Raw genomic sequence first — 144,179 nt, 5'->3', positions numbered from 1 at the left:
CATCTCTTAAATGCAAATCAAAACTACAACGAGGTATCACCTCACACCAGTCAGAATGGCCATCACCAAAAAATCTACAAACAATAAATGCTGAAGAGGGTGTGCAGAAAAGGGAACCCTCTTGCACTGTTGGTGGGAATGTAAATTGATACAGCCACTATGGAGAACAGTATGGAGGTTCCTTAAAAAACTAAAAATAGAACTACCATATGACCCAGCAATCCCACTACTGGGCATATACCCTGAGAAAATCATAATTCAGAAAGAGTCATGCACCACAATGCTCACTGCAGTACTATTTACAATAACCAGGACATGGAAGCAACCTAAGTGTCCACTGACAGATGAATGGATAAAGAAGATGTGGTACGTGTATACAGTGGAATATTACTCAGCCATAAAAAGAAATGAAATTGAGTTATTTGTAGTGAGGTGGATGGACCTAGAGTCTGTCATACAGGGTGAAATAAGTCAGAAAGAGAAAAACAAATACCGTATGCTAACACATATATATGGAATCTTAAAAAAAAAAATTGTTCTGAAGAACTTAGGGGCAGGACAGGAATAAAGACACAGATCTAGAGAATAGACTTGAGGACATGGGGAGAGGGAAGGGTAAGCTGGGACGAAGTGAGACAGTGGCATGGACATATACGCTACCAAACGTAAAACAGATAGCTAGTGGGAAGCAGCCACATAGCACAGGGAGATCAGCTCAGTGCTTTGTGACCACCTAGAGGGGTGGGATTGAGAAGGTGGGAGGGAGGGGATATGGGGATATATGTATACGTAGAGCTGATTCACTTTGTTATACAGCAGAAACTAACACAACATTGTAAAGCAGTTATACTCCAATAAAGATGTTAAAAAAAAAAAAAAGCATCTCTTTTCCCCTAACAATTTGGTGTATGTTTCTCCAATGAGCCAACTCATTCAGCTAGCAACTAGCCTCATTTCACTCAAAACAGAAATTTTAAAACAATGTTAAAAGGTTATACTTATGATTGCAGGGTGTTTATATTAAACACAATAGGAAATCAACTCAAAACACTGATAAAAAATCATGTAACATTAATGTCAAGCAATGTTTCTTGTCATGCAATGATAACCTCAAAACACCTCCCTCAGTTTGTAAGGGTGACTGCAGCCGAAGGCTGTGTCCGACTTTTCTACGTTGAAGAAATATTTTTATCAGTTGGAGGAAGAATTACTTTTTTGTACATAAAATTTATTTTGTGTACTCAAATCAGATAAATTTTCCAAGCATTTTATTCATAATTTTCTACTTATGTATATTGACCATTTTTTTACTGGTTTCTTCTAAGTGCTCCACACTGGGATGTCAAAAACTGCTTGCAGAAATAAAAGTATCCTCATTATGCAAATTTAAGTTCCACTGATAGGCATGTTCTGTTTTATAAATTACATCCTCTTGTCAGAAGTCAAAGTGTATTTGAATAACTTCATGGAAATTGTCACCGAGATTTAAAACTGTGTGTCTTATATGCCATTGTTGGTTTAATCCAGGGGCTGAAAAATGGACATATATTTATTTTTAAATGTGTGCATGATTACTGCGTCACAAATGTTATCTAAATGAAACTTAGATGCAAGTGTAATTTTCATGTATTTTTTGATAAAGTTTTGCATTTTATAAATGTATTTTACGTTTCATGTTTAATAAGATATGCTAAGTAGTATTAGTTGCTGTATATTTTAGTGCCAACAAACTTGTTTCCTACACACTTGGAATTTTCCTAAAGGGTAAAATAAATATACATGGTTTCACAAAATTATTAAAATATCAAAAATTAAATTGAAAAGGGGATTTGATTTATGAAAATTATCTCCTGTTCACCAAGATGTAAAACATTACCAATTTGCATTTACATGTCACATACTGGAAAACAAAATGTGGTCTCATTGAAATTGAGAATATTTACAAATATCCAAACATTGAATAAATGATTTTTTAATGTGAGCTAAAAAAAAACCTAATAGTTTTAAATTTACTACTTACACCATCAAAAGAAATCTGGAAGAGAACTGAAGGCATACACTGACATGATCATTTTATTATAGAAAAAAAATGTATTACATTTCCTTTTCAACCATTCCTGATAAAAGATCAGATTTCACTTAAAAAAAAAAAAAGTATGTCCTATACAGAGCAGTTGCGTTCGGTGCTCATTTGATTTTACTTTTCAGAATGACCAGTACCACTGTTAGAGTAATCTTTGATGTTACAAAAAGTGGAAAAATCAAAGTGAAGAGCTAAATCTGTTCGGTTTTCAAACATATTAATCTTGTCAAGATAATACATAAAAATCAATCCTTGAAATTTTTTCCAGAGCCCTTCTCCTCTCTTTTATCCAAAATATGAAACCACTTAGGAGGATAAAGCAACGTAATGTGAATGACTTCAGAAAAATATCCTAAGTTATATTTTGGCTAAATATATTTGAAAATGGCCCAAGTGGCCCGAGTTTGCATGGTCAGAAACGATGTTTTTATCACCAATGGCATTCGTCATAAGTGCTCAGCTCATATGTATAGCAGACTGAGATTTCTAATACTGCTTTTTAAAAAATTCAACTGAGTTTCAAGCCCCTGACAGTAACAAATACAAATTGCACCAGCCCCCCAAAAAGTTGTCGGGGCTAATTTTAATATTAATGAATTCTTTACAACCTCAGTTCAGCGGTTTCGATTAAGCTTTAATTAGTAGCCAGAGGGGAATCCAAAACAAAAATAAGGAGTTGAATTGCTAATTAAGTTAGTTTGATGAGGTAGAGTTTTAGTAAAAGACTGGTTTTTGTTAGCTGTGCAAGTTCTGACAACCTAAAAATACTAAAGATTATCATTATTGTAACTAACATTCTATGTTACCAACAGCTTTCTGCACAGAGCAGGCAGTTCATCAGAGTCCCACGCTTTTGTCTGTCAGTATTGGAATTAAAGCCTTGTTAATAAGAGAGCACTGTATGTGGATGAGAGCCCAAGACAAGCCTGTGGAACTTGAACTCTGATTGGTTATAAATTAACTAGTTATTACACCTAAATGAATGTATTTACCCACCAACAGTTTTTGTGTCATTCACTACAGTTTCCACAAAAATCTTACTTATTTGAAACTGATGTTGGAAAGGAATTTGCTTTCTACTGTTGACGGTGACTCTATTTTTGTTTATGTTCAGGTCCTGAACAACTTGCAAAATTTCACGATTTGTAATGAATTTGAAATTTAGAGAGCGGAAAACAAGAAGAACCCACCTACTATTCCCAATAAAATATACCTCCTCCTATACCTCTATTGATACTCACTGTATGGAAATAATTCCTGACATCTTTTTTTGATTATTTGAATCCTCTCAACGATAGGTTTTGTTTAAGAAGAAAAAGTAACATGGATAATTATTCTTTCAAACCTGAAAATTAACCCTTTAGTACAGTTGCCTATTCCTAGTGCAATACGGATGCTCCCTGGTACCCCAAAGACTACTAATTATCCTCTTGAAAGCTCTCTGGTAATGGGGATTCGCCCAGACTGCACCAGAGGAATGTGAACCATCTTCTTCAGGATTGTGGAGAATGTAATTTGATTTCTCCATACTCCAATGTTTTCTATAATTTGTATTTTATCCTTTTGCTTAAGGTTTCAAAGCCTACAAACCCAATAACTTAGGGATAAGAGAAGACAGAAAAATAAATGATATTGTTTCTAGGGTATTAAATATAAGCCCCGCTATCAGAGCTGCCTGGCACTGACGAATCGTAATCAGGTGCTTTGATTTAACACGGTTTTGTTTTATAATAAGGTGGTTGCCATATGTTGGAAAACCTATCTGCCTGTATCTGAGGGGCTCCATACCTCTGTAACAAATCCAAAAACTCATTTTATAATACCTTAAATCTACCCATTGTAATGTAGTTCCACAAGTGTAAATCCACATCAAACTTTGCTCATGAATGTGGCTGGAAGATTACCTATATTATCATTGAAAGCAAAAGGGAAGCAGTGAATTAGAATGCAGTGGATCTCGCAAAAATAACTTTCAGTAAATCTTTTTTTAATGCATAGTTTACAATCTTCTTTTGCTCAGCATGAAACTGATTAAGATCCCCCTTCTAAAGAATATTTTCCCCCTCACATAGACGCATTGTTTAATATAGTTACATCCCCCAATACTTGACAAATCAGAATTTCAATGCCGCAAATGTGACGCTTGTTTAACAGCAGCAGAGAGTATTAATAATTTATCTATTTGAATGTAGAATAGGTTCCAATTATAGTATTTCACATGGTGCAGCAACTGAACACACTTTCTCTTAGAGGCAGAGAGAAATCTTCAGTGTAAGCAAGCCCTTGATATCTGCTGGAGGATTCATAAATTGCTACACATTGTTAAATATTTCCATCAATAGTCACTTAGTTACATTTTAAGTGATTAAATATTAGAAGTTAACATTTAAACAAGTGAGAAAACAATGAAAACAAGGAGAAAACTTTTCTTTAAACCAACGCTATTGGTTTCTAAAGAAGCATTCTGGAAATCTATAAAATTAAGGATGAAGTTTAATCCCCAACATTTTTTAAAAAAAATTTCTTTCCAAAAAAAATGTATACTACAGTTTGAGGCAAGGTATAAGAACAAAATAATTAGAACATTTACACTCTTGCTTAAATATCTCACTCATAACAATTCATGGTTATGTTTTGGGGATGCCAAGATTAATTAATTCAGTGAGTCAGAGTCAGATTAAAATATTAACAAACAAAAAAGTCAGATAAACCTGCTATTGGAATACTTTTTAGAGGGTCCTGAGGGTTTTATTTTACTAATAAATTATTTTCTGGTATTGGTGTAGACAAAGTCTAAAAAATAAAAATTGCTTCTAAAAGTAGAAATGGATATTACTTGTTACTTCTTGATTACAAAATAGCTCAAAAAATTTGTTCTTTTTCTCGCCATTAAGATATTAAAGGATAATGCTTCAAATAGGTTTTTTCATCTCACAAGAATATCCCTGACTTCAACACATGAAGTCAAACAGAGACCATCCCAGGAAAGATATATTCTTGGACTTGGATATAAAGAATATTTAAAATATGATAAGTCTACAATGCTATGGGATTTCTTTTTCTGATGCCTTTAATATTTTCTTTCATCTTGTGAAATTCTGTCTTTTCATGTTATTCATGAATATAACTGATGAGATATGCATACAAATATGCACCCACTTAGAAAAAAAAATTCAAATGTGCATCCCAAAGCGGCACCAAGGAAATAATTAGGGTGAGGGCTGTGTTCCCTCCTGTCCACTCAGTGTCCAGAGGCAGGGTCTCCTGTTTCTCACCCTCCTCACTGGAGTCCCAGAAAGTCTCAGAGTGAACGTGGGGAAGCAGATTAACTTTTATGTTCAAGGGTCTTCTTAAGATCAGATTACTTTTACAATTTTAAAGGTAGCGAGGTCACTGAGAAAAAAATATGATAGAAACCTTGAAATTTCATTAGATGAAATCTAATGATGAAATCATTAGATGATACTTTCGTGTCAAGAACTTGTTCAGGCAGAGAGAAATTAAGAAAAATTAGCACTTCTTCTTTTTCCTTGTCATCTAGCTGTGTAAATCTAAAAGAAGCAACTGTTTCACAGAGATATATCATTTTTAGGTTTCTGAGTAGCATATCTTCTTTGCTTTGATCCCAGAGATAAGAGCCTACATGAGGTTTTAAAAACGAGTATTATGAAAATAATAGAGTTGCTTAGCTGTAATGCTTACTTTATCTGTCCTTAAGTAAATAAGAAAGCAGCAGCATGCAAAAGCATCCTGTAACCATAATCACCTGTTCTATGGAAGCCCTGCAAGCATTAGATTTTTAGCAAAGTGAGTTCAACAAGAATTTTGATGCCTATACCCTGATGTTTTTTAAGAGATTTTAACATTCTTGTATCTTAAAGGTTTATTTGGTCTATAACTTGAGAATAACATATATATTGTATTGAATGTTTTTACGTGTGTTATTGTATTTTATTCTCAAACCATGGAAAAGAAAAATACTAACATTTCTTAAGCATTTACTGGTGCCTCAGTTCTGTGCTAAACCCTTTCAAAGCCTTGTGCTTTTGCTTTGGAGATATTCACAAGAACACGGGCAGCATGCTGTAAATACCATTTAGCAAAGCAGCTCTGGGCCTTGAGCTCCACTGCCATGTCTGAAAATGGTCATATGACCGCCTTTGATCACGGTTACCTCCACCCAGCTACCCAGCCCTTCACAGTAGGATCTATCCTACACAGAAAACAGGTGAAGGAGGTGGTGCCCAGGAGGGATATTTAGAGCATGAAAGATTTACTTGGTAATGTGGTGGTGAAGGTGGAAATTAAGTCTTTGAAAAGATGTTGTCTGCTATTCCATTTTGATATCAGAGGAAAGGGAATAAGCAATAGAGTCTTATGTGCTTATTGGCTTTCCTCACCCTTGCAGGTCACTGTCTGGCGGAGTATCTGGCACACAGTAGGGGGCTCATAAGGATTTGCTGATGAATGAATGAATGAAGCACCTCCCTGGACCCCAAACCACTGGTTGTAAATTACGTTTCCACACCAACACACACACTGAAAATGCCACCCTACCCTTGAAAACAGCAAAGTTAAGGATCAGCATGTTAGGTGCCTGGAGAATGAGGCCAGGGAAGGGGAGCAGCAGAAGAGGCGCTTCTGAGTGATGAAGATTGCTGAGTAACCAGGAGTGCTGTGTGGAAGAAGGGGGCCTTAGCGTCAACACAGACACCGTCTGTGAAGAGGAACAGCCATCTCCAGCAAGGTGATGCCCTCAGGAGATGCCTCTGTCCATGCGTAGTGCTGCAGATGGGGCGAGGTGTGAGCAGGGCATGGGACTTTGATCGGAAGCAGGTTCCCCTTTGAGTTGGGTCTCCCTCAAGAACAAGCCACATCTACAAATCTTAGTCTGATCAACTATACAGTGAAGGAAAGTTCCAACCTACCTCAAAGTGGGTTTGGAGGGTTGCTTGAGGCAACGTGTATGGACCACTTATTACATGAGCAAGTTCAATATAAGGGTAAGAATTTTTCCAATCAACCGTTACTGGGAGCTGTGGAGCTCAAGATTAGGATGGTGTCTCACAGACCTGGCTTCCCTCCCCAGCTCTGCTTCTGCTGTCAGGGGGACCTCTAACATGTTACCAAACCTCAGTTCTATCACTGGTTATATAGGCAGCACGGTCGTGCCCAGCTCCAGGGCCAATTGTGAAGATGCAATGAAGGGATGTCTATCCCATGTCATAGCCAGTTGGACAAATGCGGGCCATGCTGCTACGTGGAACATGCCCTGTGCACTAGGCAGGGGCTCAAGCCATGGATGTGGGTCATGCTGAAGATGCCTGACACCACCAGGGGTGTGGGACCATGTGAATGTGCTTCCCAGATGAAATGGTAGAGGAACAACTTGGTGTGGGTGACTGGGGAGTGACGCAGATAACAGGGGAGTGAGGCAGGTGACAGGGGAGTGAGACTGGTGACAGGGGAGTGATGTGGGTAACAGGGGAGTGACACAGGTAACAAGGGAGTGACACAGGTAACGAGGGAGTCATGCAGGTAACAGGGGAGTGAGGCAGGTGACAGGGGAGTGACACGGGTAACAGGGGAGTAAGGCAGGTAACAGGGGAGTGACGCAGGTAACAGGGGAGTCATGCGGGTAACAGGGGAGTGACCTGGGTAACAGGGGAGTCATGCAGATAACAGGGGAGTGAGGCGGGTGACAGGGGACTCACGCAGGTAACAGGGGAGTGAGGCAGGTGACAGGGGAGTGACGCGGGTGACACTGGAGTGCATTCACAAGGGGAGCTTCTCCTTGCCCTCCATTTGCTTTTTTGGTCCTTCTCATCACTGGGACATACTTAAAATATGCTGCCAGCCTGGAGAAGGAATGCAGCCTCCTCCCTCCCCCACTCCTTCTGTAATAATGCAGCATTCAGAGAAATTGTCCTTTTCCTACAGAGTGGAGCCTACCCTGGGAAAACCAGTGACATTTCATCTTCACTGAAGGAGCAGTTTGCACTTCTAGATTCGCTCAGTCTCTCTTTTGACGCTTACACTTGGTAGCAAGCTCACTCAAGGCAACAGCTCAGTGCACCTCCTGCCCTGAGCCTCCAGCCTACCCTCTGGAACTGCACTGCCCTACTACTGCTTTTTCCCCAAAATGTGCATAAAATAAGAAGAGAGGAATAGGGCAGAGAGGGGTGATTGTCAGCATCTTCACCAATAATTCCTGCCACTTACAGAGTTCTTCTCTAATGGGTCATCAGAAAGGGGGCTTGCAGAGGTCACTGTGAGGAAATAGGGAACTGGAGAGATGAGCTCTGGAGAAAGGAGACTAGATGTCCACCTAAGAATTCCAGATACTGACAAAAAAAGCCTTTTGCCTGCACATGAACTTTCATTACTTGATATGTAGACACGATGGTTAGCAATGTGGCCCTTTCTTCAAAACTGTCACAAAGGGAACTTGTAGAACAATTATCTGAAAACATCAAGCCAAGTGACACCACATACTGTAAATCCATGTAAATGACAGACTAGAGACATGCTAAAGTCTATGGTGGGTTTTGTTCCTTAATGGCTCTATTCTGAAAACTGCTCAAATTTTAAGAAACACCAAATACACTAGTTCCCAAAGGACACATGGGACCTGTATTCATCATGACCTCTCTAGAATCTGTGACTTTATTTGAAATGAGATAAGCATATTATGCTTTCTAGAACCACAATTATACATCTCCTTTCTAAAAGAGGAGTTATTACAGTTATTGTGAAACTGACTACTTACAAACATTCTCATAGTTTTGTGAAAACTTTTCCCTCCTGGATTTGTGGAACCAAGGGACCAAGGGCAGTGCCCAGTCTCAGCAGGATCCTCTTGATGGAGGCTATTATTATCACAGAAGAGGGGGACATACATGCCTTGATAGCATTTCCATTCATTGCACATGTTTAATGAGTTATGCCACGTTTCGGCTCTAGATAGAAATGGTCTGGGAAAGGCAAAAGGATTGTTCTTTTGTCCTTTTTCACAAACTATCAGACCCTATTACTAAAAATTAAGGTCCAATATAATTCTTATTCAGAGATAATTAGTCAACAGCTTTGTGGCCAGGGATAACAGGGCTGAGGTGCATCTTCAAAGCTGAGTTCCTCAAGGTGTGAAGGGCTAGGTCCTGAATTTGCCTTCAGAGCTTATGACCTTTCCTGGAGCTTACAAGGTAGTAGGCATAATGCAGCTTTCTTACCTGTTGTGGTTTTAAAAGTAGCTGAAACCAAGTAAATTGTTTAAATCCCTCTCTCACAGTTAAGAAAAATAAAAAGTATATCATTAGTAATAAACTATGTCTTCATTAGAATGTGTCACATAAGAGGTTTCGAGAAAAATGTGTCAATAACTGGCAAAGGTTTGTCGATCATTAATTAACACCTCTGAATGAATACAAACTTATTATCCTCACATATTATAGGTGAAAGTTTACCATTAAAATAAGTCTTGACATTTATGAATATTGTTTTTTGAACTCTTATAAGTTATATTTAATAGGTTAATTCAAAACCATTTTTTAAAAGAATCCCCATTTCAAAAAATATTCTCTGGGTGAAAGATGACGGTGTCTTAAAAGTTAATGCCTGTAACGGTCCCTTAGGAAGAAATTAGATAATTTTGTTTTTTATATAAAATCGCACTAATTTTAAATTTGCTTTCATTTTCTCACCTGTCTTTGTAGAAACAAAGCATAAATGTAGTCTAGTTACAATATGTCATTCGGGCTGTTTTTCACCAGAATTACTCTGGATGCCTAAAGTAAAATGCTAGCTCTTGCCAGCAGGAAACACGAGTCAGAAGAAAATTGGTAAGTCAAATTCAGTACATAAAACTTCAGTACTGTTTTTTTTAAGTTTGTCACAAGTGAATAGCTTAGCTGAAAAGGCTAATAGAAACACGAATATGATTTTCCTGATAGTTACCTCTAATCTAATTTTCATTCAAAAAATAGAGTCAAATCTCCTTTTCATATTCCTATCCCTTCTAAAAGAATACATTTTTTCATTACAGATGTATTTTGAAGGAACGAGGGAGTCTTCGTTTGAAATGACTGGGACAGGATTAAGTGAACGGGAGAAATGGCTTGCCCCGTCGATCTATTTCTAGTTAGGACAAAGTAGAGCATTGTTCACTGAGGGGTGAAATCCCATGTTAGTTTTATCTCCAAGAAAGGCAAATAGAGAAGGAATAATTTTGTGGTAAGATTCCAGTCACTTGTTTTCCTAGGTAGGTTATTTCTAAGTTTCAGTTTGTTGATGTGGAATCTGGCAAGGCCCCATGTGTGCCTGTATTTAAATTTTAAAAATTTAAAAATTAGAATCACAATGGCTTTACTTCCATTGAAAATCTAAATACATGGCAAATATCCACAAATGCATTTAAGCATTGAACATTGTTGAATTTTTTAAAATGCAGTTTCATTATCAAGCACTCACATGATTTAATGCAAAGATACATGAATTCATGAATCTAAATCACGGGATACATAAATTAGTTAAGTAATAGATTGTTTTAAAAATAAATGTATATTCTGGAGAGAAATTACAAATAGTCTACATTCAAGACTTATAGCTCTTTAAGGCACATTTCTCATTGAGTGAAAAGAATTTAAACCATTTATGATTAAGAATGCAAGCTGGTGTGAGAACATTACTTATAAATACATGCCCATGAGTGCACTTGTGGAGGAACTCTCCACTGCCTAGCTCAGATTACGTAAACTTAATGCCCACCTGATATCTTTTCTAAGTTATCTGGTAATTATGTACATGCATTCCTCGCTCCATTTTATGCTATTCTCTTTTATTAATCAAATTAACAAGATAGGCAGTTAAGGAATAGCTAAGTCATTTTTAAAAGGTAATATAATTCTACTTTGCCATCATTGAAACATTAACTCTATCAGAAGTTTCTGTTCCATATTTGATGACCCCGGTGCTTCATACATGGTAACCAAACACCCTGGGTTAGCTTCACAACTATTTAGATTTCAAAATTCTATTTCTGTGCCAGACCCCTGTCAAGCCACATGTTCAGAGCTTTTATTTGGAGAATTTAACCCAGTTAGATTAATGCAGGATTGATAACATAGATCATGCTAGAAGGATTTCCTTATATATTTGGTTTATTTGGAATAAGTAACTAAAAGATAGTTTAGATGTTCTCTTAAGAAGTTTTGATGAATTTATTTTCCTTTTCTTATTTTTATCAAGTTTTACAATACCTTTGGTTTATGAGTTTATATTTGGGAACATTTGCTACCATTATCGTTATCCCATAGGATAACAAAATATCATACATTGTATGCTATATATCATATACAGCATTATGTACACATTATATATTATAGATAATATGTGTTATCTATAATAAATAAATATCTTATGTCTATTCAATTATATAAAATAATTTGTGCTCCAAAATAAGAGGGGAATCTTCAAGTCTATCCAGGTAAAAAGGTGTACTATAAATTCCATAATAGCATCAAAGAATAGCCTAGGAAATATAGTTTGAAAGGACAGATTTAAGTATCTATAGCATCTAATTTTACCAATTTTAAAAATATATAAAATATAAAATCTTAACAATTCTAAAAGATTGCTGTTATTTTTCACTAGTTAATGAGTGTTTAAAATTTGGTTTTAAAGTAAGCATGGCTTACACATTTCTTAAAGTTTTCACAAATTTACCAATTTCTGTCATATTCTAGTGAATCTGCTCCTTAATTTGCAAAAGCTTACACAGTCTTTGTACATAAAGAATATTACAACTTTAAAAATAGCTTTCAGAATCTTGTTTTATGAAGATGCATAAAGATGAGTCATTTGTCTAGGAAAATAAAATGATAGTGAAGACAAATGTGCTTCTGTCAATACACTTATATTAATTTTATGTATTGATTTTTAACTACTTATGTGCTGAACTATTTTATTATGTTATTGACAATTTGACAATTTATTTTACAGCATTGAAAACTTCTTCATTATTTAATGGTCATGTTAGAAATAAATACAAATTGGTAAGAAGTTTTGACCTAAATATTCCTTTGAAATCATTAAAGTATCCAGCTATAACTTGAAATATTTTGGCAAAAGTATCTAAGATTTAAGTCATATCAAGTAGTAAATAAATATCTGATTTTTAAAAATCTTACATTTTAAATATACCCTAAGAAATACCTATTAGGGGTTTTTAGGTTAACATGAGTTTAAAGTGTCCACACACAAGTCAGCACTTGAATGGCAACAAGAAATAAATGTTAATACTCCTTGAGGGTTTGGGTTGAGAATGATTATGCTTATGTTACTCATGATAATGTATTTTAATACTTATATTTCTGTGTCTTTGTGCTTATATTCCAATATAAGTGATTTTTTTGCACCAAGATGTAATATCCCGGTTTACAGCCGGGGGGTTCATGTACTGTTAAAGAAATCTTAGTGCTTCAGATTATCCTTAGAAAGTCACCATAAGGGGAGGGGCGGGGAGGGGACAGCATCTTTTTGGTGTCTGGCCTTTTTCCTTTAAGGGTTAAGGTAAAAGAAATTCACTAAGCTTTCATTACTGCATCTGTAAAAATTGTTAATAATATCCTCCCAGACGACTACGAGAATCAAAGTAGGTCATGTATGTTCAGTAGGCTTTGTGCTATAAAACATCCTAAAAATGCTATAAAGATTTAATAAGCATCTTTTATAAAAAATAAATATTCTAAACTTTTAAAAATCCCATTTGTGTGCTCACTTCGGCAGCACATATACTAAAACTCCCATTTGTATCTTCAGATTTTTGTGTTTCTCAGGGCAGTGTATTCCGTAACTTACATTTACTACCTCTGTGTAAAGTGGTTGTTCAAAAATTGCTTCTTCAAAATTATATACATATATATACATATATATATTTAAGAGATCATTGATCAAAAGTCTTCAAAGTCTAGATTGATTGTTTTATGTAATGTGAAAGATCATCCACTAGATCTCTTTTATTGGCAAAAAGTTTACTATAAATGTAAATACAAAACGTCTGCATAAAAATATGACTCTTTGAAATCAATCACACAGAACCTGAAATCAAAGTAAATACCATCCTAATTGAAAACTTCTTGGTAGTTCATACACTTACCCTAATAATGCTTTTGCTTAGAAAATTTTGAAACCCATATTTTTTGGAAGACGTTTTGTACTTTATTCTATATTTTTGACCCAGAAAAGAATCAGTTAGCCATGTCATTAAATTAATTTACTAAGATCAAATGACACTTTACTGTTTAAAATGAATTTTAAATGAATCTAACCCACTCAAAGCACATTTGTTATCAATGAGAATATGTTTTAAAATGTACAACTAACTCTTAGAGAAATTTCTAAAGACAAGTTCCAAGACAAATTTGAACAATGACACAGATTTGAATATGTGTAGGCTTGAATTAAGATGTCAGTGCAGACACATGTGGGTACTACAGAAAGTCCAACAATGACTTTAAATAATTCTTGAGTATTTAGTTAGAGGAGGTACTTGACACTGCATGGAGAAAGCCCAGGAGACTCCTCGTCTCAGCATGGCATGTCTACTTAGCAAAGGAAAGTTCTATGGTAAACAGAATCAGCCCTCCTTAGATGACAGTTGGTGGCCATTTATTGGACCAGATCATGGGTTCTGTGACACCTCACCATTCTCCATCCCATAAAGAGACTTATTCTTTCCAACTCTGGCAATCCCATGTGGTATTATACATATGAGGATTTCTTGTAAACAGAACTTTCTCCATCCTGCTATATTTTCTGTGGTGTTTCATTGTTTCTTATGTATTGGTTTCTAGTTGACATGTTATGTTCTTTATCCACACCATTGGTCATGGTACTTTCTTTTCCATAGTCACAGTTTATCGTTTCAAAAGAGTTAACCTACTCAACCCAGAAGTTATTAATGGGATATTCAAAGTGGTGGGTACGCCGTTCCTACCTTTGGAAATAGATGTCATTCTTTGCTCTCCTCCGTTACTCGAAGGGCGGCCTCAGATGGAAACTACATGAGCTAGAAACTGTAGGAATGATAAGGCTGACCTAATGAACAATGGCTTTGTTTGGGTTATATGGATCCCAATATCTATCCACTAGATGACTTAAAAACTTACCCACTTCCCTTATGACTACCCGTTTGTTACTAAATAATATTTAAGAAATGATGGTGTATATTGTTACAGGAAAATTATGTGCCTAAGAGAACATAATTTCTCTGAGAGCTTGTATATTAGAAGTCAGTCAATATTTGTTGAATGAAGGCAAATGTGAGATGAAAGAATTCTGGGAATATTTGGTCTGTTTGTAATATTATGCTTTGAAATGACAGGTAGGAACTGCTATTCTAGGACATAATGTACTTAGTCAGACTAAACTCTTTTTCAAAATGAAGGTAAAAGGAATCAGAAATTTGATCATGGTCTTTGGGGAAAATACTTGAGACCATTAAACTATCAATTATACCAAAAATAGTTGAACCAAATATGAATATCATTAGTAAATTATTTTTGTTGCCAACATTCAGAACATTGAATTTAAGAAAAGAATAATTTATAGAGGTTTAGAAGCTCCTTATGCATTTATAGTTTTATCTATATGTCTCTATGAAAATATCAAAACAAAACAAAATTGCATTGTGTCCTTCAAATTGATCATGGAAATGTCTTTTTGTCTTTTGCCTACATTTTCACCTGGCCAATAACAAGTTTATTGACACTAAACCATGACACATAAAATTTTATGAATATGAATGTGTTTTATGAATATATTTTATGAATATGAATATTAAATTAAAATGAGTCAAGAAATATAATTTGGTAGAATGTTCTTGTATACACAATCAAGTAGGAATATTTTACAGCCTTTAAGTAGGTATTGTCCATTAGAAATAAACTGTATATAATCATGCTGTTAAGTAGGTAATATTAAATTAGATTGTTAAGATATGCAATTCGGTTCTTGGAATACATGTCCAATTGCCCAGAAAAAGTGCAGAAAATGACTTGCCTTACTTGCTTTTCTTTCATTTTTTTTGGTAAACCCAAGTCAGGGTGTTGGTTTGGTGTAAGAAACTACTCACTTTTTGTAACAAAGTCATCTCACCAATTTGCAAATTATACTAATACTGTCTTGCAAGGTCTACCAATAACAGCTTCAGTCCAAACCTCAGGACCAATATGGATAACTCAGGATCCAAACATTACTCACAGGAACCAATGAACAGATTCTTTTTTTCTTCCCCAATGTAAGGAAGACTAGGCTTTGAAGGGGCACCGACCTTTAGAGAATATAAGCACTCTGAGTATATCATTTGACACACAGCATTTATAGGGCTAAAGAGTACAAGCGGGCATCCTCACTCTCTCAACTTCGAAGAAAATGTTGAAATTTGGAGCTACAGGATGAGACCTCATCACACTTGATTTGGCAGTGAAGATTACGGTTCAGCGGGGAGTTAACCACAGACAGTGGAGAGATACGAGCATTTAATTAACTAAAGAAGAACTACAAAAAAAGTGATATTTGATTCTGTAAGTTTGAAGTGAAAAAAAACAATGCTTGTTGAAGTTAAAGCATTGAAGTTACACATTTTTCAGTGTGTGCAAAACTCAGGATTAGTTAAAAACAGTTTACCTTTAGCCTAAAATTCTAAGAAAACCCTCAATACCAAGTAGAAATATATTAGAATAAAGAAATTTTAAAAACAATAATGCAAAATGTGATGAACAATTACACCTTCTAAATCAAGGTTGTATCTATTATCAATATTCTGTTGTAGATAAAACATACTCTTTCTTAAAGGGATGACAGAATGTTTACAATTTAGCTACAATTCAAGTTTTTTTGCACTCAGTGTGGACTTTAAATACATCACTCATCCATAGCCTTCCTGTGCCATTTTTCTAAGATCTTGACCATACGATGCTTTTCAAATGGCCAACATCTACAATGTTGAGATCTGCCAAAGAGCAAATCAACCTTTATAATTAAAGTTGACAAGCTGACAAGAAAAATGAGTGTGTACTTGTATATATATATGAATTTTTATGTCACATTGCAGTCTGTACACTTGTTTGGTTTTTGTCAATAGCCGAGGGCTCATTTCTCTGTACCAGAAGCATGTTATATTCCAAGGCCTTCAGACAGCTCCCCTTCGCCCTAGTGAGTCCGTTGATTAATTTTGGATACTCTTTTTAATTAACACCCCAAAGGAGATCTAGATTATCTAGCCTATAGTCCATGAAAAACAAGTGAATCTGAAGAAGAATGACCCAGGGAGACAGGCACACTCTCTCCAAATAATGTTATAAGAACATTGAGTCTCTCACAAGTCAAAATCATGTCAGGCAATGCCTAGGGAGGACATAGGCCTTTAATCGGGGCAAAATAGAGATTTGTATTAGTCTAATTTAATTTTCTTTTTGACAAGGAGAGGAGTGATAGATGCCCCTTGACAGATGAAACATGGCTCCCCTATGCACTCACGGTTGCCATTGGCCTTGATTAGTAACTGGTCCCATTTTGACCTCCAGGAAGATGAATTGATGAGTGACAGAAAAGAATGGAGCAATTAAAACAGTAGGACGAAGTAGGAAACTAGCTAATTGTACCCAAACCTGTGAAACCTAATCATAGAACCAAGAAATGTGATGCTCACGGCAGCTTTCATAAGTATGTCTAAAGACATTAATCCTTTACAAGTGAGGATTACAACTGAACAACTCTGACAATACGAGCTCCAGAAAGAAAATTTGAATTCATACCTTTAAAAAAAACCCTTTTCTGGTGAGCAATTTTGAGAATTGTTTGCTAAACCATCTGTTGCATCTGTCAGAAATGATAGGATGTTCAGCCCTCAATAATTTCCAGACTGCATAAAGAATAGGTGAACAAAAATTTTTATCATGACTTTTCAAGCAAAAAAACTTTTTTAGGAAATCAAACTAATCTTGAAACCTAGGGAAAAAAATCTCAGATCAATCTATTAACTACAGCTTTCACTGTATTTCATTCTAGACCACTTGACTTTGCATAGCGCTAGTCAAGGAGCGTTTTTGAAGCTGAGTCATCTAATCGCTACTGTTGTGCTAGTTGTATTCGGCCCTGAACAGCTCCACATTTAGAAAAGCATATGCCATACTATCTGTTCTTCTTCGAGGAGAAAAAGAAATCTTCCAGTCGATACTATGTATTCCATTTTTACCCTTACTAACAAAATGCTGAAGTTGTTTCTTCATCATTTGGATGTTTAAAACCTCTAACCTGCAAAAGCCTGAAGCTGGGGCGAAGTGAGAGTAGCATCGATATATACACACTACCAAATGTAAAATAGATAGCTAGTGGGAAGCAGCAGCATAGCACAGGGAGATCATCTCGGTGCTCTGCAATGACCTAGAGCGGGGGGGATAGGGAGGGTGGGAGGGAGGCTCAAGAGGGAGGGCATATGGAGACATGTATATGCATATGGCTGATTCGCTCTGTTGTGCAACAGAAACTAACACGGTATTGTGAAGAAATTATACTCCAATAAAGATCTATTAAAAAAAAAAGCCTGCTAAGTAGTCTATTTTTAACACGTTGCTGTGACGAAATGTGGATGCACTTTATTGAATTTCTTAACCTAAAATAAGAATGAATGGCCATAACTTAAAGTAACAGTTAAGCAGGCTACCATTTCAAGGCAACTAGTCTTAAAAGAAGAGGAAAAGTAATTATAAACAAAGTTATTCTTCAATGTGAAATATGAATGCCTACTTTCACAGTAAATATTCATTCAGTCAGTCATTCAGGCAGCAAGCATTTATTTAGTGCCTTCTATGGATCAAATGCTGTAAAAAGTGCTGTGTTTACAAAGTGAATATAAATAACCCCCAAAATGGCTCCAAATTCCCACCTCCCTGTACGCTGGACACCCCCTTTGCAATTTGATCTGCCCACTCTTCTTATAAAAAGGTGGAGTCTATTTCTCTACCCCTTAAATCTGCGATTGACTATATAACGTACTGTAGCCAATGGGCCATTGGAAAACATGAAACAAACAGCTTTGAAAAGCACTTTCCCACCGGTCCTAGGAAAAGGAAAGCCTGGAACACCAAAACTTTGGTGATGACGGAGGAAAGAATTAAATAAAAGAGACTGAGACATGGAGATGTCAATCATACTGTTGTATTAATAAAGTTACATTAATATGAAAAAATCTGGTATCAATATATTAGTCTTATGAATATTATTATGACCATAAAGATTTATAATTGAATTATTATTAATAAAATTATTAACAAATATACTAGAATTTACTAATCCAAATTTTTAATTACCTTCCAAGTTTTTAGCTTTGAGATTTATACTTCTATATTACTATCACAAGTTATTTTGAAAATATTTTTGATAATGTCCTATTCATTGTATAATCTACATAAGGAAATCTATCACATTATTAAATCTATTGGTTTGGACAGAAATTGTATTATCCAAATTTATCTCTCCACCATCTAAAGGATTGCACATTTTCAAAACATAAATATAGTTATCAAAGAATGTGCTATTTTTGAAAATACAGATCTATCTCAACTTACAACTGGGTTACATCCTGATAAATCTAACACAAATTGAAAATAGCATGAATCCCAATACGTTTAATACACCTAACCTACCAAACATCATAGCTTACCCTAGGTTATCTTAAACATGCCCAGAAAACTTACATTAGCCTACAGTTACACCGAATTGTTTAACACAAAGGTTAGTTTATAATAAAGTGTTGGCTGTCTCGGGTAATTTATTAACTACTGTAATGAAAGTGACAACCAGAATGGTTGTATGGGTACAGAATGGTGGTCAGTGTTTCAGTTGTTTACCCTCAGGATCGCGTGGCTGTCTGGGAGCTGTGCGCTGCCTCTTCCCAGCATCACAAGAGAGGATAGTACCACATATGGCTAGCCTGGGCAAAGACCAAAAGCCAAAATTTGAAGCCCGCTTTCTGCTGAATGCCTATCGCTTTTGCACCATCATAAAGTGGAAAAAACGTAAGTTGAACCATCGTAAGTCAGTGACGATCAGTATTCAAAGTACTGTGTTATAACTTGAGAATTTACTTTCTAAGAATATTTAGTAAATATGGTGGAGGTCATTATATAGTTGAGAAAAAAGATAGCCAATAATAGGATAGCCTAATAAAAAAGACAAAATCGATCCCTACCACACAACCTATATAAAAGTCAATTCCAGTTAGACTGTAGTTCTCAACATAAAAATAAGACAATAAACCTTCTGGGAAGTGGCACAGGAGAATATCTCTAAAACTTTGGGTAGGAAAAGTATTCTTAAATGAGACACAAAAAGCAATAAGAAAATAAAAACAAATAAATACATTTATTTGTAAAAACTTATAAAAAATAAACCATAAATGAAATGATTTATAAATTAACTACATTAAAATTAAAACTTTTTTTAATCAAAGACATTGTAAGTTGAATAAAAAAAAAAAACACCGATTGGAAGTCTCATGTTCAAAATATAAATGAAGAACTTCTATAATAAAAAAGGAGTGGAGACCCAGTAGAAAATAGGTGAGAGGCTGGAGGAGGAAGAGTATATCCACAGAATAAGGACTTTCCAGCAGCCAATCAAGATTCGTAGTCAGAAAATGCAAATTAAACCACAACGAGACCCCACTAAAGATCCACCACAGTGGCTAAAGTGAAAAGTACTGAACGATTAAACTAAGAGAGAAGAACTTCCTGTTTCACCTACAATAGCTAAAGAACTTGAAATTCATTACTGCATCCTTACAACAAGAAAAAGCTAGAAAACACTGAAAATCAGCAACTTTTCTTGGACCCATCAGGGAACTGAGTTTGCAAGTGAAACTGACACCGCAGAATGTATAGAGTCAGGTGCATCCAGGAAGATAAAGTACTTGAGATTTGCTTACCTGCGACAGAAGCTACACAACGCCATATAACTAATAGAAACATGTAAATAGTTATTTTGACTAAAAGTTGGAAGCTGAGTGAGACCTACTATAAAAGTCATAGGGGGCTCCCACACTTTCACTAGCTTTCCCTCCAGAAACCCTATTAGGTTAGCACAGGGATACAAGAAAGTTCCCCAGTGGCCCCTGTAAAGGAAGGGAAGAATAGCCTTTGTGAAAACCTCTGACTCTTCTCCCTAACGAAGACCTAGTTGGGACCTCCCTGGTGGCGCAGTGGATAAGACTCCACGCTCCCAAAGTAGGGGGCCCGGGTTGGATCCCTAGTCAGGGAACTAGATCCCACATGCATGCCACAACTAAGGAGCTGGCCTGCAGCAGCTAAGGCCTGGCACAACCTAATTAATTAATTATTAATTAATTAATTTTTATAAAAGACCTAGTCCCTTGGGGGAAGAACTTCACCAATTCAATTCTGGGTGAAGAGGAACTCTGCCCTACTCCATCTTAATGCCGTGGCTAGTAAGGAGCTAGGAGGCATGAGGGAAAAACTAACACTGGAGTAGGGATAGCAGTAGTCCCGAAAGCCAACCATCCAAAGCACCAGTACACTATGAAAGTGAGGCTTAATCGGAATATCAGAGAATATCTCCCTCCCCTGCACACCCCAGGCACACTGACAAGCCTCCAGTAACAACAGGAAATTACAGCCGAAAGAGCTGGGAGACTCAGATCCTCTCTGAGAAGTAGTATAAAGGCAAACCCCACAGCCAAGATGGGAAGGCAAAGCAAATCCACCCGAGGAATTTGAACACTCTGGTGTCTATAGCTAAAACATACTCATTTTATAGCTGAATTAAGATAAACTCTAACACTAAAGTTCTATTGCCTTAGGACCTATTACCTGATATATGTCCATCTTTCAAGAAAAAAATGCAAAAGCCATGACAAAAGGATATATATATATATATATATACTGTAAAGACATAAAGCAATCATCTCACCAGATATATATACGATTAAGATGATGGAATTATCAGGCAGGGAATTTAAAATAACTATGGTTATTATGTTAAAGTATTTAATGGAGAAAGTAGACAACATGAAATAACAAATGGATAATGTCAGCAGATATAAAAACTATTAAAAAGAAGCAAAAAGAAATGCAATATTGACATCAACAAAAATAGCAGAAGGAGGACATTCAAAATCCTCTCTTCCATAAAAGCAGCAAGAACAATGGCAAAAATTGTCAATTTCAACATTTTCAGAACTTGCAGCAATCCATAAGAAACAAACAAAAATAGCAAAATAGCATGCATAAATTCTAACCTCTTGGCAATTTTATTAAATGTAAATTAATTAAATATTCCAATCAAAAGGCAGAGATGGACAGAATGTATTAAAAAATAGAAACCATGATTCAATCATGCTATCTATAAAAATGCCTTAGTTATAAAAACAGAAATAGATGAAAAGAAAAAGGATTTCTTAAAAAGTACAATGCAAATAGTAATCAAAAGACAGCATTAATGCTATACTAATATCAGGCAAAATAAACTTTATGAAAAAATTAATAGATATAAAGAAGGATATTTTATAATGATAACAAGTTTAATTAATCAAGAAGATATAACAATCATAAGAATGTATGTATTAATATCTAACAATAGAGCCCCCAAAATTCATGAAGCAAAAAACTGATGGAACTGAAGGCAGAAATACGCAATTTAACAACAATAGTTAGAGACTTCAATACCCAATTTTCAGTAGTGGAAAAACCAACTAGATAGAAGACCAACTAGTTAATGGAAGACTGAAGCAACACTAGAAAACAACTAGAAACACATCTATAGGACACTCTCAAAGAAAAGCAGAATACACATTGTTCTCAAGTGCGCGTCATTCTCCAGGGTACTGCCTATTTGAAGCTATAAAACCAGACTTAATACATTTAAGAGATTGAAATCACACAAAATATGTCTCTGACCATAGTGGAATGAAATTATAAATCAAAAACAGAAAAGAATTTTGAGAAATTCACAAATATGTGGAAATTAAGCAACACACCTCGAAGTAACCAAACGGGATCAAAGAAGAAAACATAAGGAAAATTAGAAAATATTCTGAGATGAATAAAAATAAAAACATAACACATAAAACTTCTATGATAAATGGACTGAGAGACAGGAAAGAAATACACGTACCTGGGAAATTTAAAGTAGTACAGTTTGCCTGAGGTGTACAATGCATAATAGGATTCAGAGGAGAAAGGAAAGGTGAGTTGGGAGAATAACCCCCAGAGGAAGAGTGGCTACATAATAAATAAACCTTAAGGTCTTGTACCTGATCCTGGAAGCATTCTGGAACTATTTTGATTTTTAAGCAAGGAAGTAAAACTTAGGATTTTAGCCAAGATGATCTAGCATGGCAGGAAATTCCTAAACAGACACGGTTTCTCCTGGAGACCCATCCTTCTTTCATTCCCTTCTAGTCCTTTTCCGTTTTCACTGGTTTTCACCCAGTGCCCACACTCACTGTGACCCAGTGAATCTGTCTCCTCCATACTAGCTAGAAGAGGCAGAGTTCCTTACCAACTTTTCAAATTTTCTCTAGCAAAAATGCCCTATCCTGTGTTCCTTTCCCTGGGAATTCCATGCCTCCTTAATGACTAATGAAGTAGAGGTAACAGATTAATGAAATAAACACATTCAACACAGAAGAATTCACTGAATACCTAGAACGTGCCATATAGTCAAGTCAGTACTGAGAGCCAATGTTGTTTTGTACACCAGTATATACATAATGTTTGCAAAACAGTATCTCATTTATCACATTTTTTTAAATGCATTTTCTATTCCCATTTCATTGGTAAAGAAATAAAAATGTAGACAAGTTCGGGGATTTGCCAGAGATGACAAAGGCAGAAATGGAGGTTCCTTGATATAAAGTCAGATTTCCTGAGAAAACAATCCTGGATTTACTCAAGAAATTATCACAATCAAAAAAGTCATCAGCGTTAAATTAATGTTGAAAATTAGGGGCTGTTGACCCTGATAATGTATAAGAGAAATACCTAAGAAAGATATTTAAACTAATGAAATACGGTCTTGTTAAATGTTATGTGAATAAAACAAGCCATGCCTTAAGTATGTATGTATAAGAAAGAAAGAGGGGGAGAGAGGGAGGGGAAAAGGGAGTGGGGGAGAGAAGGAAGGAAGAAGGAAGGGAGAGAGGGAAGGAGGGAGGAAGGAAGGAAGAAAAAAACCTGAAAGAGTATAAAAGTGACCTGATCATCATGGAAGTGCCTTTTCCTACTTGAAGGTGAGTAAACATTGTCATTTCTCTACAGACAGAATCTGAAGATTCCCTACAAACACTGCAGAAAAGATTTAAAAAAAAAAGCAGGTGAACAAAAGTTAGGCTAGACAGCTGAAACCACAGCCAAGTTCATGCCGTTGTAGCAACCTGGTTAGATGTTGTCAATGCCTGAGATTCACGGCTGTAGAACAGGACACCAGTACTATGAATATCTCTTAAACTGTCTCCATACCCTCGGGTCAGTATCTGAAATTTCACCTCTGTGGAAGGAGGTTTGGCTAAGCTTGGGTCACATGTCTTTGTCCTGCCTGGGCTGTCAGGGGCTGGGAAGGTGGGCATCTCCCTGGTTTATCCTGCAGTGAAGCAGGTACTAGATCCCACCATCACTGCCTATAATTGGGGTTTGTGTGTTGAGTGCCTACAAGGATGAAAATACGTGCACAAAATACTTCTTCTGTGGCCTAATAGCCACATTCTTCTTCTGTTAGTAAGACATCCAAATAAAAGGATACCCACTCAAGAGTGTAAAACTGTCCCTTGCAGAAGTGGAAGTACACTCATCCCTTTCTCAGTGGGAGACAGTGTTGACAGTTATTGTATCCATCTCCAAACATAGGATTCCTGCCAATGCATATCCTTCATCTTACTAAGCTGGAATCATATCCGGAATTCTGTAATATTTGAACAAAATTTAACTACTGCCAACAAATCCAAGTTTTATATATATATATATAATATATATATACACACATAATTTATATATAATATATAATAATGTATTATAGAATATATAATATGTATTTGTTATTTAATATATTTAAATATACTATGATATAATGATATATGTAATATGTGTGTAATTCATATACACATGTATATCTACATATGCAGAGAGAGAGAGAGAGAGGACATACAGACAAACACTAAACTCTTTGTTTCCCAGATGGCAATGGTTGGTACATACGACTTCCTTCTTTCACTACCAACCTCATTTTGTCTTTAACCAACACAGCAGCTGGTTAGAGTTCTTCACCCCACTGGGGTCATCCAGTTTCATGTTGGAGGCATGTGGCTCCTTGGTGGCGTCTTTGCTGTAGGATCACAATCCTCTCCCATTAACTTCCTCTCTGAATAATGTCAGCACAGAAGGAGCCCCAGGAGCTCACCTATGCTCCATCCCCAGGACTCGCTAGCCCAAGGCAGAGCAGCAGCCCCAGTTCCTCATTGATTGTCCAGGTCTCCATAGCTCCCGTCTGCACCATGATGGACAAGTGGGCAGACACTGCCGTGGAAGGAGGCTGTCTGACACCCACGGTTGGGCTAACACGTCCTCTGATACCGAGGAGAGTTTTTTTTGCAGCGGGAGCCTTTTGATTAGCATTCACGTCAGGCACAGATATTCTCACATCTGGAGTCTGTTCCTAGCCTTCTATCCGCATACCTGTTCATTGTCAATTCACAACTATTGCTCATTTCGAATCCCCGACCATGCAGCCAAACAACTTGCCCCATTCTATAAATTATCGTCAATCCATATTTCAGCCCTCTCCTTGCCGTGTAAGACAGACTATTGGAGGTTCTGCCCGTGGGGAGGAGTTTCATTCTGCATTGTTTTTCTCACGTATAAACGGGGTTTTAACACCCTTAAACCCTCTCCCAGTGTAGATAGCCACCTGTAACTCAGATTCTACTTTTTTCCTTCTCACTGTAGGGGACTCCTGATGAGTGAAGAGGTGCACATCGGAGGAGGGTGGCAAGGAGGTAAGAGCGGGCACGATCAGAGCTTGACCGATGGCTCACGCCTTCTTCATGTGCCTGGCTGTCTCCAGCCTGTCCCCTCATAGCACACCTCCTCCGCTAGATGATTCAGTGCTCCTGGACATGCCAGAGCTTATGTCAACAGGAATCAAGCTAACACCCAGTTCTTCAATGGGAAGCACGGTTGGCATGGCTACCTGGAGCCCCAGGGTCATCTTCCACCCGGGCAGAGTAACAAACCAAGAACTATTTCTAAGAAGGAGGCTGCTAGCTCAACACCTTGGGATGTTCACTGTGAATCTACTTAGCAGAATCTCCACACAGCATCCAGAGAAGCAACATAAGCTTTATAATCTAATGAATTTGCAGACAGAAGAAATTATGCCTCATGCGTTCAATTTGAATAGACTTAGAGAGTTCAGACCTTATTCTTACGTGGCAACTTAAAGGAGGGGAGATTTCATTCAATTTGCTACTACAAAACCTTCCCAGCTGAGGTGTTGCTGCTGTTAGAACAAAGTATTTAAACTGACATGACGCTAAAGGTCACTTCCTTATCAGAGACCACTCCCCAGTTTTCAAATACAGCTTCCCACTAAATTATAGCTGCCTCCTCATTGAAAGTTACATGTGAGCAGAACAAAAATTAAGTTTGGTTCATTTGCCTACTGTGGGCTAATTTCAGATTCTTTCAGAAAAGGCCAATAAATTGCTCAGGGAAGACAAGACTAAAGATTATTTTAATATACTGAATGTGAAGGGAATCAATTTCCAGACATATAATCCTGTACAACAAAGTGTGTTGATTTCAGTTTGGGGATGAGTGTTTAATAAGATTGTTCAAGAACCCCATGCCCCTAAAATGTTAAGAATCATTGATCTGAAGAATATCTGTTAGTAGATTTTTCACACATTTTAAGCAACAGCATCTGCCACAGCTTCTCACCTCACAGTTTTTATTATTTTTAATTATATTTTCTGAATGTTTATATGTTGTTCTTATCTCACTTATAAATACAGTTAACTTGTCTTTAAAAAAGGGAAAACTTCAGAAGTCAAATAGAACATTTTACTACATAAAATAAGGATTAAAGAGACAAATGATAACTTGATAAAGTGATAATTGCAAGTTCAGTTTTGATCAAAAGAACATATTTTGTTTGTCTTTTAGTTGGCATAAATTTAGCAATTTTTCATATGCCAGTTACATTGATATTTTTCTAGGAAATAGTCATTGTTAAGTGTGATCACAACAAAATACTTTAGAGCATTTAGTAACACTGATTTCATGATGTTAACTGTAACTCTTACTAATGCAGATGAAAATGGACTTTGTTTCACATCAATTCACTACATTCAAGCTAAAGTGGGTTTGGGTTTGGCCTCCAGTTAACCAAAGTCCCAGCCAGCAGAGATGCTGATGTTTAATGCTTTGGGATGACTTCAAGGGGATGCATCTCCATTGACTGCTGCAGGGTCCAGGCAACACTGTTGCTGATGAGGCTAGAAAAGTTCCTGGGCTTGAAAAGACAAAATAGGTTTTTTTATGCTGAGTGAAAGTTAGTTTGAGCGGGGCAGGGGGGGGTTTGCTTGTTTGTTTTTGTAATGGACTTTCTGCTGAAATTATACGTAATCCCTAAGCAGTATCCTCATTCAGAGACCTTATGAGGGTTAACTATTCCTGAGTGATTCATTAAAGAAACACAGAAAAGCAGACCTCTCCCACCCCACCACCACCTAGGATGGGACACCCTTGAAATCTACAACCTTTGAATGCCTCTTTATTCTTGACCCATATCTTTCCATCATTACAGATACTGGATGGTAGTGACCAGATGCAAAGTGGTACTTTCTAACAAGAATTTGGGTAAAAGCATGTCTTTACTGTACCACAGTGATGTTCTGTATGCACTATAACAGGAGGGCCCTTTCACAACTTCAAAAGTTCCTTTCTCTTACACACACACACACACACACACACACACACACACTTACACATCTTAATATATGATATGCAGCCTCGGCTGCAGTAGAATATTAAACCATGTTTTCTGTCAATGTGATATAAAGAAACAAGAGGCCTCATGTAATTTGGATTTTTCCAGGTATCTAATTTCAATCTAATGTACTGTTGTGAAACTAAGCCAGTAAATCTATATGGCTGGTCCATTTGGGGACTTGGTCTGCTATCTTCGGTCTGTGACAATTTCTGGTGTCCATTCCTTGTCCAGGGATGATAACAGTGTGATTTACAGGTATAACTAACAAATGAGATCAATTAAAATGTCTACAAGTGGCACCTGTCTGAGTATAGGGTTGCACTAAATGATTCCCACAGCTTCGTTTCCTGTCGCCCTACCATCTGCAAGCCCTCTCCACATGCAAAGTAACAATGAAGGGTTGTTTCCTAATGGGCATAGACTGAGAAAGCAGACCTTATTCTATGGTCTGGCTATATGATTATTATCACTAGCGGGAAACAACAGGTGTATTTTTCAACTCCATTTACACAAACGATCCCTGTGTTTCATAGCATTCATTAATATAGCTTCTTGAATTGCCCAATTTGTTACAAATTTGTACTGTCAGCTGCCTTTGTGATTGAATTGAATTTGTAATGAAATTGAAGCTACCTTTCATTTGTGTACATTATTGAATACTTTGATCATTACAAGACAAATTTGATACTTTTCAAAGTACTTAGGTCATGGAGAAGGGGAAAATGGTTACTTCTGGATAAAAGTAACAATTGGATAAGACATGCCAGAGCATTTTTACATGTATCCTACTAAAGCTTTGTAAAAAAATAAATAAGTAATGGACACTTGGGCAAAATTTATGATCACAAAGCATTATTTTAAGTAGTATGTAGAAATTATGGTGCAGGTATATTTTTGTTTTTAGGTTTGAATACAGTTAAAATGTTGAGTTGAACTTTGTAAACATGCCTTTCATTTTTGTTCTCATTTTGGGACAACATGAGCTAGGTTGTATAATCAAAGGTGAATATTTCAGTTCCATGATATATTTAAGTCACAAATTGTATTTATGAAATAAATTGATATTATTAGTATACTTGAAACTACAACTTAATGGAATTCTCAAAAGTTAGCCAGAGTCTCCATTTCTAAGTGACATAAATCTCAAAATTAGAATATACCAGAGAGTGTGAGTAGAGAGATTTTTGCCTACTGAATCATCTGCAATTCTCTACCTCAAATATCTAAGCCTCATACGAGTCAGATGGCCACACGTACCAGTTTGCCTGGGAAGGTCCATGGTTAATGCCTATTCCCCATGCATATTTTAAAATAGGCCCTTTTTATCCTCACAAGTGGGTTTGAACAAGCAATCATGCAGACATCCAACTTGTAAGTCTAACAAAATAACACTATTCAAGTTAGTTACGTCTTATTTAAGAAAAATAAGATCACAGTTATAAAAATCTAATTAAAGGCACTCATTCAAATAAGCCACAGTTAGATACAAGTGATTTCCTTTTTCTGTAAAACAGCCAGAGCCCCCTCAGTTGTGTAGACGGTGGCTTCAGAGATGCTAAGTGTGATATGATTCTTACGTGTTAATGTTCAACTGGTTTAGTCCTTTAAAAATAGTCACACAGAATTGCCATTTAATTATCATCAGTCCCCACATACAGTACTACACCATATCTTATTCAGCAACAAAGACTAAAATACACTGGGAGGAAATCTAATTATACCTTATCTCTCATACCATTTCTCTGCTATAGGTTGCAGACAGTAGGATTCAAACTATAGAATCAAAGCTACTCTAATCATTTCTAGCATGAAGAGTGGAATCAACAAAGTTTATATCACAAAGAAAGAAAATGCTCACACATTTAACTTTTTAAAAACATAGGCCACTGAGAAGATGGTCATAAAACCTGTAGGAAATGGTGCTCATCTGGGGGCGGTACCATGCATTTAAAATTTATTGTATATATATCTAGATAGATAGGTGGATACAGAGATAGATATAGAGATATGTATCTACATATAAGAGAGAGATATATTTTAATTATTCTCATAAAAATAATATTGCTGAAATTGCTCAAAGCTTCCAGAAACTTCTTAGCTAATAGTGTGTTAGAATAGATAGAATTTGAAAAATAATATAGCTCAATCTCTTCCAATAAGTCTTCCTGAAACTTAGATTCAGGAAGACAGACTAATTTACTCAAGGCCATAGAGGAAGATAGTTTGAGAGTTAGGGTTCTAGCTATCTCTCCCCTCCCTCCCTCCCTCCCTTCCTTCTTTATTTTTTAGTATCTTTCTTAGGCAGCCTGGCACCACAGCCCTCCCTGCTGCCCTCGGAGAATTCAAGCGGCACAGCTGTGCCTCATGTTCATGGACAGAGATGCTATTTGCTCACGTGACCTGATCTAGTTCACACCAAAGTTCTTCACTCCGTGTCTGGTGAATTTAGAAGTTTCGAGATACCTTCATAGCTGATAAGTGTCTGCTACAGCTGGAGGTCTTGACATCACACAGTGATTCATTCACATTTCTAACATCCACATTTCATAAGCCCTCAGGAAGCATTCACAGGGTACTGCGAAGATCACTGTTCGGTAGAGTGAGCAGTGACCTAGTTAAGTAATTGCAATGAAATACCAGATACTAGGCTGGGATGACTCCATGTGCTATCATTGTTCTGAATACAAATTTTTGCCACTACACTTGTTGCAATGGGCTAAGATTTGTGTTTATTCTCCACCCTCTCCCCTCCAGCTAGACCTTGAGCACGTTGAGTATTGCGTCAATGTTTTGTGGGGTTCTTTTATGTCAATTCTCATCTGCAGTACCAAGCGTTCACCCTTTAATAAGTGATTATCTAATGGATGAAAAGATGGATGGATGGAAGGATGGATGGATGGAAGGATGGATGGATGGTTGGATGGATGGATGGATGGACAGGCATTCAATGGGCCTAAGACAGGCAATTTGATAAACAGTATTTTAGGAAGAATAAATTTAAGAAAGGTGGAAAAACTCAGAGATTAATTGAAAACTAGTATAAACTGGGTTGAGCTTTTGTAGGGCAAGTGATGCTGAGAAGGACATATCACTGAGGACTTTGGATGGTCAACTAAGGAAATATTTCTTTTAACGTTTTGGCCATGCCACACAGCATGTGGGATCTTAGTTCCCTGACCAGGGATGGAACCCATGCTCCCTGCAGGGAAGCATGGAGTCTTAACCACTGGACCACCAGGGAATTCCCCTAAGGAAATATTTCTAATGAAAGAGTTTAAAGTTCTTAATAATGGGAGGGAAGAGACTTGATTTGCATATTTTTGAGGCAGTTGATCTAACAAGTGGGTACAGAATAATTATCTCTGTCTCCAGGTTTATTTAAATATGGGAAAAGTAAAGTATAAATGATATTCTCTAGAGGTGTTAATACTATATAAGCAATCCTGTGAAAAATGAATCCAAGCCAACCAACCAGAAGATTCTTGTCTTGTGTCCATCAGTCATCTGCTGCCCATCAAACCTAAACACCAGCTGTGGTAAGCTCGGGCCTGGATTCAGAGTTTAGAAAAATTCAGTCTAGGCCTACTCATTCAGCTCAACAAGCATGGCAGCCCAGGATGTGGAAAACTTTCAGGCACCTTTTCATCCCCTGCGACCTATGATCTCAGGCCTCAGTCCTTATCACCTTCTACCAAGGAAAAGGAGAAGTCAAAGTCAGAGATAATAGTAAGAATAATAATAGCTCATCATAGTCATGAACAAAACAAAATTCATCATTTTTTTTCTTTTTTTTGCAATAGACTAGCAATTAGGATTGGCCATATGATGAGTATTAAGGAATAAGAAATAGTGTTCTAACAAGGGATCCCAGTGCGGGCCATCTGCAGGGGTTAGTTAGAGCTACAGCACATAGGGAAACCACTCTTTCCTCTTGTGTTTTTGAATCCAAGTGATTAATGCTGTGTGTTCTTCTATTTGGGCACTGTGTTTAAAAGCATTGGTTACCATCACCTTGTAATCAGAGTGCCTCAGCAACCTCCTATTACCCTTGAAAATAGTGTGGCTGCAATTTAGACCTGAAATAAATAGGTCTTGGATGGGTCCTTTGAAGCTTAAAGCTACTCTGAAGTCCTGCTCTGAAGTCCTACTATCTCCATTTGTAATTTGTTTTCAAGAACAGTGATTTACATTTCAGTTGGATTACACCTTTTAATGCATCACAGAGGTAAAGTGGCCACAGCGCAAACAGTTAGCTCTGCCACGTTTCAAACGATGCATTTGAGCCACTGTAGAGAGGGTTACAGTTACAATTAAAACACCAAGTGGGACAGTTCTTTGCAGGATGTGGCACTAACCATTTGTGGGTGATAGAAAGAGACATTACTGCTGTCCACACTGCTATTTTAAAGTGGCATGAAAAAAAACAACTCTGTGCCAGGAAGTTTCCATATCCCCAGCCACCACTGGACAAGTGAAAATGAGGGCTCCTGGGAATATTATCTCACAAAAATTAAGTGAAAATAAGGTTCTTGTGGGGCTGCTTCACATTTTCTATGAGTGTACAACTTCTGTTGGTAAATAGATTCTACTAAAAGACCAAATTAAGCCAAAATGAGATTGCAGAGCAAAAGTAATATCAATATTATGATGAATTATTATTTTCAACAAGTGCTTATTTATAAAGATATTTATTAAATGCATTCATATTCACTGCATTCTATAATTGAGATTATTTTTTAGTTTTCAGCTGTATTGAGGCATCAGCTACATGTAATAAATCCATCCACATTTGGTGAATTTGGGCAGTTGCTTGCAGTCACATAACCACCACTACAATGAAGACATAAAGTTGTTCCATGGCCACTGAAGAGTTTCCTCGTGGCCTTTTTAATCCATTCTTTCCCCTGACCACACAGCCCAGGCCACCATTGATCTGCTTTATGTCACTATAATTTTGCCTTTCCTAGAATTTCACATAAATGGAATTATATAGTGTTGTTAGGACCCAACCAATCCTAACCCCCAGTGATGATAGTATTAGGAGTTGGGGCCTTTCAGATGTGCATGCATCATGAGGGTGGAGCCTTCACGAATGGGATTAGTGACCTTATATAAGAGATCCCACAGGGCTTCCTAGCCCCTTCTACCATATTAGGACCCAGCCAAAGGTGGGAAGTCTGCATCCCAGAAGAGGGCCTTCACTGTAACCCAACCAGGCTGGCACCTGATCTTGGACTTCCAGCCCCAAAACTGTAAGAAATAAATTTCTGTTGTTTATAAGCCACCCAGTTGGTTGTATTTTGTTATAGCAGCTTAAACAGGCGAAGACAAGTATGTAGTCTTAGTTTTACATTTTTCACTTCGCACATTATTTTTGAGATCCAGCCTTGTTGTTGCATGTATTAACGCTTTGTTATTATTTTTATTGTTGAGTAGTAAAGCACTATTGATGAACATTTTGAGTTGTTAGTGGTTATTATGAATATTGTCATTACTGACATTGTATAGAAGTATTCAGTAGTTATGTGGACGTGTGCTTTCATTTGTCTCGGGTAGATGTCTGGAAGTAGGATTGCCGGGGCACATGGTAGAACAACATTTAACTTTCTACAATACTGCCAAACTGACTTCCAACGCAGTAGTACCATTTTGCATTCCTCCTGACAATAGGAGAGTATTCCAGCTGCTTCACATCTTCATCAATACCTGGCCTTGTCAGTCTTTTGAACTTTGTTCATTCTTGTGGGTACATATCAGTATCAAATTCTGGTTTAATTTGCATTTCATTGATGACTAGAGATGGTGAGATGTACATTTATGTGCTTACTGGCTCCCTTTTCATCTTCTTTAGTAAACAGTTCAAATCTTTGGCTTTTATTGGGTTATTTTCCTTCTTATCATTGATGTACATGAGTTTCTTATGTAGTCTCAATATAAACCCTTTCACACGTATATGTTTTGCAGATATTTTCTTTCAAAAAATTGTTGGGTTGATTTGGTTTGGTTTCGTACTTGGCCAGGCCAAAAAACAAACCAAAACCAAACCAAAAAAACTTCATGGAATATTTTTTGTTGTTTTTGTTTTAAAAATTTATCTTCTAATAGTTTAGAAAACAAAGATTTTGTATTAAATGATTCTACATGTATGTTAATGGTCTAAACTTTCTCCTGTGCCCCAGATACTCTGAAAAATATTTGTACTATAATTGAAAAATCAACTAATAAAGTGTTCTTGAATGTCCCTTGGAAATTCAGAAATAGTAGGTCCAAAACTGAACTCATCATTTTCCCTTGTGAAATGTAAGGCTTCTTATATGCTCCTATTATTCGCCTCACAAGTCACAAATTTGGGAGCCATTGGGTACCTCATTTATTTGGCACATCTAATTGGTCACTAAGTCACAGGGATTCAGCCTCCTAAATTAAGTGTAAAATTCATGTCTCTCCTGCATCCATGCCACCCCCCTAAATAGAGCTAGAACTTAGTTTGACCTGTTTAATGATGTCCTGACTCTTCCACCGCTTCTAGCCTAACTGTGCCCATGGTGTCCTCATCTCTGTTCACAATGCTACCAGTTCACTTTTTTGGCAGAAAAAAATCTAGTCCAGAAAAATCTTTCCAGTGCCTTTAGGATCATATCCCAGCTCCTTAAGAGGGCATACCAGGGCTTCCCTGGTGGTGCAGTGGTTAAGAATCTGCCTGCCAAAGCAGGGGACACGGGTTCGAGCCCTGGTCTGGGAAGATCTCACAAGCCACAGAGCAACTAAGCCCATGCACCACAACTACTGAGCTCACGAGCCACAACTACTGAGCCCGCGTGCCACAACTACTGAATCCCGAGCACCTAGAGCACATGCTTCACAACAAGAGAAGACACCGCAATGAGAAGCCTGTGCACCACAATGAAGAGTAGCCCCTTCTTGCCACATCTAGAGAAAGCCTGCATGCAGCAACAAAGACCCAATGCAGCCAAAAATAAATAATAAATTAATAAATAAATTTATTTTTTAAAAAAGGAGGGCATACCAGCTCATCACACTATGGCTGCAAATGGATAACACATCCTGCTTCACAAGTCCTCCACCCATCACGAGTACTGAACTATATGTCATACTAAGTATTTCATACTGTTTTACAAATCTTCCCCATCTGTTTCCTCTTCCTGAGCCCACTGCCCACCTGTTTGTCCTACAAATGTCAGTAACTGTGGCATATGCTCCAGAAGTCTCCATGACATTTCACCCCCTGACCAAATCATGTCCTTTCCCTGAGGCTCCCATAGCATCTGGCATGCCTCTGTCACAGCACTTATCACACTTCACCACCACTGAAGGATTATCTCTCCCATAGGTATAAATAACTTATGTGGTTTTTGCAAGATAGATACTATAGAGTTGAGAAAGTATAGAACTAGGAGTGATGGTCTGGCAAATGATGTACTAAAGAGATTCAAGAATCAGTTCATCCATGTAAGCACTATATCCATAAAATAAAGAAATTAGAAAAAGGAAATGAAATAGAAAAAGCTGAAACATACTGGAGCTTAAAAGTACAATCACTGAAATGGAAATTTTACTAGTGTTTCAACAGCAGATTGGAGCAGGCAGAAGCAGAATCAGTAAACTTAGAGATAAGACAATTGAAAGTATTGGGTCTGAGAAGCAGAAAGAACATGAATGAAGAGAAATAAAAAGAGTCTAAAGGACCTGTGAGACATCATAAAGTGTATCAACATTCACAATATAGAAGTTCCAGAAGAGGGGGAGAAAGAGAAAGGGATAGACTGGACATTAAAAAAACAATGGCTGCATTTTGGTGAAAGACATAAATCTATACATTCAAATAGCTAAAAGAACTCCAAATAAGATAAACTCAAAATGATCCACACCAAATACATTTTATTCAAATCATTTAAAGACAAAGGCAAAGAGAGAATCTTGAAAGCAGTAAGTGAGAAGCAACTTGTCACTTAAAAGGGGTTCTCAATAAGGTCAACAGCCCAGCATCACCAGAAACTATGGGGGCCAGAAAGCAATGGGATGACATATTTGAAGTGATGAAAGGAAGAAAAAAGAAAAAACCTGTCAACCAAGAATTCAATATCCAGTAAAATGATGCTTTAAAAATGAAGGAGGGGCTTCCCTCGTGGCGCAGTGGTTGAGAGTCCGCCTGCCAATGCAGGGGACACGGGTTCATGCCCTGGTCCGGGAAGATCCCACATGTCGCGGAGCGGCTGGGCCCATGAGCCATGGCCGCTGGGCCTGCGCGTCCGGAGCCTGTGCTCCACAACAGGAGAGGCCACAACAGTGAGAGGCCCGCGTACCGCAAAAAAAAAAAAAAAAAAAAAATGAAGGAGAAACTAAGACATCCCTAGACAAATCTAGGAAGTTTGTTGGTAGCAGGCCTACTCTGCAAGAAATACAAAAAGGAGTCCTTCAGGATAAAAAGATCCTAGGTAGTAAGCCAAAGCCATACAAAGAAATAAAGAACACTAGTAAAGATAATTGCATTGGTAAAGATAAAAGCCAGAAGTATTAAAACTATTTGTTTAAATCTCATTTTTGTTTTCATATAATTTAAAACACAAATCATAAAAAAATATAAATCTATGTCAATGGCCACACAGCATATAAAGATATAATTTGTAACAACAACAGTATAAAGGGAGAGAGGGAAGAACTGTGTTGAAGAAGAGTTTATAAATACTATTGAAGCTAAGATGTTGTCAATTTAAGTTGGATTGTTATAAATTTAGAGTTTTAAATGTAATCCCCAGATTAACCACAAAGAAGATAATGTAAAAACATACAGAAAAAGAAATGAGGAGAGGAAAGCATACACACACAAACACAAACACACACACATAAAGAATCAAACACACAAAGAAGCAGGCAGTATTAGAGGAACTGAGTAATAAAAAAGATGTGACATATAAAAAGCAAATAACAAAATGGCAGAAGTCCTTCCTTATCAATAATCATTTTAAATATAAATGGATTAAACACACCAATTAAATACAGCTATCTAACAATACACTGTCTACAAGAAACTCATGTTAGATACAAATAAGTTGAAAGTGAAAGAATGGAAAAAGATATTTCATGCAAATAGTAACAAACGGCTAGAGTAGCTATATTAATATCATACAAAATATACTTTAAGTCAAATACAGTTAAAAGTGACCAATAAGAACATAACATATTGATACAAGACTCAATCTATCAAGAAGATATAACCATTATGTATATTAGATTCAACTACATATTATATTATATATAATATAGTACAATTATATATTATGTTATATATATAAAACAGTTATATATTATATTATATATATACACATATATGCACCAAACTACAGGGTCACAAAATATATAAAGGAAACATTTACAGAATTGCAATAGTTCCACGATAATGGTGGGGAACTTCAATACCCTTCTTTCAATAATGGACAGAAGATCCAGACAGAAAATCACTAAGGAAATAGAAGACTGGAACAACCCAGTAAACCTACTAGACCTACAGACACTCCACACAACAGCAGCCGAATACACATTTTTCTTAAGTGCACATGGAACTTTCTCCAGAATAGCCCATAATGTTAAGCTTTAAAATAAGCCTCAATAAATTTTAAAAATTGAAATCATATGAAGTATCTTCTTTCACTACAATGGAACTAGTTAGAAATCAATAACATAAAGAAAATTGGAACACTCACAAATATGACAATTAAACAGCACACTTTTAATCGACCAACTGGTCAAAAAGGTAATCACAAAGAAAATTTGAAAATATTTTGAGATGAATGAAAATTAATAGGACGCAGCAATAGCAGTGTTCCGGGGGAAATTAATAGCTGTAAAGGCCTACATTAAAAAAGAAGAAAAATTTGAAATCAGTAACCTAACCTATTTCTATTACAAATAGAAATACAAAAGCAGACTTAACCCAAAGCTAGTGGAAGGAAGGAAATAATAAAGATTACAGTAGATATAAATGAAGTGGAGTTTAGAAATACAATATAGAGAACCAATAAAACCAAAAGTTGGTTTTTTAAAAGATTTACAAATGTTGGCAAGCCTTTAGCTACACTGACTAAGAAAAAATAGAGAAGATGCAAATAACTAAAATCAGAAGTTAAAAAGGTGATGTTACTGCTAATCTTAGAGAAATAAAAAAAAATTATAAGAGAAAACTAAGAACGATTGTACACCAAAAATAGATAACCTAGAAAAAATGGAAAATTTTGTAGAAATTGACAAAACTCACTCAAGAAGAAGTAGAAAATATAAACAGACTTATAAAAAGTAAAGAAATTGAATCAGTAATCATAAACCTCCAAACAAAGAAAAGTCTAGTACCAGATGGCTTTACTGGTGACATCTACCAAATATTTAAATAAGGATTATCACAAATCCTTCTCAAAATCTTCCAAAAAATATGAGGGGAGGAGGGAATATTTCCTAATTCACTTTAAAAGACCAGCAAAGACACCATAAGAAAAGAAAAATAATCAACATTTCTTATTAACATAGATGCAAATTTCCTCAATAAAACACTAGTAAATGGAATACAACATGTAAGGAGGATTACAACCATGGCCAAGTGGTACTTATCCCCGTAATGCAAGGGTTGTTTAACATAAGAAAGTCAGTTGATGTCATATACCACAGTAATAAAACAAAGAAAAAACACAGATGATTATCTAAATTGATGTGGAAAAAGCACCTGACAAAATTCAACACATTTTCATGATTAAAAAAAAAAGAAAAACTCAGAAAATTAGGAATAGAGGAAAACTTACTCTATATGATAAAGGACATTTTTTTTTAAAGCCCACAGAGAACATCATACTCAACAGTAAAGGACTGAAAGTTCCCCTGTACCATCAGGGACAAGGCAAGGATGCCCACTTTCACACCGTTGATAGTCAACATTTTACTGAAAGTTCTACCCAGAGAAATTAGACAAGAAAAAGAAGTAAAAGGCACCCAAATTTGGAAAAGGAATTTTATTTCTATTTTCAGATGACATGGTTCTATATATTGAAAATCCCAAAGAATTTTTACAAAACTAACTAGAGCTAATAAATTCAGCAAAATTACAGTTTATAAAATCAAACAAAAACAAAATACTCCATTTTGTTTGTATACACTTGCAATCAACAATCCAAAAAAAGAAATTGTAAAAAAAGAAAATTCAATTTACATTAGTATCCGAAAGCATAAAATGGTCAAGGACAAATTTAACCAAGGAAGTAAAAGACTTGTATACAGATAACTAAAAAAAAAAAAAATTGCTGAAAGAATTTAAGAAAGATTTAAATAAGTGGAAAGCATCCTGCATTCATGGATTGGAAAATTTAATAGTTAAGATGATAATACTACCCAAAGAGATCTACAGATTAAATGCAATCCTTATCAAAATTTCAATGGCCATAGATTATTAGATATGACACCAAAACCATTCATGACAAAAAAAAGAAAAAAAGAATTGGAATTCATAAAAAACACAAGGCTAGGTCTGGCAGACAAGATGGTGTTTCAGCCAGAAATAGGAGACTGACAGAGTGTTGTTGTTTTTGTTGTTGAGATACCTCTAAAGAGCTGCATGTGTAATGGAGGCTAAAGGAGGGTAGAGGACAGACATTCTAGTTTGAGAAAAATTTCAAAGCATCACAAGTTTGTAAGAGGGATGGTTAGTTTTATAGACTGAGGGGGTATAGGAGTTCTCAGTGTGCATATGCATTCTGCAAACTTGAGGTTTGAAATGAATTCTTCATAGCTGTGGTAGGCAGAATAATGCTTCCCCAATTTAAAAAGATGCCCATGCCCTACCTGTGGGAACCTGTGACTATATTACCCTATATGGCAAGAGAGACTTTGTAGATATGATTAGCGTTAAGGACTTTGAGATGTGGAGATTATCCTGGATTATCCAAGATAATCTAATGACATGATGCCTTAGAAGAGAGAGACCAGCATAAGAAGACTTCATGCCGCCATTGCTGACTTTGAAGATGGAGGGAGGAGCCTTGCGCCGAGGAATGTAGGTGATCTCTAGAAGCTTCAGAGAGCACAGAATGGATTCTCCCCTAAATCCCCCAGAAAGGCATGCAGTGCGCCCCACACCTTGGTTTTAGCCTTGCGAGACCCATGTGAACATAGCTGTAAGATCACGAATCTGTACTGTATTAAGTCGGTGGCAGTTTGCTGCGGCAGCGATAAAAACGAACACAGTCGTTTTGGGTTACTAACATACCTAGATACACATCTATATTGAAATTGTGTGTGCCTGTGTGTGTTTAGGTATGACTAGAACAGCTAATTGCCTGGTCATTCATACAGTAAGTAGGGAGCAAGTCATTGGTGCCTAGCACAGAACGGGAATCGCCTCGCCTGCTCAATCTATCCTATGCATTATCTCATTTAATACTCCTGAAAACATGCAAGGAAGTTGCATTATTCCAATTTTAGTAATGAAGAAATAAAGAGATGTTATTTGCCCAGTGTTACAATCTAGTAAATAACAGATTTTTCTGTTTCCAAATTCTTTCTGATTCTCCTCTACCAGAACTGCCCTCTGAGGGAGGTCAGGGGGAGGTAACGGTGGCTAAATCTGATGTGATTGTGCCTTGTACTCGGCATATACTCACAGCAAGCAAGGAATCCTCATAAACTGAGGGACAGGGTTTCTCTAGTGCTTTAGAAATGTCCTCTTTTTCCACCCTCCAAACCATCAACTTCACAAATCCTCAGCACAACGCTAAGCTCTCAAAACAAGAAACTAAGGGAAAAACCAGGGATGGCCTCTTTCCTCAAGAGGCCCACACGTATTTGGAGAGACAAGAGAGAAAGAAACTTGAAGAATGTAATTAAGCACTAAGTTATGCAGAGCTAGAGGTTCCTAGAAGGCAGAACCAGTGGGATCTGGGGATATCAGGGTTGTCCACACAAACAGGGAAGGATTTGGCCAGACTCAACAGTGGAGCTGAACCTCCAGGTGCCTCAGCCCATCCTGCACCATGTCTGAGGGCCAGATGGACACCGGACTCTTGCTGGGTGCCAGGAGGCATCACTTTGCCCTCAAGCCTCTCACAACTGTGGTACGAGGTTGAGACCAACTTTGTGTTGGGATGTGATATGTGCACATCAGAGAATTTAAATAAAAATCGGGGAGGAGAGAGTAGGATCAATCCTGATGGTGTAGGGTAGGTTCATCAGACTCAATATCATGCCACGAGTTGTTGTTTGTTTGTTTAATTTTACTTATTTATTTTATTTATTTAGTTTTGGCTGCGTTGGGTCTTTGTTTCTGCACACAGGTCTCTCTAGTTGCGACGAGCGGGGGCTGCTCTTAGTTGCAGTACGTGGCCTTCTCATTGCTGTGGCTTCTCTTGTTGTGGAGCGCGGGCTCTAGGCAGGCGGGCTTCAGTAGTTGTGGCACACGGGTTTAGTTGCTCCGCGGCATGTGGGGTCTTCCCGGGTCAGGGTTCGAACCTGTGTGCCCTGCATTGGCAGGCGGATTCTTAACCACTGCGCCACCAGGGAAGCCCCTGTTGTTTGTTTTTTAATAGGTTTGCGTCTGCAGTAATTCAAACTTAGGTAGTTTCATGTGTTGTTTGAAAGACACCGTCTTGCTAATTTGTACGTAAGTTGAACCCCAGAGGCGGGCACCCCTGGAGTTCCAATGACTGGGAAGTGCCGAGTATTGGTAGAAATGAAGGGAATTGGCCAGCGTTTATGCCATTTGAGTTTCACTACAGTATATGGAGTAACATTCTTTGATGAAATGAAATACATTTTGAATGTATTCATTTATAAACTCCTTTGTACAAAAATTCAGACACACACACACTGCATGTTACTCACCTAACTTGTACTGGGTGTATTCTGCATTCTGATCTGAGAGTAGTTAATTTACAGTGAAATGCGTTTCAGAAAATAGGTCTCTTCGTGCCTTGTGGCCCTTGTAGACTTTGATGACTATCTCTTGACTGACGCATACGCTGCTGTATTTTTCCCAGGGGAACTGACTTTGTTTCTCTGGCTGTTAACTCTTTATTTTTTACACAGCATCGACATCTACATCTCCGCCCTCTTTCCCTTGGAAGAGTTTCACCAAAATACAGCTCTAGCTCATCCTTGTTTCTCTTTCTTTTTTTTTTTACCCTGCAAAACACCTGTTGCCCAGGAAGCTTTGCCTGCCTTCCTGAGCAGCCTTCCCCCCTCACTCTGAGAGCCACCAGACCCAGACTCCAGCCCTTCCATCAAGATGGAAGGTGCCCGTGCTGTGGGGTATTCCACATGGGCAGCTAGCCTATTTAAGCCCTTTATCTGGAAAGCCTAATTTGCAGAAGAATTCTCAGATCAGTCACCACTTAAACAGTTTATAGGCAGCCAGGGCCAGGAGGGGTTAAGAACAATCTTTGAAGTGGGCTTGGATACAGAAAAGGATTTAAAAAAAAAAAAAAACTGAAATATTTTGAAGGTGTTTAAGTTTGCTTATTACATGTCTTTTTCTTCAAGGTAACTGCTTGATATATGGTAGAAATTCTGAAATGATGCCAATTGAAATGTAAAAGAACCAGAACTTCCTGCCCCATTCTTATTTGAATAAACCTTATTACACACTGCTTTTACCCGTGACTGGGTTATTGCAGCATGGAGTCAGTATCATTCACATGATTTAGATTAAATTACAGCAGCACGGGTCTCTTTCCTTTCTTTTCTCTCTCCTGAATATAAACTCACTATGATTTTCCTTTGGCTGGCATTTGCTCCTTTGACTTTCCCCCATATTCATGAGATGGTGTATGCTCCAAACACATAACATTATCAACTTTAAGGGCTGCAACTGATTGAATATTTTGACACATATACCTCTCTAATTCCTGAAGCCATATGGACGTGCAGGATGCCATATGGAATAAAGTACTCTGCCTCATGAAATGATCCAAAAGCATTTTTTTTTATTAGCGGTTATTTCCTTGAACTGAAAACTGATTAGATTTTGAATATTCCATCACTGGCAATAGTAATCTAGCCAACTATATATTCTTAGCAGCATCTTTAGTGATGGAAGTATATTGCTGAAGCAGAAGTCCTTGATGGGGGTCACCGCATTTAAAAAAATATCAGGGAACAGGCTACTTCTATGATCTTTGTATGTCCCTTAGGACTCCCTGCAGAAAACAACAGAAAAGCCTCAATTAGCTGTCTTAACAATGTGGAAAATGGAATCTTCCTGTATAAGGAGAAGTCACTGGCATCCCAGTGAAAGGACTGGTTAGTCAGAGGCTCAGTGACGTCACCAGGAACCAGCGTTCTTTCCGTCTCTGCACTGGATCCCCCTGGCATTTCAGCTCCACTCTCCAGCTGGCTGCCCTGATGGCTGTGAAATGGTTATATCAACCTGGACACGATATCTGCACACAACAGTGTCCAGTGGAAGCAGATAAAAGAATCTCTTCCTGACGATAACTTTTATAAGAAGAAACCCTTTCTCAGGAATAATTCAGCAGATACTCCCTCACGACTCTTCTGAGTTGTCACATGCTGGCTTCAGAACGAAGCGTATGTAAGGAAAATGAGATTTCTGTGACTGGCCTAGTGAAGCTTGTGGCTGTAGGAAAAAGACAGAGACCCTGAATCAAACCAGTGCGTTCTGAGAAGGGAAGACAGAGGCAGGGGCCACATGGAGAGCCTTGCTGCACTCTTATATTTCTTTACATTAAGAAAATTAACATGGTCAGACCACCTCCACAAAAACCCGCTGGGTAAATTCTTTAACATGGAGTAAATGAATGGAATTCCCCCCAAAGACCATTAGAAAAATAGTTAATTGAAATCTGAGACAGTACAGCCATGGGTATTCATTGAAATTGACTTTTCCAGGGCTACAATATCTATTTCTTAGGGAATATTTCACTGAAAATAAAGGATATGTAGAATTGGTTTTCTTCTTCTTTGCCAAATGGCTGTATGGGTGTTTTCAAATCACTAATCTCTAATCTGCAATTCCTTTTCTATTTATAGAATGTGGTGCTTTTTGAATATCTTCTACGAGGTACTAAAGATGGTAAAGTGAGAGGAAGGGCGTCCATCAGGCGCTCAGAACTGGGGCTTCTTTTGGCAGGTCAGGCCCCAGACCTTCCACGCGGCTTGAGACAACAAACCCCTTGCCCACCTGAATGCTGAGTCCACACGTGGCTCCCTGAGCAGAATTCTGAGCTGCGTTTTTTGTTTTTTTTTTTAACATTTGCAGAAAATTTGAACTGGCCTATCTCACTGAGGAGCAATGATGGGCCTGAGGTTTGGAATCCCTAATCTATACAAGCTCATTCTCTGACTCACGGTGTGAACTACAACGGCTTACACAAAGAGGGACTCAGAGACCGTATCCCCAAGGCAGGGGTGGGTGAAAATGGTACTCGGTGATTTCTGAACTCAAATTCAGCTCTACGGTTCTGTGATTCTCATTTGGGTGAAAATAAAAGGTCCCAAAATGTCAAATGAAAGCAAATCATGGTGCCCAGCCAAAGCTCAAAGCCACAGGTAATCACTGAGTAATGCTTTGACTACAGCTTCTGTGCAAATATGGGCATAGAAGTCAAAGTTTCTGTAAACTACATTTCACAATTAATAGATTCTAACCCAGAATGGATTTCTCAGACTCTATTTGCCTCGAATGTTAAAACATTATTTTGTTTGTTTGTTATATACAAAATATGACTTTATTTTTGGCTACAAAGTATTCTCGGGTAAGAAATCTAGGTTTTAGAGGTGAATATACAAAAAAATTGGAAGTCACTAAAGTTTAGCTTTCCTTGTCTAAGAATAACTTACACTTCCACCTCTAAAATCTAAGGTAACAAAGAGAAAATTTTGTGTCAGTAGTATGTAGAAGAAAATAAGTTGTAATGTTTACAACTTGTTTATATGTCATCTACTCTCATTTTTTTTGTTCACGACTCATTTTCGTTCATCTTCATATTATGTATTGAAATTCTTTTATCCCATTAACACCCTTTCTTTCAGAAATCTGTAAATGAACATAATTAAGAAACATTTTTTTTAAGCACTAGCTTCTGAAATATTCATTATTAACCTGCTGGCTATACTTGTCCCTTTTTATATTTATATAATTAATTATCTCATTCTGATATATACATTTTCAAATAATTCATTAATACTATTCAGGTTTTGACTTGTCTACTTCTTTCTGCATTTAAAGGAAATGTTTTTGTTCAGCATTTCTCTCACCTTTTAATTTTCTAGGAGAGCTGAAACACTTGACGACAGTGAAAGTTGGACCATTTTTCTATTTTGCTGAGAAAAGAACAGGACAATATATTTAAAGAACTCGAGGAAAGGAGTAGCACTAAATATAAATGCTTCATGGTGGAAACATAGAAGATGCACAGCCCAGATGTTAATTCTAGGGAATTCATGGGGTCAGGTTAGTGTCAGACCCAAACAATCTGAGACTGCTGCTTTTAAATAGCATTTGAATTCTAATTTTGGTTGATGAGTCCCATCCTGCAGTTTTTCACAGATGATTTAATATAAATACTCCTTGTACAGTTTCCAAGTTCTAATTTTCTATATTAGAAAAAAATTGGGCCCGGGCTAGTAAAGAAGCCACGTCTGGCTCATAGGATGAGCCAGCATCATTCAGTGAGCTGAGAAAATTTAGTAGCAGTATACTCAGCACCTATAAACCATCTTACATTGTCTAGAGTCACCAAGGAAGAACCCCAATTATATGATAATTGTTTTTAGTGACAAATTAGTGGCTTTCGGTACTTTCATCCAACTGAAAATAATGTTAACACAGGAAAAGAGGAAGCAGAGAACCTGGCACCACTTAAAGTGTTTCCAGACCTTGAGTCTTCCTTAAATGACTAAATTACTCTGGAAGATTCATTTCATGCTTGTTTACTCTGCGAAAGCCCTTCACTGGATGGCTAAGAAAAATTAAAATCGGGAATGGTCATGGTGCTGCTAAAAGCCACAGCTGATTTTCCTGGATAGGAATTTCCATCTATAGAAAAGTCAGTGAAGTTTTACACAGATTTGCTGATTCTAGCAAATTATGCTGCCAGATTGGGCCTGAGAGTAGCTGTCAGAGAACAATCTGAAGGTACCCATGGAAGTCAGCTAGACGCCTTGTTCAAAACGTCAAAGAACTACATTGACACTGAGGAAGCAGCCTTGATACCGTGTATCTATGGTGCCTCAAAAATAATACTTTCAATTTTTTAAAATTGTATATGCCTAAAAATGCCTAAAATTGTATATGCCTAAAAATGCCTAAAAATGTATATGCCTAAAAAAAGAATTTACACTCCCCTCCCTTATTCCAGCCATTTATTTAACAAATAAGTCATACCCTGAATGCATACCCTGTGCCAGACACTAATGTCCCAGTTGGGGAAGACAAGTGAGCAAAAAATAAAGCAATGGCGTCAGGTATTATCTGTTTGCTTATTTGTTTTTTCTCGTGTGGGTGCATCAGCCCCAATTGTGTGGCTGACCTTTGGACAAGGTGACAGAAGAGATGACATTTAAGCTGAATCTTGAACGACAAAAATGAATAAGCCAGTGGAATATCTAGACAAAGGGCTTTCCAAGAGAGGAAACGGCTGGTACAAAGTCCCAAAGACTGAAAAAAAAAAAAAAAAGTTAGTGTGTTCAAAGGCAGTAAGAAAACCGTGTGGAGTGAAGCTTGTACTTGGGTGAGGGTCAGGGAGGGAAATAGTGTAGGAGATAAAAGAAAAGAATGAGTCAGAATCCAGGTCAGTAGAACCTGTAAGCTTTGCAGAAGAGTTGGCTATAATTCTAAGTGTGATGGTGAGCTGCAGGAAGTGGCAGGTATGAGAATGGGTCATGAATTTTAAAATCCTTCTGCCTTTACAGGGAAAACGAATTACAGAGGAATCAAAAATGGGGGTCAATTACAAGGCTATTGCCTATTACTCAGGCAAGAAATAATGGTGTCTAGGATGCAGGAGGTAGAAATAGATTGATAAGATATAGAGTCAGGGTATATCCTGAAGATACTTTAGAAAGGACTGCTGAGGAGTCGAATATGGAGAAATGCGGGGAGGGGAGGGTCGTGCCCGATGGGGGGGCTTTGGCTGGAGAACTTGCTCGTGAGGGGGTGCAGGTAACTGCCCTGGGGCACCCTGAGCTGTGGGAGGGTGTGGGGGGTGAGGACTCAGGATCTCTCCCTTGTATATACCAAGCCTGAGGTGTAAAATACGCATCAGAATAGGTACTTAATAGTTGATACTCTGGAGACCTAAAGAAGTTAGGAATTGTGGGATTTTAAGTCCGGAGGTTGTCGATATTTAGAGAGAATGTACACTCATGGAACTGCTCGAAGGTACCTAGAACACCAAGTGTAAGTTCTCAACACATTGGTATCCATTGGGGAGGAAGAAAGCAGGGACAGAGGCTAATACAGACTGGCCTGGGTGGAATCTAGTGGGTAATTAGCCCTAGATCTATGCATTTAAAGCAAATGCACACTTTTCAAATTTTAGGACATATTGACTGTTACAGAACTTCCATCCAAAACAATGCCATCTAAATAGTTTTAGTGCATGTGTGTAGGGACGCGTGTATGTGTGTGTGTGTCCCATAAAACAAAGTCCACACTTCAATATAATGAAATTTATTAATGAGAACAGGAACCATGTCTGTTTTACTTATTATTTTACCCTGGTATTTAGCAGAGTAAATGGCACATACTAGGTGCTCCACGTGAATGAATGAATGAATGAATGAAACCAGAAAATCTTGCTTTGTTGACAAAGTCATCTTGGAGCATTTACGTACCTTGTATGCAGTTCTGCACTTCCAAAAGCTTAGTGTCAGAGACCCTTCTCTTCCTCAACAACCCTCCGTGTGCTGAGCGTTTCTGTAATCTATGACGGCATCTCTGAAGGGCCATGCCGCCTTGCAGCCTTCTCCCACAGCTGGGAGACTGATTCTGTACTGAAGACACGTCAGAGACGCTCTCCGTATCCACCATAGAACCTCTTCCCTCTAGGTCACTAACAGTTTCACTTCCTCTCTTCGAAAGGAAGTTACTAGGTAAGATTTTCCAAGTTGGTGCTTTATTAATATTTCCCACCAGCTTATAAACCTATCTACCACATATTTACCACAATTCTGGTCTTTAAAAGAGAAAACAAAACCTCTCCCTTGAATCCGGACTCTCTGCAGTACACAGGGTAGGTAACTGGATGAGTGGAACCAACCTGTCCAAGGCTCCACCTGGGAAAACTCCTTTCTGCCCCCTCAGATCACCTTGGGCACCATCTGGGACTCACGCTGACTGGTACTCAGGTGGCCGGCAATAGTGCTGCCATACCGGTTTGTTAAAATACAGAATTGAATCACTTTCATCCAGATGTAAAGAACCACTGCCCTGAGCCTCCCAAAATAGCCATCCCCCGGCCTTCATATCTCCCCAAGATACAGCAACTAAAGTGTTAAAATCTGCAGCTCTGTGGTCAATGTTCAGCCAGGTTGATCTGACTGGAAAATGCACCTTTTGGGGATACATCCCTGGACCTCTGACATTCAAACTGGGTGAGAGTGTGAGAGGTAGTTTATATTTGAAATATTACCTAAGCTCAAGTTCTTTTTTATTTGTTTAAGTAAGATAAATAGACAGAAATTAATGATCGTGTTCTCTCCCTGAAGCCCACTTTAAGAGCTCTGGACTTCACAGTATCTAAGGTTTCTTTGAGATTACAAAAAAGAAATCTTCTGTGATCTTATAATCCACAAAGGAAACTCTTCAAATTCACATTTACATTTATGTGTTTCATATATAAAATTCCATTCTACAGACAATTTTTTAGAAATATAGCTGTTCCAAGTATATCCACTGATATTCTTGTGTGCACAAATTTTGTTCATATCTACAGAAATAAGGGAACTAAAACATGATGTATAAATTCAAATCCAGTATTCATTGCTTAGTCTCGTCAACTTGATAAGAGGACACTTAAGGTCACATAATTAAGAGTAATTCTGAATATGTGAATTCTTCAGCTGTTGATCATATTTACACATGTGGACTTTCTATTTGGCTGCATACTCTGTGGGCAATTTTTCTACTTCTGTTGAATTAATTTAATAATGCCACTGCCTGAAATAGCCTAGGATGTAGAAAAATGTCAATGGTTTTCAAAAATGTCACCTTTGCAATGCAGAGAATGGCATTTTGTTTTCTTTAAAAAAAAGTAACAAAAATAAAACATTTGTATTAAAATATTCTCTGTGAAGGCACCTAGGAATCTGTGTGTTACACATGGGTAGAAACTAACTGATCTTCAAGTGGGCTTGCTGGCCTTGCCCAAATGAGCAGAAATACGTTGGACCATCAAAACTTTGGGGTGGTTGTTTTTGATTTGATTACGGCAGCATGAATAAAACCCTCCCAGAAGGAACTCATTATATTTAGAACTTTCTCTTTTCAGGTATGGGACAAAAACTGGAGTTTACTGAAGGCCATCAAATCTTCCAGTTTCTAAAGGGACTGAGAAGAGAAGCTAATTTTGAACTCAAAACAGAGACCATTTTGGTGCAGCCCACTGAATTCTGTTGTTATGAGAGAGGATTAGTAAAGAGCATAAATGTTTCTTTCTGTGCAAACACATTTGAGATTCAGAAAAGGAAAAGCCCCAGATCAAATACAAACCCTTATCAAACTAGCCCTAAAAGCACTAAGGACATCAAAAGCAATGTCTGGCCCACACATCAAAACAAAACAAAAATCAAATAAAATCCTCCATACCTAGCGAGGTTCTGTTTTAATGAAAGAAATCATACACACCGCTGTGAATTACACAAATTCTGGGGTAAATGCATTGAAAATTTGCATTTTAACTGCCATTTTGATATCCATAAGCTAATGGAGAAGAAGAAAGAATAGAGTGGTACCGTGCACACACCTGCAAAAGGGAAGCTGGAGAAAAGAAGTCAAAACCCCAGAATAAAACAAAACAAAACCCACAGAGTAACAGAGAATGTATTTTCCAGGTAATTTTTTGCAGTATTACACTTGGTCCTTTCAACTATCTTAAGTATCAGGTATTACTATGGGCCCCATTTTTTTAAGGTTTATAGAAACTAAATATATTGTCAGGGGTCAAACTGGCATGGACCAGGGACTGAAATCCAGATTCATCAATGCAGAGTTGATGCGTTGAATCAGGATTCCACAAAGAAAGAAAGATGCTCCTGTGAGCACTTGTGCTGGTACTTTACATAGTGTCTCTTGTTTAATCTCCACATTAATCTTTCTCCACGTGGTTGGAAGTTAAGTATATGTTGAAAGAATAAATGTAGTCATGAAAAGTGACTGCATTTTATTCCTGGGCCAATGCTGGGAAGGAAACAGCAACAAAAGGCAGAAGCCAGAGATCAGACCCAAGGTTACTGGGATAAATGTGACATCACCACACATAGCCCTGGACAACATCACTTCTACCACATATGGGACACGTGTTAGAACATTTTTAAAGGACAGGATTACCCCAGCAGGCATGAAGACTTGGGGAACATCCAGACATCTGGGTTTTAAAAAATGAGTTAAGAAAAGTTGAGGAACGTTTGACATAGGCCCTTCTGTCCCTCAAAGCTATTGTAATAATTGTGGTTCTGTTTTCTTTGACATATCAAGTATTTTCTACTAATAAGTTTAACTGGGATTAACTCAAGAAGTATTACCCTAGATTTAAGAATAACACATCTTCTAGTATAGCAGAGAAAATGTAGTCACTTTACTGGGAAAGCAATTACAATATCATTGCATAAGTTAATTTTGGACTTTGGGGCGCCATCTGGCCTCATTTATGTACATCATGATCTCCTACTAATTGTATCAGTGAGGCTGCACTGGGTTGCAAGTAACAAGAAACCCAAGTAGAATAAGCTAAACATCCAGGTTATTTCTCTCCAGGAGAAGAGGTCAGTGGACGGAAGAGAAGGCGCAGGTCTCTGGGCTTCATGATGCCATTGGGACCCAAAAGCAAACGGGTGGCTGCATCTCCAGCATTCCATGCACGTCCAAGGTCAAAAGGAGGAGTGAAGAAGACAAGAGGATTTTGCCTCCAGCAACTTTGTCTTTTCATTCAGGAAAGAAAATTCCTCTCCTCCTACCCGTCTCCTGTCTCACCCTCCACCTCCGACCCCCTAGTAGACTTCGCCTTTAGGTCTCATTGACTGCCCTGAGTATACATGGACATATGCTCCCTCTTTAACCAGTCGTTGGCCAGTGGGAGGGAGATTGGAGGAACTGATTGACATTCATCAGTGTTCATCTCTGGGCTGGGCTGGAAGGTCTGCTCACCCTGACTTCAAGTGCTCTCAACCAGATGCCTGGCGATGAAAAGTTCCACTGGCAGGGAAGCCTGGGGGTGCGATGGGGTAGATGGCTGCTGAGTGACCACTAAGCTTCTGCATACCAACAGCAGAACTTTTATTTCACAAGGTGTAGAGGTTTGATTGAAATTAGTGCCTTTCTTTATCCAAAAAGAATCCAACAAAAATTTATTTTAAAACCTCTATATTTACCTTTACAAATAAAACATAGACTGGGACCACACATATTGAAGGTAATTGAGAGAAAAATGTGATTTAGGACTTGTGGTTCTATTTCCTTTAAAATCAAATGATGCATATTTCAGGCCAATACATTTTAATCTGCAGTTTGGAAATGCGCAAAGTGGCCCTTATACTAAGCAAATGGAATGACTGACATAACTACTATACACGCTGCTTTCTATTTCTAGTGAAACATCAGTTTTCTTCAATGTTATCACTGCTGCACCATTATTTCAAAAGGCCATGAACTGTAACAACATATTTTTGAAAACAAAACCCTCGATGGCAATCCCAATGTGTAAATGTACTCATTATATATAATGAAATGTTAAATTCCTAAAAGGCAACTGTAATTAAATGGAGGAGGGAGAAACCACACTGTTAGATTGCATTTATTTGTTATATACTCAATAAGAAACCATTATTTATTTAATGTTTTAAAGATCTGATGAATGTTTTATTATCCTTATTATAAACAACAAAAATGGTAACATCAGAGGATAGATGTTAAGAAAGGGGGAGAATATTTCAAATAGGCTGAGTTAAAAAAGAAAAAACCTGCTATTTACAACTTAATCATTTCAATTCTGTGACATTAATAATTTATCAGACCCTGCAGCCTGGGGGGCAGTTCAATATGTGTAATTTATCTTGTGGAATCACTGCTGATGGTCAGTTAACCTAATATGTGCTGAGTGACTCAGCTTGTTAGAAGATAATTTAGTAACCGTCCAGCAGTTGGCTCCCTTAGAAATTCCATCATCTGCCATCCTCCGCTTAAAGTGCCAAGACAGTCATGGGAAAAGAGGGGAGGGCTTAGATTAAGTACGAGACGGTACGCAGGTAGCTCTCACACAAATACTCAGTGGCGGTGCCAGATGTTTCCCGATAGCAGCACACCAAGAAGGCACAGTTACAGAGCTCTGTTAGGGTAATATGTTTTTATTCTTAAACTATGCAAAAACATCTCATTCTCTGAAGACCAAAGCTGACTTGTTTTTATAATTTGAGAGCCCTCAGTTTCATAGAATTTCATGTCGTATTTATTGTGGGCATCAATCAGAAAGTGTCCCTTTTGATTTAGAATTTGCCTGTATATCAGGACCAGAATTTTCTCATAATATCAAATTAAAAGGCAGGGGAGGGGTGGTCTCCAAGTTTCACCAGTAGCCTTTGAGGCATGACAGCTATCAGGGAGAGACTTAAGAAGGAGGAAAAAGCCAAATTCAAAACCAAAATCAACAATTTAGAGTTTGAGATCCTTTAAAAAGAAAACAAAACAAACAAACACACAAAACGCCCCTTTGTAAAATAATGAGTTTTCGACCTTGGTGATGAGTTAGTCATTAAGCAATTTTACTACAAAGGAAGCTGGTTACTTTCATTCCATAGCACGAGAAATTCGAGGAAGCTCTTAACTGAAAGGACATCTTTCCTAGACCAAGATAAGGATCTTGGTCTGCCTTAATCTGCCACCAGAAATCACAGCTCGCGATTATTGCTCACCCTTAACTGAATGTCAGCTGCAAATAACAGATGATGACACCATGCAGCAGGTTATCTGGTCTGGGTTTTACCTAATAGTCTGAAGAAAGCACTAATCTTTCCCTACAGTCCTGAACGCCATGGCTGGGCAGGGTCCCTTCTCTCTGGCACGTCTGCAGGATAAGAGGCAATGCACCCTTTTCACTCCAGTCTTTCCCACACGGCTGTAGCAAAGGGGATTGTGCACCCTGATGGCTTGATTGGTTGGAAGCGTTAACTAACTGGGGAAATCCTGAATGGATTTTTTTCCCCCTTAATCCTTGAGCCAGCTCATTCAATGCACGTGTTTTTAATTTCAGAAAACTGCTACGCTTTGTTCTTAGAAGCGAGGGTGTCACAGAAACCATGAATAGTTACTAAGTCATGAAACTTGTCATTCTCTCAAGTGCATCCATCGTTTCTCTTCCCACCACAGACCTGTCCTGCTTTTAAAGTAGAGACGCGGATCTGCAGATCTGTCGAGGCTTAAGAAAAAACGTGGACTCACATTATGTCTCTCTTGATTCAATTGCTCATGATTTGGAATCTAGGCATATAGCAACATTTTTATCGTCATGGAAAAAAAAAGTTTTAAATGCATTGCAGTACTTCTAACTGATAGTTTGTTGATGATTTGGAAAATCTCTTTGGAATCATTCCATACGTTTCAAAGAAAACCTCATGCCAGAGGAGGAGAAGAACGAGAATCTAGGCATGAAGGAGTTATTGAGGAGAAAGGATATGGTGGAACAGGGGAGAAATGTGTGAAATACAAACAAAAAAGACCAGAATTGATTCAGTGAAGAATGAATTGAATTAAAGCCTCAGCAAGAGCCCACAGCCGGGCAGCCCTCCACGTGTAAGAATCTTGCCAGTGAACTTTGCAAGTCTCTAAAGTAAGAACGGAGATATAAATGCCCACCAGGAACCAGACACAAGGAAAACACTTTTTTTTTTTTTAATCCAGAAAAAGAAAGAAATGATATATTTAACACACACCGACCGTCTAGATGGTACCAGCTGCGTTCAAAAGCTCATCTCTCAAATCAAAACCATGCTTTGCTTGGACTCTGCAGATCAAACAAAGCTGTTGGAAGATAATTATGCTCTAATCCATCTGCGGTCTCCTTGTAGGTGTTTGGGAAAGCGAACTCAATATTCAACGGAGCATCTTCTCTAACACTTTGGGTCACTAGGATTGCCGGCTTGAGACCCCGATTTAAAAGCATTGGGCAATGAGTGAAGGTGCCTTTGCTAGCCTCTGGATTTTTAGGACCTTTGAGTCTTTGCTTCATTTCTACCTTTTCCTCAAAGCTGAGATCACAAAGTGACTCTGTGTCTTAGTTGTAATTATACATCAGTTATGGACAATTTGCACTGAGTCTTATTTACAATCAACGAGGTTATGTTTTTTCTCTCTATTTTCCTCTTTTCTTTTAGCCATATTTGGCGAGAGACGATTGGCAGGACGTTCTCCTTTTCAGTATACTTCCCTAGTCAAGGACTTGATTAGCACGTTTTTGCCAGTAAAACACGCCGTAATTAGTTTTTAATAATCAGTATATTTTTGCTCTATCAGCATGCAATCGCCAAGCCTGCAATATTTAAAAACAGTACTCATGGCACAGGATGCCACATATTAACTTTGGGGCAAATATAGCTTTTAGAATAATGTTTTGAAAGCAGCCCCCTGTAAATATAAGGTGGTACGGCACCATATGGAGACTGGGTTTCTGACATATGGCTTGAATTAACAAGTTTAAAACTGTTAGGATCAGTTTTTCTTTCACTGAAGGCAAAACCACAAGATTCAGAAGTGAAATGTGCTCCAGTCACTGATACAAAGGCTCACCAAACGCTGGGCCTCTTGGGCTAGAATTTTTTGTTGGCAGCAAGTACAAATTATCAATAGTAAGACAAGTTGTAACATGACGAGGAATCACAAGGCTGCCGAGGCTTAGAATTTCACTTCAAATGGTGCTTGCGTGGGCCGATACCACACTCGCTAGCAAAGGACATTGCCTCTTTGAAAGTGGCTTTTGAATTATGATTATTACATCCTCAAAATAAATTGTTTTCCTGGGTTGATATAAAAGATATTTGAAAAGACAAACTTGAGTGACAGATGGAAACGGCCCAGGGTGCCGTGTCTTCTGATCTCTCCTAATTGAACCTTTGTAGGATGAATTGAACAGGAACAGTTCAAAGATCTGGGGTCCGTATTACACAAATATTGTTTCATTTAATCAAAACTGTCTTTGAAGTATATGGCCCTTGTGGGTCACCTGTAGCTTTGAAATTTAAGGTCATATAAAAGCTTTAGTAATGCTGGAGAGGACAGTACACAGCTACAATAAGCGGCTGGACAAAAAAAAAAAAAGATCAAGATGGGAATGAAGGTGGTTTTCATATTCATGTTTCCTTTTATTGCCCTTTTTTTTTTTCAGGGAGCAGAGCTCTCCAAATTTGTGAGGAAAAGCATTACTACGTTCAAACATCCACAGGGCTCATTGTCATCATTGGAAATGTGTTTGTTTGCAGTGCAGCATCTAAACCATAATTATTCCAAGCTTTGAAATATCTGTTCAGTGTTAAGTTGAGCCCAGCTCATCTGAGTTCACTCCCTCCGTCTGCAACTCCCTGTAGGAAGAACATTACAAATTGTCTCTCTTACTTTGTAGAGAGAGTAAGGTTTCCTTTTAGAACTTGATTGGAGTGGCATCAAATATATTTATTTGTAGCCAGAATGGAAAACCCCTACAAAGAAAGAATGTTCTCCTCATTGGGGGAAATGCCATTGTAATGATACTTAATAACAATAACACAGTTTGCAAAGCACTAGTATGTACACTACCACCACTGAATCCATAGAGCGGTCTAGGAGACAGTGGGCCTTCTTGCCATTTTATAGACCAAGAAAAGTTCAAGACTCCAAAAACTTAAGTGATTTGCCTAGTAGATCACAGCTAGTCAGCACCAGAAGGTGGACTTGAACTTGGCACTTAAAGTTCGGGCTCTGAGCTCTCTCCATCGTATCCCTTGCACAGGCTGGTCTCTCCAGGGTGGGAGCAACTGCCTGCCCTTGCTGTGGAGCTCTCACCTGGAACAGGAGGGAGATGCATTTCAGGTCCCGTGCAAGCTGGTCCTTGGGATGGAGGACACGTTTCGTCGTCTCAGTTGTCCCCTCCTCTGGTTGCCGGGCTGCCGCGGGAAGGCAGGTAGGGCAGCAGGGGCCGTGGGGCAGTTCAGCCACGTGAAAACTTTGGAGCATCCCGGGGTGTCGCTTATTCAGCAGCAAGGCACTAATCACGTTCAAAAACTATTTTCAAGTGGATTCTTTTCTGGCTATAAACACACATATAGGCCTCTCCTCTGTAAAAGCCTTCTAAGTCATACTTCCACAAGGTCTGTGCCCCTTTTTTCTCTACAATCTTCTGGGTCAGATCGCAACTGCACATGATTCCTCTTGATCCCAAGACCCTGGTCTTTCATAAATACCTTTAAATGTATGGAGGCCTACAGTGAATCTGGTAATGATTATTATATTTTTCCAAACATTTGTTTCTGCCCTTATACAAATTTTTGGCCTAGCTAGAGAAATTCCACTTAATCCTTTAGCTTACAAAAATCAGGAGAGAATCAGAGAGCAGAGAGCCATCTAGAGACCATCTGGTCCAACCCAGTTATGTCATAAATGAGAAAACTGAGGCTCAGAAAGGCTAAGTGACTTGCAAAAAAAAAAAAACAAAAAACAATCACAGAACTGCAGGGGCGAGCACCCAGGCCCCGACTCCCTGATTCCAGGACCTTCTTAGTCAAATGATACTGCCTGAGTGTTCTCTACTAAAAGAGAAAACAGACAGAAAGTACAAGACTTCAGGCCTTTCAATCCATCGCTCGCCTGCCATGTTGTATTTATTCTTCTTAGCCTAACCACCCCCTGACCTAGCACACATTAATTGTCTCTCCTCCAGGAGAATATAATCAGTGGTGTGCTGTGTAGATGATTAACAAGCAGCTCCCTGAACAGAAGGAAACCAATGTGACTCATAGCATTCGCTGATCTCTGAGGTGTAAACCCGCCCACCGTGGCTGATTCCAGGCTCCCGGCAGAATGGACACAGACTTGGAAAGAGATGCGTGCAGCTGGCCCAGGTGACCCAGAGCGCTCCTGGGACCAGGAGCTACAAACCCTCTAGCTTCTCCCCCGTGTCTGCAACAGAGACTGACACATATTGGCAGCTCAGTCTGTACCCCTGGGACTGCCTTACAGGGGTCGCAGAGACTAGTTTTCTGGAAATTGTTGGAATTCTGCTGCCTCTCTGCTCCTCCTATACCATGCAAGGCAGCTGCACCTCTTTTCTGGGGAGAATATTCACTTTCCCAGCTTCTCTGTTTCTGGTTGATGGACATTGGCCACATTCTGTTTTAACTTAACCTTTAAATGGATGGAAGCATAAACGGTTGTTTCAGGTGAAATTGTAAATGCAGATGGGGAAAAGCTGCATTATCATAATGAGACTCTGGTGTTTGGGAACACTGCAATAATAATATGATTCTTCGGCTGTTTTTTGTTTTTTTTTTAAACGCTTGGAATGACTTCATTCATTCCCTCCTTTGGGGATGCAGGTCAAGCGCCTGGCAGGCATTTTCACAGCATCTCCCTCTCTGCAGCCTTTTTCCAGGAGCTACGTGCAGAGGCTTGAAGCCATTGTGAATCGGGGCCTTTGTAGCGGGATAATGTAGCCCATTATGATTGGAGTTGTATGCTTTAATAATGAGAAAAGGAAATCCCAATTCTGCTCCGGTAATTAGTGTAACTGGAACTTAAGTCAAAACCAAATACGGGGAGGTCTTTGCTCAACCATATACTTTTGACATTTTTATCTGCAGAATGCTTTGTAGGAAACATGGCCATAATGAAGTACATGTTCAAGAATTTTGATGAACCTAAAGTCAAAACATTCGTGATGTGTGGGAGTAGAGAGAGGCATCTTCAAATATGGAGTTTCTTTCTCAAAGGGTAGTATGTTTTTAAACATAAATTATGGTATGTTCCATAGAGAATTCCAACAAATGACCAGCGGGATGCAACAGAAACATAAATCTATATTATCTCACACACAAATATATACATGTTTCATGCATGTTTTATAGGATTGATCAGAGTCTCGGCCTTTTCTCACTATGGCATGTAATGTAATTCCTATTCAATTTCACACGGATAGTGAAAATCAATGAGACATTTAGCTCAAGGAGTTTCTGAACTGGAAGAGTCAAATAGTCCACTGGACATTTATACCTTTAGGAATTTCAGGGAACTGAGCTCTTTTGGAAATTCATACATTCTAGAATGTCATTCCAGGTCATACATTTAATTTCAAGGGAGTGATTTAAGAGGAAACAACTTTAACCATGGAAAAGTCTTAAAAAATAGAAAATCCAGCAAGGAGTGGCTCAGTGTCAGGGCGCCTTGAATACCTAAACTCTCATTGACACACTCCTTGGGGCAATGCTTGGACCCTTCCATTTTCTGTCTGCCTCTGCCTCTGCCTCCGCCCACCCCCTCCCTACCGCCCCGCTGCATACAGTGAGCACTCAATGTGTGCACGCTGGCTCGGATGAGAGGGAATGATTTCAATGGGCTCAAACAGCTAGTCGAAAGCTAACCCCTGTGATTCATAACGGGTATTGATGACAGTAGACTTCATTTTGGATTGATTCTTTAGGGAAAACGTCCATCTTTCTCTACAAGCTCTCTGACTTCATCTGTGTTAGCAATGTTGACTTAGAACGGAACATTTTAGACAGTTTGGTTCTTCAAAGCCAGCCCAATTCGGTTGCCTATTTTGGTTCCAATGGAAAATGTAATATTCATATTTTCCTTATCCCTCGAATGAATATCTTGGGCAAAGTCTAGACCGTTAAATGAGGGAAGTGATGGAAATACTGCCATAGAAGAGCATTTTCTTTTTCTATTTACATGAAACTGGCTAATAGCCAGACAGTCTGGTGTTTCACTTAAAACACAGTCATTTACTGCACAGAGCATAAGCCAGTTGCCTTACCTGAGAGAACCCGTCCCCTTCCAGAGCTGCGCTTTGAAGGAAGTTTATTTCAAGCTTATTCATAACCACCCTGGCAGGGTCATTAGGAGAGTTATGTAAGGCAAGGAGCAGCCCAGTGTTTAATTATCAATCCGTCAAAACACTATTAGTAATCCCCACCTAAAAAGAGCAATGGCTTGTTTAATGTGCTGAATGAAAAACGTTAAAGCAGTAAAAAATAGTTTACAGGCGAGTTTTAAAGCATAGATTATCACGTAACCAGAGTTTAATTCTACAGTTCAGATACTGATGCAAAACAAAACCAAAAAATAAAAGGATTAAAAAAGAAACACTCGAGGTTTTCTTATGAAAAACGAGAAGACTAAGTATCACATCAAGAACTGCACTCTCTTCTTTTCAAATGTATGGGTCTAGGGAGCTCCAAGAAATTTTATTTAAAAAGGATGACGCCATGAATGAGGGAAATAGTTGACATTTTAGGAATTTCTGCAGCCTCGGAAGCTCTTTTGTGAGGAACAAGTGTTGTCAGTAAACAAGGCAGCCCGGGGCCACCGTTTCCTACCTTGACTACTTCTTCTGCTTGCCGGGCTGGTATATTTTTTTAATTTTTGGAAGCTGTAATTTGAGAACTTTCAAAGCAAACAAAGTAAAGGTTGGTCCTAAAGGGGACGTATTTAGCCTAAAAATAAATGAGCTTTCATAACTCAGGTGAAGTTTCTCTCTCTCTCACTCTCCCCCCCACCCCCCTTCTGTCTGTCTCAGGCAAACAGCTATATTAATAGTCGTCTCATAACCACAGCATTTTGCTAACAGTCACAGAGCTATATTTAAATTCAGGGCACTGCTGCCATGAATTCGACAGTATCTTTATAATCTTGTTTTTAAAATACTTGCTTTTGCCCAGCATCTTTGATCCCTTAGTGACCGCAGAGATCTTGCTGCCATCGCCTCCTCCTTTCCCCACCCTGCTGGAGCGGCTGCAGGTGGACGTGGCCAGAGCTGACCCCTGCCCCTGAGCGTGCAGGAAGCATACCCAAGGGTCTGGGGCCCAAACTTATCTGTTTTGCTCCCAGGTGACCTGCTTTGGAGGAGCTCTGCTTTTTTTTTTAACCCAACACTTAAAATGCACAGGAGTTTTCAGGAAGGGGTGCGAGGTGTTGACCCAGGGCAGTTCAAGTCCTTCCTGGCTTTCAGTGTCCACGGCGACCTCCAACCTGCCACCAACCACACATCCATTCACTGCAAGATAATTATGCAAATATATACTAACTAGGTTTAGTTCCCTACTTAGACTTCCTTCCCACTCCTAGCTCCCTAGCATGGGTGCTGACAGTGTTTTGGAAGAGTTACTAAATAGCTGGAAGGCTTTCTGAATATATCTATCCCGGCCTGTCAAAGCTAGAACAGCGACGGTCCATCTGGGCCTGGAAGACAATTTCCATGGTGTAAAATACTCTTTCAATTCTTTCCTACCAGAGACGACCAGCTGGTGCTGCAATGAGACAGCCAAATCCACTGTGTGTAGACCTCCGCTCCAAGCTAAAGGGTGGCCTGGGATGACCCTGAAGTTGCATCTTCGGAGCAGTGAGCAAAAGCCATCGCAAGGGGAGAAAGCAGTTCCTGGGTTGGTGTCACCATCTCGGGCTGGGGCCGCAGAAGGCGACTCCAGCAGGAGAGCCAAAGCTCTTGAGCAATTGATAAAAATGTGTTTTTCTTTCAACTTTCTGGATATTAAGCATAGGAAGGGATTTGGGGGAGAAGAGCCTGAAGTTTTTCGAACAAATGCCTCACTTTTTGAGTGTCTATCTTAGCCAGAAGCCCTTTCTGGCACTTTCGTGTTGTGTGATTGTATATACCATTTTAAAATCATAAACAGCATTTGAATTTGGATATGTGGGAAGAGTGGAGGAAGTTGGTTCTTTCCCCGGAAGTCCTGAGATTCTGCTTACCCTCCAGTTCTTCCAAAAACGTAGTTTGTGAGTGTGTTTCAGTGCCAATCTGGATCTATACAGAGTATTAAAAAACCCTGAGGACCTGACAGTGACAGCTCCTCAGTAAGGATCTCTGCCTTTGTCAACATTTTACCTTCTGGGGACGGTGAGAGGTCTGATCCTTTCCTGAACCACCAGGGCAGGGCTCAGTATTTGGTACATTGTCACAAAGAACAAACCAAACTACCCAGCAGTGGGAGTCACTGAGGCTCAACACCCCTCAGCTCCCACCTGGAATCAGAGCTGAGGGGCGGGGAAACCAGGTGTGGCCATGTGGAAGTGGGGACGTTGTCAGTGGGTCAGGTCAGTCAGAAAGGGCAAAAGCTGACAGAAAGATCAGTCAGTCCGCTTAGGTGATGCAAGTAAGATTCAGAAAGGAGGGAAATCTTCCATGCCACAGTCCAAGGGAAAGTCATCACAGCATCCCAGGGGCAAAGAATTCTCAGAGACCTTGAAGGGGCAGTTCTGAAGTCCACGGTCAGCACAACTTCTCTCTAAACTTAAAGTCTCTATTTTGATCAGGGCTAGTGCAGGAGATGGCATGCTGCAGGAAATGAGCTGATGAATGCCTGGCTGGGCCCTGTCTCCACAATTCTTGATGTCTGGGTACCTCTGGGTGGTGTTCCAGGGAGGAGCGGCCTTTAGAGACAGCAGCACTCCAACCTCCATGGCATCTGGTTAGGCAGCCCCATCAGGATGTCACTAGTCGGGAGAAGAGTAGCCAAACAATATATCCTGGTTTAATCATGTGCTTGGCCAGTTTGGATAGCACTTTGATCTCTCCCAGTGTGGCCAGTGACTTTCTTACCACTCTTGGGGAGGTAGAACAGGGTCCAGCGTGTGCACATGAGAACCTTGCTGTTGGGATGCCACAGGGGAAGAGTAGGGCTGGATTTGCTTCCGTGCTCTTGCCAAGATTATAGAGAGACACAGGAGAGATTGACAATGTCCATAACATTACAAAGTCCCTGATGATCGTGGTGGTGAGACCAGGATGGAGGACAGGGATTGGGCGGCTCAAGCTAGTGATACTTCTGGACATGGGGACATCACCTGTTGCTGAGAGTCCACCTGCTTGTTCATATACAGTCAAGAGTCGTCCTTGCTTCTAAAAGTGAGTTTAAGGGAAGTATGTTCCATCGTGCACAGTAACAGCACTGACATCCCCAAAGCCATGTATATTGGAGATCCGGCTGCCTAATAAAAGACTTGCCAGGTAACCACCCCCCAGGTCTGCATGGATTCTCATAGAGTCCTGGGACACACGGTTAAAATGGTGCCAGGATAAATTGAAACAATGAGATGTCACTACATACCAACCAGCACTGCTAAAACTAAAGGATGACAATACCAAGTGACAGTGAGAATGATGAGCAAATGAAATCCTCATACACCCACATGGGAGTGGTGGTATAAAGACTTCCGAAAGCTGTTCGGTGTTAATCTACTGAGGTTGAAAGTACCCATATCCTGAGACCCAGCAACTCCATTCTTGTGTACATAACCCACAGAAATGCCTGAACAACCCCATTAAGAGAGAGGTACACAAATACCCACAGCTGTGTTATTCACAATAGCCCAAAATATGGAAAAACAAATGATCGCCATGATTATCAAAATGGATAACTAAATTATAAAATATTCAAAGAGCGACCAACTATCCCAGTTTGCCCAAGACTGAAGACTGTCTAGGAACATAGCACTTTCAGTACTAAAACAGGATGGTTCAGGTTTTGGGGTACGGCACGTAGAAGCTTAGAAGTTGCCACTCCATCCTAACAAGTAAAAAGCAGAACAAACTGAAAAATCAACAACTCTAAGAACAGTCATATAAGTGAGGTTACAGGGCACACCACTGTCCTAAAATTGGAAAGACATACAGGCAAATACAAAGAATTATAACTTACTAGAGCAGGAACCAATGAGTTGAAACCTTCACAGGAACCAGAAAACTGTACTTGACAAATTGCTGGAGGCCCAGTGTGGACAGATCTGAGAGTTAAAAACTCTAGGGGGACCCAGTCATACCAGGGCCCCATGTTTTTTGTGAGTTTTATCTCTAGGAACTCTATAAGATCCTCAAAGTGAATACTGGAGAAAAAAATCCCCTTATGCTTCCCACAGGGGGAGGGGAAAAGGAACCGTTCTGAAATAAAACAGAGTATCTCTTCTTCCTAGCAAGGTCTGCCCTCAGGAGAAACTTTACCTGATGGGGTTTTCTCAGAGCCTAAATGATGTGGGGGAAGGGAAATACCCAACTCCAGCCTTCTTAAGCCATCGTGTTACACTTACCAGAGGTGGGGGCTTGGGGGGGATGAAAAACTCTTGTGAAGATTAGGGTCCAGTGGTACAGACTCATTAAAAGACTGCGACCTAACCATAGGACTGTAAAACACTTCCCCACACCCCAAACCTTACCACTACATTAATAAGGTCTATTTATTACAGTTCCCTTTATGCAGTAGATCATAACCACCTTGCAATAAAAAATCATAAGGCATATCAAAAGGCAAAAAATACAGTTTGAAGAGACTGAATATGTATCAAAACTAAAGTCAGATATGGCAGGAATGTTGGAACTATCAGATGGGGGATTTTTAAAAACTATGATTAATATGCTAAGGGCAGAAAACATGCAAGAACAGATGGATAATGTAAGCAGAGAGATGGAAATTCTAAGAAAGAGTCAAAAAGAAATGGTAGCGATAAAAAAACACTGTAATAAAGACCATCTTTGACAGGCTCATAAGTAGATTGGACACAGCTGAGAAAAGAATCTCTGGGCTTGAGAATAGGACAATAGATGATTCCAAAGCTCAAGAGAAACAGAAAAAAAGACTGAAATTAAGAAAAAAACAGACTATCAAGGGATTCTGGGACAACTACAAAGAAATAACAGGGGCATCATGGGGACACCAAAAAAAAAAAAAAAGAAAGAGAGATAGGAATAGAAGCAATATTTGAAGAAATAATGACTGAGAATTTTCCCCAAATTAATGTCAGACACCAAACCACAGATGCAGGAAGCTCTGAGAACACCAAGCAGGGTATATGCCAAAAAATCACATCTAGGCATATCAAATTCACATTTCAGAGAATTAAAAATAAAGAAAAATTTGGGCAGAGACCAGAAGGTAAAAACAAACAAACAAACAAAAATCAACTTTACCTATATAGGAGCAAAGATAAGAATTACACCTAACTTCTCCTCAGAAACCATTCAAATTAAAGGAGAGTGGAGTGAAATATTTAAAATGTTGTGGGAAGAAAACCACCAACCTAGAATTCTATACCCTGAGAAATTATTCTTCGAAGGGAATGAGAAATAAAGACTTTCACAGACAAAAATTGAGGGAATTTGTTGCCAGTAGACCTGTCTTGCAAAAAAATTAAATGATTAAGAAAAGGAACTTGTATTTACATGAAGAAAGAAAGAGCATCAGATAATGAATAAATGAAAATAAAGTATAAACTTTTATTTTTCTTATTCTTAATTGACATGAAGATAACAGTTTATTCCAAATAAAAATAGCAATGTTGTCAATTATCTTTACATATATGAATATGTATGTACATATATACACGTACATATATATGTACTTATATAAAAGTATACATATATGATTATCTATGATTATATATAAGTGAAATAAATGACAACAATGATACAAGGGAAAGGATAAAAGAAGTAGGAGTATTGTTTCTTTAAGGTACTTGCACTATCATGAGGCAGTATACTATTTTTTTTGAAAATGAACTTGGATTAGTCATAAATGTATATTGCAAACTCTAGGGCATTTTAAAAAGTTTTTAAAAAGTATAATTGATATGATAAGAAAGAAGAGAATATGGAATCATATACCATGCTCAATTAAAACTACCAAGGGCAGGAAAAGTGTGGAAGAGAAAAATAGAAATGATGAATGAGGGCAACAAAGAGAAAACTAACAAATACAGTAGATATTAATCCAATTTTATCAGTAATCACTTTAAGAAAATGTACCAACTGAAAGACAGAGATTGTCTAAGTGTATCAAAAAATAAGATCCAACTATATGTCTTCAAGAAACCTACTTTAAATATAAAGAAGCATGTAGATTAAAAGTAAAGAAAAAAGAAAGATATAACATGTTAACACTAATCAACAGAAAGCAGGAGTAGCTATATTAATTTCAGACATAGCAGATTTCAGAGCAAGGAAAGTTATCAGGGATAAATAGGACCATATCGTAACGATAAATGGTCAATATTCCAAGAAGATATAACAATCCTTAATGTGTATTCAACTAACAACAGAACATTGAAATGCATGAGGCAAAAACTGAAAAGTGGAGAGAACTTCAAAGAGAAATAGGTAAATCATATAGTATATGTGGAGACTTTAACATCCCCCTATCAGAAATTGACAGACCCAGCAGGCAGAAAAATCAGTAAGGATGTATTGAACTCAACAGCACCATCAAACAACTGGATATAATTGACACCTAGATACATCATATGTCATCCAACAACAGTAGAATATACATTCTTCCTAAGTTTACATGGAACACTCACCAAGATAAACCACATTCTGGGCCATAAAATACATCTTAAAAGATTAGAAATCATACAATGTCAAATTTCACACCACAGTGGAATTAAACTAGACATCAATAGCAGAAAGATGCCTAGAAAATTCCTGAATACTTGGAGATTAAATAATACACTTCTAAATAACACATGAGTCAAAGAAGAAATCTCCAGAGAAATTTTAAATTATTTTGGACTAGATGAAAACAAAAATACAACTTACCAAAATGTGTGGGATGCAACAAATGCAGTGTTTAGAGGAAAATTTATAGCATTGAATGCATATATTAGAAAAGAAGGAAGATCTAAAATCAATAATTGAAATTTCCACCTTAGAAAACTAGAAAAAAATACAAATTAAATTCAAATTAGCAGAAGAAAAGAAATAATAAAAATTAGGGTAGAAATCAATGAAATTGAAAACAGGAAATCAATAGAGAAAGTCAACAAAACCAAAAGCTGGTTTTTCAAAAAGATCAATAAAATCAACGTCTCTAGCCAAGTTAATTAGGAAAAAAGAAAGAAGACAAGTTACTAATATTAGAAATGAAAGAGCGGACTACATTTCCTATGGACTTAGAGAAGATAATCAAGAAATATTATGAACAACTCTGTGCCCACAAATGGATAACCTAATGAATGGACCAATTTCTTGAAAGGCACAATATGTCAGAACTCACACAAGAAGAAATTGACAAACTGAATAGGCCTATATTTATTAAATAAATTGAACCAACAATGACTTTCCAAAAGAGAAAGCACCAGGCCCAGACATGTTCACTGGTGAATTCTATCAAACATTAACAAAGAAATTATACCAATTCTCTACAATCTCTTGCAGAAGATAGAAGCAGAGAGAATACTTCCTAACACACTCTATGAGACCAGCATTGCCCTAATATCAAAACCTAATATCAAAATAGAAAAATAATACAAGAAAACTAAAGCTCAATTTCTCTCATGAGCATAGATATAAAAAGTTCTCAAATCAAATTCAACAATGAATAAAAAGAATTATACAGCATGACCAAATGGGATTTTTCCGTTATGCTGCTTCAACATCCAAAAATCAATTCATGAATCTCATAACCATATTGTTGACTGAAAGAAGTGAGACACAACATCCAAAAATCAACATCCAAAAATCAATTCAACATCAATATGCTAAAGAAGAAAAATCACATGATCATATCCAAAGATGCAGAAAAAGCATTTGACAAAATTCAACACCCATTCATGATAAAAAACTGTCAGCAGGAAACTAGAAGTTTTTCTGCTAAGATCAGGAACAACTGAAAGATGTCCTTTCTTACCACTGATTTTCAACATTGTACTTGAAGACCTAGCTAATACAATAAAACATGAAAATGAAATATAAGGTCTATATATTGGGGAGGAAGAAATAGAACTGTCTTTGATCAGAGACAACATGATCATCTATGTAGAAAATCTGAAGGAATCAAGAAAAAATTCCGGAAATAATAAGTAATTATAGCAATGTTGTAGGGTACAAGGTTAATGTAAAAATCCAACTGCTTTCCTATATACTAGCAATGAACAAATGCAAACGCAAATACACATAAGGCATACACTGGGGATATTGAGGGTTCAGTTCCAGACCACCACAATAAAGCAAATACTGCAGTAAAGCAAGTCACAAAATTTGTTGGTTTCCCAGTGCATATAAAAGTTATGTTTACACTATACTGTAGTCTACTAAGTGTGCAAGAGCATTATGTCTAAAAAGACAATGTATTCAGTACAAAACATACCTTAATTAAAAAAATATTTTATTGCTAAAAAATGCTAACCATCATCTGAACCTTCACCAAGTCACAGCAGCAACATCAAAGATCACTGATCATAGGTCACCATAACAAATATAATAATAATAAAAAAATTAAAATACTGTGAGAATTACCAAAATGTGACACAGAGACATGAAGTGAGAAAATGCTGTTGGAAAAATGGTGCCTATAGACTTGCTTGATGGAGGGTTGCCACAAACCTTCAATTTGTAAAAAATGCAGTATCTATGAAGCACAATGAAGCAAAGTGCAATAAAATGAGGTATGCCTCATTACATTAGCACCCCGAAAATGAAACATTTAGGTATAAATCTAACAAAATATGTGTAAGATCCACATGAAGGAAACTACAAAACTGATGAAAGACATCAAAGAAAAACTAAAGTGGAATGATATTCCACGTTCCCAGATAGGAAGACTCAATATTTATTGTCAAGATCTTGGTTCTTCTTAACTTGACCTATAGATTCAATGCAACCCCAATCAAAATCCCAGCAGTTTATTTTGTGGATCTTGTCAAACTGATTCAAAAGTTTATATGGAAAGGCAGAAGACCCAGAATAGCCAAAATGATACTGAAGAACAAAGTTGGAGGACTAAGGCTAACAAGACTTACTATAAAGCTACAGTAATCAAGAGTGTAGTATTAGAGAAATAACGGACAGTAGATAAATAGAAGAGAACGTAGAGTGCCAAAACTGACCCATATAAACACAATGAATTAATCTTACACAAAGTAGCAAAGGCAATACAATGGCACAAACATGGCATTTTCAAAAAAAAAATACTGGAACCACTGGAAATCCACATGTAAAAAATGAATCTAGACACTGACTTTATATCTTTCACAAAAACTAACTAAAAATGGATCATAAGCCTTCGTGTAAAATGCGAAACTATAAAATTCCTAGAAGATAACATAGGAGAAATCTTGGATATGATGATGATTTTAAATACAACATCAAAGTACAATCCATGAAAGAAAAAAATAAACTGGACTTCATTAAAATTAAAAGCTTCTGCAAATGTCAATGTCAAAAGAATATGAAGACAAACCACAGACTGGGAGAAAATATTTGCAAAGGACACATTGGATAAAGGACTCATCCAAAATATTCTTAGAACTCTTAAAACTCAACAATAAGAAAATGAACAACTCAATTTAAAATGGGCAAAATACCCGAATGTACACTTCATCACAGAAAACTTACAGACAGCAAGTAAGCAAATGAGAAGACATTCAACGTCTTATGCCACTACTAAATGGCAACTTAAGACGTCGAGATACTGCTACACACCTATTAGGATGGCCAAAATCCAAAACTCTGACAATACTAAATGTTGATGAGGATCTGGAGCAACAGGAACGCTCATGGGTGAATCTCATAACCATATTGTTGACTGAAAGAAGTGAGACACAGAACAGTACACTCTGTATGATCCATTAATATAATGTTTTTAAAGCAGGGAGAATTAAATTACTGTGATTTGAGGAACTTCCCTGCCGGTCCAGTGGTTAGAACTCAGTGCTTTCACTGCTGTGGCCCTGGGTTCAAACCCCATCAGGGAACTAAGATCCGCAAGCCACGTGATGCAGCCAAAAAATAATAATGATAATGTGGTTTGAGATACACACAAACTACAAAGAAGAGCAGGGAAGATGATCTAGAAGAGAGTGGTCACCCTTTCCTTGGGGGGCCCTGGGGTTTCTGAAGTTTGGAACTGAGATGGTTGTTTCACAGTCTTAGCTATATAATAATGCATTAAGATGTATTAGTGATTATTTTACTATTCTGTTTTTGTGTTATACAGTTGACCCTGAACAACATGGGGGTTAGGAGTGCTGACCCTCCCTTTAGTCTAAAATCCAACTATAATTTATAGTTGACCCTCCACATCCATGGTTCCACACTCATGGATTCAACAAATTGAGGATTGTGTAGTATTTACTATTAAAAAAAAAATCCATGCATAAATGGACCTGCTCAGTTCGAACTCATGTTGTTCAAGAGTCAACTGTATTTCCCAATTTTAAAAGGTCAAAACAAAGGAGTAGGAGGAAGAAAGTAGCATCACATCTCAGCAACAAAGCTCTTTTCCTTATTTATTCTACAAAGCAAGGATTGGAGCAGACACTGCAGAGATTTATGAGTCAGAATACCTGGTTCAAACTCTGTTTTTGCCATTTTTTTACTCTGTGGCCTTGGAAAAGTTGTTAAATAGATCTCAGGCCTGTTTCTTCCTATTTGGGGACAAATAATAATAGAGGCTCCATTTTATGGAGGACATAACTACTCTATGTGTTTGGCACTTTACTTAAATCCTGGGTGTCACCTAACATGGGGACAATAATATCTACTTCACAAAGCTGTTATGAGGGTAGAAAGAGACAATGAAAGCAAAGTGCCCAGCAGAGTGACCGCACATGTGAGAGGAGAAGCATCAAGTCCCTTCTCTGCTTCCCACCCTGATGGCTTTAGGACTGTTCTCTGAGAACATAGTCCTCTCACACTGGCAGGAAAATGTACAGCCCACATTCGATCTCAGAACAATGTGTCCTGCGGGCATCAGAACACACGTGGATGCTTTGGGGCTGTAGAAAGGGAGGGCCCGACTCCTTCAGCAATGTCTGGTCTCACTTCAAGTTCCTACCCACCTGCCCGCATCCACTTTTACTTCTGAAGAAGGGCAGCAAATCTCAACTTCATCTTCATCAAGAGGGGACGACCCGAAATAGTTAAATACAATGGGCCAGATATGAAGTAACAGAAAAGAATGAATGAAAACACCAAGTCCCTGCTATGAATCCCTCTGTTTGGAGCAGGACTGCCCCATCACACAGCTTCAAGAAGACCATGACAGCCCTGGATTAGGACATAGTGGTAAGGGAAGCACGGTCCCTGCCTCGAAGGAGCTGGAGGTGTGGTGGGCTCACGCATGAGGAGAGGCAGGTAAACGTAAGCAGGTAGGTAAACATGAGCAGGTCTGACCCCCTCCCAAGAAGGCGTGCTGGTGGGTCGGCCTTGCACCTGATCACATGGCATCAATTCAGCCACTATTATGAAAACCCTGGAGGGGGTAGAATTGGTGTAAGTACCAAGAGACGTTGACTCTACAGCAGATGCTTTGCTGGGCTGCAGCTGAATTAATTCACTTGGTCCTCATGTTGCCCTTATTTAAGAAGTGGAGAAATAGAGGCTCAGAAAGATTAAGTCCGTGCTATTAATGGAATGAAGGACTAGAACCAGTTTATAGAGTTAGGGTAAAGCACATTTTCTTTTTTTCCACCATAACCGGAGAGCTCTTTATTAAGCTATTTGTTTATTTATTAAGCCTTCTCTGTAGGCTGTCATAGGTCAACATTTCCTAAGCGGTGTCCACAACATACCATGTCCCACAAAATGTTAAGATGAAGGGTCTCATTTGGTATTAAAAAACAAAAACAAACAAACAAAAAACGAAATAATTCTTCCTCATATAAGACTTCACACCACTTTAAACATCACTCATATCAATTGTGACCTTCCAGAGAATATTTGCTTCAAATTTATTTTACCACTTAAATCTCTTTCTCTCTAAGTGAGTGTTCCATGGAGCAGAGTTTGGGAAACACTGCCTAGATTTCCACCTACATGATTCTCTTCATATTCCCCTGACACAGAAAATAACAAGAATGGCAATACCTCCCCACAGAGCCTGTAGAAGGAAGCTTCATAAACCCAGCTAGTATCTTCATTGTTGGAGCATAAGCCCAAGTGTGTGCTTCATGACCAGGCTCGGGGAAAACTCCTGCCCTTCAGCAAACACCACCAGGCTTGTTTTGCTTTGTCTGTTTGTTTCTTAGAGGAACTCAGAACCTTACCTAAGATTATACTACAAGGACACTAGGCTGAGAAACAAACTGATGCTTAAATCTATAAATAGAAATGACATCTCAGTGGCCTCGTTAGTAAAAAGGTTCTTAGATCTGGATGCCCACCAGAATTACCCGCAGAACCTTTAAAACACACAACCCCCTCCTCTGGTGGCTCCAGTGCAGCTGGTCTGTTTTGTTTTGTTTTGATGTTCCATGGGTCTAGGTCACCGAGCTGTGACCCTCCAATACAGGAATTCTATTTCACTAATAGCAGAGACAGAAACGGAAATGTTTCCCAGTATTGCCTTGATGTTCTTCATTTAAAGCATAATTTCATAAAGAAGTTGGATATACCCGAATGCATAAGAATAGAGAATTTACTGAATAAAATATGGTACATCCTCACCTTCCCAGTTCCCGGAAGAGCTCCCCTCCCCACTTCCTGTTCTAAGTCACCCCTCTCCTTCACTTATGGGAAAACTCAGATGAAATCCACCACTTCTCCATCTTTGTGTGGATTTCATCATTTAGAAACCCCTTCCTCTCCCCACAAAACTTGACTCTTGAAGTCACGGCTTTCCTGAGAAAGTTGAGTGTGAGCTCTGAAACTTTGAAGGAGCTGCGGTCTTTTCCTCTCAGCCCTTCCCCTGTGTCCTGAGCTTCAGGACTCAGCCTTTGCTTTAGAAGCTATAGGGAAACAGGATGTGAAGAGGGCAATGAAAGGACAATCTATTTGCAAAATATTGGATCGGTTACAATTTAAAAAAAAAAAAACAACTTGCTTTTTTCAAACTGTAACTTTACCATCTGCCCACCTGGCCATTTCCTCACATTGCTAGAAACCTCCAACTCTTCTTTTTCCCGTGTTGCACCAGAACAAGGGGCCCAGGTGGGGTCCGTGGTTGAGGGGATTGGCTTGCCCAGCAGGGCTGAGCAGTTGGTCTCACTCTGCAATTCAGGCCACGAGGAGGGGAGCAGCAAAATCTGGGACAGAGACGTGCAGTCCCGTGACCACCCTGCGCACGGGGGACAGTGGGTCACCGGGCTCCTGAGGGCAGAAGCAGAGCTCTGGGCACACAAAACAGACACCTGCAGGCGCCTTGAAACCTACCCTCAGTACAGGCATCTGAGTTCAAATGATCTACTTATTTTGCCCCCAGACACTTATTTTCCTTTTCCTGACTGGGCTGTTTTCATTGTCTACCTCTTCTTCCAGCTCCAAGATTATACATAGCTTTGTTATCAGAGGGTATGCTTGGAATGTCAGACACTCCAACCAATCAAATCATCCCGCGATGTAGCTGGGATGTACCTCAAGGGCATAGCAAGACTAATGCCTTCTTTTTCCCGGTGACAGCCAGAGAGGTTATCTGACTCTTCCGGGGTTACACAGCAAGGGAGCAGCAGTCCAGAAACTAGAAATCAGGTCTCCTATTGTGCTCCTCCAGTCGCCCTAACGTGTATTCATAGAAGACAAATACACGTTAACATCAAGCAACGCGCAGAATGCCAAATCTGCACCCACACCCACACGTTGCTCTCTAGAACCACACATACATGCTTTTGATTATCTGCCTTAAAAAAAAATGTTCATTTCCTTGCTTATCCTCCACAACTGCATGAGCTCAGATAACTAAAAGTTGACTCCGTATCTACATTTTTAAAGCTCTCTTTCTTAGAAGCGTTGCCCATTTTGCAACAAGCCTAAACATATGTGAAAAATGTCATGCTTTATATCATGTGGTGCCTCTGGGAATTTTGTCAAATTATTTCCATTTTTCTACTCGGAGTCCTAATGATCCTCGACACTCACTATGCGAGGGAGAGAAATGTGTGCCCTGCCTCCCGCCCCTTGAAATATTCACACTGGCGTGTAGGAAAGGGCTTTGGGGCTGAGTATGCTCTACTCAGACGCATCGCGATCGTCCACGTCTTCTCTTCATACCCGCGACTCTGTTCTTGCTATTATTGCATCTACGTCAGTGCCCCTATCATCGGCAGCCTGTCTTTTCTCCTTTGGAACAATCTCTGTTCTCTATACCCAAGCTGCCAACTCTGTGCTTTCATTGTGCTGTTCCCACTGCTACTTTGCTGTCTGTGTATTTGCATCCATGAGTGGGAGCAACTAGCAGGAACTAGAGTACATCCGTTCAGCATCTCCCCCATGGAAACAACAGCAGGCCCCTCCGGTCTCATGTAAGACCTCCATTTACAAAGGGCTCCACTGCGTCCCAAAGGGAAATGAACGCCTACCAGGACCAATCCGGTGAGGAGAGTGAGAGGCACGTCCTTCCTGTAATGCTAGCATTCTCTTGCTAATGTGGGCATATTCCACAGATCTCTGAGCAGGGACAGAAATCAATTCAAACCCTTCCCGGGCTGCAGCAGGTCCCAGGAGGACTGGGGAGCCTGCAGACCTGGTTTACAAACCTTAATTCCCCAGGCATAGGCTCGGTGCTTCTGCTAATTGCCATGCCTGGGTCTGGGGTTGGCTCTGAGACCTGCTTTCAGTTAAATGTCCTGGCTGCCCCCTCACACTGAGGGGCTTTCTTTAGAATTGATTAGAGTGTTCACAAAATAGTTCCCTTAATGCAAAATGTTTCTGTTTTCTCAGGAGAATGAAAGCATCAAAAATCAGATGGAATATTTTAGCAATGGAACAGTCCAAAAACCTCTTATATTTCCCAAATCACAGAAAAGAACTTACTAGGAAAATCATAAATTACATCACTGTGCTGAAATTGGCGAATATTTTATCATTGGTAAAACAGGATAATGCAAAATTCCCGGGAAGAAATAAGGGGGAACTTGCTAACCTTGAGGTCTTAAGACTCTAAGATGCTTGCTTATGCCTCCTCTTAGATTCTGCACAGGGATATGAAACAGCTGCCCACAAGGTAAGATTTCAGGGTCTTGGAAGGCCTTGCGGCTGGCAAGGGGGAAATGCAGGAATTCTCTTCCAGCCACTGATGGGAGCCTGAAACTTTACTCTTAGATAGAGATTCAATCTTTTTTAAATTTAAAGATCCACGCTCTGATCAGATGCAAATGAGTCCAAGAGACTGTAATATTCTCAGCTAGTATTCTTATTTATACCTTAGAATGAAGGATTTGTCAAAACCTTTCTTTCGAGCAAACTTTGACCGGGACAGGGGAGGTATTGAGAGAGGGTTTTCAGACCACGTTGGTTGAAGAAGGTGGGCAAAGGTGCTTACAGTCCTGGAGGCAAGAGGCAGAATGGGAAGATACACCAGCACATTGATTTTGAGTCAGCTCAGCCCTGTTTGCAATATCCAGAGTTGCGGAGTTCCCCGTCAGTGGAAGTGTTCTAGAACACGCTGGCAAGAACGCCACAGACAGGATTTAAATACCACGCGCAGGGCTGGACTCTATCCAGGCCATCACTACTTTAGCAAACACGGACTGCGTACCTTCTACCAGACGCTGCGACAGGATGCATCCCACATCCTCGTGTCTTCGAACAGCTCATTGTCTATGTCGATAGGTAAATCCCACCAGCTCTGTTCACCAGCATAATTCCTCCTCTTCACGAAGTCTGCGGAGTGTAAGAACATTCTTACCTGAGCAGCGATGTTAACTAAAGGCTTTGACCAAAGTGTTTAAAAGAGGCCAGTTAGTGGCACAGGGTGCTTCTAACCCTGCCACAGCTGCCAAGAGAGCAGCTCATCGTCTCTTCCGAGAGCTGCCTGCGCACAGAGCCTGCAGGACTCCATGGAAAGGGATCTGATTTGGGATGTGCAGCCACTGACTAATAAAGGAATTGTGTACCTTAGATGTTCAAAGCATCCTCCTAAACAGAATCCCAAACAGCTCTTTCTTAAGAACTATTTAAATAAATAATTTGCAGAACCGGAAAGACAAATAAATATTCACCAGAAGTAATTGGCTTTTAAGAAGTAAGTGATTCAAGGGAAAAATCAAAGTCAAATCCAGCCTCTTTCATTATATTTACAGCACCGTCGAGGGGCCTGTAGATCACCAGTGTTGTCCTGTGCTTCCCACAGCCCACCCATGGGGAGGAGGGGGTGAGGCTGAGCTCAGGCACTGAAGAGGTGGAGGTCTGATCTGAGTAGAACCAATGGATTGTACTCGTTTCTTTTTTTTTCTTAAGAATTTTTCCTTTTCCCAACCTAGTGCTTGAGGTCAGACATTTCCATGTTATCTTCTCTTCCTATGTGAGCTCTGAATCTGGCCATGTAAGTGAGACAGCCATGATCATCTTCTGAATGGACAGACCACCAGTGATCAACAGCATTGAGTCAGGTATATTCTTGACTCAGGTACACAAATGTCGGAAGCAAAGCCATTTGATCAAAACTAAATATTACCTGGTCATGATATAATGATATTGGTAATAGAATCATAATAAAGGTAAACCAGAAATTCATCTTGACACTATTTCCTATAAAATATAGGAGTCCCAGCAATAATAACATTGTGCTTTTCAAAGCATTTTCACATACATTATTGACTTTAATCTTCAAGAAAAAATACTAGGTAGATATATTATCTCTATTTAAAATATGAGCAAACAGAGTCAGAAGGTTTATATTTCTATAACAGGTGAGTAGATAGAAGACCTAAGATCTGAACCAAGTCTTAGGACTCTGATGTCAGCATTCCTTCAGCTAATATATATATATGTATAAATGTATATATATTAATGTGTGTATGTGTATATATATATATATATATATATATATACAGTCTCTAAAATACTGACTTTTTGACAATATCCAAGACTTATTTATGGAACTATAGAAAGTTCTTTCTTTATTCTGTAATTTCATCAGTCTCTCCATTAACAGATATCGTACATAGGGCTGACAAGTGGAAGATTCAAAGAAAGCTCAGAGATGTCTTCTACCTTCAAATGAAACAAGTAACACACAAAGGAAAACATAATCTGTAATAGAGTGAAATACTGAGAAGCAAAAGATCAATGAGTATGGCAACCGTTAGGGAAGGCTTAAGAAACAGATTGGATTTGATAAGGAATTTGCCGAAAATCTCCAAAGACAGGATAGCGTGGATATGTAGGGAAGGCAGTAGATAACACCTGACGTCAAGCAGACATTTAGAATTTTACATAGTTCTAGGACACTAGTCCATAGTATGGTAGGAATTGTGTCCTAGATGGAGACTGGCAGGTAAGTGCCAGATAAACACAATCTGGGGTTTGAGACAAGACTATAATAACAGCAAGCTTCTCGAGGGCTAAAACAGGAAAAGCCAAGGTGGTGACCCACTGGGGTTAAAGGAAGACAGTGGTCTGTGGACACCTAGAATAATCTAAGCACAGACGCCCAACCTACTGCAGCCACGCTTGGTCCGTACCGCGCCAGTGGGCGCTGGCTCTGCACCTACTGAAATAGTGTCCTTGCCCGAGCTTAGCTGAAAACAACAGGTTAGATGGGGTGCCACTGAGTGCCAACCGCTGAGCAGGGTGGGGAAGGCTGGCCTTGGCTGACTGATGGATGACTGAGAAAATCAGAGACAATGACAAAAGTCAGTGATTGTGGAAAATACTGCATTTACATGTAACTCAGCTGAGAGGGACCTGGGGACCCTCAATATAGCACCACTAATTCAAAAAAGAGAGTTTGTGGCCAAATTCTACATTGTCAGAAGATCTCTGTCTTGTAACATGGTTGAAGAAGCCATGAACAAGCAGAACCAATGATTATCTTCATTATTTTTTTATTATTGCAATATCAATAGTATTATTCAAAATGCACAATAGATTCTATTTATGGAGTGCTGACTCTGTGCAAGCCCAGGGCTGAGCACAGCACACACGGCCTCTCAGTTAAGTACAGTACAACTGAATGCACAGCCTCTGTCTCCATCCTAGGCATCCAAAGACTCTTCACTAAGGAGGGTTAGAACCGGCGTTCTTACCCCACTGTGTCTGATACCGAGACCAGGGTCTTAACCATTATATAATAAAGGCATTTTTTCATTAAAGATGAACTTCTCCTCAATCCTCCAAGGGACTGAGGAGAAGAATTCCACTCTGCATTTAGGAAAGAAGTGAACCACCATTTGCGGTCCGGGTTGGCAAACCCCAGAGAGTAAATGGGACTTTGGGAATTTGTTTAATGAGCTGTTGCTGGTGCTTGAGTTTCTCTAGGTGAAGGAGAAAGAACCCCTCCTTGAAACTCTGCCCTGATGTCACAAGTCTGCTCAGCCACCTCCTGGGATGTCGTGGACCTCACAGAGCAAGTTCTCATCTCCCTTGAGCTGCATAAGCTGAGCTGGAGGACACTGCCTGCCCTCCGCTGGGGGAGAAGTGGACCCCCCGGCCCCAGACCTTAACTGCAACTACAAGTCCATGGGATTTTCATTAAGGACACGAAAGCCCAAACTCTTACGCAGAATTTTTTTTTTTTAATTTTTGTCTCAACCTGGCATTTGTGGTACAGAAATGAAACAATTCATTTTGACAAGTTGCACTAAACTGAGGCCTGAACCATACTGTGAGAGCCTCTCTGTGGAGCCCATAAAATACTCAGGAAATATGCACTTGACATCTGGTTTGCTGGACTCCTGCTGAGAAATGGAGGCTTTGGTGTGAGGCTGTCGATCTGGACTGGCAGCTTGGCTGTGCGTACAAACGTGCATGAATCTACACAAAGGGGTCATGTTCAGGCATGAATTGGGCATGTTCCAACAGAATCTTAAGGAGGCACATGAGCAGAGCCTGAACAGTTGGACTCTTGTGCAGAAAGGTGGTGGAAACTTAGGGATGTGAATGTCAGGCACACACCTCTCAGAAATACAGAATATGAGGTGTGTGTTGCAGAAAACGATTTAAATGCCAAGATACTTTTAAGTACATATACTTAGGAAAAGAAAGGGGAAAAATGATCAGGACTTGGGAATTACTAACAAAATTGCACAGCTGTATTTCTCAGTACTTTCCTGGGTAGGACGAGCAGCTAGCTAGATCACCGTAAAAGATTTTAAAATTTTAATGTGGGCCCCAATGGGTGTCCATTCAATAGAAATGAAATATATGAAGACTAGCTTACCGTAGATACACGTACAAGGCCCAATAGCAAAGAGACTGTTAAATAACAAAACTAGCTGAGTGTTCACAATTTCTTCTAATATATGTCAGTGTCTTATACGTCAGTGATAAAGACCACAGGCTTTAGAGCTAGACTCCAAGTTTCAAAGTTGCTATCTACCGCTTCCTAATAGTAGCCTTAGGCAAGTTACTCAAACTACCTGCTCTTCATTCTTCTCACCTCTAATGCGGGATGACAATATATTCTTCACAGTACTGGTGTGAGCTTTAAAGGAGGTAAAGAAGGGGTCTTGGAGCATCTCTACACAGACCTCTCCATGGGCCGTCTGGACTCCCCAACATCATGGTGGTGAGGTTCCAAAAGTCACTCTTCCCAGGGACAGGAAGAGGAAGCTGCCATTCTCTGTAGGCCTTAGACTGGGCGCTTTTACTTTACTTTAGTTAGGCGCTATTCAGTTCATCAAAGCAGTTTCAGCGTCCGCTCAGATTCAAGGAAAAGGGACATCAACCCACTTCTCAATGGGAGGTCTGTCAAAGAATCTGTGGCCATCTCTAATTCACCACCATATGGAGTCATAGACTCCTTGGCAAATTTAGTGAAATTTATGAGCCCCCTTTCCAGAAATGGGCATGTACAAAGGTACCAGTCAGTATACTGACTAAATGTTTTATTAAATACTAAAAATAACAGTGACATAAACTAGATAGAAGGTTTAAATTTCTCTTACAGAAAAGTCTGGGATGACAGGGGTACAGCTTCAGACACATACATCATTCAGGGCCCCAGGTTCCTTCTGATTTAATGATCTGTCAACTCTGGGATAAAGCCCTTCTTGGCCAGAACTCATTCAACATCAATATATCTATGTTCCATCCTAAGGAAAGAGTGGAGAACAGCCACGGGGCGACAAAGAAGCTGCCCCTATCACTTTTGCTCACACTCTCTTAGTCCTTTGGTCACACAGAACCCAGTCACTTTGTCACAACCAGTTGCAAGATAGATTGGGAAGTGTACTCATCTAAGTGGTCATGTGACCAAATAAAACTTTGTATATTCTATTAATATCAATAATCTCTTCCGCAGCAGGTAACAACAACAACAAAAATTTGAATCCGATTTCGCTTGGTTCCTAGAAACCATAGCAGGCATCCTGGGACCTCAACCAAGGATCCAAGGTTAAGAGCCACATTGTTTAGAGTTTTAGAAGACAGCATTCTAGCTTACAGTATTTTAGGGTTGGAAGTATCTTTTCAAATCATCTAATTCTATTCTCTAATTCAAAGATAGAAAACCAGAAAGCTAGAGAGGCTATTTCTTGCCCAAGTTCACACACCTAATGACTAGGGCTAGCCTAGCTCTCCTCAAGGTCAATCAGTGTCCTTTTCACTATATATATACGTATATATACGTATATATATACGATGACTCACTGTTTAAATCAGTGGAACACCATGGTGGCAGATAGAGATGAGGGAAGGGTTAATCTCTTTGGAAATGTTAGGCTATTCTTTCTTGTTTTCATTCAAAGAACATGTATCTGGCTCTGTACTGGGTGCTGAGAATACTGGATAAATCATAAAGAACAACAAAACACAAAAGTCTTGCCTAGAGCTCAAAGTCTAGTCTTAGAGGAAGTAAATCAGTGTTTATTATATAAGATGGTCAAAATGCTCCACTGGAAGAGGGAGAAATATCACAGAAACACAGCGGGAGATGCCAACTTGAGGAAGTCAGGACAAGAAGGTAATGCTTGAGCAGGGGTGCAACGGGGGGAAAGAGGAGGAGGGTGGCTACGGACAGATGGGCAAAGGGGAAGGAGGACATGGCAAATGCATGGCTGGCATTGGTGTGTCCGGAGGCAGGGCATTTCCTCAGTCCCACTAGGGGAGAAGCCATCATTTAAATGGAGGCAACGGCAGAAGTGGTGGAGAAGATGCGTTCAAGAAAACCTAGGAGAAGCTGGAATCTAGGGTGTCTCCTCTGTGTCCTGATCAGACAACTGGGTGCGTGGCAGGACCACCCAGCAAGGAAGGGATAGAAGAGGGATTCTCTGTTTGTGGGGGAAGAAAATAAATTACGTTTTGATACATCGTGTTTGAGGTAGCCTTGCTTACATTGGTGAAAATATAGAAAATAAGCAGGCAAAGTCATGGTCTTCCTATTAGAAGAGCAATCTGGCCTGGAAAAGCAGACATGGAAGACCACGGGGTTTAGAGGTGGCCAGTAGGTAAAAAAGCCTCCCAAGCGTGTGCTGGGTGAAAAGAAGTTTAAGGGGAATATTTGTGACCCCCTGTGTTTAGCGGTGGCATGAGGAATTGTAGCCAATAAAGGAAATGAGAAGGGGTTGCAAAGGAAAAAGAGGAAAACCGTGGAAGCAAAAAGAGCAGTGACATTCAAGAAGAGAACAAATGCCAAATGCTGCTAAGATATCAGGTAAGTGTGAGGACTGAAGAGTGTCCTCTGGCTTCTGCATCAGGAATTATTATCAGTGTTAGAAAGGGCAGTCCCGGAGGAACAAAGGGACACAAGGCAGATTTCAGTGGATTAAAGAAACGAGCTGGAGGTGGCTGCTACTGTAGGCTACTCAGGAGGTCTGGCCACCACGTGAAGGGCAGGGACAAGGTAATAATGGCTACAAAAGATACAAGATGAATACTATTCTAATAAGGGGAGACTCTTGAGCATGTTTGTATATTGGTGGAAATTAGATAGCAGAAAAGAGGAAATTTAAAAACCTTCAAAAGAGAGGAGCTAATTGATGGAGAAAGGTGTGAAAAAAGACACACACACATACACAAAAGGCTGGCTCTGGAGAAGAGATGCAATTAGACTTGCAAGAGTATAGAAAAAAAATTTTCTGTTTGGAGAAAAAAGACGTATAGAGAGAAAGGAGGGACGGTGGGGAGGAAGGAAGGAGGAGGGATACAGGAGGGAGGGAGAGGTCAAGGGGGACAGGTACAAGGTCAGTGTTGCTGAGAATGGGAGGGGAGATGGTGGGAAAACGTCTAAGAGGAAACAGAAGGCTTGCGATGGGAAAGAAAGAGGCCAGGGACACAAGGGCTGCAATTGATGTTTTTGTTCAGGGTTGTTCATCAGCCCAAGAGTGACTTGGTCTTGGGGGTTGGGGGCTGCTGCATTCTGTTGGGAGGGGGAACAGCACGGACATTAAGAGCCTAGGGAGATGCAGGTGAAGTAGGTCATGGGGACCAAGCTGGACGGAGAAGTAGAAAAGCTTAAAGGAGTAATCTCAGGTGGCCTCGGCCTGCAGCGGCTTGAAGCAGGATTTCGGTTCCTCAGCCAGATATCGAAGTCAGCCCTGGCCCGTTGGCTTTGTAGAAATGAATTCCCACAAAGAGACTGTGCAAGTAAAGTGTTTATTAGGAGGAGAATGCATACATGTGAATAGACTCACAGGGGCGGGCTCAGAGAGAGAGTCGTGCCCTCATGGTTGTCAAATCACTTACATGGGGCATTTCTTCTGGTTTCCTTTGGCCGGTCATCTTGCTTTGCCTGGTTCTGAGTCCGTATTTGGTTTATCTCAGGGTCCTCCCATGTGCACCTGCAAATCACTTAGCCGAGATGGATTCTAGCAAAGAGGCCTATGGGCAGGTTGGCATCACCTACTATGAGGTGGCGCACCCTCCCTTTTGACCTCCGAGGAGCTTTTCTGCACATGTGTAGTCGGGAAGGTCTCCTTGACCTCAAGAAGGAGAAATATGTGGTCTCTTATCTGGGCAGGGCTCAGCTTCTCCTCTTCATCTTGGAGTATCCATCCACAGGGGACAAACCCCAGCTGCTCAGCCTGGGGCCCATCTATCTCCTGCCTCAGGAGAAGTCTGGCAGACTGGGATCAATATAGAACAGACAGGACCGAAGGTCCCTCTAAGAAAATAGAGCCTGGGGGAAGAAAGTAAGGGCCTGAGAGGGAAGTAAGTACAGATAATAAAAGGTTCAGGGCGAGAATGCGGAAATAGAATAGAAGCAAACCCTACTGAAAATGGCAAAATGCAAGAGGTTGAGAGGGGAGTGGGAGATGCATGGATCACAAACAGCAGTGGCCAGGGCTGGAGAGGAGAGGACGGGGACTTCAAGTCAGCAAGAGACAGGCTCCCTACCCCTTCCAGAGTGTATACACCACGTGGTTTTATGTGTTATTGTCTCCTGCGAGGACCTGCGACTTTCAGGATAGTTGTTTGCAATGTGATCATGTTCTATACTTTAGGAATTAATCGTGCCACATCTGTAGCCCTGCTCTTCCAGATCTCAACAGCTGGTTCTGAGACGAAAATGCAGACTGGATGGAAATTTCACATAAGTAGCAGACGAATGACCACTGGGCAAAGTGCCAGTACCAATCTCTTCTCTGAGATTAGCAGCTCGCAAAGGGTATCGTTTTAATTTTTAATTTCCCCCACAGAAATCACTCTGCAACTGCAGGAAAGTATGTGCAAGACTGTATAATGTCCCGCCGCCCTATTTACCAAGCCCCTGAAGTCCCATGCTCTTGGGTAACAGCATCCTCTCTACCTGACTGTGAAACCAATGGTGGTGCTTTAAGTTTGCACCAACTGATCATTCTGTGTGAGGGGATTACGGCAACGGGGCTGTGTCCTGTTTCTGATTCTGGTACAACCCCCAGGACTGTACAAATCTCCCTTCAGTCCTGTGGCCACAATGAGGAAGGATGTGGGGAGAGAAGGAGGAAGGATGGAGGGACATCAAAGGGAAACAGCAAAGCAAAACGTTAACAGAATTTATGAAGTAACAGAAATCATAAAATAAATTTGAAGATACACTGCAACAAAAATGGGCTATTTCATTCTATTTCTTTGCTATTTTTTGAGCCAGAGAACCACAGCCAAGCCCACTTGCCTAACTCGTCTACCCCACCTTTTCCAGATTCTTCCGCACATGGCAAAATATGCCTGTGGATTATGAAGGTTAAATACATCCAAATCTCCAAACCTATTCATATGAGAAGAAGAAAAAAAAAGCATTCGCCATCAGCCCCTTTCACTCACCCAAGGCATTCCTGTGAAAGTCTTCTCAATGGTTCTCAGATTTTCAAATTGTCTCCCATTCAATTCCCTTGAGCAGGTGTTTATTGAAAACTTCCGAGGTGCTCAGCATTAAAGAATACGGACTCCAGAGCCGAGATACACGGGTTAAAATGTAGACGTTGCCTCTTCGACAAGTTAACTTAAAAAACCCCTTCTTCAGTTTCCTCACAAGAAAAACATGGAGAACAGTAACACTACATCCAAGATTGTTGTAAGTATACAATGACATGATATGTGGAGAGATCTTAGCACATGGCTTGGCTGACAGTAAGTGCTCAACCAATGCTTGGTATTATCATTAATCCTATCAAGTGTTTACAAAGTGTATTATGTGAACATGCACCCCAATGTTCATAGCAACACTTTACAATAGCCAAAACATGGAAACAACCCAAGTATCCATCAACAGACAACTGATTTAATAAGAAGTGGTACATATATACAATGGAATATCACTCAGCCATAAAAAAGAATGGGAAAAAAAATTCACAATTTGTAAGGAAACACAAAAGACCCCGAATAGCCAAAGCAATCTTGAGAAAGAAAAACGGAGCTGGAGGAATCAGGCTCCCGGACTTCAGACTACACTACAAAGCTACAGTAATCAAGACAGTATGGTACTGGCACAAAAACAGAAATATAGATCAATGGAACAGGATACAAAGCCCAGAGATAAACCCACACACATGGTCACCTTATCTTTGATAAAGGAGGCGAGAATATACAGTGGAGAAAAGACAGCCTCTTCAATAAGTAGTGCTGGGAACACTGGACAGCTACATGTAAAAGAATGAAATTAGAACACTCCCTAACACCATATACAAAAATAAACTCAAAATAGATTAAAGACCTAAATGTAAGGCCAGACACTATCAAACTCTTAGAGGAAAACATAGGCAGAACATTCTATGACATAAATCACAGCAAGATCCTTTCGACCCACCTCCTAGAGAAATGGAAATAAAACCAAAAATAAACAAATGGGACCTAATGAAACTTCAAATTTTTTGCACAGCAAAGGAAACCATAAACAAGACCGAAAGACAACCATCAGAATGGGAGAAAATATTTGCAAATGAAGCAACTGACAAAGGATTAATCTCCAAAATTCACAAGCAGCTCATGCAGCTCAATATCAAAACAACAAACAACCCAATCCAAAAATGGGCAGAAGACCTAAACAGACATTTCCCCAAAGAAGATATACAGATTGCCAACAAACACATGAAAGAATGCTCAACATCATTAATGATTAGAGAAATGCAAATCAAAACTACAATGAGATATTACCTCACACGGGTCAGAATGGCCATCATCAAAAAATCAACAAACAATAAATGCTGGAGAGGGTGTGGAGAAAAGGGAACACTCTTGCACTGTTGGTGGGAATGTAAATTGATAGAGCACTATGGAGAACAGTATGAACGTTCCTTAAAAAACTAAAAATAGAACTACCATACGACCCAGCAATCCCACTACTGGGCATATACCCTGAGAAAACCATAATTCAAAAAGAGTCATGTACCAAAATGTTCATTGCAGCACTATTTACAATAGCCAGGACATGGAAGTGTCCTTTGACAGATGAATGGATAAAGAAGATGTGGCACATATATACAATGGAATATTATTCAGCCATAAAAAGAAACGAAATTGAGTTATTTGTAGTGAGGTGGATGGACCTAGAGACAGTCATACAGAGTGAAGTAAGTCAGAAGGAGAAAAATAAATACCGTATGCTAACACATATATATGGAATCTAACAAAAATGGTCATGAAGAACCTAGGAGCAAGACGGGAATAAAGACACAGACCTACTAGAGAATGGACTTGAGGATACGGGGAGGGGGAAGTGTAAGCTGGGACAAAGTGAGAGAGTGGCATGGACATATATACACTACCAAACGTAAAATAGGTAGCTAGTGGGAAGCAGCTGCATAGCACAGGGAGATCAGCTCATTGCTCTGTGACCACCTAGAGGGGTGGGATAGGGAGGGTGGGAGGGAGGGAGATGCAAGAGGAAAGAGATAAGGGGACATATGTATATGTATAGCTGATTCACTTTGTTATAAAGCAGAAACTAACACACCATTGTAAAGCAATTATACTCCAATAAAGATGTTAAAAAAACAATAATTAACAAATTAAAATTAAAAAAAAGAATGGAAATTGCCATTTGCAGCAAACATGGATGAACCTAGGGCTTTTCATATTGAATGACGTAAGTCAGACAGAGAAAGACAAATATTATATGATACCACTTATAAATGGAATTAAAAATAATACAAATGAATCTATATACAAAACAGAAAGAGACTCAGAGACACAGATAACAAACTTACAGTTACCAAAGGGGAAAGGGAGGGGGGTTAACTTAGGAGTACGGGATTAACATACACAGACTATTATACACAAAACAATGAGCAATAAGGATTTACTGTATAGCACAGGGAACTATATTCAATATCTTGCAATAACCTATAATGGGAAATAATCTGAAAAAGTATTTATATATATATATACACACACATATATATATAAAATTGAATCACTTTGCTGTACACCTGAAACTAACACAGTATTGTAAATCAACTATACAGTAAAAAAAAAAAAGTGTATTATATGATACAATTCTTGCTTGCAGTCTTGCTTGGAGTGACAAGAGAATGACACAAGATATGTGATAAAAACAGGCATAACGTACACTGAAATGTGTAAATAATCTGAATGAGAAACAACTGGTGTTAGCAGAGGTTTCATATGTGATTTGAACTCACAAGAAGTGGAAGGGTTTAGCTAAGTAAGAAGGAAAAAAAAGAACGTGGCAGAAAGAGGATTTAAAAAAAATAAAGCATAAGACAGGAATGATTGTCTAAGACAGAGGGAAAAAAGGAGAACCAGATGGGCTCCGAGCATCATGCTGGAATTCAGGGAAATTGGATGGAAGGATTGGCATTCCAAAGCAATACTGCACGAACACTGAAATGTGACAACTCTGTCTTGGTGAGCGCAAGACACACCCTCTGACACATCAGAGAGGAAGTTTGGTGCTGTGCTTCCTTCTGTGAACTTTCTCCAGCCTCCCACCATGCCGTGAACTCCTGAGAAGACCATACCTTATTCCTCCTCAAAACCACAGCTCCTCGCTGTGATTGGCATGAAGGAAACATTCAATCATTTGTACAATTCAAAGAAATGGAGGGAAGAGGGGAGATAAAAAGAAGAAATAGAGGGAAGGAAAGAAGGGAGGAGAAAGACAATTTTCATTCTGGGTGTAGGTCAAGGTAACAACCAGCTCCAGGAATGGAGGGTATAATCCGGACGGGACAGTCCGCACTTTTCTATGGATATCCATGAGTTTTCCCTCTTTCAACTCACTATTTTCTCTGCTGATTGAGCTCGGGTTGCAAATTAAACTATCTGCTCTCGCTTCATTTTTGGTGACTGTCCCAAGGTATTCCGTTGAGATCAGCCCCAGTCCTAAGGAGGCAGGTCTGTGCACCAGCAGAATATTGTCTGCTACTTTTAATGTCATCAAGGAGTTATGTGCTAAAAGACAAGCTAAAATAAGAGTGCAACTGAGCAATGAGATGAAAGCTGAGTGACTTCATGATGGGAAACAAATGTAGCAGAACAGACTTCCCCCTCTTTTCCTTTTTCTGTAAATATGAAATTTACTAACACTCCGACTTGCCGCAGATAGCTGCATAAGGCTTGAAATATATAAATAGTGGCTGTGAGCTCATCAAAGCTGAAGAGACGGGGTGAAAAATCGCAGGGGTTAATCACAGTTCCATCAGTAAGGATCACCGGCCGGAGATTGTGACTGGCTTCGGTGAAGAGGAATGGGTGCTTCTTTGGAAGAGACAGATTTCACCAGGTCATTCCAAGAGCAAAGTGGAGAGTGAGGAAACAGAAAAATCACTCCCCCGTGGAAGCCTTTCTGCCTCTTGTTTAGCAATGATGGAGTGGCCCCTTTAGGTTTGTGAAAAGGAAGGAGACAGACACGTTTATTCAGCTTGTGATTACCTGTGCTTTGCATCTTTCCTATTTCAGAAGAGTTTCAGTTCTTTTCAAAACTCCACACACAAACCACCAGGGCTCCAAACCACAGAGCAGAGAGATTGTCAAGAGTCCTACCAAGGCGGTGGCGGGTGGGGTGGGGGTGGGGAACCAAACCTTCACCCTCACGTGTTTCTTTTTTGCTGTTGTTTTTTAAATAAAGCTGCAGTTGGCCTGGCACGATCTGGTAAGTGTCTTATTATAAACTTGAACATCAACGGATGGTAGAAAAAAAAAGATGAAACTTGCAACTAAAAAAATAAAAAAAGAAAGAAAAGACATAAAGAGAAGGATCTGAATGACTGGCAGTTCCCATTTCTTTACAAGTGTTAAATTTCAGTCCCCTGACACTACCACATGTTTCCTGTTCACAGATAATTTGTACAACATATTTTATCATTCAGTTTTAGACACAGTTGAAAGGCTTTTGCCTAAGGCTTGGAACACTTTGAAAACTGTATACCATTTGCAAGGTTTTCTTCTGCTTCACTGTGCAATTAGGTGACTGTCTTTCTCAGACATCGAATTTATCATTTATGGGATTGTGGGTGCATGTGTGTGTGTGTGCTTAAAACCAAGGTGAATTAGAAAATGAATGGGAATAACCTCCAGAGGAGGGATGGAGAAGCAAAACGGGGATTTCAGCTCGTGGAAAGACTGGAGCTCTCAAAAAGCAAGTGGGTTTTCTCTCTTAAAGAAGTTAGGTTCTAGAAGGTTTTAGTTCGAAACGTTGTTTACATATTTACTAGGCTCTGCTGTCTCCACGAGTAGTTAAATCCTGGTGTAACAATCCTAAAGAAATCCAGCCTCATTAATCTCTGTGAAAGCAATTGGAGGACCTTTGGTAGCATCCCGCATCTTCTTTGCCCTGTCTTGCCTGCATCTCGCAGTTTGCCTGCGAAGCACTTATGTGCTCAGAGCTTCCCCTGGTGGAAGTTGCCCGCAAAAGGTGTTCCAGCCAAGGAGGGTGAATCTGGGACTGGCTCCCAGGAGCGGGCTCCATGGAGTACTCTGTCGCCCAAGAACAGAGAGTACATAATGTGACTGGGGGTTCTGATTGAATTTCCTATGCATTTCTGCGTTTTACATAACCCGAATTTTAAAGTCAGATTTGATAAAAGATAACTTATTCCCATCATTATGCCACTTTGTATTTTTCCACTGAATAATGCAAACGAAAAGAGGGAGCGAGGGAGCCTGATCCAACCCTCCCAGGAAGAGCTTGACTTTCCTGGAGGTTGAATTCCGCACCCATCATTATGCGGCAAGGCGGTTCTTCTCCAGTGTTTAAAAACACAGCAATAAAACGGTTGTGGAAGAGTCTGAGCAGTATTGACTCTCTCGCTGGGAGAGGATCTTTAGGCCTCCGTACGCACTTTTAAATGTTTTTTCTCTTCTCTTCTTCAGACAGAGGCAAAGTTTCCGTGTTAATTTCACTTGTAACGTGTTTCTATAATATTTGTTAGCCTATACATCCTAGATATATGTGTATGCTTTAGGTGATAAAGATTTTCAAGGCAGGTTTTTTATTTTTTTAGAAGGGTTCACAGAATTGAAAAGAGTCCATTAATAAATGTGGCCACTGTCAATAACGATGACGACGATGACAGATTTGAAATTCATGTCCGTAGTGGGAAAGAAGCAACAGAGTTTGAAATCTATTTAGAAAATCTTCACAAACCTAAAGCAAAACTTAGCAGTAAACAGCAGGGGCTGGGGGGAGGGCAGAGAAACCCATTTGCTCCATCTGGTACTGTTACTGGTTTCAGGAGACACTATCGGTCAAATAACACTGACTTTTTGAAACAACTAATCATTAGATTTAAATAATTTTATAGTCCATATCACTCTGAATGCTAAGCAGGCTAGACACGCCAGAAACGTGTTCTGATGTAAATCTACTGAAATAATTGTAACACACTTTCTGCGATTATACGCTTATTACAGATACAAAAACAAAAAAAACCCCACACAATTATATTCAAAGATCAAGTCCACCTAACCGTTCAATGACCCTGTCGATTCAGAAATAGAAGCTGGACCACAGAGAGCTCACAGGTCCCGCATTCACATAGGCTGTTTGACTCCCTTGCTTCTTTGACAAAACATTAAGGATAATGTAAAATGAAGCCACTTAGAGACGCTATTCTCTGTAAGTAATAGGAAAGGCCGATGAACCCTGCACAGACATTTGTTAGATTTATACATGTGCCCAGAGCCAAGACTGAGGGGTTTGGGTCAGTCAGAGTGTCACTGTAATCATAATTTACGGAAGGTCAGCAGCTGGCCCAAGCAGCAAAGACACCAGCACTTGAAAGAGCCATCTGACTAAAGTGTCACTTTCCTTTTGAAACCCACCCAGGATATTTTGCAATGGCATAGACTTTTGGACCCAAGAAATCAGGACAGTTTAAGTCATCATTTTATCAAAAGCCTGCCATCCCTAGAGAGGACCTGCCTGCTGCCTGCTGGGCGCTGTGATCTCCCAGCAGGACAACTCACAGCGCTTTCCAGTTTCCAGAGGACAGGACACAATTCCTGCGCACGTGCACGAACCCTATTACCTTTCTAATCAGCTCAGCTCCTGAAGAGGCCCTGATAAGTGATTCCACTGTTCTTTACTAGCCAAGTGGGGATGAGGAAACACGCGGGGGGGGGGGGTGTCTCTTTTTAAACTGTCACTTCCTTAACATATGGCCCAAGTCAGAGCAAATCCTGAGAGATGGGAAAACAACATCTCTTAAAGATCTGATCATCTAATCATATGGAGTTTGGAGAAAACCTTTAACCATGGTGGTTCAAAGATACCTACACCTAATAGGCAGCCTCCCCTATGCTGAGCTCAGGGGTGTACAGGAAGTGAGGACGAGCCTTCCCAGGCACGTGAGCAGCTGAATTCACTGTAAGAATTGCCCGGGAAATTGAGCCACCGTGGGCTGCGTTTAAAGTAGGACTTTCAGGATTCTGAGTTGAACTTCCTCTTGCCACTGCCTTCTATAGGACCTTGGGCAAATCATTGAACCTGCAAGTGCCTCAGCTACCAGAGCAGCGCGATTCTTGGTCTAAGATGCAATTTCAGAACAGAAGCTCCATGTTAATTTTTCTTCCCTTCCCCTCACTCGATCTCATCTTGGCAGTGCTCTCATGTGCTTTTCGACTGACCTGCCTGCCCGTAGTATTAGGAGGCCTCGTTGCTCACGCTGGAGGAATGTGCAATGTGCACCTGGCTGGTTGGTGGCTCTCCTGACGCTGGGACAGGCCTGGTTCACCATCCACGTACAGGTGTGCAGGCCTGAGCTCCTCGGTGGACTAGACCCTGCTGCCCTCCCTGGATCACCAGGCAACTGACTGAAGGTCCTGGCGTCCACGATCATCTTACCCCGCACTGTGTGTCAGCCCTCGCGCTCTCCTGGCACACACAGAAACCAGTACCACCATACCTCCCACGTGCGGGGCAGCAGTAAAGCATCCTCCTTAAAAGCTCCACTTTGGTGGGAACAGCTCCGGGTTCAGAGCCTGCTGTTGCCCTTTACCAGGTACGGGACCTTCAGGTACCCTTTGAAAACCCTCATTGTCTCTGCTAGAGTTGGGGAGAGGAATAGCCCCAACCCTGAGAGTCCTGAGAATTAAATGATGTAACATACGTAAAGTGTCTGGCACATACGTGATACTCAGTTATCTCTGGCTGTTATATTTTTACATATGTCAATCATCCCTGTTTCTACAGGACTTGTGCACTCAGATCTCAACCCTGTAGGGTCCTTGAGCGCAGGATTCTCCATCCTCCCCTGTATAGCTATGAAAATGCAGCAGTAATGCTGGAGAGGTAGCATGAGCGCTGGTCTCACAGTCTCCATTCGGTGCTCTTTCCCCCAAACCATAGGCCGCCCCTGCCCTACTGAGGCTCAGCACGTGGCGGTGAGCGCATTCTCCACTCTTCTGCCCACCCCCATGGTCACATGGCTACTTGGGAGCTCAGGGTTCCATTTTATTCTTACGTTCAATGTCTACTAGTCAAAAAGCTTTTCTGTTTGGCTTGCTGCATTTGAGTTCAGTTGAACAAACTTCTACTGGGCTCAGAAATCTTGGCACCTGTGCCTTCCTGGGGGGTAAGGGACAAGAAAATGGCACGGCGACTACAAACAGCTGACTTAGGATCTCAGAGCGAGTGGATAGCAATACGGGGATTCAGACCCAGGCCTGTTTGAATGAAGCCTGGTCACTACCTTGGAGTCAGTGGGAAGACAGGCAACATGCCTAGATGATTCTTGTAGGATATCGACTGCTAAGTACTGCAGGTGACACTGAAGCACAGAGAAGGGCCCTCAGCCCTGCCTGGTTTTACAGGGATGGCTTATGAGCTAAGACTTTGGTGGGTGCATGAGAGCGAGCTAGGCGAATAAGGAAGGGTGAGGCAGGAGAGGGGGTTCTGAGCAAGGTGGGGGAGGCACAGAACAGCATGGGGGATGGGGGGGCAGTGGACAGAATTATCCACAGGCAGTATTGCTCGGTCAGAGGTTCTCCGACTTGGGCATGCATCAGAATCACTGGGCGGGCTTGTTAGAACACAGACTGCAGCTGGCTCTTGAGTTTCCTATTGAATGGGTCTTGACTGGGCCCAAGAATTTACATTTCTAACAAGAGACCACACTTTGAGAGCCCCTGGCCTGGGGCACAGAGGTGGTGAAGTCAGGCTGTAGAGGAGACAGGAGTGCCCTTACGTCCTCCCAAGTGGAGAACAGTAGAAGGTCCCTGCTTCTCTCTTCGCATCCCCTCTTCTGGCAAGAGCTGGATGCCTCAGGCTTCCTTCTCTGGCCTGAGAGTGAGGATGGAAATTCCTCACAGGACTGATGCTCTGGGTTGAAGTCTTGGCATGGCCTCCCCAGGTGTGCCATGCAGATCCAGCAGGTATGTGTCAGACTCATATTCATAAATCTTGATAAAGAATCTAAGGACTAACAGCACACAGCTGCCTTATAATTGAGCAAGTGGAGAAGGTCCCTGAGCTATTCCAGGAAGTGGTGGCCTAGTGCCAGTTTGGTGCCATGGGGTGGTAACTGCACCCGCCAGAGACACAACCTAACCAACCAAGTCTCAAGCACTCAGTGACGTGAACTCAAAGATGTTGAAAACATTTCAAGATCCTTCTAGGAATGCTATGTAGAGGGACTTCCCTGGTGGTCCAATGGGTGAGACTCCATGCTCCCAATGCAGGGGGCCTGGGTTTGATCCCTGGTTGGGGAACTAGATCCCACATGCATGCCACAGCTAAGAGTCTGACTGCCGCAACTAAAGATCCTGTGTGCCACAACTAGGACCCGGTGGAAACAAAATAAATATTTAAAAAAAAAAAGAATGCTCTGTAGAAACCGGGTCTATTAATCTTAGCATCTTCCATTTCAGGTGCTGCTTTCAACCAGTTCACAGATTTTCCCTACATATTCTGCAACTATATTGGTTTAATAGTACTCAATTTGTGTATCATTTGGGGAAAGGATTTTATACACTGAATACTTGTTTATATTAAACTGTACTGTTTTTTTCCCCAAATCTGAATTTTTCCAGCTAACAGAACTTAGCGGAGCTATGAAAATTAATAGTTTTTTCAATGAAAGTCTTCATCCAGTATCACACTATTTGTCAATTCTCATTGGCTGTCTGACAAAAATAATCCAACTTTTCCTTTCTTTGGAGTATTTCTTTGATTACCATTCTTGGACTTTATAAGAAAATGATTAATATGGTGACTTTTTTCCCATGGGAAATGCAATAACTCACACTGCATTGCACAGGAAGAAAAATAGAGAAATGGAGACACAAACTACCGAATGCTTTAATAAAAGTAGAACCCATGGGCTTCCCTGGTGGCGCAGTGGTTGAGAGTCTGCCTGCCAATGCAGGGACACGGGTTCGTGCCCCGGTCCGGGAAGATCCCACATGCCGCGGAGCGGCTGGGCCCGTGAACCATGGCCGCTGAGCCTGCGCGTCCGGAGCCTGTGCTCCACAATGGGAGAGGCCACAGCAGTGAGAGGCCACAACAGTGAGAGGCCCGCGTACCACAAAAAAAAAAAAAAAAAAAGAAAAAGTAGAACCCAGTGGCCCTTATGTCCCTTTAAATGCTTCCAAAATCTCTAAAGTTCATTAGACGTCATGTCGAGTGGCTTGCATTTTGTAGTGCTATACCCTATGTGTCTTTAAATTCGGACTTGACACATTCAATGTATTTTAGGCTGAGAGTAAATTCAAACACTATGTTTCTTCTCACATTTTCTCAATATAATCCTTGTAAATGTGATCTTGCAGTGGGTACCTTTTACCTCTTGGTTGGCAGGTCAGCATTAGTTGAATAATCATAAATAAATGTTTCCTGAGAACTCTTTTAAAGCATATAAAGCAAGAAGGGAGACAAACTGCTTCAAAAGTTATGAGGCACTGTCCTAGCTCATGAATTTCAGGCTCATATCTTGTGTTTTTCAATATCATGTTTTGTCCTAGAAATTTCCCCCATGTCCAGGGAATGACTGACACAGTTCCAAGCAATAATGAGATACCTAAGGTGTTAGTAGAGAATGAGTGAGGTTTGGTGGGTAGAAAACACACTCAGCATCAGAAGATCCACCTCTGAGCTAAACATCACTCTTACCAGCTGTGCCCTGGACAACCCCTTCCAACTTCCCTCACCTCCAAAATGGAAATAACAGGAAAACAAACCTCACAGGATATACATATTGCTAAGTAAAAAAGAAAGTGTATGCAAAGAAATTTTAAAAAGTAAAGCAATTTATAAACGTAACAGGTTATCAGACTTGCCCATGGTGTTAAAAATCCAATGGGCTTTAGAAATTCGACACATTGGGCTTCCGTGGTGGCACAGTGGTTGAGAGTCTGCCTGCCAATGCAGGGGACACAGGCTCGAGCCCTGGTCTGGGAAGGTCCCACACGCCGCGGAGCAACTAGGCCCGTGAGCCACACTACTGAGCCTGCGCATCTGGAGCTTGTGCTCTGCAACAGGAGAGGCCGCGATAGTGAGAGGCCCGTGCACCGCGATGAAGAGTGGCCCGTGCTCGCCGCAACTAGAGAAAGCCCTCGCGCAGAAACGAAGACCAAACACAGCCAAAATTAAATAAATAAATAAATAAAAATTTTAAAAAAACAAAGAAATGCAACACATAGACTAATAGATATTGTTTTTGTTGTTGGACCAGAAAGGAAATTCTAAGTATGAATCCCCAGCTTTCTTTAGTCCCTTCCCTCCCTATTGCTAAATGGAGACCATCTCATCTTTGTGTGTCAAATGCAGCATATGTGAAAATACCTCACGATCATCTTTCACAGGAATTCTTTCCAAGTGAGAAAGCAAGTAATGGGGTCACGGGCTTTCTGGAGTAATACAACCCAGGTTTCCAGTGTGATTTTGATTAGCAAATTCTGTTCCCAGTCTTATTGTGTGTGGGTAAGCTGCAGTCTGTGATTTCATGCACATTCTAGAGGGAAAAGAAGGAAACTTAGAGATAGGTATTTTATAACTGTTCATAAGAAAGGATCCTGAAGTTCTCAAGGAGTCACTTAGGATAGCCCCCTGCTAGTCCACACTAGGGAACCAGTCGTAACGCAAATGCAAGTCGCGAATTAACAGACAGTGCGGAGCACGCTGGCGTCACTCACATCCCCCTCGTCCTTCTCTTCATTACCTATATGGTGAAAGGAGTAAAATGCAGGGGCACTGGTCTCTCCTGTTTTGGTTCTTAAAAAAATCCAATTCACACAATTTTCAGCCCAAGCCAAGCGTTCTTGTAGAAGATTTCAGTATATATTGAGAAACGCTTCTATTGTCCCCTCTCTCCTTTTCTGTGGTTTTCAAGTCCTGCACTAAAGTATTAATGAGCCTGAGAACATATACAAAGTATATATTCCTACTATTAAACGTAGATGTTCTTGAGCCCAGATTACCTACTTTTTCCCCGATGTCACCTGTTTACTAGAGGGCCTCTGTAATTCATATGGGCATTAACAAAAATAAGAAGTATGGGAATAAAAAGAAAAAACATTTTTTTCAAGTAACTTTGATTTAATCTGAAGGCTTAAGCAAACTCCAATAACTAACAACTTCAGCTACTCCAAAATTAGATCTCATCTGTAAATCATTAGGGTAGTTTTTGGAGCAAAACCAGAAATTTTTATAATACCTTCTGATTTGGCAGACATCACTCTGCCTATAAGTTAATTTGAGTGGTATTGCCATGGAGTTATTTGTGGCTGGACTGCATATAGCAGCAGAGGGAACAATTTATATTATCTTGGTGAATAAGAAAGAAATTTTCCATAGCAATGCTAGAACAACAAATTGGCTGATAATTAAGCGGGTCTGAATTCAGAGTGTCCACAAAGGTCTGGGATTCAGCACAGCCCAGTCTTTGTCTCATTTCTCTATAACGTCTAAGAGTTTTCTCCTAGGAGACTAATTTGGGAGCAGAATTTGGTAGATCTGGTTACAAAAAAGTACATCTCTGGCATATAAAATATTTTCAAGTGCTAATTCCAAAATGAATATATGAGACACGTAAAGAGAAGCTGAATAGAGGAAATGATGCCATGAATCTGTCTACAGTAAGAGGCTCTTTGAATAAAATCTCACATCCACACACAGACATGCACACACACGTGCACACGCACATTCGCACAGGTTAAAACCATGCACTCCAACCTCTGTGGGTGATTTATGAATTGCTAACACCCCAATACCAGGGGCAGAAGGAATTGCTTTCTCAAGGTAGCAACTATTTGGAAGAGCAAAGACCTATTTTGGCCAGATAGGCCTGGCTTAAACATTAATTAACTGTAAAAGGCCAGCCAAGTCACCCAACCTCTGATCCTCAATTTTTTCCTCTGTAAACTGGGGGTAAAACACATACGTGATACACAATACCTCGTGAAGACTTCATGAGGTAATGTCCAAGGAGCACCCCTAACCTCGTGGGTGGCGCATGGCGGGATTCAGAAACGGGCGCATATCATTAGCAATGCCTGCAAACTTGACACATGTAATAGTGCAGCCAATTTCCCAGGGAAGAAAGAAGTTGAGAGAAGGGATAGAAGAATTCAGTTCTAACTCATGTAGAACAACTCAATCCAGAAGACAAGCCCAGAGTCTTTACCTTATTTCAAAATAACTGCCTACTTCTGTTTACCAGAGAGTACATTTGATATTCTACCAAACTGTGAGTTACGTGCTATAGAAATTAAAATAATTCACTTTTACTCCACAGAATTCTGCAGTAAACTGGGTGGATACGGCAACTCAGCATCTTTAAGCTAAATATGGAAGTGTCCATCTCCAGGACCCCAAGCTAACAGAGAACTCTCACCTTTGTCTCTCTCTCCTTCACCTCTGGTGCCCCAGTGTGCAGACAGAATTTCAGATCTACCAAAGCCTTGGTGGCTGGCATTGATCAGACATCCAGCACGGTGAGCCTTCAACTGCACTGCTACACTCCTGTACCCATCTCCGCATCCTGATGACTACTGTATTTTAGCTTATAATAGAGGTTCCTCGGCCCCATCTTAGAATTTCAGCCCTTTTCAATTCTTTGTGCTGTGACTTTTTCTCTTCGCACCCTTTCTGTTCTTTTTATCAGTTTTAAAAATCTTTAGAGGAGATAGCACTTCTGTATACTCTTCCTTGTGGTCCACCATGAAGAACCAGCATGCGAGTGCAGGGATACTGCTCGCTCTGACCCACTTCAGGACACTGTTGAGAACTCATTATAACAGTAGGACATTGTACAATTTAATCACACTCAGGAAATTTCATTTCGTAGATGGAATGTTTGTTTCTATTTGGCTTCTCCATAATCTGTCATTTCACTGTATCTCACACAAAACAAACAAAAAGAAATTGTAGGGAGGAAAAAAGAGAAAATCTGGGGGTGGGGGGAAATGGAGACAGTTTTGCTACCTAGATTCCAACTCACTGAATTTGGAGAAAGATTTGCTCCCCTAAATTAACCAAGAGTAATGAGGACCACATATGTTAAAGTGCAAATTTCGTTCCTAATCCTTCCCTCTTTAAACATTTGAAATGCACTGGGTGGAAAAAGTGGCTCCGAGTTTGATGTATCATCTGCTATAGAGCAGAGTTCATGTTGCTTCGATGTTGCAGCCTGGTGTGTTTTATCTGGTCTACATCTGCCCATGGTTTTAATAATTCAGTTCGTTCTGAGTTTGGGGCATATGTGTTCATCAAGGTTCTCTTTTGTTCAAAGGGATTTTCTGTGACCCAAATCACAAGTTCTTCCTTTAACTGTGTCCTTCCAGTTCTGCAAAGGGGAAATCATATTTTTATCTATAAGGACCTCCCACCAATTTTTTTTCTTCCCGTGGGTAGAAATAGAGGTAAATTATTTTATCTTCAAAATGTTTTCCTAATGTTTTAACATTATTGTGTCTGACGTCCTTAGGAGGATTTCTTAAAAGTGCATATTTCGCTTAAAATCATCTAAAATACAATTGCAATGGGCTATTAATCCTACTTAGTTTAAAGCCATGTTTAAACATCCATTCACTTTATTTCTCATCAAGGGACTCCAGGACCCTGATTTATTTTGCAGAACCACAATCCCAGGTTACTACTCTGATTATACTATTTAGAAGAATCTCATGAGATTCTAGAACCTCCCAACAAGAAAATATCATATATTTGGGAAATTATGCTGATTGGCTAAATCTCCATGAAGGAGAATAAGAGTGTTGATAAGCATGAAAGTAAATGCTTCCTCCTTTCTGGTAGTTTCCATGAGGGTGTGTTGCCCCTAAACACCCTGGCCTTCTGCTTCACCCACAGCCCCTCCTCCTGGAGATGAAGTGAGTTACCTGACTCAAGACCGGAGACGAGCAAGTGGGTGCAGCCAGCTCGCCCTCCTTCCTTCCTGGAGCCAGGTCCCCACAGGAAGCATTATTCATTCTGCTGGGCTCTCCCCTGCCATCTGTTTACAGGAGCAGACCCCGAGTAGGGACCCACGCTGCCTGTGACCGCCGGACCTCAGGAGTGGCAAGCACACTTTGCTGCACACCCAAGCCCTGTACCCCCAAATCAGCTTTAGCAATGAGAAAGGAAATCGAATCACAGACCCCTGAGAGCCCTCTCCCTCAGAAAATGCCTCCCAAATCCAAAACATGCACACACAGTTAGTGATGCGCTGGCTCTTTCTCATCTCACTTCCTTACTGCCCAGCAGACCAGCAAACCCCAGGTTTGGACCCAAAGGATGTCACCTGAGGTTATAGATGGTCCCAGCTTTTACAGTACTTCCCAGCACCTAACCTATATCCCTCCCTTTCTTGCTCCAGTAGTGAATGAAGTTAAGGTAAATAAAAAGCACAGTGCTCTCGGCATAGAATAACGTTTGGCAAATTCACAGTAATGAAACAATATGATAATGGGCATTGACACTTGAGTTCCCTAGGACTGTCAATGGGTGAGCTCATCCACATGGCTAAATATTCTGGAATTCAATGGGAAACCTGACAGCAGAAAGCCAGAGTTCAGATCCTGGCTCATCCTCTTCACTTGAGGGATCAGATAAAAGTTACTCCCTTCTTTAAGACATTTAATTAGAATTAAAATGGAGGAATAGGCTACAGTCTAGCCTACTGTAGAGATCAGATGAGCTAATAAAGCTGAAAGGATTTGTTACTATCAGTAATGGTCTAAATACTCAAGAACTAACACTTCAAGTTAATAAAACTTTATTTAGTTCGTTATTATTTAAATTTGAATAAAAATAATTGGGCAACTTTTCAAATTTTTCTAATTATAAAACAAGAACATACTTATGGTAAGAAATTTAGAAAACAGAGAACAGCATAAGAAAGAAAATTAAAATCACTCCTAATTCTGCAATTCAGAAATATCCTCTTAACATGGCAGGATCATTTTATCGAATTGTTTTCTGAGTATGGGACATCATATCAGTTCTTATCTGGCTTCATGTTTAAGGTGGCCCCATGGTTCTCAGCTGGAAGTGATTTTTGCCCCTTTCTCTTCCAGGGGCGTTTGGCAACGTCTAAAACTATTCTCTTTGTCATGTGTGTATTAATGAATAAAAGCAAGGAATTCTGCCTAAATATCCTACAATGTGCAGGACAGCCCACAATGAAGAATTTCTAGCCCCAAATGTCCATAGTGACCTAACCTCATATCACAAAGCGTCAGGGCAGCTTTCCCTACGCAAAACAGCCACAGTTATTTGATGCTGCACACAAACACCATGGGAGAAGTAATATTTAGAACAGCATTTAGAAAACTGAATGAAGAGGATACTTGTGAGTCTCCAACCGCAATCTGCACTCCATTGTTCCACTCCAAATCCGTGACGTCAATACAACATAATACAAGCGTAATTAGAAAACAACATTCCCAAACTGTTAGCCACTTTCGATTAGCTATTGATACAAGTCATTCTCCATTATATATCCCCAAATTATCTGATTGTATTAAAGATATTTATCCTGACATTTTCCTCCTATTATATGAAATGTCTAAGAGTAGACCAGAAATGATTTTCCTTCCCGGTTTACTCAGACTAAACAATAACCACTTCCACTTCCATCTCTTGTGTCCTCCTGTCCCCCACTCCCCACCTCCAGTCCTAAGCTGCAATCCACTTGGGCACTTTGGTTTCACATTCTTTTTCCAATTAGGTTGGAAATACCTGACAAAAGGGAATCAACCTAGGAATCAGAAAACCTGAATTCAGTTCTGTTTCTTATTGGTTACCATTAAATAGGTTCATTAATCTCACTTAGTGTCTTTTGTTTGGATATAAATTGACCTAGTAGCTCCAAGAACCACCCTGATGACCTCAAACAGTTGCTGGGAAGAAACTCTTCAAAGAAGAAAGTGTATCTTGAAATAGGTAACCAACAAGGACCTACTGGAGAGCACAGGCAGCTATACTCAATAGCTTGTACTAGCCTATACTGGAAGAGAATGTAAAAAAGGAATATATATTTATACATGTATGACTGAATCACTTTGCTGTACACCTGAAACTAACACAACGTTGTAAATCAACTATATTTCAATAAAAAGTTTTAAAAAAGGAAAATGGGTCTTGAAGTCTCTGAAAATGCTGAGCCACCAGACAAAGTACACTAAAGTGAAAACAGTGCTTACAGCAGGCGGCGTACAACGGGGCCCTGATGATCTGCATTTCCCAGGACTAGTGTCCTTGTAGTCCCCTCCCCTTGAGTGTGGGCTGGACATATTAATTCATGTCTAAGGATGAGAATATGTCAGGAGAGGTGGAACATTAACAGTTGGTTATAAAAAGACAGTGGCTTCTGTCTTGGGTGCTCTCTCGGGTCACTTGCTCTGGGGGAAACCAGTTGTCCTGAGAAGTGGCCTTGTGCAGACATCCACAGGAGCCTTCCAGCTGCCACATGAGTGAGCTCTGAAGCAGAGTGTCCACCATCTGAGCCTTGAGACCCTTGCAGTCCCAGGTAACACCTTTGATTGCAATTAAATCTTCAGAGTAATTCAGTTGAATTTTGTTTTTAACAGTAAAATGAAGACAGATCCAAGGACTCAGGAGAAGAGATACAGAGGGGAGTTTTTTTTATGTTCTATACTGAATTTTCTGGCTCAAGTCCCTGGAGATCTGATCACTGATCAATACCAAATACTGAACAGACAAGGTAAGGCATTTGGTACCCTTGAACAGAAGGCGACTCATTTCCTACTGGCGTGGAACTTTTGAAATTTTCAAAAATGATGTAGGTTTGATGAAAGAGACGGCTTTTCGGCCTTTCTGCTACTCTGCATTAACATAGCACACTTGGTACAGTGCCTGTATACTTCAGTGATAAATGGCATTCGTGCAGCTTTCCCAAACGCAGAAGGAAAGATAATTAAAACCAAACATCTCATCTCAGAGATGTGCGAAGATTAATAAAATGATCCCTGTAAAGGTCCCTGAGCTTTTGGAAAGAAGAATACACCATACAACATATTACTATGTAGTTTAATTTGTAGTGATGTGAGGCAGTTTATAAGCACTTTACATCAAATGAAAAACATAATTAGTACTCCATTAATGCTTCAAAGGTCATTTTATATACAAGGCAATAAATGTAAAATTTGAGGATTTAATCATAAATTAATTTATTGCACAGCATATGTTATGTATATTAAGAGATATATTTTAGAATTTAACTAATTATAAAAGTGATAAAATAAGAACAATGCAGGTAAGCTACTTGATTTTCTTCAATTTAAAACTCGATAAAAAGGCTTTGAAGAATCCTTTACTGCTCTCTTTCTGTGTGAATTCCAAATTAAGGATAGGCTTCTGCAGATAAATACAGTTAAATGTGGAAAAGAACTTTCTTCAACTATGTTTTTGAACTTTCAATCTACATGCAGTGGATGGGCTAGATTGGAGTAGAGAGAAGGTGTTGGTGAATAGATCAGTTAGGACTGATGCAAAAGTTCATAGAACAGGTCATAGGGTCTAGACTTTGATGGTGATGGTGAAAGTGGAAAGAATGGAGGCAAAAAAGAAATATTATTTAAGAATTGTCGGGCTTCCCTGGTGGCGCAGTGGTTAAGAGTCCGCCTGTCAATGCAAGGGACACGGGTTCAAGCCCTGGCCTGGGAAGATCCCACATGCCACGGAGCAACTAAGCCCGTGTGCCACAACTGCTAAGCCTGAGCTCTAGAGCCCACAAGCCACAACTACTGAGCCCACGTGCCACAACTACTGAATCCCGCATGCCTAGAGCCCGTGCTCCATGACAAGAGAGGTCACCACAATGAGAAGCCCACACACAGCAACGAAGACCCAACACAGCCAAAAATAAATAAATAAATAAATAAATTTATTAAAAAAAAAAAAAAAAGAATTGTCAGGTCTTGTAACTAACAGTACAAAACAGAAAGTGGTCCTTTTGCTCTAAAGAAACTGCCAGTATGACGACATGGAAGAGTACTGAGTCCATTCCAGCTGCTGTGACAGAACTCTACAGACTGGTGTCTTATTTCTCCCAGTCTGGAGACTAAATCCAGGATTATGGCACCAGCAGACTGGGTATTTAGTGAGGGCTTCTTGGTTCATAAATGGGGCCTTCTTGCTGTGTCCTCACAAGGCAGAAGGGGCTAGATAGCTCTGTAGCACCTTTCTGTAATGGCACTAATACCACGCAATAGGGCCATGGAAGAGAAAACTACAGGCCCAAAATGGCATCACTTGTGCTAAATCCCATGATACCAAACCCAGAGGTCATATTCAATTTAACTGCGGTTTCGACCTTCCTAAGAAATGTAATCTTAATCAAGCAGTCTGGAATTTTCTGGTCAGCAAGGGTCACGTAGGCCCTCTCCACACTCCTTCCTTTAAAAACCATCCATTCTGGACAACCCCTCACAACACTCTTGTATTATACTTGCTAAACGGGGTGATGCTCGATTCATGAGCTGCCTAATAAAGCCAATTAGACCTTCAAATTTACTCGGTTCAATTTTGTTTTTTAACAGACTGATGGCAGCAACAAGATCTAAAGTGAACTTCCGACGGCCTTCAGGGAAAAAACAGGAAACACAGCCGCGGCTCCCACAAACCCCATTTTGAGTTCATTGTCTTTCTCGCTGTTTCCAAGGGTCTTTGGTGACCCTTCGGTTCTGTTGGTTGAGCTCTGCTCTCTTTGCATCCAAGCTCCCGCTCTAATTGTCTTTTCAGACCACAATTCTCAGGTTTCTGAGTGGGAAACTCCAGCCCTCAGCTCTGTGCCTGGATTCCATGTTGGAAACTGCCGACAGTTTAGTCTACAGCTCTCCATTTGTTTGAAATCAGTCTGCAGTCCATATTCTGTGAGGTCTGCTGGTTCACCCCTTTCTTCCAGTTCAAAGTACCATGGGAATTATTGGCGGTTACCAGCCAGGGTTGGATTTGGTTCTGATGTAAAAGCCTGACTGGGTCTGGGATCAGACTGGGTCTAATTTGAGCTGGACTGGGTCAGTGGGAGGCCTCAGGTGAATATTAAATAAAGGCTAGTTTCTAATGGTAAGAAAAAAAAAAAAAAAAAGAGCCACAAACTTTGGTGGGTACTGACCGAGCATTGAAAGGCTGTTAGAGCACTCACCACCTCCCAATTCTGCAGCAAGTCCCTCTTAGGTATTATTTTGGCTCCCCAAACCCCAAAGGCCTAGATAAAAGAAATGGGTTATTTATATCCAAAGAGTTGAGCATGTCACCTACCAGCACACCTGCTTATTTTATGTTTAAGAATTATAGTCCCCGAAGCTGCAGATATTTAGCAAAATGCCAAAGATTTACTAAAAACAACCTAGAATTGCAAAGGCCATTATGAGGAATGTTCCAAATAGATAAGACAATATATAAAGTACGCTTAAAAACGAGGGCTCCCATATTAAACAGAGTGAACACCTATTGCAATTAGTATGCAGAAGACTCCAAACGTTTTCAAAATTCCAAGATAACTTCATTGAAAGATTTGTTGTGAAGGCTAATGAAAAATTAAAAGCACAAAAGTATCTAAAACAACACCTGATCCTCCCACATCTAACCCTCCTGGGGGTTCATTATCAAAACAGTGGCCCAGAAATTGATGTTTCCAATTGTAATTACCTAGGACACTGGAAAAACTATTGTTCTCAAAGCCCCTATGCAAACTCGTCAATATTAACTTAAATGCCCACACATGGGCCCCTCCTGGAGCAGATGAAATTCTTAAGGATTTTCTAGTAAACTGATATATTATTCCCTTAAACAGCCAAGAGGAAACTAAAATTAAATTTTATGGGGTTATTCAATACTGCCCAAAATATTTATTGTTTGCCCTGGCTAAAACCTGACAAAATATTTGAAAGGATTTAATAACTCTATGATCAGAAAGTTGGCCAAATTGGAAACTGATATTCAGGGCCTGATAGGAATCTGTTAGGCCTTCTGAAGTGTACCCAGAGGAAAAGAAACTTTCCAAAAATAGGTGGATGGGTGTGTCAGTCCTTTTTGTCAATTCCAAAACCTCCCCTATTGGGATAGTAAAGATAGAATTGTCCTCCAAATATACCCCCAAATTTTCTTGTGGAGATACCTTTTCTGGCCCTTTGTGATGTAGATTTACTACCCCCTTTTTCTCTAGAACCTAAAAGCCATTCTTTCATGCAAATATTTTCATCAGGAAAATAAAGAAAGAGAGAGAGGAAGTATTTGGAAACTGGGCTAATGAGAAATCTTACAAGTCTTCTACAGAAACATCTGTCTGCATCTGTCTATATGTTGTGGGTGTGTCCACATAGGTATGTCGTAATGGGAGATGTTTTTCTACCAGCGGATGGTATTGCCAAAGTTAATTTGTAAAAGAGCTCTATTTAGTTGGTTTGAAGACAAGCTTTTAAGGATTAGGCATTCTAAAGTAATCAAAAATATAACAGAAACTAACCCAATGCTTTTCAAGTTCACGTAAATAAAAGCTAGTTGACGTTTACTAGTTTAATTAAAACAGACTTGTCCTTAAAGTTATCAACATTGAATATAACGCAGATAAACAACTTTCATTCTACCTCAGTTTATTAGTCTAATAAGTTATGTTATCTCTGTTACAAAATTTGTCAGCCAAAGTAACTTAGAATGATGGCTGATTTTGTCTAATGTTTCAAGCAGTTTTCCTGGGTAATCTAAATATAACCGTTAAGGGCAAGTAAGTAAAATCAATGAAAGTAGGATAAAAAGATTTTTCCAGTGAACTTTCCAAATAAGTTTCCTAAATCTTTTCGGCAACCTGAAACCTTAAAGTTTTGCTAAGATTAAGTTAAATGATGAAAATTTATTAAATATCCAGATCATTTCCAAATACTATAAAATAGTGAAGCATTAATTACTGAACACAGGTTGACCTACTTTTATTGCAGAGAAACTAAAGATAAAATTGGTTCTACTAGTAAACATGTTTTAGGCCACAGTGAAAACCATATTTCTAAAAATTCAGAGTCAAGAAGTCAGAAAAAGAAAAACAAATATAGTATAATATCGCATATATATAGACTCTAGAAAAATGGTACAGATGACCTTATTTGCAAAGCAAAAATAGAGACACAGACGTAGAGAACAAATGTATGGATGCCAAAGGGGGAACGGGGGGTTGGATTGGGAGATTGGGATTAACATGCCTACACTACTATGTATAAAATAGATAACTAATGAGAACCTACTGTAGAGCACAGGGAACTCTACTCCGTGCTCTGTGGTGACCTAAATGGGAAGGAAATCCAAAAGAAGGGGATATATGTATGCATACAGTTGATTCACTTTGCTGTACAGCAGAAACTAACACAGAACTGTGGAGCAACTACACTCCAATAAAAATTAATTTTAAAAAAGTATTTGTAAATTTGCCAAACCACAGAATGCTAATGTAAAAGACAGTACATAACTGCTTACCTCTTCATTTTCACTAGAAATTAAAGGTTTCTAAGGGATGAAAATTCTAACATAGGTAACTGAAGTTACTAGAAATAATAAGGGAAACAAGCAAGATAAGGAGGATGTGTTTTGGGGTAAGAAAAGGTATGAAGAATGAGATGCATTTTTGCTAGGGGAAATGAGAATATTTTTGTCTAAACTGGAAATTCTAGTTATTAAGGACAGATTTCCCTTGTGTAGTCAAGTTGATTAAAATTTGGATTACTACTATAAGTGTTTTAAAAATTAAGCTCTAGTATCAAGAGTTTACTTATGTAAAACTAGAATTTAATTTTCTTTCATCTGCTAAATAGACAAGTAGTCTATTTCATATTGATCTGTGATCTTATTTAGTCAAGTGTCTAAACCTTTTGATACCTTTGACAAACTTCCCTGGAAATCAAATTCTAAAAGTGAAGTCTTTTGACCTCAACTAGCTTTGGAGTTTTCCAGATGGTCCCTGAAATATTTCAAAAGATTTCTTCTCTCTCCTTATAAAAGGAGAGATATTAAGCTAATTAGTTTCATTTGGTTTTTATCCATAAATTGCATGGGAAACATTGTCAAATAAGTGATGCTAAACCTTTTTGATTAAATTTGTCTAAATCTATGTTAATAATACAAATACTCTAGAAATTGTGTGAGATTCCAAGAAATCTGATATGTCCTGGTACAATTTTACCACTTGTAATTCTAGTTTTTATCTTAAAATATTGTATGACATGCTCTGGGACCCCAATAAGAAATGGGCAACAAGTAAACAAACTTCTTACTGTTGTTCTCTCACCTTCTGAAATTGGTGTCATCAAAACTGAGAGCTACACTAAAAGCTTTGAACCTGACTATCATGGGTACCCTGGCTGACTTTCAGGCAACAGCAGCAGCAACTGAATCTGTAAAGATTGAGGCACATGTGGATGACATCCATTCTGCTTCTGCAAACAATGGTCCCTCAATGCCAGATTTCTGCCATCCTGACTTCTTTGTAATGTGGCAACAAATCTGCTCTTGAATCAGAGAAGTTAAGATGGGTAAACAATGGCTGTAAGTTAAAGGAACAGTCAGGGTTATGGGAAACACAAGATGGCTACTTGGTTCTTCCTGGCTTCCTGGCAGACCTGATTTTTGTTTTTTGCAATCCTTCACCCATGGCAGTGCAGTTAAGAAAAACTAACTTTGGCCCTAGAGCCCTCAGACCTCGCCCCTCTGGACCCTTTGAACACCTGCAGCTTCAGATGTTCATTCCACTGCCACTTAGTATGAGTTATCAATATGCTCTTGTTAACGTGTGTATGCATGTTTTCCAGATGGGTTGAAGCCTTCCCCTGCTGCAAGACTGATGCCTTCACAGTGGCAAGGACACTGTTAGAAAATGTGTTTCTCATTGGGGGTATACCTTCCACCAACTCCAGTGATCAAGGCACCCACTTCACTGGGCCAATCATATTAGCCTTAACAAAAACCTTGCAAACTTCTTGGAGTTATATCCCTCTCACCCTCAATCATCAAACAAGGTTGAGAGAACTAATGGAAAAACTGGACTCAAGGGCTTCCCTGGTGGCGCAGTGGTTGGGAGTCCGCCTGCCGATGCAGAGGACGCGGGTTCGTGCCCCGGTCCGGGAAGATCCCACATGCCGCGGAGCGGCTGGGCCCGTGAGCCAAGGCCGCTGGGCCTGTGCATCCGGAGCCTGTGCTCCGCAATGGGAGAGGCCATGACAGTGAGAGGCCCGCGTACCACAAAAAAAAAAAAACAAAAAAAAAAACAAAAAACAAAAAACTGGACTCAAGCAGAATGAGAATTAATAACAAGAGACTGAATGAACTGACGAGGATGACTATAATGTTACAACTCTGTGTTTGAAATATTGCTGGTTCTTTAATATTTTTTTTCAGATTTAAAGAAATCTTTTCTCTTAAGCTATCAACAATTTGGTAAGATATACCCTTGAGAATAAAGATAAAACATTTACTTATTCTTCCTACCTGATCCTCCAGAATGCAGAAATTCTCAGTGAGTATTCTTATTTCCATGACAGTATATGTGTTGCATAAGTTCAATGAGAATCTGTTCTCCTTGTAACAGGACACAGTTAGAAACATCGGCTATATTACTAAGGATTTGACTGAAATGTCATGTTTGAGAGAACTATGCAGGCTCAGATATGACCAGTCAAGGAAGTGCCTGGAAAAATCAACCTGGTACCTTGTTTACAAAGTTCCAGCAAAGCAGTCTTAAAAAAAGAACTTATACGGTCAGTCATTATCCAATTGTCTTTGAGGTTTTGTTATACACCTGTAAATTGAACTGGATCATGCATTCTTCTATAGTTTCCTCAAATATCTGGCTAGGACTCACCACACTAACGTTTCCAATTTTCTCCCACCCTTCCTGTTCGGAATCACTAGGAATGAAGGCAGCCCTTAAGCCCCCATGGAAGGGACCTCACAAAGTGCCCCTGACAACTGACACTGCTGAAAAGCCAGAGGGCATTCAGACTTGGGTACATACCTCACAGCAAGGAGGACCCCACCTGGTATCTGATACTGTACAAATGCTGGAGATCTCGGAATCAAACGCATGACTTCATACTCAAACCTGAAAACCTTTCTTCTTGTCTTTCCTTTATTCTGACATGTAACACCCTCTCCTCACCCCACTTTCCAATGGTTAACTAGATCAGATAAGTCCCCACTCACTAAGAAATCTCACCAGCAACACCCATCTTTGTGAGGCATTTAGGATAACTCTTTATTTTAGGCTATGAAATTCTCGTCCCACATGTGCTAAAAACCTGACTGATCCCTGGCTTAAATGAGTAAATGCAGCAATCCCTGTGAATACATCTATTCCCTGGCTAGGAACAGACACAAACGGGAATATGATCAGAAACCTCTCCTTAACTCTTGGAGACACTGCAGATTCCATTGCTGAAACACTAACTACCCAACAGAAATCATTAGACTTTCTGGCCAAGATTGTTCTTGTTAATAAGATAGCCCTGTATTATCTTTTAGCTGAGTTAGGAGGTATGTGTCCTACGGCCAACACCATCTGCTCTACCTGGATTGACATTTCTGAGGAAAACTGCAAGTTACATCAGATCACTGAGCAAACCACTTGGTTTAAAGGGGTGACTCCTTCAACGGGGTCTCCCTTTGATTGGTTTGGGTCTTGGGGACCATGGCTCTGAAGACCACTCCAAACATTGAGAATTTTTCTGCTAATTATAATCATAATAACCTCCCAGTGCACTGTATTCTCTCAAAAGTATGTTCACAGCCCACTAACCACCAGACAAATTGTCTCCCTAAGATGGGAACATTGGAAAAGGAACGAAGAGAATGACTTAAAATTTGTGAAGCCGGAACTGTGGACAGTACAGAGACTAAACAAAAAGCTCATGCCACAGTTCACACCATGGATCAACTAAACCGTAAAGCAGTAGCTGAGAGTGACACTAATGCCTTAATTTTTTATCACATCTCTCTATTAAGCTAAGAGTCTAATCAAAAGGGGGGAAATGTTAAAGAGAAAGTGAAATCACAGGACCAAAATGGTGTCACTTGTGCTAAAGCCCATCAGTCCAAACATAGACTTAACACCTGACTTAACTGCAGTTTCCACCTGCCCCAGAAATGTAAACTTAACCAACAAAGCTGGAATTTTCTGGTCAGCACCAGTGAGGTTACCTGCCATGTGGGCCCTCTCCATCCCTAGAGGAAGAATAAGAAATCTGCATGATAACAACCTCTGACCTCCCCTTCCCCCCAAAAAAGAAGATGTTCTGGCCTAAAAATCTATATATATATATATTTTTTTTTTGCTAGTAGCTCCCTTGTCCTCCTTCCTTCCCATAAAATCTTGCCATTTTTACAATCCCTTGGAGCAGCCTTCCACTTGCTAGGCGGGATGCTGCTTGGCCCATGCGCTGCCTAATAAAGAACATTAGATCTTCAAACTCACGCAGTTAAATTTTATTCTTTAATAGGGCTCTACCCTTATGACCTAATCACCTGCCAAAGGCTCCACCTCTACCTCACACTAGGCATCGGGTTTCAACATAGGAATTCTGGAGGGACAAATAGAATTGGACCATAGCATCCCACCCCTGCCCCTCCCCCCAGTTCATGTTCTTCTCATATGTCATCAACTCAAGAGTCCAAATCCAAGGTCTCATAAATATCATCTACATAAGATGTGGGTGAGACTCCAGCTATGAACCTATAAAATCAAATATGTTACGTGCTTCCAAAATACAGTGATGGGACAGACATAGGAGAGACATCCCCATTCCAAAGGGGAGACAGAGAAAAGAGAAATGAGTAATAGGTCCAAGGTAACTCCAAAATCTAATGGAGCGAACACTAAACCTAAGTCTTGAGAACAATCCTCCTCGACTTCCAGACCCAGTAGGGCAGGAGCTGGGCCCCCAAGGCTCAGGGAAGTCCTGCCCTCATAATTTTGCTGGGTGCACACTACACAGCCACAGTCCTGCAGGTGAGTGCCCGCATCACTCCCAGACTAGAATCGCATGCCACGGCCTCTACAGGCTGGGCGGGGGTTGGCCCTGCCCCCATGGCCCTGCTGGGCATTGCCCCAGCGGAGGCTCTCTGCAGTGGTCGTACGCCCACAGCAGCCCTCTGCCTGGGGTGCATACCAGGCAGCAGCCCTGCCAGCTGCGTCATCCCTGGGTGGCTCCAGGCTGCTCCATCCTTTAAAATCTAGGTGGGGGAGCCAAGCCCCCTGTGCCTTGCTGGACTCGGTGCATGCCCACTGGGGGCTGCTGGAGCCATACCTGGGGCAGCCTGCAAAGTGAGGAGATGTCCACAGCAGCAGCTTCTCCTTTGAAATTGCTCTGACTCCCAGACCCATGCACTCAGGGCCTGAGATGAGAGGCGCATGATCTCCAAACTGTCTGGGACAACTGGTCCCGGTTTTCATTTAGACGGATGACTAATCTTCCCACCGTCTTGATGAAGAGCTCCTGGTTTCTGTTGAGATGGCCAAACCATGCCAGTATCCTTATCAAATTCGGCCAAACCCTTTCTATTCTCTCCCAAAGGAGCTTCTCCATTCCGTTCCATATGAATAGGCTGATAATCTTCCAAACTCAAATTCTGCTTCCTTTCTGATGAACAATTGCATCTTTTTTCCTCTTCTCATATTTTACTATAAGGATTCATGAGAGGCCAACATTTTGCTTAAATATTTCCTCAGCCGAATAGCCAACCTCATCGCTCACAAGTTCTTCTTTCCACAAAACACTAAGACATGAGCAAAATTCAGCCTTTCTACTTTATAAAAAGGATCACCTTTCCTTCAGTTTCTAATGACATATTTCTCGTTTCTGTCTAAGACCTCGTCAAAATGGCCTTTACCACCAAATTTCTACCAGCATGCTGTTCATGACCACTTAGATATTCTCTAAGAAGATGGTGGCTGTTTCTAGCTCCAAACTCTTCCAGCCTCTACTCAGTACCTGATTCCAAAGCTGCTTCTACATTTTCAGGTGTGCAGCACCTCTACTTCTTGATACCAATTTTCTGTACTAATCAGGGTTCTCCAGAGAAGCAGAACCAATAGGAGATCAATCTATCTATCTAGATATATATCCTGACTTAAAAAAAAATGCACAACGTAAGAGCTGTGAGTTAAGTTTATTCAGTGTCTTACTGAGGACTATAGCCCGGGAGATAGCATTTCAGATGGCTCTGAGAAAGTGATCCAAAGAGGTAAGGAGGGAGGTCAGTATATATATGATTTTTGTGAAGAGGGTACATGCAATCATACACATCTCAGTATAAGGTTGCCGCTAGCCATGAGGAACAGATATCCTAGTTAATGGGTTTAGTGCTTTTCTAAGTATGGGAAGATGCAAGAATCCAGGTTTACAAAAAATTTCTCCTGTGGGCTTCCCTGGTGGCGCAGTGGTTGAGAGTCCTCCTGCTGATACAGGGGACACGGGTTCGTGCCCTGGTCTGGGAGGATCCCACATGCCGCGGAGCGGCTGGGCCCGTGAGTCATGGCCGCTGAGCCTCCGCGTCTGGAGCCTGCGCTCCACAGTGGGAGAGGCCATGACAGTGAGAGGCCCAGGTACTGCAAAAAAAAAAAAAAAATTTCTCCTGAAAATATCTAACTATCCAGAGGCCTGTTCTGACAATCCTCCTAGAGCACAGAGTGCCTCATTCCTGATCTCTGTCCTGAATTCCTTTCAGGATGTGTTGACTGTCAGCAACTGCAGTAGCTAATGACTTAATTCTTATAGAACTGAGTTTCTGGCAATATATAAGAGGAGACTAATTACAGAAATTGGCTTAGGTGGTTCCAGAGGCAGAGAAGTCCTATGAGCTACATCTGCAAGCTAGAGAACCAGGAAAGCCGGGAATTCAGTATGAGCCCGCAGCCCTGAGCACTGAGGGGCTGATAGTATAAGTCAGGATCTGAGTCTGAAAGTCTGAGAACTGGGAGTGCTGATGTCCAAGGGCAGGAGAAGATGGATGGTTCAACCCCAGGAGACACAGAGAGAATTAGCCCTTCTTCTGCCTTTTGGTTCTATTCAGGCCATCAGTGGACTGACCCGCCCATACTGGGGAGGACAATCTTGTTTACTCACTTCACCAATTCAAATGCTAATCTCTTCAAAAAATACCCTCAAATACACACCTAGACATAATGTTTTACCAGCTATCTGGGCGTCTCTTACCCACTCAAGTTGACCCATATAATTAGGCATCACAAATGCCATCCAAAGAGCTTTCTGTGATGATGGAAGTGTCCTACACCTGCACTGTCCAATGTGGTAGCTACTAGACACAAGTGACTACTGAGCCCTTGAAATGTGGCTACTGCACCTGAGGGGGCTGAACTTTCCATTACATTTTATTTCAATGAATTGTAATTAAAATTAAAAAGTCCCTTGTGGCTAATGGCTACCATACTGGTCAGTGCAAATCAAGAAGAATTAATAGCATCAAAAGGGCCATTCGTAGGAAAAGGGAAGGCAGAGACAAGAGTTTGCTTGGGAAAAAGTAGGGGGCACCGATCATGCATTAGTATATCCCATAAGAAAAGAGTACATCGTGACATCATGTGGTGAAAAAGTAGGATAAGAACTACAAGCCATCCTTTAAAAAATGTAAAATCCCTGTTATTCTTAGTGCCCTTCAGGGTTCACTCTTTGCAGTCTCTTTTTCTCTGTAAGTACCATTCTCCTCCTACACATTCCATTCACACCACGTATTGACAGCCTAACACACTACCCAGGAGGTCATGTGAGCGAGGAAAAATTCAGCCCTTGTAAAAGCAAGCAGGTACTAAAATATCAGGGGCAGAATTTCGTGGAGTAAATCTATCCCACTTCCTTGAGGTCATCATACTGATGCTTATTAAAGGCACGTGATTTCATTATGTGAGCACTGAACAGTCCACGACACAGTCAGAGTTGATGTATGGAATAAAATTCAGAGAACAGTAATAAAGGCTTTTCACAATTGCAATAATAACTCATAAAGGAACAGATATCTGGTGCAAGAAATGTTTCAGGTTACAGCTGCTAACTTAACAGAATATGAGTATATCATGCTTCTCTTCCCCGTTTTCAGATTTCCAAAACTTCCCTGAGGTTATGTATAATTAAACAGCTTACTATCTACTGGAAGTTCGCATTTTTTGTTTTACTTTAGCTACTTTCCAAGGGATAAATAAAATGTGGTTCTGTATTATATTTGAAACTGCAAATACTATGCATAATAAAAATTAACGTGAATAATGGGAACTTTTCAGGTTTTTTTCTTTTAATCTCAATGGATTTTGTAAAAGGTACAAAGTATTAGATCTGTGTACTCGGTAACAATTTATTTATACTATAGGTATGTTTGTACACAAGTTGATTACTTCTGTGTTTATTGCTTTTGATCAGCAAACAGCTTTCAGAAACAGGTATACTTTAGCAGTGTGCTGTTATACGTAAGCATAATAATGAAACAGTTTACCAAGTTCACCCCAAAAGGTATGAGCTTTCATCTTATATATGATTAGGGCTTTATCATGACATGATGTTACAGTATAAGGCCCTTCCCAGCTTTAATATTCTATGAGCCTATAGTGTTCAAAACGTGAGAACGCCACACTTTGCACATTAGACTGTTTTTCAGGTCACAGTTTCAAAAACAAAAAAGTCTGTTAGATGGGTTTCTACGCGCTTCATGGTGGTGATGTACAGGCAGGATGGGTTCAATTCATCCTGTGCTCCCATGAGGATATATCCCAGTAACGCAGTGGTTTTCATACTATGTTATTATCTAGGCTGCAGGAAGATAGGGGAACACACTGCAGGTAGGTCTCCAAGCTTCTCAGCTTTTGCCTCAACCTAAACAGCTTGGTTTTTAATGTTTTAGCTATTGACATTCCTGGTAAGGTTTTGTTTTAAAAGTGGTTCTGTTATTAAAACCAAAGAACAAAAAGGAACACAATATTGCAAACACACACACTCACTATACACATACAGACGTGTATGCTCACTCAGCATGCATCTGTGATGACTTTTTCCCCATCTGTCCCTCCAGATCCACTAGTCTGCCCATCTGACCCTGCCCTATGCTCCAGGAGGCTGACCTGTAGGGACAAGTCATGAGTTGCCCTGTGTACTGTCCCCTGGCTCCCGTGGAGGTTTGGGCAACAGGAGGCCCATTAAGGAGCCTCCAGAGCAGGAGAGGTGGAAATTAGATGTTTCTTTCTCCTCTCTCACCAAGGAGTCCGGGGGGATGGCTGTGTCCCTCGAGTAGTCTACTCCCCAGAATTGCCCTCTCCGAGGCCACTGACCACTCACGTCAGGACTGTGCACTACCCTTTCTAATCCCCTAAACCCTGCCCAGAACTCTGTGAAGAGTATTTCATTAGACTCTCCTCAAGTGACCCGGGCCGAGACTGCCATTTGTTTCTCGCTGGGACCCCAAGTAATACACACTTACTTCTGCACACACATCTTCATGTGCACACGAGTGTACACACACGCATACACACGCACACACAGAGAAAACTCCCAACTCCATGCAAACTACCACAACATCAACATCACCGTAAACAAAGGAAAGAGAAGATGCTCATCTTTCCTATTTGTAATTTCTCTAAATGGATATTTTTCCTGGAATTACATAGAAAATTCACCTCTAAAGAGATGCAGTGCTTTTTAATATTAGAATAAAAGTTTATTCAATTCTTCAGTTTTTTAAAAGTCCTCTTTATTGTAATTTGAACTGGGCAAACCCTTCAAATCCGCAATTACACTTCTAGTAAAATATCCTTTGAAAATGTGCGAGCGCACATCAATGTATGCTTAAGGGTGTATATAATAGGGGAAGAGCAGCATTATATAAAATTTTTCAAATTGGGAAGATCCTTAATGGCAATCCTTAGGGAACCAAATTTTGGTATGTTTACACTATGTAATACTATGGAGAGAATATAAAGAATAAGAATAGGATGTGAAATGGAAAGAGGTCGCAACAAGTTGAATTACTGACAGTACATATAGTATTATTCCTATTTATAAAATGATTACACACCTCTGGGTATAGTTATACATGCTAAGTCATGTGGGTGGTTCTGGAAGGTGTTTTGCGTGGTTGTCTCTGGAGAGAAAAGTTGGACAGTGGAGGCGGGGTGGCAGGTGGCAGATGGGGACTGTATTCAACTGTAAATCAGTGAGAAGAGCTCTAATTATTTGATAGAAAATACCCCCAACATATGAATCAAAACTATGTATTCCCAAACACTACTTTTTCACCTCTTAATCATTTAGTGTAAAAAATATCAATATGGAAAAGCAAGTACACCTGTACTTAACCGTGTCTGTTTATATTGGATAGAATTGCCTAAGTGGGCCGTTTTATTTGTTGGTTTTTTTTTACTTTTTTGCAGTCTCACATGTGGCTGACTCACGCTGCCCAAAGCTCCTATTGGTGTTTTAACCATTTTCTGGAGGGGGAGGTAAACGCCCTAAGTTATTGGACTCTTCTTACATACTTTAAAAGTCATGTTTTATCAAGTTATAACTATTTTCTCCTTATCAATAATTATTAGCCAAACAAAGACTATCACTCTATTGTGTGTTTATGGAGAAAAATAAAAATTCAGAGAGGTCACAATGTAAAATCATAGTGAGAGATGTTTCTCTCTTCTTTAATTTTCAAGTGTTTTGCAAATTTTCCAAAATATTTTTCAAACAATAGCGAAGAGAATATAATAGCTATTCTTTCATCTGGTCTGGAAGTTTATATATTCTTCATGTAAAGTGCTCTATCAATGCTACTGAATTATTTTGTGAGGCAAAAATATGGCCAAATAGGAAAATTAGATATCATTTGCTATGAAGAAATTAAAATATCAAGGCAACATACTTCAGAAAGCAACTAAAATTGCTCAAATCCTACAAAGAAAGTTGTAAAAAAAAAAACTTAGTATAACAGTAGTTATCAACATGCGAACTAGTGTAAAATATTTACTTTAGGCTTATTTAGTTTCAGATATTTTACTTAAAGTTAGAGAAAACACTTAAAATAGGGTTAAATGCCACCCCCCCCCCCCAAAATCCGAACTGGCATGATTGTTTTAATATGAGCCAAAGAAATAGCTGCAAAAGCATAAAAACAACTAAATAAAAAACTGACCTGGGGCACATTCATAGAAAACATTCAAAAACGTGGATGAGAAGCTTGACAGGTAAAAACTTCAAAATGCTTAAATTTTTGGAAAACTTGCCAGCAATTCTTGGAAATGGTCCATACATAAAATTTAAAAGTTGATTGCAAAATAGTCTTTTACGTTTATTTAACAGTAATTTTCTGGTAAGTCATCTACTTTGAATCTCTGAGTGATTGTAGGGGATTCAGGAGAAGAAAGAAGAGAAAATTAGGCAGGAGTCCCATGATGACAGACCTTGTATACCATCCTAAGCCATTTGCTATGGGGAGGGTTATTGTGGAATTTTGTAAGTGAGTGATTGAGGTTATTTGATATGCATTTTTTTTTCTTTTTTTTGCGGTACTCAGGCCTCTCACTGTTGTGGCCTCTGCGTCAGCCTCTCCCTACAGAGATGGGGGTCCAGTTGTGGCTGGAGACCAAGAATTTATAGTGATGCCCATGTAGGGGAGCAAACTTGGCCACCCCAACATGTCTCTTTGGCATGTGGATTATTTTGATCTGAAAGCAATCAAAGCCCCAAAGACCCAGGAAGTCTTTCTTTTACCTCCCCCTTAGCTGCCTAAAGAATTTAGATAGAGGGCTTGTTCCTGGAATAGACTATCATCAGAGATACTTGCAAAAAAACAAGGGCTAGGTAAGGTGGGGTAAACTCTTTGAGATCAGAGTTCTCTCTGTGTCCCACTGTCTCTACCTGGCCCAGAAAGCATTTATTTACCGAACACTTGCTGTTCCATCTCCACGTCAAGTCAATTACCTCCCTCCCCTCTGAAGTGCCAAACCACTACTCCCAACATCCTCCTTTGCCTTTAGCTAAAGACGGTATTTAACGTGAGGGTTTCAGTCACTTTGGAGAGTTACTCAGTTTTCCTGAGTCTCTCCCATGTATACATGTTGTTAATTTTTTGTGTGATTTTCTCCTGTTAATCTGCTTCATGTCAATTTAATTCTTAGACCAGCCAGAAGAACATAGGGGGATAAAGGAAATTTCTTCCTCCCCGATAGCTGGTGACGAGGATGGGATGTAACTTTATTGTCTGGACACTACTCACCCCAAAGATGCTGCACTTAAGAGATGCTGGAACACCTGACAAAAGCCATCAGAAGGTGAGAAGTCTGACCATGTCCATCAGCCTCCTGGAGCTCTGCCTGCAGGGTCTGCTGGAAACAAGATGGGTATGAGTTTTTCTCTTTTCTAAAATTAAATTAGCAGGAGAAAATATTTGTAGGGCTAGGTCCTTGGAAACTTTTGTTGGATTTTCTCCTGCTAATAGATCTCATGTCAATTTCAATTCTTAGACCAGCCAGAAGAACCTAGAAGGGTAGAGGAGATTTTCTTCCTCCCCGACACAAGTTATCAAGGTTAAGGACCCTAATATAGTCAGGCTTTGCCTCCTGGTCCTTTCTCAGGAGGACAGGGTACTGGTTTTCTTTCTCTCCCTGACCCTGACTTGTCTAGATCCTTTCAGAGACTGTGACCCCCCAGGGAATAACTGCCAAGCAGGGAGGCATCATGTCACTGGCGGGGTAGATGTGTGGCCCACGTTTTAGGAAATATAGTTCCTGAAAGTCGAGCAAGGTGGGCAGATGCAGAAAGCACAGAATCTTTAGAAGTGGTTGATGCTGTTTTCGTCTCTGACAACACAGATCTATTAGGAAATCAAGCAGCAGGTGGGAGGAGGCACCCACATCAGGGCAGAGCTGCCGTTGGAGGAACGCCAACTGAAAAAGGGAACTGGAATGGGAGTGTCTTAATATGAACCAGGCTTCCACTGCGGGCCTGCGGAGCTCCGGTCATCCCCCAGTGGGTGGAGAGGGCAGCCAAGAAAAATCAACCTTGTGAACAAACCATATAGGTGGATTACTCCACCTCTCAGCATGGTTAAATAAGAAAACAGAAACAATATTAGTGAGACAGAAAAATTCCCAACCTGAAGAACAAGGGAAACAGAAGAGTATCTAGAGGAGGGACATTCAGGAAAAATGCCACATGGCAGCAACTAGAAGGAAACTTCAAGCCAAATCCTCAAGAGCAGTGAGAAGACAGGCCTCTATAAACTAGGAGCTCTGAACAGTGAGGAGGGACAGGTCACGTTAATACGCAACAACAACTGATAAAATCAAGCAAAATGAAAAGGGAAGGGGCTTTTATGAAGAGGACTAACAAGGACGCTAAAAATGCAAACTAAAATAAAATCCAGATTCAATACAGTAAAGAACAGAACCGTTAAGGTAGGGATCTAATCAGGGATAGGACACATTCGGGAAGCTCTTCTAAAGCACAAGAAAGCCTTAAAGAAAGGAAGTGTGATTAGTACAGACGTCATTTCTGTTCTTGAAGAAGAGATGAAAGCAAACAGACGAGAAACTATAATCAAAGAGATGGAAGAGTCCTAGCTAGACTGATTTACAGTTGCTCACCTTACTGAGGCAAAATTAATTAAAAATATTCCCACAGGTGGTATTCCTGAACAGAGAGAATTAAAAGTACGCCATTTTGCTTTCACTCTGAAAATGAGAGCAATAAAACAGTGAGGATAATATTTATAATTTAAAGTATTACATTTATTGATATCTTATGTTGTGCTAGTAACGCTTCTAGGAGCTTTATGTGTATTCATTCATTTAATTATCTATTATTATTTCTGTTTTGCAGATAAGGAAACTGAGTCAGAGAAAGGGCAAGCAATTCAACAAAATCACACAGCTAGCAAACATCAGAAGTGGAATACAAAGCCAAGTGCTCTAACTATGGCTTTACGTCTTGAAGAATATTAAAAACAAAACAAAACAGAAAACAGAACGTATACCTTCAGAATACTGAAGAAGATGAAAATAAAAGAACCAATATGTGTATTCCAAAATAAATAAACAGATATAACAAGCAAGCATATGGACACACACACAGAACAAAAAGCACAAAGATGACACAAGTAAAACTGAATGCAACATTATAATAAAAAACATCAATCAATTAACTTTCTATTATGGATAAAAGGGCTTTATTAAGCAAAACCCAAATTCCAGCAATGTACGGTGATCCCTTGGTATCCCTGGGGTATTGGTTCCAGAACCCCTCCAGATACCAAAATTTGGGGATGCTCAAGTCCCTTATATAAAATAGCACAGTATATGCAAATAACCTATGCATACCTCCTGTGTACTTTAAATTATCTCTATATTACTTATTACACCTAACGCCATGTAAATGCTATGTAAATAGTTGTAAATACAGTGTAAATGCTAGTAAATAACTATTTTGCCTGCATGCTTGCAAATTCAAGGTTTGCTTTTTGGAAATTTCTGAAATTTTTTTTCAAATATTTTTTATCCACAGTGGGTTGAATCTGTGGACATGGAACAAACTGATACAGAGGACTGACTGTATTTCTCGGGAAAAATACACCAAATACAGAGAGATGTAAAAAATGGAAGGAAGTGACAGGATAGGAAAAGATAGATCTGACAAGTGCAATAAAGGGAAATCAGAAATTGCAGTATCAACATCAAAGAAAACTGAATTCAAAATAAAAAATTTGAACTTCCCCAGTGGTCCAGTGGTTAAGGCTCCACATTTTCACTACAGGGGGCATGGGTTCGATCCCTGGTCAGAGAAGTTCCGCATGCCGTGCAGTGCGGCCAAAAAACAATAAAATAAGATAAAATAAAATAAAAAATTTAAAAGAGGCAAGAGATAATTTTTCTAAAAAGTACACTTCTCAAAGGAGATATAATCCCAGGGACAATTCACTTCCTAAAAGCTTACAGGCATCACATACATTTTTACTAAAACATATTAATTATAAACTACCATTTATATAACACTAAGAGAAATGAACAAATAAAGATGACAGTAATATACTATCATTGAATGATCTAATAAATGAAAAATAATCTGGAAGAGATAATTAATAACATTAATCAATGAGAGGAGGAGTCAGTAGAGAGAGAAGTTGACAGATCACACAGTTGCAACTGAGCTCTCAGTTGAACCTATAGAGCTCTGGAGCTGGGACAGCCCTCCAGAACTGTCCCAAATTAATTCAAGGAGCCTGGGTTTGTGAATCCCTGCATTAGCCATGCATTAGCCACAAGCAATGCCCAGTTAGAGAACCAGTTGCGAGCCTCCAGTAGCTGATATTCCCAGCAGCCCGAGTAGGAGTACAACCACATCCTAGACAAAGTGTAGAGATGTTGCTGGAAGAGGGTGGCCTTTACAAACAACCTCCAGAAAGGCCTAGGGATGACTTCTCACCCATAAAGTGTGTGTGGAAGTGATGTTTGTGCTTTGGGGCCCGGTGGTTAAGAAACAAGCATGCCTTCCTACATTGCAGGTTATGGCTGTCACAGAAAATAACTCCAAGATCCCAGTGGTAAACACAATACAAGTTTATCTCTTGTTAATGCAATGTCCACTGTGCATCCAGACATTTCTCTGGGGCAGCTGTTCTCCATCTGCTGATTCAGGGATCCAGTCTGCTTCAATTGTGAGGCATCCACATTCACCGTGCAGAAGAGAGACGGGAGAAGTGAATTGTGCCTGGGATTTCATTGTCTCTGTCTGGAAGTGACGCGCATTATTCCCACTAACATTTCAGGGGCCAGAACCGATCTAATTAACACCACATAATGGTAAAGGGCAGAGAAGTATCGTCTTCCAGGACCAAGGAATAAGAAATGGAATCTGGGGAATCTACCTCTCCACTCCTTTTTGACTGTCTGCTAGCTGGGGGAAAATGACTACTACAGAGATCCAATAATTGATCCAGGATGTACTTTTATATCCACAGCAACTAGATCACGGTCTGGCAACTAGTGGGTGCTCCGGGTTTGTTGTTAAATATGTAGCTGACTGACTACCTGAGTAGATGGATAAACTAGCAAAAACAAGAGCAGCCAAAAGATCCACCCATGCTCGCAGCTTCAGCGAAAGCTCAGCTGGCCACTGCTGCTCTTAGGAAGACTATACTTTTCAGCTTGACTTTCAAGACCTTCCACGATGTGACATAACCCTTCCCCTAGGGTCATACCTGACCACTTGTGCACATGTAGTTTGCAATATAGTTATCCAAAACTATGCATCATTCCTTCAACAATCATTGTGTCCTTTCTCACACTTCTGAGCTTGTGTCCAGGCTGCAACCTCTGCCTGGAATGCCATTTCTCTCCTTGTGCTCCTAGCAGCTCATTTTTTTTTTTTTTTGAACATCTTTATTGGAGTACAACTGCTTTACAGTGGTGTGTTAGTTTCTGCTGTACAACAAAGTGAATAAGCTATAACTATACATACATCCCCATATCTCCTCCCTCGTGCATCTCCCTCCCACCCTCCCTATCCCACCCCTCTAGGGGGTCACAAAGCACCGAGCTGATCTACCTGTGCTATGCGGCAGCTTACCACTAGCTATCTATTTTACATTTTAGTGTATATATGTCCATGCCACTCTCTCACTTCATCCCAGCTTACCCTTCCCCCTCCCCATGTCCTCAAGTCCATTCTCTACATCTGCATCTTTATTCCTGTCCTGCCCCTAGGTTCTTCAGAACTAATTTTTTTTAGATTCCAAATACATGTGTTAGCATAAGGTATTTGTTTTTCTCATTCTGACTTACGTCACTCTGTATGACAGACTCTAGGTCCATCCACCTCACTACAAATAACTCAATTTCGTTTCTTTTTATGGCTGAGTAATATTCCATTGTATATATGTGCCACATCTTCTTTATCCATTCATCTGTCAAAACACTTAGGTTGCTTCCATGTCCTGGTTATTCTAAATAGTTCTGCAATGAACATTGTGGTACATGACTGTTCTTGAATTAAGGATTTCTCTGGGTATATGCCCAGTAGTGGGATTGCTGGATCGTATGGTAGTTCTATTTTTAGGTTTTCAAGGAACCTCCATACTATTCTTCATAGTGGCTGTATCAATTTACATTCCCACCAACAGTGCAAGAGGGTTCCCTTTTCTCCACACCCTCTCCAGCATTTACTGTTTGTAGATTTCTTGATGATGGCCATTCTAAGCAGTATGAGGTGATATGTCATTATAGTTTTGATTTGCATTTCTCTAATTATTAGTGATGTTGAGCATCCTTTCATGTGTTTGTTGGCAATCTGTATATCTTCTTTGGAGAAATGTCTATTTAGGCCTTCTGCCCATTTTTGGATTGGGTTGTTTGTTTTTGATATTGAGCTGCATGAGCTGCTTGTATATTTTGGAGATTAATCCTTTGTCAGTTGCTTCGTTTGCAAATATTTTCTCCCATTGTAAGGGTTGTCTTTTTCTCTTGCTTATGGTTTCCTTTGCTGCGCAAAAGCTTTTAAGTTTCTTTAGATTGCATTTGTTTATTTTTGTTTTTATTTCCATTTCTCTAGGAGGTGAGTCAAAAAGGATCTTGCTGTGATTTATTTCATAGAGTGTTCTGCCTATGTTTTCCTCTAAGAGTTTGATAGTGTCTGGCCTTACATTTAGGTCTTTAATCGATTTTGAGTTTATTTTTGTGTATGGTGTTGGGGAGTGTTCTAATTTCATTCTTTTACATGTAGCTGTCCAGTTTTCCCAGCACTTATTGAAGAGGCTGTCTTTTCTCCACTGCATATTCTTGCCTCCTTTATCAAAGATAAGGTGACCATATGTGTGTGGGTTTATCTTAGGGCTTTGTATCCTGTTCCATTGATCTATATTTCTGTTTTTGTGCCAGTACCATACTGTCTTGATTACTGTAGCTTTGTAGTATAGTCTGAAGTCCAGGAGCCTGATTCCTCCAGCTCTGTTCTTTCTCAAGATTGCTTTGGTATTCGGGATCTTTTGTGTTTCCATACAAATTGTGAAAATTTTTGTTCTAGTTCTGTAAAAAATGCCATTGGTAGTTTGATAGGGATTGCATTGAATCTGTAGATTGCTTTGGGTAGCATAGTCATTTTCACAATGTTGATTCTTCCAGTCCAAGAACATGGTATATCTTTCCATCTGTTTGTATCATCTTTAATTTCTTTCATCAGTGTCTTATAGTTTCTGCATACAGGTCTTTTGTCTCCTTAGGTAGGTTTATTCCTAGGTATTTTATTCTTTTTGTTGCAATGGTAAATGGGAGTGTTTCCTTAATTTCTCTTTCACATTTTTCATCATTAGTGTATAGGAATGCAAAAGATTTCTGTGCATTAATTTTGTATCCTGCTACTTTACCAAATTCATTGATTAGCTCTAGTAGTTTTCTGGTAGCATCTTTAGGCTTCTCTATGTGTAGTATCATGTCATCTGCAAACAGTGACAGTTATACTTCTTTTCCGATTTGGATTCCTATTATTTCTTTTTCTTCTCTGATTGCTGTGGCTAAAACTTCCAAAACTGTGTTGAATAATGGTGGTGAAACTGGGCAACTTTGTCTTGTTCCTGATCTTAGAGGAAATGGGTTCATTTTTTTCACCATTGAGAATGATGTTGCCTGTGGGTTTGTCATATATGGCCTTTATTATGCTGAGGTAGTTTCCCTCTATGCCTACTTTCTGGAGAGTTTTTATCATAAGTGGTGTTGAATTCTGTTGAAAGCTTTTTCCGCATCTGTTGAGATGATCATATGGTTTTTATCCTTCAATTTGTTAATATGGTATATCACGATTGATTTGCATATATTGAAGAATCCTTGCATTGCTAGGATATAAACCCCACTTGATCATGATGTATGATCCTTTTAATGTGCTGTTGGATTCTGTGTGCTAGTATTTTGTTGAGGATTTTTGCATCTATGTTCATCAGTGATATTGGCCTGTAGTTTTCTTTCTTTGTGACATCTTTGTCTCGTTTTGGTATCGGGGTGATGGTGGCCTCGTAGAATGAGTTTGAGAGTGTTCCTCCCTCTGCAATATTTTGGAAGAGTGTGAGAAGGATAGGTGTTAGCTCTTCTCTAAATGTTTGGTAGAATTTGCCTGTGAAGCCATCTGTTCCTGAGCTTTTTTTTGTTGGAAGATTTTTGATCACAGTTTCAATTTCAGTGCTTGTGATTGGTCTCTTTATATTTTCTATTTCTTCCTGGTTCAGTCTTGGAAGGTTGTGCTTCTCTAAGAATTTGTCCATTTCTTGCAGGTTGTCCATTTTATTGACATATAGTTGTTTGTAGTAATCTCTCATGATCCTTCGTATTTCTGCAGTGTCTGTTGTTACTTGTCATTTTTCATTTCTAATTCTGTTGATTTGAGTCTTTTCCCTTTTTTTCTTGATGAGTTGGGGTAATGGTTTATCAATTTTGTTTATATAAAAGAACCAGCTTTTAGTTTTATTGATCTTTGCTATTGTGTCCTTCATTTCTTTTTCATTTATTTCTGATTTGATTTTTATGATTTCCTTCCTTCTTCTAACTTTGGGTTTGTTTTTTTTTTTCTTCTTTCTCTAATTGCTTTAGTTGTAAGGTTAGGTTGTTTATTTGAGATGTTTCTTATTTCTTGAGGTAGGATTTTATTGCTATAGACTTCCCTCTTAGAACTGCTCTTCCTGCATCCCATAGGTTTTGGGTCGTCGTGTTTTCATTGTCATTTGTTTCTATGTACTTTTTGATTTCCTCTTTGATTTCTTCTGTGATCTCTTGGTTATTTAGTAGTGTATTCTTTAGCCTCCATGTGATTGTATTTTTTACAGTTCTTTTCCTGTAATTGACATCTAGTCTCATAGCATTGTGATCAGAAAAGATACTTGATATGATTTCAATTTTCTTAAATTTACCAAGGCTTGATTTGTGACCCAAGATATGATCTATCCTGGAGAATGTTCCATGAGCACTTGAGAAGAAAGTGTATTCTGTTGTTTTTGGATGAAATGTCCTATAAATATCAATTAAGTCCATCTTGTTTAATGTGTCATTTAAAGCTTGTGTTTCCTTATTCATTTTCATTTTGGATGATCTGTCCATTGGTGCAAGTAGGGTGTGAAATCCCCTACTATGATTGTGTTACTGTCGATTTCCCCTTTTATGGCTGTTAGCATTTGCCTTATGTAGTGAGGTGCTTCTATGTTGGGTGCATAAATATTTACATTGTCATATCTTCTTGGATTGAGCCCTTGATCATTATGTAGTGTCCTTCTTTGTCTCTTGTGATAGTCTTTATTTTAAAGTCTATTTTGTCTGATATGAGAATTGCTACTGCAGGTTTCTTTTGATTTCCATTTGCATGGAATATCTTTTTCCATCCCCTCACTTTCAGTCTGTATGTGTCCCTAGGTCTGAAGTAGGTCTCTTGTAGACAGCATATATATGGGTCTTGTTTTTGTATACATTCAGCCAGTCTCTGTCTTTTGGTGGGAGCATTTCATCCATTTACATTTAAGGTAATTATTGATATATATGTTCCTATTACCATTTTCTTAATTGTTATGGGTTTGTTTTTGTAGGTCTTTTCCTTTTCTTGTGTTTCTCCCCTGGAGAAGTTCCTTTAGCATTTGTTGTAAAGCTGGTTTGGTGGTGCTGAATTCTGTTAGCTTTTCCTTGTCTGTAAAGGTTTTAACTTCTCCATCGAATCTGAATGAGATCCTTGCTGGGTAGAGTAATCTTGGTTGTAGGTTTTTCCCTTTCAGCACTTTATATATGTCCTGGCACACCCTTCTGGCTTGCAGAGTTTCTAATGAAAGATCAGCTGTTAACCTTATGGGGATTCCCTTGTATGCTATCTGTTGTTTTTCCCTTTTGCTTTTAATACTTTGTATTTAACTTTTGAAAGTTTGATTAATATATGTCTTAGAGCATTTCTCCTTGGATTTATCCTGTATTGGACTCTCTGCACTTCCTGGACTTGATTAACTATTTCCTTTCCCATATTAGGGATGTTTTCAACTATAAACTCTGCAAATATTTTCTCAGTCTTTTTTTTTTTCTCTTCTTCTTCTGGGAGCCCTATAATTCGAATGGTGGTGCGTTTAATGTTGTCCCAGAGGTCTCTGAGACTGTCCTCAATTCTTTTCATTCTTTTTTCTTTATTCTGCTCTGCAGTAGTTATTTCAACTATTTTATCTTCCAGGTCTCTTATCTGTTCTTCTGCCTCAGTTATTCTGCTATTGATTCCTTCTGAAGAATTTTTCATTTCATTTATTCTGTTGTTCATCATTGTTTGTTTGCTTTTTAGTCCTTCTAGGTCCTTGTTAAATGTTTCTTGTATTTTCTCCATTCTATTTCCAAGATTTTGGATCATCTTTACTATCATTACTCTAAATTCTTTTTTAGGTAGACTGCCTATTTCCTCTTCATTTGTTTGGTCTGGTGGGTTTTTACCTTGTTCCTTCATCTGCTGTGTATTTCTCTGTCTTCTCATTTTGCTTAACTTACTGTGTTTGGGGTCTCCCTTTCGCAGGCTGCAGCTTCGTAGTTCCCACTGTTTTTGGTGTCTGCCCCCAGTGGGTAAGGTTGGTTCAGTGGATTGTGTAGGCTTCCTGGTGGAGGGACTGGTGCCTGTGTTCTGGTGGATGAGGCTGGATCTGGTCTTTGTGGTGGGCAGGACCACATCCGGTGGTGTGTTTTGGGGTGTCTGTGAACTTATGATTGTAGGCAGCCTCTCTGCTAATGGATGGGGTTGTGTTCCTGTCTTGCTAGTTGTTTGGTATATGGTGTCCAGCACTGGAGCTTGCTGGTCGTTGAGTGGAGCTGGGTCTTAGGGTTGAAACGGAGATCTCTGGGAGAACTCTTGCCAATTGATATTACGTGGGGCCGGGAGATCTCTGGTGGTCCAATGTCCTGAACTAGGCTCTCCCACCTCAGAGACTCAGGCCCAACACCTGGCCAGAGCACCAAGACCCTGTCAGCCACACAGCTTGCTCAGAAGAAAATGGCGGGAGGAAGGGGCAGAGCTGGGGCTGTGCATTCCTCTGTCAAATCACTAAGCTGAATTCAGAGCACCACCCTAGCAGCTCATTTTTCAAGATGTGGAATAAATGTCTTCTCCTCTAGAATTTCCAGCAAATAACCTCACTGTGCATATCAGTGCCTCTGTTATGGTGTCACGTTACAGTGTTGACTGAATCTCTGGGTGTGGTTCTTGTGTGCACACCTGTCTTCCCTGCCAGACTAGAACCCACAGAGAGCAGCTCCCTCTTTCCTCTGGGACCACATTTCATTGTCTCATAATCAGGAGTCTTTCCCATCACCTACCCCACTGCCTGACACTGAACAGACATTTCATTCCATGTTTATTAAATAATTACCTAGGCTCAAGGGGAGAGACTTTATTCTTTGCCTTCTCAGGCTTTAACTTTTGAGGTCCTTGTGCATCTGCTTACCTGGGATTAGGACACATAATATTCGACCCCTCTGGAGGACACAGTGAATTAGAGTCTACTAAGGGCTTTACCTCAAGCTGAGGTTTGGATCCTTGTGCTGAATCTGGGAAGTCTTGCTAACGTGGTACCTGCAGGATAAGTGTTCTTGCTTTTTGCTTATGATCTGGGAGGAAAGATGCACACAGTATAACATTTAGATTGCTGTCCAGTTAAATGTCTTAACGTTATCTGAAAATGTAATTTGAATCCTTCGTCTTGCCACCATCATGCCATTAAAAAAAAAAAAAAAGTAAACAGAAACCATGACAAAATTTTGTTGCTATGTTCAGGGTTCTGTCATTACAACCCAGTCATCGGTGTACTTTTAAAGATACTTTACAGGCCATGGTAAATTGAAAGTTTAAATTTCTTCGTGCAATTTGTTTTTTAAAATAGGAAGGAATTTAATGGGCTCAGTAAAAGCAATTCTAACCCATCACATTTATCTCAGTGTGAAATGTCTTTCCATGAGAATATTGCCATATAATGGTAATTATGGAGACTATATTTTTCAAATATTAAAAATAAGCAAAAATTTTAATGTCAGAAAATTTAAAGTAACTTCTAATTAAGAATCTTAAATTAGACTCTTAAATTAAAATTTTAAAATTAATTTTTAATTTATATTAAAACAATCAAATTCGTATTAAAATTAAATTGTTTTATTTTATTAAATATTTATTTTATTAAATTAAAATTTTATTTTCTATTAAAATAATTAAAATTTTAAATTAAAATTTTAAATTAAATGAATATTTTTAAATATTCATTTCTAAACCAATTGGTAGAAAGAAATACATTGAATAGATATTGCCTTTCTAACCCACTTTTTAAAAATCTAAGATATGATAGAGAACTTTATATTCAGCATATTTACTCATCTTTGGATATAAACAGGAAGAAATCTATCAATTAAAAATATTTATTATATAATTTCATCCAGTCATGGTAGGAGATTCTTATGCATGCATATGGAAAGGAAATACATAGTCAAAAAAAAAACACAGTTCTGTAGTTACTTCTATTCTCTGGGTTTGAATAATATTTTATGTTTACATAAAGGGCAATGCTTACATCTATTTGTAACTTATTCACTGTTATTCTTAAATTCCAAATTTTACAATTGCCTAGTAGTCAGGCAGGGAATATTAAGTTGGAATGTATTTAAAACTGCAAAATATTGTAACATAAAATTCTTAACATTGAGGTGTTATATGAATATTTGTAATATATTTAGACATCTCTTATAACAATAATCACAGTGAATCTGGCATCATTGAAGTTAAAATATTTCTAGATTAGAATACATTGTATAATATTTGTCCAGAGATTCAGTAAATAACCTTTAATCCAGATATTAAATATCTGTCTTTATTTTACATTTACAAAAATTTGTGTTTGCATCTATGGGCTGAATTTCTGTTTTATCTAAGTCTATGAGCAAATTCTGACTTTTCCTTTTTTTTCCCCCCACTTTGTGAGGAGAAAAAAATGACATCAATGTCAAAATCCTCTGAAACAGAAATATCCAGAGAGCTGGCAAACTCGACAGTCATGGGACCAAGTTCAATCAATTATCTGAGGAGAATTGCTAACTATGTGTAATTATTTTAATACGTATCATTAGGCCATATTTTTGTAGTGTGCAATTCCTCTTTTACATTGTTTCCTTGTTTCCAGCCCAAGGACATATTTCAGTGTTATAATTTGTTCCTCTTAATGTGACGATTATTTGTGTTTTAGGAGTGATTTGTAGATTTTTTTGACAAGGGACAGGGGGCTCGTCATATTATAAATAAATTACAGAAAATTGGAACCAAACTACTGTTACTCATTGTTATGCTGACAGTTTAGAGGATTCACAGCTCATGAGCTTTGCTAACAAATTTTCAGTACCTTCTCTCTCTTTTAAAATTTTCTGTTTCTTCATCTTTGTTGACGGCATTTTCTCTTCTAAATGGCTTGCCTTGTGTATCCATTACCACTGACCTGACCTGCCTGCACCTAAAGAATAGTAAAACTTTGAGGGGCTCCATCTTCTGGCCTAAAACCATCCTCCAAGGTCTGAGCAAACCAGAACAAAGAGGTTCTACAGCTGTTGGGCAGGCTAACTTATTTGATCCATATAGAGGTCTCTTGCCGTCAACATTTTTCAGGTGGGGAAATGGGGACTGGAACCAATAATAACCTGCCCAAGGAGTCCCAGCTAGGGACCTGCCAGGGGGCCAGCCAGGATCTGAATCCTGGTTTCCTTATCCCCACATCTTTACACCTTGCCTCTACCATGTTGGGAGAGACACTGCATTAGTAGTGAGTAGAGAGATGTTAGCCTGAAGTTACGATTTTGTTTTGATCAGATGGTAAGAATGGGAAGTTCAGGATCCATGACACCCCACAGTGGCCCCAAGACGTTACACACCAAAGTGGGCCATCTTCGTGGGTTAGATGTTGGAGGTACCTCTTGGCATCTGGGGAAGACGATACTTCTTCCATGTGTGTCTAATATAATGCAGAGACCTCCCCCCCCACACTTTATGTTTTATTTCCTGTCTCTCATATGAATCATGGAACACAGTTCTGATCCTTGGGAACAGTGTCAGCTTAAGCCTATCGCCCCAACAGAAGGCTCATCGTAAAGGATGAGTATTATGTCTCTTTCATAAGAATTAAAGACCTAATCTGTCCAGGGTTCCATCAATGCTGATCAGGGGGAGGGGTTTCTTCAAAAATGGAAGACACATGATCACCTTTTATGGTCGAGATATCCTAATTATACAGTGGGGATTCATTTCAGTTACAGGATTTTTATTGGAAACGATTTAATTTCCAGTACCTGTCATTTGAAGTGTACAAGGAAGAGGCACATATAAGAATTACTGAAGCACAAAGCCAGGGCCTCTGTCATTTGCATACAACCATATAATATAATTTTTATCTTCTTTTCACATAGGAAGGCAGTGAAATTGCAGATATCATCCACAGACTGCTGCCTAGCATATGCGTCATAGCAAAACTGTTAATAAGAAGAGGAATGCGGGAAATACAATTTTAGGAACTAGCTATATTTATCCACACAAGGAGAACTTTCTCAGATGCTAACCAGAGCAAAGGAAGGAGAGACTGTGTGTTTCCCTCCTGCTCTCCCCACGTTCAAAATTAAACCGAGTGCATAATTTCCCGAAGCAGCTTGGTCATTTTCATTACGAAGATTAAACAAAAAGCAGACCAGTGAGAAAGAAGAAAAGAAACCGTAAGCAAATAAGCAGGAGTGGAGATCTCTAAGTTGTGTTACCAAGGCATGCTGCTGGCTGATCTTCGGTCTATTAAAGCAACTTGCGAAGCTATTACGTTTGGTCTGTGCAGCAGAGGCGTATCACCAAGCCAAACAGCGATGCTCCCACGCTAAGCACTTACTCTCGCACCTGCTCACATCCTGAGAGATGCTGTTTGTCACCATTCAAATGAGACTTCCAGAAGACACCTTGTCTTCAGAAAATATCACCTTGTCAATAAATCTGCATTTCATCTGAGGCAGAATTATTCTAGGAAGTGCCTTTCATAATGGCATACTTACAGCACTGCCTTTACAACTGTTTGATTCACAGAGCTTTGCCTTCAAGGCGTCTTCTCCATCCCTCCACACATCCCACAGGCTCACAGTAGCCTCCCAAAGCCACCGCCAGCGGGGCCAGGAGAAGACGGGTGAGATCCCCATGATCTTACAAAAGCGAGTGATGAGGCGATTTTCCCTCCTCCAGGACCCAGGGTCCTGCCCATGGAGGAGGCCCTCGATAATCGCTAAATGAAGGAGTGCAGGACTGAAAGGGAGGGAGGATGGCAGGACAGCAAAACACCAGGCTGGTGATGAGAGGGCTCCGGGCTTCACAGAGTAGGAGGGAGACAGGTAAAGACAGGATAGCGAGCATGTGATGGGGCTTCTGCCTGAGCTCCTGCCGGCAGTTTTTACTGTCCTGGCCCTCAATTCAAGAAGTACCGATTAGGGGCTTCCCTGGTAGTCCAGTGGGTAAGACTCCCAGCTTCCACTGCAGGGGGCATGGGTTCGATTCCTGGTCAGGGAACTAAGATCCCACATGCCATGTGGCCAACAAATTTTAAAAGACAGACAGACAGACAGACAGACAGACAGAAAGAAAGAAAGAAAAGAAAGGAAGGAAGACAGAAAGAAAGGAAGGAAGGAAGGAAGGAAGGAAAGAAAAAAGAAAGAAAGAAAGAAAGAAAAAGGAAGGAAAGAAGGAAGAAGGAAAGAAAGAAAGAGAAAGAAAGAAAGAAAAAGGAAGGAAGGAAAGAAGAAGGAAAGAAAGAAAGAAAGAAAGAAAGAAAGAAAGAAAGAAAGAAAGAAAGAAAGAAAGAAAGAAAGAAAGAAAGAAAAAGAAAGAAAGAAAAAGAAAGGAAGGAAGGAAGGATGGAAGGAAGGAAGGAAGGAAGACTGATTAAACAGGTGGTCATTAGAACTAATTATTTCTTCAACGGACTCTGATACAAGCTTCAACAAATCCTATAAATGAGGGCTTTCAGGGACATATAAGGATTAGGAGCATGACCACGAGAAGGAGGCAATACATTATTGCTATAGGTCAAGGGGATCTGGTGCCTTTCTAATGAATTCATTTTTACCCACTGAAGGCCTCAAAGCTCTCCTGAAGTTACTACATTGCCTGCGATAAGGTCATCTCTGATATAAACACGTTGAACTGATGGCGTCTAGGTATCCATAAAGCTCTATCACACAGGACCGCCCCCTATCATCACATCCTCTGTACCAGCAGGCGCAGTAATCCCCACCCAGCCTCCTCACGCCGAAGGCTTCAATGGACGTCCCCTGTGAACAGGGATTTGGGGAAAGTGATCTGGGGAGTGCCTGGTGTCAAAAAATTCATATCGCCGCTTTGATCACAAGCAGCGTGGGACCGAAAGTTTTTGAACAACCAACCATTTGAGGGTGTGTAACATGGTTGTGAAAATATTCAAGGCATAATTAGATAAATAACAGATCCAGTGTCTATTTTTACTTTGCCTTGATGAGAAGCTTTGCAGGAGAGACTGCTGGTAGTTAATTCTCCTTAACAACAATCTGTGTAATCACAAACCCCAATTAGCCGTGCCTGTTCTGTGCTATACAAACTATTTCCTTAGCGCTTCACATCACTACTTTGTAATTAGCTTTCATCTACCCGAGCTTTGACTAAAAAAATATAAAAGAGTGTAAGTGATTGTACTGCCACTCAGTATTCTGAGAAATAATCACCCGCGATTTCAATCAGATTAATTTTATCACCCGTATTAAGGGAAATTACCTCGCTCTTCACTCTCTACAGCTGAGGGCTATTTCATTTCCTGAGATGTTCATAAAAGCATAATATAAAGCAATATGTAATTGTAAATATCCTTCCCTAATAACTTTGAGATATTTCCTTAATACATCTTTACATTTGGAGTTTCCGTTCCATAAAATACAGTAACAAGTGCTCTATTATGTTTTAAGTGTGTGCTGTTAAGCTGGACAACTCGGCGCTGTCCTTCCTGTTTTTACATTGGGTTATATTTAACTTGCAGATAATGGGAACAAGGTTTAGAAGTGATGGAGCGGAATAATGGCGTTACAGCAATAATATATCTTGCCTTTGTGAGGAATAGAACTTTACAGCCCTATTTCAGGTCAGCCAACACCGATGCCATTTTTCACAGCCTGACAACTTTCACCTTCACCCAAACTCCTAATGCGTTTGCAACACCCTTTCCAGCCAGGACACAGGCCTCTTGCTACTGGTACCCTTCCTTGTAGACCCCTTCGGAAAGTAACAAAAAAAAGGATGAGAAAAGAAAAGGAAGGAGAAAAAAGGACTGTCCTAGCTGGTGGCGGATTCTTGGGGCATCCAGAGATCCCACACATGGCAATGCAAAGGGTTGAGACCTTCCAGTGAGAGTGAGTGATCACAGGGAAGGTTTCAATCCCAGATGTGTGGAGAGCTGGAACTTTCCCACTGGACTGAGTGCATTACGGTGCTTACCTTCATCAGCTGCAGGGCAGGACTGTTGTTCTGATTAGGTGGCGGGTGGCTGTCTAAGCCGCGCTGAACACTACACTGCAGCTCTCCGACTCCCTGACAAGACGATTTATTAGGTGAGTCATTCCATCAGAGTTGTACCTGGAAGATGGATTTTAGAAGTATTCAGGATTCTGAGCTCAAAAACAAGTCAAATCCCCAAAGCTGGGAAACTTGGGGGGTCTACCTGAAACCTTGCTGATCATATTAAAATATAATTTGTATCCTGAGCCACCAATCCATAGTTTCATGCATAAGAAGTCTACCAGCATCTAAGATGCGGCATACCTAGCCAACACGCACACCTGTATACATCTGTCCTGGTGGGCACAGGTCATTTAAATTTGATAAAGACCACGGGGGCAGGCTGGTGTGGAAGGGACGTTCCATTGCTCTGTGCAGTGGACCCTGAATTGCTCTCATACAGGCAGGCCCCGTAGGGAAATGACGTGTGCAGATCGCTTTCATCTGCTCCCCTCCAGCAAACACAGTGGCTTTCGCCAGCCCAACTCAGAAGTGTTCTTCCTTGCTTAATATTCTTCCTGCCTCTCTGTCTCCTGGCAGGTTTGCAAAGGCTTTTTTGTTGTTGTTTTGTTTTCCTGCAAAATAAGGTAATGTGGACCAAAACGCTGGGATTCGAAATGGGAAGGGGAAGAAAAGAAAGTGAAACCATTTGTTGTTTTCTTGGTTTTCTGATGCAAGTCAGGACATGGCAGAGACACGCACTTGGGTGTGGAAGCATGTCCCATGAGAAAGGTTCACAGCACCCATTTCCCATATTGACATTTTTTGTAAACACTGTTCTGAGCCCGACTGCTGATGTAGGCAACGCTTTGACCCTGACTGCTGATGTAGGCAATACTGTGACCTGGGGCAACCTGTGACATCTCCATACCTCTGAGGACAGGCCTTCCAGGATGTGAGCAGTGAAACAAAACTGAGACCCTATAAACTAATCAGCTTCCCTCATTTTACTTCCCTCGCTGTCAAAAGAAAGGGTTTAACACATGTTCTTGCCTTGTATATTCTAATCCTTCCATCAAGACAGAAGACCTTTTAAAACATGAAGATGTCATCTGCTATTATAAAGAAGACTCAGGCTTGTGCATTTCACATGAAATCCAACCAGCGCCCTCCCAGACGCTGCTGTAGGGCTGCCCCTATGCAGCGTTCATTTGAAAACATCAATGGGTTACATCACGTTAGGGTATAGAATAAACATTTAACCCTGACACGGGAAGCTTTGCTTTATGATATCCAAAGAGGTAGCTTCTATTCTAACTTATTACCCATACCTCCCAACATTGAAAAGTTAATGGATTATTGCAGGTGGAGTAAGGGCCAACAAGTTAGGGACAAAGAAAGTGTGTGTGTACGTGGGGGAATAATACACATTGTACAAGTGGATGGTTCAAAAGAAAATGTCTGTTTTGAATACCTCTCGTCAGGCATTAGTAACGAAAGTCATCTCCTGAAGGACATTGGATCTCTTGCTATTTTCCCTGAAGTTCTATGGTATAAGGAAAAGCCAGCAGGCACACAAACAGTGGTGACTGGGACCCATGTTCACACGAGTGAGCCTGACGAGTGAGGGTCAGCGATGAACCAAGGAAACGTGCGCTGGGTCCCATGCATCCACCCACATAGTCCTGTTAGGTGGACTCGCTTAGGAAAAGCTCAACTGCTCTTTGTTTTTATGGAGCTCAAATTACTCAATTAATTAAAGAGTTTTCTTTCACCGTGTAGGAAAATTACCTTGGGAAAAAGCTTTAATTTAAATATCGAAATATTTCTTAACCTGTGAATTACAAAAGCTTATAAAGGACAGTATGATTTGGAATCATCCCTTTTTTTGGCGGTTTAGGGGGGCCCTCGTGCCACACAGCTTGCGGGAACTTAGCTCCCTGATCAGAGATCGAACCTAGCCCCCTGCTGTGGAAGTGTGGAGCCTTAACCACTGGACCCCCAGGGAATTCCCTAGAATCCTCACTTTCAAATTGAGCTTCAGACAGTTATGACAGTTCATTTCAGAATGTATTCATTCCCTACACACTGATTTTTATTGAACATTTACTATATGAACACTTACTATATATTGAATGTTATGCTAAGAACTGGCTGTCAGAGGGAGGGTCTTTTTTTTAACACAGTCAATGGAAAGAATATTCAAAAACCTTTTCTTTGGTTTTTTTGTTTGTTTGTTCTTACTTGGTCACTGTTTGCAAAAGTACCTAGCTCGAGGAAGAGAGGCCAAGACTGAAAACTATGAAGTCCTTTTATAAGTGTCTCTTCATATTACCAGGAAATACTCCCTAGAGATGAGGGTGGGGAAACTCAAATAACCTAGCACACGTAAAATCTGCACTTCAGTTTACAGGCAAGAAACACCAACACAACTCGCTTCTGATTGGAGCATGTTGACAGGCAGGGAAAGCAGAACGATAGTGCGGAAACAATACGCGCTTAAGATGAAAAGGTAAAAAGTAATTAAAAGGAAGAGAAGGCAAGGAGGCCCCTGGGACCGCATCTTCTCCAGGTTCAGTGGGCTGGTGCCCAGTAGTCCCATGGCCCAGCCTGACTGCTTAGAGAAGGTGACTGAAGGCCCAGCCCGGATGGAGGGGAACGTGATTCTGACCCCAGGAGCGATGCGAAAAGCACCAATCGTTCCCCAAACTTCAGTTGGCGAGGTCACAAATGACATGAGGCTCATGGTTTTAAAATGCCCTGCTTAGACTGTTCAGGGATATATTAGTATCCTCAGGCGGCTATAACTACTATCACAGACTGGGGAGCTTAAGGGACAGAAATGGATTTCCTCACAGTTCTGGAGGCTAGAAGTTCATGATCAAGTTGCCCGCGGGGCTGACGTCTGGTGAGAGCTCTCATCTTGGGTGGCAGGCAGCTACCTTTTTGTTGTCCTTCACATGGCCTTTCCTCAGTGTACACACACACACACACACACACACACACACACACACACATCTCATGTGTCTCTCATAGCGACACTCACCGCACTGGATCAGGGGCCACCCTTGCCCTCTCATTTAACCCAAATTACCTCCTTAGAAGTCTCGTTTCCAAAAACAGTCCCACTGGGGGTTAGCACTGCAACATATGCATTTTCTGGGGACACAGACATTCAGTCCACAATAAGGGAATTTTACTAAAATAAATGGCTCGAGTAAGATCACCACACAACTGTCCTAATTACCTTAGACGTCATCACACAATAGAGATGGAGGGGTGGAAAAGGGCCTTGGTGAAGAAGCTTAACTGCATCACGTGATTGAAGGGCCGTAGCTCTTCCTTGGACATTTGTGCCAAACGTCAGACAAGGAGGGGCACGCAGGGTCCACAGGCTCCCAGAGTTCCCACCCTGCTCCATCCCCTGCGGGAGTGAATGCTCAGAGGAGACCACTCCTGTCCCTCCTGCAACCAGAAGTAAATACAATGGTGCTATTTGTTCACTTTGCTTTGTTTTTTCAGAAAACTCCCTTTCCACAGGCTTCATTTAAACAAAACCACATGAAGTTTTGACTCTTCTTCAGGAAAGCCCTTGTGAGCTGCCCAAGCTCCGTGGGGTATTCTGCCCTTTCTAGTCCTTTGCCTGCTACAGCAACGAGCAGACGTGTAGTAGCACTTGTACATTTTTGTGGAATGAGTTTAAAAATAAAGATAACTTTACTCTGTGAACAAACACTTCAAATAAATCCATCCACAGATATACCCAGCAAAACGTCTCTCTGCTGAATATTTTCCTGGTAGGATAACTCTTGGTAGTGTTTTGTTTGGTTTGGTTTTGCTCGTCTGTTTGTTTTGTTTTTAGCTATCTCTCTTTGTTTTGCCCCTTAGTGATTGCTCTAGCATCTAAAATATGCATCTTTATCTTAGAGTTTATGTACCTTAAAATAATACTATATCATGACATATAGCACAAGAATCTTACAAGGGTACACTTCTCTTTCCCACTTCCCAACTTCTGTACTATTTTTGTCACATATTTTTGCATATGTTAGAAACCCCACAATATGTTGTTATTAGTTTACTAGCTTTAGACAGTCAATTATCTTTTAAATAACTGTAAAAATGAAAAAATACTATTTAACATTTACCCATACATTTAACATCTTTGATATTCTTCCCTCTTTTGTGTAGATCCAAGTTTCCATCTGGTATTACTTATATTTGGCCCAGAGAACTTCCCTTCATGTTTCTTGTAGTGCAGGTCTGCTGATGACAAATTCTCTCAGCATTTGTTTTTCTTAAAGTGTCTTTATTTTACCTTTATTTTCAAGGGTTTTTTTTTTTTTTTCCCACAGGATGTAGAATTCTACATTGACATTTTTTGTTCTTTCAGCATTTAAAAAATGTTTCATTGACTCTGGGCTTGCACAGTTTCTTAACAGAATTGGCACTAACTCTTTTCTTCACTCCCTTTAATATAATATGCATTTTTTTTTTCTATCAGATTTCAAAATTTTTGACTTTGTCACTGGTTTTCATGAATTTCATTACCATGTACCTTACTGTTTATCCTACTTGAGATTTTTGAGTTTCTTGGATCAATGGGTTTATAAGTTTTATTATACTTGGAAATTTTAGGCCATTATTCTTGAATTATTTTGTAGCACCCTTCTCTCTTTTTCCTGCTAGGATTCAAAATACACGTATGATAGGCCAGTTAGTACTGTCTTTCAGGTCGGTCCACTTTTTAGCCTTTTTACGCCTGTACTTTGTTTCACTGTTTCCTATTGTCTTGCCTTCAAATTTACTGATCTTTTCTTCTGCAATGTCTAATCTGCTGTTAATCCTATACAGTGAATTTCTCATTTCAGATATTGTGTTTTTCAGTTCTATGGTTTCAATTTCTTCCTTTTTATTGTTTCCATTTCTATCTCCATTATGCTCATGATTTTCCTTTAAATTCTTGGATATATTTATAATAACATTTTATATTTCTTATCTGCTAATGTATCATCTCTGTCATTTCTGTGTCTGTTTCTATTGACTGATTTTTCTCCAGGTATGGGCCACATTCTCCTTCTTCAAATGTCTAGTAATTTTTATTAGATGCTGCACATTGTGGTTGTTACATTGTTGAGTGCTTGATTTTGTGGCCTTTATGTAAAGTGTTGAGCTTTGTTCTGGCAGACAGTTATTAGCAGGTTATTTTTTTCCTTTGGAAGCTTGTTTTTAAGCTATATCAGGGTGGGCCTACAGTAGTCTTTATTGAGGGCAGTTTAGCCATACTAACAAGACCTCACTCTGCTGAGGTCTCTACTGAAGGCCCTGCAAAGGCAATAGAATTTCTTCACTCAGACCAGCTGGAATGTGATTGCCTCCCAGCTCTGTGTGAGCTCTGGAAGTATTCAGCTTACAACTCACTAGTCATTATTTTTTTGCCCTGATCATGGAGTTTTACTCTATGCATGTACAGTTTAGTACATAGAAAGTCTTGAGGAAACTCCTGTAAGGGTTCTCTCTTCTCTCTTCTTTCCTCTCTCTCTCCTTTCCTCTCCCTCTCTCTCCCTCTTCCCTCTCTCTCTCCTCAGTGGTACTCTGCTTTGAAAATTCCAGCCACATGAAACTACCTGTACTACAATCTCTGTCTTGTCAGCTCAGTAAGGCCACTCTTCTCTGCCTAAGTTCTTCCTCCTTACACTCCAGTTTTAAAGAACTCCAAGCAGCAAACTGGGGCGTCCATAGCACTCACTTTGTTTGTTTCCCTCTTCTTCAGTATCCTAGTCCTGCAGTGCCTGGTGTTCAATGTCTTTAAAAAAATCATTTCATGGATTTTGTCTAGTTTTCTAGGTATCTATGGCATGAGTGCAGGTTGGTTACTTCAGCATGGCCAGAAGCAATCCTTCTTTTGCTTTTTAATTTTAAAACTACATAACTTATCTTTGTCTTCCAATATAATGTTTTTTGACAAAAGTTCATATAGAAGTATTATTTTTATATTCCCCAAACTCAATACAACATACCAAGCAATTGCGTAACCAAGCAATACGCAGAAAAGCCTTGAATTACAGTCCATATGCAACTCACAGAATCATGGGTAGTTATGCTAAAATTCACACCAAATGTCATCAGAAAGAATATGTGCTTTAAATGTTGGAGCTAAGAGTGGCCATGGAGCAGCAGTAAAAACAACTGTTGGCTAACAGCCTAGGTAATATATTAGTGATCTGGAAGTAGAGCTTACATTGTGCATCTTAACACAGTGGCTTGTTACAGCTATGTGGGACACTTAGAGTACTTGCATCGTATTCAGGACATTAGCTAGGGATTTTGTGTTCACATGGAAGGCCATAATTTTTCCCATTTATGGTAACAGAAAATGACCATCCACTGAGTGTTTTCAGGCAGATATCTGTTTTTCTGCATAGGATCCCTGACGTTGAGCATGAAATGACTGCATTTCCTAATGGAAAGGCTGCTCCCAAAAATATTCCAAAGCTTCCAGGTGAGCACATTCTCATCCTTAGCAAGGCTCAATTCCTGTCTAAACACCTAGAGAATAGTTTTTGAGGGTTCATTTGAATAAAATCATAAGGAGATTATTTGAGACATGTCTGAATCCCGACATTTGAGTCCTGCTGAAAGATGAGTAAACCATTCAAGCAGGCTCATGCCGAGCTGACTCCAGTAAATAAAAGAAAAAAATTCAGGAGAGAACCTAAAACATTTTGACCTAAAGAACTGTTAATAGCATGAGAAGCTCTTATGATGAGTGCACATGAAAAGTCCTTATCACAAAGGAGATGCCTAGTTATTAGACAGTTTAACGAAATTTCTGATGTACGGTATTAAAACAATAGAAAAATCCAGTACTGAGGATTGATGTCTCAAAATTCACAGAATGATTATTTTTGACCAAAACCCATTGATTTGAAAGGATTAAATAAGACTGAAATCTCTTCAAACAGAAGCACCCAATTTACTAATGATTTGTACCTATAGGCAAATCAAATTAATTGCACTATTTCTGGAAATGTTACAAGTAGAGAGGGAAATTTCGCATTCATCAAACCCATTTAAATCCATTTGGAACCCTTTTTGAGAGGCATTAAAAAGATTTAGCTGTTTAAGGAGTGAGCAAGGCTATTTAGACACAATTATTTAAAAGTATTAAAACATGCTTCTGGTTTCCCCTTAATTTAGTAGCACGATGTCCAGGACCTCTCTGATGCACTGAATCCATCGTAGGTTTGACATTGGCCTCGGTTGTTTTCTTTTAGCAAAGATTCTGGCATCATAAGAGCCCAGGCCACTTTCTCCTTCAAGAAATATATATTATTAAGTCTCTAATTAGAAAGGAATCAAGAAATAAGCTGTCAGCTGAAATTTATGATTCCTTATAAAATGCTAAGGGCCACAATGGTTCATTTTAAAATGCTGGCTGCCACACATTTCCTTTCCTTTGGCTGCAATCACTTAACAAAGAAAAAGCATTTCTGAGCCACAAATATTACATCTAAGAACTCACAGGAGTGATGTTCAAATGAAGTACTTTGTAGGACAGAATCTAATCATTCTGATGGGATTGGGTTTTAGTCTCGCTTACCTAGTCTCTGATTTATAGCCCTCCCTATACTCTTTTGGGGGAAAATGCAGCCATTTCCCCCCATTTTAGTGGCATTAATAGACATAAATGGGTAAGGCTAGGAGGGGCAAAGTGGCTGGGGAGAGAGGCCAGAGATGCCTTGTGTACAGAGCGGGTGAGTTTAGCAGCATCCCTGCCATTCCTGGTCATAGAAATCACGCGGTTATAGCCCCCGTCTCCCAGTGGGCAAGTACATTAGAGAACAACTGCATCCCTCCCTTTTCCACATTAAACATGGGCTACACTTTGTGAAGGAAACACCCAAGGTCTTGGACCAGTGATTTGGCTCCAGCTTCAACTCTGTTTACCACTTGGTAGAGCAGCCCCTGCTCCGTGGTGAGGGGACGTGTGCCAGCAGTGGGCAGCGAGTCTGGACATGCTTGGTCACCACTCTTTCAGAAGGTCAGGCTCAAGATTTCGGGCGGAATTAGCTTTGCCAACTGCCTTATTCCCTCTGCTCCCAGAGACCCATACACTACAGTCTTTAACAGAAAGATTTCTTGTGAAGTTAAAATAAAGGAGACCAGCAACTTTTTTTAGACGTGTTTTGAAATGGACATAAACCTGAACTAGCCGTACAAACATGCCTAACGCCAGATTCAGAGCTGACCATTTACTACTTTCTACTTTTTTAAACCTATCGTCCCATTTTCAATAATATTTTAAATTTACTTTTTTTTTTTTTTTTTGCGGTACGCGGGCCTCTCACTGTTGTGTCCTCTCCCGTTGCGGAGCACAGGCTCCGGACGCGCAGGCTCAGCGGCCATGGCTCACGGGCCCAGCCGCTCCGCGGCATGTGGGATCTTCCCGGACCGGGGCACGAACCCGTGTCCCCTGCATCGGCAGGCGGACTCTCCACCACTGCGCCCCCAGGGAAGCCCTAACTTTACTTTTTAAAACGCCTTTATGCTTAGCATGACACGGCCCCATGTAGACTGTGGAATTTTTCAGGATGCTGGAATGTTAGGCAGAGTTCTCAAGCCTGACAGATCCTTTTCTCTCTCCATCATCCTAATTTTTAAAGTGCTAAAAGGTCCCCGCTGATCCCCTGGACTGCATTCTGACCCAGCTTCCTCTGTGCTTGTTGTTCTGGCAACCAAGCTGTCTTCTAGTAATAACTCCAACACCTCTGCAGGGCTTCAGGCTGTTACTAAGGTTTCCTTGTACCCAAGGTGCCTCATCTCCTGGAATTTGTTGATCTTTGAAAGCAGGGGATGCTTTCCCACTCTGGATAGGGTCAACATCATCTTGCTGGCAGAGTCAGCCAAGGGTTAGCAAGCTGCCCTTGTTTCCAGCACCTTCTCAGCCATGAACAGCCCACATCATGCGTGATGAAGCATTTTCCCTCAATCCTACTTTAGGATCTTATACTTTTATTCTACTTCGAAGTTTCTTGTGCCCGGAGTCCCACTGCCTTCCCAACTCTATTCTTTCTCCACCAAAGCTTAATGGTCCAATATCACTTAGAAAGAATCCTGGACTTCCAGAGCAGGTAAATAAATGAGATGTAATCTCACCTTGTTTCCCATTTTACAAATGAGAAAACTGAAGAGCGTGTTGACGAAGTGAGCTGTCCAAAGTCACAGCTGATCCCGGGAATTCTCACCTAGGGTGGTGCTTTCCCAGTGTCAAGGCTGGGTCTTGCCCTGTGATTGGTTCTTCATGCCTGTATGATAACCCAAGTGTTTAAGACGAAGAGCGTCAGGTTTCCATGTGCTCTAACTGAAGGAGGGATGAGTGGAGGAGTTACAGGCACCATGTCAGGCAGGGTCTCTCAGCTGCGCCCCTTCTGGCTGCCAGCCACTTCCACTGGGACTTTTGCCGACTGCACAGAAAAGAAGAAACCCACCACCAACTCTGCTGTCACAGGGCTACCTCCTTTCGAAACAATTCTGTCCTGGATTATCTGTCTTCTACCCTCCAAAATTTTTCTTCCCCTCCCTTGACAAAGGGGACAACAATTGCAACAAGTATCTTATGAGGAGTTTGGAAGAGCTGGAAGACCAAGCCATCCAAGGATGCCTGGAAGAAAGGACTCACCAGGGGGACATGCTCGATCCCGATGTGGCCGCAGCTGCTGGAGCAGAGACTGTGGGGGTGGTGGCTGCAGCCCTGGAAGGCATCTGAGCGATGGCCCAAAATGATGGCCAGGCAAAGCATTTCCAATCATCCTCAGGTGGTTACCGTGCTGCAGCCCTGACGCACACAGGACTACCCTACATGCCACAGGCAAGGACCTCTCCATCACTGCGAGTGTTCAGTGGGGATGTGAGAGAGGAAATCCTGTCTCCATACCTGCTAGGGCTCTGGGGCTTCGTTGTGCATTTTTCACAGTCGTGATTTTGACTGTTGCTGTTGACTGTGAAGCACCCACATTAGCAGCCAGCCCTCGACCACACAGCTGTGCCCACTTCAGGTGTGTGTATTTTCTCACACCAGCCAAAGGGCTGTTGTTTTCCTGACCTTCTAGTTTGGCTTCCATTTTTAGCTTTTATTCTTTTTGCTTTGGACGTCAATGGCTGTCCTCTTTCGTAATGATCAAATGAGCACTTTGTACGCAAAAACCTATCAGAATATACTATGTTATAATTTTTTTTTAATTTTGAGGGGAAGGGGGGAATAAAACAATGCACACATTGCAAGGAAAAATGATCCCTCTGAAAAGTAAATTTGCTTTTAAAATCACCAAGTTCCCATGCCAAACACCACCATCAACAAATTAAAAACCTTCCACCTTCACACCACAAATGGTAAAAGCCTTGATATCTAGGTGCAGGAAAAGCCACTGAAGACACAGACACCTCGATATGTAGGTGCGGGAAAAGCCACTGAAGACACAGACACCTGATTTGTAAATACAAATAGACATTTTCGTATCCACAGAAACTTATATGTGAGAAAGAAAATCACACGTGCAAACACATTGGCTGCTTCCGAAAACTTGGCCCCGAAAGTCGACTATATTTTGCCATTGGCAGATGTTGTTGTTGTTTTTATCATTGGAGACGTCGGTATTTTTACACACTTCAGAAAGGATCTCTGAAATCACGAATGCTTTTTAAAACAAACTTAAAGTAAGCATTTACATTCAGGGTCCAAAACAAGGTACCGGTAGGAGCCGGCCTTCTAATGAGATTTTTTTTTTTTTCCTTCCCTAAACAAATGCAGAATGATGTGTGATGCACTTTCCAAACCAGGTCACCTTTAAGAACCCAGGGATGGCCATCGCCACTGAATTACCCGCCAGCCCTCACCAGAGATGTCT

This window comes from Leucopleurus acutus, assembly GCF_964270905.1.
Source record: "Leucopleurus acutus genome assembly, chromosome: 12".
Taxonomy (NCBI): domain Eukaryota; kingdom Metazoa; phylum Chordata; class Mammalia; order Artiodactyla; family Delphinidae; genus Leucopleurus; species Leucopleurus acutus.
This window is presented reverse-complemented; position numbering follows the sequence as displayed.